We start from the raw sequence: 144,179 nt of genomic DNA on the forward strand, positions 1-144,179 counted from the left end.
AAAGGAAAATGAATGAATGCTCCAATCCTGGAGGAAATTTCTCAGATGTGCTCAGAAAGAGGGACTAATAAAGGACAGTTCTTCTTGTTAAAAAGAGAAGAATGGGGACACACAATAAACATGGCCAGGTTTGTAGGCACATTTATGACATGAACCTCAGCAAGTTTACAGTGTGCAGTGGATAGGCAGGGTGATGCATGGGGCACGTCTGTACTCTGTGAAGCAGAGCAAACAGTCAGGCAAACGCACAGGCCTATCACCTCTGCTCCCAAACAGAATTGATGTCACAGATGGGAAACTGTTTGGAGATTGCAATCCCATTCCACCGATTGCTTACCCGTAATAAAGCTCCTCTGCTGGTGGCTGCAGCCTAGACTTGGTTCTGGAAAAGCAAGGAATGGTTTGCCCGGGAGTGGCTGATGAGGTTCTGAACTAACCAGGACTACTCGTTCATCACGCCTCACATTAAGTCAGCAACCTGAGTTTCCTAAGCTGAAAAGCAAAGAAATATAATAGAGTTCTTGTAGTTCAGGATTAGGTAACAAAGGTTGTGTTCACTGCAGATTTTCTGTCCTCTGAGATGTGGCCACATTGAAGAAGCGGTTCTCTTGTTTTCCTTTCTGAAAGTATGCACGGTGTTTTGATAAAGCAAGGCATCCTGAATAATGCTAGATAAAATAAGTAGACTTGGTTTTTAGGATGTGATGACATTGGAGAAAAAAAGATAATTAAGATAGTATTTTCCCCTTCCTTTTTCCAGGCTTAAAATAGAAAATGTTCGGATTTCTTAAAAACAGCTCCTAACTCTCTGACTCATTAATCTTTTATCTCTCTTCCATGAAGCTTGAGCAGCAGAGCCAGACACTAGCCTATACCCAAACACGTAGAGAAGAGTGGGTAGAGGCTACTAAATGCACACGTTTGTGGATTTGTTTTGCTTACCTTTGCTCTACAGGGTTACTGTTGACACCCGTGATAAATAATTTATTATGTGATTATAGAGAAATTTCACTGTTATGCTGACTTCATCAGAATATACCAATTTGGGAGCAAACATATTTAAATATTTAAACAAATATTTATGGCATGCTTGTTGCTGCTGCTGCTGCTGCTGCTGCTAAGTCGCTTTAGTCGTGTCCGACTCTGTGCGACCCCATAGACAGCAGCCCACCAGGCTCTACCGTCCCTGGGATTCTCTAAGCAAGAGTACTGGAGTGGGTTGTCATTTCCTTCTCCAATGCGTGAAAGTGAAAAGTGAAAGTGAAGTCATGCTTACTGTGTACTAAACAATGTGTGAAGTATTGTGTACACTGTTGGATGCTAATGGGAGTTGTACAGAGCAAGGACAAAATTTAGGAAATGGATCTTCCCACAGGAATAATGGAATGGATTTTAGCAGTATTTTATAGGTGGCCAGATTAGCATGTTTGATTTCATTTTATATGGATATTCAGCAGTTTTATGATTTTTTGTTTGTGGCATTGAGGTCTATTCTAAAGAGAGGACGGGGGCTTCCCTCATAGCTCAGTTGGTAAAGAATCCACCTGCAATGCAGGAGACCCTGGTTTGATTCCTGGGCCAGGAAGATCCACTGGAGAAGGGATAGGCTACCCACTCCAGTATTCTTGGGCTTCTCTTGTGACTCAGCTGGTAAAGAATCTGACTGCAATGCTGGAGACCTGGGTTTAATCCCTGGGTTGGGAAGATCCCCTGGAGAAGGGAAAAGCTACCCACTCCAGTATTCTGGCCTGGAGAATTCCATGGACTATACAGTCCATGGGGTCACAAAGAGTTGGACATGACTGAGTGACTTTCACTTTCACTTAAAGAGAAAACATCTTAATCCAGCTTGTAATGTGAACATTCTTTCTGGAGATATAAAGCCAGGCAGTTCCTTTTTGTATTGCTTTTAAAGTCTGTGAGCCTTTCCTATCTAGGAGGAATGTGGAACTCATTTTTTTTTCCATGACAACTATGTTCTTCAAATTTTATTTTTAAAATATCCTATAGGAAAATTGACTTTTTGTGTTCAGTTTTACAAATCTTAATCACTGCCACAATCAAGACAGATATGTTGCATCACCTTCACACTTAATTTTTCTCTGTTTTGTTTGAAGGATCTCTGCAAGGGGCACTATTTGAGCCTCAGCAACTAACTTCTCAAATACTCAGTCTTTGCGTGAGACAGGACTTCATTTTGCCAGGGCCAGACATGACTCGGTAATTGCTTGATCTTGTAAGAGTGGGCTCTTTCTTCTTTCAATCTACACTAAGCACTTCGTGGGCTGACACCTAGGATTTAGTAACCGTTACTCATGATAGCTAATCATTACTCATCACCTTTCATCTATCCCAATGCCTTCCTACAGGATTGGAAAACTGTCAGACCACAGATGACCTGAAGCATCTGTTGAGATGGATGTTATAGACTGAGGAAATTGGGGAGAATCTTCTCTTGTATGGAAACTTGGGGTTTGAACTAAGGACCTAGAGCACATACAGTGGGCAATGGTTAACACTGTTAAAATCACAATATGTATTTACTTTAGAAAACTAGATAGTTCCAACAAAAGATTTATAAAATTCTTGGCAGTTTGCTTTGAGAGTTTCTCAAATAGTTATTTCTCAAATACTTATTTGAGAAACTATTTTGGTGTAATTCTTTATATATGTATAAAATGTGTCTGAATCTCCAAATATCACCAAATAGAAAGCAATTATCATTTTCTCAATAGGAAATTAAAGAAAGAGTTTTTGGCCAGATTGATGATTTAAGAGATATGGCAGGTAATGGAATATACTCAGTCAGAAGAAAGAACAAAATAATGCCATTTGCAAAAACATGGATGGACCTAGAGATTGTCATACTAAGTGATGCAAGTCAGACACAGAAAGACAAATATATGATATTGCTTATGTGTGGAATCTAAGAAAAGGGTACAAATGAACTTGTTTACAAAACAGAAATAAAGTCACAGATGTAGAAAACAAACTTATGGTTATCAGGGGATAAGCAAATTGGGAGGTTTGAATTGACATATGCACACTGAAAAAGTAAAAAAATTAGAATTGACATATATACACTGCTATATAATAAATAGATAACTAATAGGAACCTACTTTGTAGCACATAGAACTCTACTCAGTGCTCTTCAGTGGCCTATATTAGAACAGATTCTTTAAAAAAGAGTGGATATATGTATGGTGGTGATTTAATCACTAAGTTGTATTGACTGTTGCAACGCCATGGACTATAGCCCACCAGGCTCCTCTGTCCATGGGATTTCCCAGGCAAGAATCCTGGAGTGGGTTGCCATTTCCTTCTCCAGAGGACCTTCCTGACCCAGGGATTGAAACTGCATCTCCTGTATTGAAGGCGGATTCTTTACCACTGAGTCATCAAAGAAGGCTGATATATGTATATGTGTAACATATACACTTTGCTGTTCATCAGAAACTAACACGACATTGTAAATTAACTATACTCCAATAGAAATTTTTTAAAAAGAGAAGAGTGTACCAGTCCCTAATGGTGACATTTAATTTGTAATTTAAGATATATGTTTAAATCATTTAAAATACCATAATAATTAAGAAATAGTGCTTTTATAAACACATATTTCCTAAAATAGTTGAACTGTTGTCTTAATTTGGTCTACTATTACAAATTACTATAGACTTGGTGACTTAGACAGCAAGCACTTATCTCTCAAAGTTCTAGAGGCTGAGGAGTCCAAGCTTAAGGTCCTGGCCAACTCAGTTTTTGCTAAGTGTACTCTTCCTGGTTTATAGACAGCCTTCTTCTTGTGTCCTCACATGGCAGAGAGAAAGAGGAAGAAAGGAAGCAAATTCTCTCTTGTCTCTTGTTAGGCCACTAATCCCTTCATGACGTAATTACCTGCCAAAGGCTTCATCTCCAAATACAATTACATTGAGGACTAATATTTCAACATGTGAATTTTAAGGGTTACACTTAGGCCATAGCAGCTGCCACTGGAGTTTTCATTTTTAGACCCATTTTCTGTGTTTCCTAGAGCACAATTTCTAGAGCACATGATCTTGTTTTCTAAGTAGTTCTAGATGCAAGACTTTTTTTTTTTTTTTAAGTTTTTTTTAAAACAGAGGATAATTACTTTATAATATTGTGATGGTTTTTGCCATATATAAACATCAATCCACATTAGGTATACATAATGTCACCTCCCTTTTGAACTCCCCTCTCACCTCCCTCCCTATCCCACTCCTCTAGGCTGTCACAGTGCACTGGCTCTGGATTCCCTGTGTCATATATCAAACTTCCACTGGCTATCTGTTTAACATATGGTAATGTATGTGTTTCAGTGCTGTTCTCCCATATCATCCCATTTTCTCCTTCCCTTACTGTGTCCAAAATGTCTGTGTCTCCTTTGCTTCCTTGAAAGTAGAATCGTCAGTACTATCTTTCTAGATTCCATACATATGTGGTAATATATGATATTTGTCTTTTTCTTCTGACTTACTTCACTCTATATAAAAGGCTCTAGGTTCATCCACATCATTAGAACTGACTCAGATGCATTCATTTTTATAGCTGAATAATATTCCATTGTGTATATGTACCACAACTTCCTTATCCATTCATCTGTTTTTAGACATCTCAGTTGCTTTTATGTCCTAGCTATTGTAAATAGTGCTGCAGTGGATATTGGGGTACATGTGTCTTTTTCAATTCTGGTTTCCTCAGAGTATATGCCTAGTAGTAGGATGTTTTTTAATCACTGAAAATTTTATCCTAATTACATGTATCCATTCAAGCAATATTGAAGCAGTCATTCTGTCTCCAATTAGTTTGTAAGTATATATTTGTGATTTGTACAATATAACCACTTAATTCTAGTTTTTTAGTTTCAGTTCAGTTGCTCAGTCATGTCCAACTCTTTGCAACCCCTCGGACTGCAGCACACCAGGCCTACCTGTCCATCACCAACTCCCAGAGTTTACTCAAACTCATGTCCCATTGAGTCGGTGATGCCATCCAACCATCTCATCCTCTGTCATCCCCTTCTCCTCCTGCCTTCAATCAACAGGTCTTTTCCAACAACCAGCAACAGGTCTTTTCCAAAGAGTCAGTTCTTCGCATCAGATGGCCAAAGTATTGAAGTTTCAGCTGCAGCATCAGTCTTTCCAATGAATATTCAGGACTGATTTCCTTTACTATGGACTGTTTGTATCTCCTTGCTGTCCAAGGGACTCTCAAGAGTCTTCTCCAACACCACAGTTCAAAAGCATCAATTCTTCGGCACTCAGCTTTCTTTATAGTCCAAATCTGACATCCATACATGACTACTGGAAAAACCATAGCTTTGACTAGTTTTTCAGTCCGTATTTAATGTACCATAGTCTGTCAGTTTCTATCATGGTAGATTTCAAAAATGGACACAAAATCGTTCCACCCTTGAATGTACTTGATTTTTCAATGTAACTTTATAGCTTCTTCTATAAGAGGTAGTCTGTATTTCTCTATCCTTTGAATCTTGACTTGGCTGTATAACTTGTTTTGGCCAGTGTGTCATTAACAAGCATGATACAAGCAGAGGCTTGAAATTGGGGTTTGTTTTATTACTGCCTTTGGGAGCACTGTGGCTACCACTATGTAAACAAGCCCAGGCTAGTCCAGTTGCCTCCATTGAGCCAGGTGACAGCCAACCAACTTCCAAGAACATGCATGAAGCCATCCACTATCAGCTGACCACATACACATGAACGAGTCTAGCTGACATTGTATGGAGCAGAAATGAATCATCGTATTAAGCACAGCCTAATTTGTTACCCAACATAATTTTGAGCAACTGAAATGGTTCTTGTTTAAAGCCACTAACATTTGTAGTTGTTTGTTATACAGCAAAACTAACAGATTTATTAACTTTAAACATTTTTTATTGACTTCCGTTTCCAGTATAGTGAGAATTTGACTCTGTTATAGTCCTCTCTCTCCTACAACTTCACCTCTCCACTCGTCTCTCAGTGGATCTACGGTACACATCTTGGTTACTCTAAAGTCAGTGATCAGGTTGTTATGCCTTGCATATTACATTAGAACCAAATAGTCTCTCGGAGAAGTTCTTCCTTTTAAATTCTTCCTGGGAATAATCATTGTCTCTCTTTTTAGAATTCACTTAGCTTTCTATGTACCTTTTCTTTTTTTCAAAATTCTCTTTTAGATCAATTGATCACAAATATTCTTTTATTGATGATCAAGTATATCAGGCGATTCATTATTTTGGTTTTATTTTTCTTGGAGCCCTCTTTTGGAGCCCCTACTCCTCTTGCTTTTATCTGATCTGATTGCTCTCCAGACTGGCAGCATAACTGCCACTTTGCCAACTCTTCAGTATTGGGATATTCTGATTCTTGGATTCCTATGTCTATCTGTTCTTCGGTTATCTCCATCCAAGTTTTTTAAGTACTTTCTCGTTGGTCTTGAGCAAGTGAGTGCAGTGGGGGAATGAGGTGGGCAGACATACTGCAGATGGCTCCAAATTCTGGCACAAGAAAAAATGTACTTTCTAGAATCTAGATGTCACTTCCAAGAGTCAGCCAGCCAAGGAGTGACAATGCAGGTACATTTCTCACTTTCAGTGTCTTTAACAGTGAACTGAGAATGATGTCTTGCATGCTTTGTCTCAAACTTTCTTTGTGAAGGGCAATGAGATGTTTGTGGTTGTATTTTGTGACTTGTAAAGTTTAATATAAATGATGTTATTATGTGAGAAAATATGAAGCCTAGATCAGGAATGAGAAGGTGCTACACCAGGTCCAAATGTGACCTTCACAGAATCTCTCTGAAGCCCAAATCTGACTTCTAGGTGAGGGGTCAGTGCAGGGAAGTGCCAGAAGAACTAAACTGAATCTGAAGATCTAAGTCTTAGCCTTGGATCACAACTAATAGAGCTATGTGACTTTGGATGAACCACTAAGCCTCTCCAAGTTTAGATTTGCTCTTCTGTAAAATGGGGTTTGAAAGGGGGGCCTCTATATGAATTTCAGCATTAAAATTCTATGAGGTCAGCCACCTTGATTTCAGAAGACATTGTGTGCTTTGTCTGAATATACAATACAGATTTCTGCTGTGGTGAAGAGATGGTTAAATGTATCTTTGACAACAAAGTCAAATAACACTCAGTAATGAAACTCCCTGATTTCATTTTCTCCCTCCTGGATATGATGGTGTACCTGCGTTCTCTCTCCTTGTCTAGCTGCTTCTCAGAAGTGATGTCCAGACAGAATGGCCTCTAGACAGTGAACTTCCCTCACACAGCAGAGTTTGGGGCCTCCTGCGGCATGTCTGCCCACCTCATCTCCCCACAGCACTCACTAGAGCAGAGAAGATTAACTTTCCGAAAATGAAAAGGACAGAGAGAAGACGAGCTGCTTATCAAATATGCACATTTCAGATGGAACTTCACACTCAGTAGAAAGATGTTAGATTGCTGTTAGCTCTCTGGAGCGCTCCTGACAATGTGTTATCAGGTCATGTTTGCATGACAGAGGCAGCCCAAGCAGGAAACATTAAGTCATATGACTTCTAAGACGGAATCAATCAAGTGAGCAGTACAGCTCCTGAAAACTAATTTCACCTTCATAAGGTCTGGTTATCTGTGCAGCAGACATGAGGTTTGTCAGCCCCATTTCAGTCTGACCAGGTTCAGCACTGCATCAAGAATTTTAATGAACCGACACTGTAATATGTATGAAAGATGACACTGAGATGAATTCATGAAAAACCAAGTCCCCATGAAATATGAACAATTACTTGCGGGCTTCTCCACCTACTTAGCTCATTTGAAATGTCCATTTCAAAGGCCTTTGTCTTTCTGGGGTTCATTTGCAAGTTTGTGCACAGATTTTCATCATATTTAACCAGTTTAAAAATCAAAGGAGCTACGTACAATCAAACAGTTCAGTGAACTCTAGTTTGATGGGGGCAGAGCCAAGGCTGATCAGAGCTTAAATCTTCATTTGGCTGCAGAAGCACAGATTTCCTTGTATGGGGAGAAAGGGGCCTGAAAAGACTGGATCCTTATGCCCACTCCATTCTAGGCTTTCAGTGTGGCCCTAAAAAAGGTCCTAAGTTCTCATCCTAATGACAGCATACCCTCTCTGGTAGTAGTAAGATTTATAGTTTTCAGCTTCAAGATAGCACTACCAGGGTTAGCCTTATTTTAGAAACTCTTAAAATTTGTTAGTAGATACATGTTGAAATTACAAATAGCTGAAGATTATGGTTTTCTCTTGGTACGTGGCATCCCAATCCATTCTCCAGATCTTGTATCCCTTTTATGAATACCGCTGCCATGGACATGCATTTTATTTGCTGATCTGTATAATTTAGGATGTTTCATATACTGTTAACCACAATTCTTAGCTTATTCTCAGAGGTTATGGGCCATATATTACTGTCCTTATTTAGCCGCACTTTCACTGTAAGCTCCTTATCCTTCAGCGGACCTTGCTTCCCACATTACAGACACACTTTCGTCACCTAGCTCGAGGACATGATATGTATCTCTCTTCTGTCTTTCTTTACCTTATTTCTTTATCTTAAATGTAAAATATTTCAAATATACAGAAAATACAGAGATATTTTAAAAACAATATTCGTGTATTTACTATTCAAGCAACCTTAGCCAGTTTTACTATTTTGTTGTATTTGGCTCAGATCTTTTATCTAAATAAACAAAAACCTCCATGATAAGGACAGTGGAAGACCCCAATATTCTCTCCAATTTTTTCTTGCCGCCTCCAACAAAGGTAATTACTATCCTGGACCTGGCAAATACATTCCCCATACATGCTTTATTATGAAGAAAATGTTTATGTGTTCCATTAAACAATATGTGGCACTGTTTCCATGTTATACAAGTGTTATAATGCTGGATACACACTTTTGTAAATTGATTTTTCTCTTACTATTATACTAATGATAATTCATATTATTTCATATGGTTTTATTTCATTCATCTCTATTATTGTATAGTATTCCATAATAATAATTTTATAAATAACTAGTTCCGTTTGGAAGGAAATTAAGTGTTTTATGTCAAGTATTGATGAAAGACAAGTGAAAGTGTTAGTCACTCAGTTGTGTCCGACTCTTTGCAACCTGTGGGCTATAGCCTGCCAGGCTCCTCTGTTCATGCAATTCTCTAGGCAGGAATACTGCAGTGGGTAGCCATTCTCTTTTGCAGGTTACAATGAATATTCTTCAACATATGAGGAAGAAGACATCTAGGGTGTATGGTATAATTAGAAGTGTATACTAGGTTAAATGGCATGCACAATTCAACTACATTAGATTATTCTGTAATGTAATTCAACCAATTTTTAGATCACTTTTTATTTATTTTTCAGTTCAGTTCAGTTCAGTCACTTAGTCATGTCTGATTCTTTGTGACCCCATGGGTTGCAGCACACCAGGCCTCCCTGTCCATCACCAACTCCCGGTGTTTACCCAAACTCATATCCACTGAGTAGGTGATGCCATCCAGCTATCTCATCTTCTGTCATCCCCTTCTCCTGCCCTCAATCTTTCCCAACATCAGTGTCTTTTCAAATGAGTCAGCTCTTCACATCAGGTGGCCAAAGTATTGGAGTTTCAGCTTCAACATCAGTCCTTCCAATGAACACCCAGAACTGATTTCCTTTAGGATGGACTGATTGGATCACCTTGTAGTCCAAGGGACTCTCAAGAGTCTTCTCCAACACCACAGTTCAAAAGCATCAATTCTTTGGTGCTCAGCTTTCTTTATAGTTCAACTCTCACATCCATACATGAAATCCATACTCACTGGTATGGAGTGAATGAGATGGAGTGAATCTATCTCACATCCAAAGTACTGGAAAAACCACAGCCTTGACTAGACAGACCTTTGTTGACAAAGCGATGTCTCTGCTTTTTAATATGCTGTCTAGGTTGGTCATAACTTTTCTTCCAAGGAGTAAGCGTCTTTTAATTTCATGGCTGCAATCACCATCTGCAGTGATTTTGGAGCCCCCCAAAATAAAGTCAGCCACTGTTTCCAATGTTTCCCCTTCTATTTTCAATGAAGTGATGAGACCAGATGCCATGATCTTCGTTTTCTGAATGTTGAGCTTTAAGCCAACATTTTGACTCTCCTCTTTCACTTTCACCAAGAGGCTCTTTAGTTCTTCTTCACTTTCTGCCATAAGGGTGATATCATCTGCATATCTGAGGTTATTGATATTTCTCCCAGCAATCTTGATTCCAGCTTGTGCTTTAATAAAAGACCACTTGTATTCCCAATGCTTACCAATATATGCATGGTGAGTCACTTCCATCATTTCTCACACTTCATTGCCCTATGGACTGCAGCTTGCCAGACTCCTCTGTCCATGGGATTCTCCAGACAAGAATACTGGACTGGGTTGTCATGCTTTTTCCAGGGAATCTTCCCAACCTAGGATTGAACTCGTGTCTCTTGCATTTCCTGCATCTCTTATATCTCCAACCTGTAAAGGTGGGTTCTTTACCACCAGTGCCACCTGAGAAGCCCACTTACCAATACTGAGTATTTATTTAATCATTTAAGAAATATTTATTTTGCAGCTCCCATGAGCTAGGCACTGTCCTAGATGCTGAAGACTCAGTTCATTTCAGTTCAGTCGCTCAATCAAGTCTGACTCTTTGTGACCCCATGGACTGTAGCATGCTAGGCTTCCCTATCCACTACCATCTCCCAGAGCTTACTCAAACTCATGTCCATAGAGTTGGTGATGCCATCCAACCATCTTATCCTCTGTCATCCCCTTCTCTTCCTGTCTTCAATCTTTCCCAGCATCAGGGTCTTTTCCAATGAGTCAAATCTTCTTATCAGGTGGCCAAGGTTTGGAGTTTCATCTTTAGCATCAGTCTTTCCAATGAATACTCAGGATTGATCTCCTTTAGGATAGACTGGTTGTATCTCCTCACAGTCCAAGGGACTCTCAAGAGTCTTCTCCAACACCACAATTCAAAAGCATCAATTCTTCAGTGCTCAGCTTTCTTTACAGTTCAACTGTCACATCCATACATGACTACGGAAAACTATAGCTTTGACTAGACGGACTTTTGTTGGCAAAGTAATGTCTCTGCTTTTACAGATAATAGTAATCTGTAGTAGTTGGATTACAGATAGGTTATTGTGACTATCAATAACCTAAAACTCAGTAAAACTCAAAACAACATGCACAAATTTCTTAATCACATAAAGATTTCTTTTTTCTTTTTTAAAAAATTTAAATTGAAGCATAGTTGATTTTGGAGTAGGAAGTGCTTACTCACTCCAGTACTCTTGCCTGGAAATTCCCATGGAGAGAAGCCTGGAGCTACAGTCTATGGGGTCACAAAAGAATTAGGCATGACTGAGCAACTGACAACACAGTTGATTTACAATGTTGTGTTAGTTTCAGGTATACAGCAAAGTGATTCAGTTATATATATTCTTTTATAGATTCTTTAGCCGTATAGGTTCTTACACAATGTTGAGTATAGTTCACTGTGTTACACAGTAGGTCCTTTCTGTTTAAATATTTTATATATAGTAGTGTATATATCTCCAGGACTCTAGCCTGGAAAATCCGATGGGTGGAGGAGCCTGGTAGGCTGCAGTCCATGGGGTCACGAAGAGTTGGACATGACTGAAGCAATTTAGCAGCAGCAGCAGCAGTGTATGTATCTTCACCTGTGAGAACTTCAAAATTACAACTCACTGCTGAATAGCCATTGACAAGAGAATGTTTGATCAGACCAAAAAAGAGACCCCACATCCAAGGGCAAAGGAAAAACCCCAGTAAGATGGTCACTTCAGTTCAGTAGCTTAGTCGTGTCTGACTCTTTGTAACCCCATGAATCACAGCACACCAGGCTTCCCTGTCCATCACCAACTCCTAGAGTTCGCTCAAACTGATGTCCATCGAGTCGGTGATGCCATCCAGCCATCTCATCCTCTGTCATCCCCTTCTCCTCCTGCCCCCAATCCCTCCCAACATCAGGGTCTTTGCCAATGAGTCAACTCTTTGCATAAGGTGGCTAAAGTATTGGAGTTTCAGCTTCAGCATCAGTCCTTCCAAAGAACACCCAGGACTGATCTCCTTTAGGATGGACTGGTTGGATCTCCTTGCAGTCCAAGGGACTCTCAAGAGTCTTCTCCAACACCAGAGTTTGAAAGCATCAATTCTTTGGCACTCAGCTTTCTTCCCAGTCCAACTCTCACATCCATACATGACCACTGGAAAAAACATAACCTTGACTAGATGGACCTTTTTTGGCAAAGTAACATCTCTGCTTTTTTTTTATGCTATCTAGGTTGGTCATAACTTTCCTTCCAAGGAGTAAGTGTCTTTTAATTTCATGGCTGCAATCACTATCTGCAGTGATTTTGGAGCCCCCCAAAATAAAGTCTGACACTGTTTCCACTGTTTCCCCATCTATTTCCCATGAAATGATGGGACCAGATGCCATGATCTTAGTTTTCTGAATGTTGAGCTTTAAGCTAACTTTTTCACTCTCCTCTTTCACTTTCATCAAGAGGCTTTTTAGTTCCTCTTCACTTTCTGCCGTAAGGGTGGTGTCATCTGTATATCTGAGGTTATTGATATTTCTCCTGGTGATCTTGATTCCAGCTTGTGCTTCCTTCCAGCCTAGTATTTCTCATGAGTAAGATGGTAGGAGGGGCAAAATCGCATTTTCAATCAAACCCCATAGCCACAAACTGTAGAACAATTATACCAAAGAAATTCTCGCACTGTTAAGAGAGTTCTAGGACCCACAACAGATTTCCCAACCTACGGATCTGGCAAGGGGACTGAGAACCGTCAAGAAATTTGAGTTTGGAGGCCAGTGGGATTTGATTACAGAATTTACACAGGACTGGGGAAGCAGACTCTTGGAGGGCACAAACAAAATCTTGTGCCACCAGGACCCAGGAGAAAGGAGCAGTAACCCTACAGAGACTGATGCAGACTTGCCTGTGAATGTCCAGGAGTCTCTGGCAGAAGCATGAGTCAGTGGTAACCTGCTGCAGGGTCAGGAGCACTGAGTACAGCAGTGCGTGCACGGGACCTTTTAAAGGAGGTCGCCATTATGGTCATTACCTCCACCAGAGTTTGGTCTCAGGTCAAGCAACAGGTACGGAACACAGCCCCACCCATCAACAGAAAATTAGATTATAGATTTACTGAGCATGGCCCTGCCAGTCAGAACAATACCCAGTTTCCCCACAGTCAGTCTCTCCCAACAGAAAGCTTCCATAAACCTCTTATCCTTCTCCATCAGAGGGCAGACAGAATGAAAACCACAACCACAGAAAACTAATCAAACTGGTGACATGAACGACAGCCTTGTCTAACTCAATGAAACTATGAGCCATGCCGTGGAGAGCTACCCAAGATGGATGGGTCATGGTGGAGAGTTCTGACAAGATGTGGTCCACTGGAGAAGGGGATGGTAAACCACCTCAGTATTCTTGCCTTGAGAACCCTTGAATAGTATGAAAAGGGAAAATATAGGACACTGAAAGATGGACTCCCCAGGTTGGTAGGTGCCCAATATGCTACTGGAGGAGAGTGGAGAAATAACTCTAGAAAGATTGATGAGATGGAGCCAAAGCTAATACAATGCCTGGTTGTGGATGTGATTGTTGATGGAAGTCAAGTCAGATGCTGTAAAGAACAATATTGCTTAGGAACCTGGAATGTTAGGCCCATGAATCAATGCAACTTGGAAGTGGTCAAACAGGAGATGGCAAGAGTGAATGTCAACATTCTAGGAATCAGTGAACTAAAATGGACTGGAATGGGTGAGTTTAACTCAGATGACGGTTATATCTACTACTGTGGTCAAGAATCCCTTAGAAGAAATGGAGTAGCCATCAGATTCAACAAGATTCCAAAATGTAATACTTGGATGCAATCTCAAAAACAACAGAATGATCTCTTTTTGTTTCCAAGGCAAACCATTCAATATCACAGTAATCCAAGTCTGCCCCAACCAGTAATGCTGAAGAAGCTGAAGTTGAACGGCTCTATGAAGACCAACAAGACCTTCTACAACTAACACCCAAAAAAGATGTCCTTTTAATTATAGAGGATTGGAATGCAAAAGTAGGAAGTCAAGAGATATCTGGAGTAGCAGGCAAATTTGGCCTTGGAATACAAAATGAAGCAGGACAAAGACTAACAGAGTTTTGCCAAGAGAATGCACTGGTCATAGCAAACACTCTCTTCCAATATCACAAGACTCTACACATGGACATCACCAGATGGTCAATACTGAAATCAGATTGACTATATTCTTTACAGCCAAAAATGGAGAAGCTCTATACAGTCAACAAAAACGGAATGGGAGCTGACTGTGGCTCAGATCATGAACTCCTTATTGCCAAATTCAGATTTAAATTGAAGAAAATAGGGAAGACCACTAGACCATTCAGGTATGACCTAAATCAAATCCCTTACAGTGGAAGTGAGAAATAGATTCAAGGGATTAGATTTGATAGACAGAGTGCCTGAAGAACTATGGATGGAGGTTTGTGACATTGTACAGGAGGCAGGAATCAAAATCATCCTCAAGAAAAAGAAATACAAAAAGGAAAAATGGTTGTCTGAGGAGGCCTTAATAGCTGAGGAAAGAAGAGAAGCTAAAGGCAAAGGAGAAAAGGAAAGATACACCCATTTGAATGCAGAGTTCCAAAGATAAGAAAGCTTTCCTCAGTGATTAATTCAAACAAATAGAGGAAAACGATGGGAGGGGAAAGACTAGAGATCGCTTTTAGAAAATTATAGATACCAAGGGAATATTTCATACAATGATGGGCACAATAAACAACAGAAATGGTATGGACCTAACAGAAGCAGAAGATATTAAGAAGAGAGGGCAAGAATACACAGAAGAACTGTACAAAAAAGATCTTCAAGACCCAGATAACCATGATGGTGTGATCACTCACCTAGAGCCAGACATCCTGAAATGGTAAGTCAAGTGGGACTTAGGAAGCATCACGATGAACAAAGCTAGTGGAGGGGATAGAATTCCAGTTGAACTATCTCAAATCCTAAAAGATGGTGCTGTTAAAGTGCCACACTCAATATGCCAGCAAATTTGGAAAACTCAGCAGTGGCCACAGGTCTGGAAAAGGTCAGTTTTCATTCCAATCCCAAAGAAAGGCAATGCCAAAGAATGCTCAAACTATTGCACAATTGCACTTATCTCACATGCTAGCAAAGGAATGCTGAAAATTCTCCAAGTCAGGCATTAACAGTATGTGAACTGTGAACTTCCAGATGTTCAAGCTAGATTTAGAAAAGGCAGAGGAACTAGAGATCAAATTGCCAACATTTGTTGGATCATCAAAAAAGCAAGACAATACCAGAAAAACATCTAGATCTGCTTTATTGATTATAGCAAAGGCTTTGACTGTGTTCATCACAACAAACTGTGGAAACTTCTTAAAGAGATGAGAATACCAGACCACCTGATCTGCCTCCTGAGAAATCTGTATGCAAGTCAAGAAGCAACAGTTAGAACTGGACATGGAAGATCAGACCTGTTTCACATTGTGAAAGGAGTACATCCAGGCTGTTTATTGTCTCCTTGCTTATTTAATTTCTATGCAGAGTACATCACACAAAATGCTGGTATGGATGAAGCACAGGCTGGAATGAAGATTGCCAGCAGAAACATCAGTACCATCAGATATGCAGAAGACACCACCCTTATGGCAGAAAGCGAAGAAAAACTGAAGAGTCTCTTGATCAAAGTGAAAGAGGAGAGTGGAAAGGCTGGCTTAAAACTCAACATTCAGAAAACTAAGATCATGGCATCTGGTCCCATCGCTTCATAGCTTATAGATGGGAAAACAATAGACACAGTGAAGGACTTTATTTTGGGGGCTCCAAAGTCACTGCAGATCGTGACTGCAGCCATGAAATTAAAAGATGCTTGCTCCTTGGAAGAAAAGCTGTAATCAACCTAGACAGCAAGATAAGAAGCAGAGATGTTATTTTGCTGACAAAGGTCCATCTTGTCAAAGCTATGATTTATCCAGTAGTCATGTATGGATGCGAGAGTTGGACTATAAAGAAAGCTGAGCACTGAAAAAGTGATGCTCTTCAATTGTTGTGTTGGAGAAGACTCTTGAGAGTCCCTTGGACAGCAAGGAGATCCAACCAGTCCATCCTAAAGGAAATCAGTCCTGAATAATCATTGGAAGGACTAATGCTGTAGATGAAACTCCAATACTTTGGCCATCTGATGCAAAGAACTGACTCATTAGAAAAGCCCCTGATGCTGGGAAAGTTTGATGGCAGGAGGAGAAGGGGACAACAGAGAATAAGATGGTTGGATTGCATCACTGACTCGAGGGACATGAATTTGAGAAAACTTCAGGAGTTGGTGATGGACACGGAAGCCTGGCATGCTACAGTCCATGAGGTTGTAAAGAGTCGTACATGACTGAGCGACTGAACTGAACTGAGTGTATATATGTTAATCCCAAACTCCTAATTTATCACTCCTCCCCTAATTTATCACTCCTCCCCCTCTTCTTTTAGGTAATCATATGTTTATTTTATTTCTGTTTTGCATATAAGCTCATTTGTATTTTTTTTAAAGATTCCATGTATAGGTGATATCATATTATATTTGTTTTTGTCTGACTTACTTCACATAGTATTATAATCTCTATAATCCATGTTGTTGCAAATGACATTATTTCTTTATCTATGGCTTATTAATATTCATATATATTTACTTCCTAGGTGTTTTATATACATATATAAGTAAATGTGTGTGTGTGTGTATATATATATATATAATATGTATGTGTGTGTACATGTATTAATATATACACAAGTACATATATACATGTCTATATACATATATGGGCTTTCCTTGTGGCTCAGTTTGTGAAAAATCTGCCTGCAATGTGGGAGACCTGGGTTGAATCCCTGGGTTTCGAAAATCCCATGGAGAAGGGAAAGGCTACCCACTCCAGTATTCTGGCCTGGAGAATTCCATGGACTGTATAGTTCATGGGGTCACAAAGAGTTGGACATGCCTGAGCAACTTTCACTCATTATATACATATATACATATAGTTAGACTATACAAATAAGGAGATATATATTAATTTTCCTTATAATAATGAAGATCCACTTCATAATACTTACTGATCCAAATATTAATCATTCAGCCTCAACTTAAATTTCTCCACTTCTATGAGTATAGCTGGATCTCTCATCTCCAAAATTATTTCATGTTTTATTTGTGGTTTATCTTATACCATCTAGTAGCATTACTTTGACTGTACAGCTCTCATTTTAAGATTCAAGCCATTTGAATGTTATTTGAATGTCTTTGATGTGGTTGTAGTGTCCTAGAATTCACCAGTCATATTCTCCTAAAAACACATTATTCTCATTAGCATGAACAATTAGAAAATGAACTTGAGAATAATTTCATTTATAAAAACAAAAATTAATACAATTTCCAAAATATAACATATAGGTATAAGACTTATACACTTAAATCTACAAAATATTTTTGAAAGAAATTAAAGAAGATCTAATAAATATAAAGATTTCTCATTTTCATAGATTAGAGGTTTTAAGAGGTTAAGATGACAATACTCCCCAATTTGACTTTGTTAAGTCATGCAAAAGAAATTAAAGAAGATCTAATAAATATAAAGATTTCTCATGTTCATAGATTAGAGGTATTAAGAGGTTAAGATGACAATACTCCCCAATTTGACTTTGTTAAGTCATGCAACCTTTATATAATTTTAAAGTTAATGCAACTTTTATCTAAATCTCATGCAATTTATTTGCAAAAATTGACACATTGATCCTAAAATTCATATGGAAATGCTAGGGACCCAGAATAACCAAAACAATCTTGAAAAAGAACAGACTTGGAGGACTCATATTTCCCTATTCAAAACTTACTACAAAGATAGTGTAATCAAGAAAGTGTGGTACTGGCATAAGGATATACATATTCATCAGTAGAATACAATTGAGAGTCCAGAAATAAGTCCATACATTTATGCTCAATTGACTTTTGATAAGGGTGCCAAGAAAATTCAATGGTAGAAAATAGTCTTTTCAACAGTGTTCCTGGGACAAGTGGATAACCAAATGCAAAAGACTGAAATTGGATCCCTATTTTATGTCATATACAAAATAAACAAAAAATGAACTACAGACCTAAATATGAGTTAAAGCTATGAACTCCTTTAAGAAGAAATCTTTACTACTTTGGATTAGTCAATGGTTTCTCTTATATGACACAAAAAGTACAAAAAATAACAGCAAAAAATAGATACATTGGTTATCATCAAAATAAAAACTCATGTGCATCAGGAAAATAAGAAAATAGCCCACAGAATTGGAGAAAATAGTTGAAAATCTTATGTATCCAATAAAGGACTTATATCCAGAATATGTTAAGAATTTGTACAGCTTAACAAAGAAAAGACAAGTAACCCAATTTTAAAAAATGGGTGAATGACTAGGATAGATATTAAGTCAAAGATATACAAACATCCAATAAGCACAGGAGAAGATACCCAACATTATTGATTATTAGGAAATATACATTAAGACTGCAGTGAGATGGTACCTCATTGTGGTTTTGATTTGCATTTCTCTGGTAATGAGTGATGTTGAGCATCTTTTCATGTGTTTGTTAGTCATCTGTATATCTTCTTTGGAGAAATGTCTGTTTAGTTCTTTGGCCCATTTTTTTGATTGGGTCAATTATTTTTCTGGTATTGAGTTGCATGAGCTGAAACATGTGTATTACCATATGTGAAACAGATGACCAGTCCAAGTTCAATGCAGGAAACACGGCACTCAAAGCCGATGCACTGGGACAACCCAGAGGGATGGGATGGGGAGGAAGGTGGGAGGGCGGGTTCGGGATGGGGGACACATGTACATCCGTGGCTGATTTATGCCAATGTATGGCAAAAACCACCACAATATTGTAAAGTAATTAGCCTCCAATTAAAATAAATGAATAAATTAAAAACAAACAAACATAAAAACTGCAGTGAGATAATACCTCATACCTTCTAAGATGTCTAGAAAGAAGTCAGACAGTAACAAGTATTAGTGAGTATATGGGGAAATTGGAAATCTTAAACATTATTGGTCATATTTTAAAATGGTACAACTACTTTGGAAAATAGTTACCTAGTTCCTCAAAATGCTAAACGTGGAACTATCGTATTATCTAACAGTTCCATTCTCAAGAAAAATGAAAACATAGACCCCCAAAAAACTTGTATATGAGTGTTTCCAGCAGCATTATTGATCACAGTCAAAAAGCAGAAACAACACTAGTGTCCATCAATGAAGGTTAAATAAAATGGAGTATGTCCACTCAATGAGACATTATCTGGTCTTAAGGTGGAGTGAAGTACTGATTTATGCTATGACACTGATGAACTTTGAAAACATTATGCTAAGAAATTAGACACAATAGGCTACATATTTTATGATTTTATATAGATGAAATATCCAGAATAGGCAGATCTGTAAAGACAAAAAGTAGATTAGAGGTTGCCAGGGGCTGGGGGAAGAAGGGAACAGGGAGTTCCCACTACTAATAGGTGGGAACGGGATTTCATTATGGGGTTATAAAAATGTTCTAAAATTAGATAGTGGTGATGACTACACAACTCTGTGCATATATTAAATACCACTAAACAGGTGAATTTATGTTACTTTAACTATATCTCAATAAAGGTATTATTAAAAAGCAGATTCTTTCATTAAAAGACAAAAGACATACACAATATTTATGTTATTTAGTTCATATGTAAAAAGCAAGTAGACCAAACAGAACAAGCTCCTGTCTACCCCAAATTCTTCAATGAGGCATGAATGATGACAAGTGACAGGCAGCCTTCTGAACATACATAAAAACAGTTGGGATGCTTCATATACAGTAATGTGACTTACTTTTAAGACCATGTAATTGTCCTTTTAAATGACAGTTTATCCATGATTTCCACTTTGCAAAAATTGTTGTAATGTCTTTATCTGTAGTGACATTCATTAAATGAACACACAGTGTTGTATGCCTTTGCATGTTTGCCAATATCAGGCTTCCTCTTGGGGTTCCTGTGTGGGAGGTTGATGGGATAGTCTTTTTAACAAAGTAACATCAACTGCGTGAGCTGAAACTTTATCTTTTTTGTGACTTTCATGAATGCGATGTGGGCTGATGCAAAGCTGCATTTCTCTCTCCTTCCTTTGTCTGTGAAGTATAGCATTCTAGAGAGTGGAATCATTTACACTTTTAGCCCAGGGATACTTCAAACAAAACAAAGCCCTGGCAATGAGCTTCATGAGTATTTATTTAGACTTTTCTAAATAAAAAAACACATGATGGTGTGAATAGAAACAGGTTGTTTTTCAAAAAGAACTTATATTGACAGAGCATATGGATACTCCTGGGGGACCTCTGGTTGTATTACATTTTTTGGGCCACAAAATCTTTACATGCTAGGTATGACCAGTTAATATTGAATCTTCTATCTGAAGCTTTGCCAGAGAAAAACCAATATGGTGCCAAAACCTCGATAGTGTATCTCCAAAGTGTCTCCAAACAGTCGGACATGACTGAGCGACTGAACTGAACTGAAAATGTCTGGGATGAAAAGTGTAAGCATGAAAAAAATCTTCCAGATTCAAGGGGTACATGCCTTCTTTCCAACTGTATTATCTTTCAGTTTTGCTTAACAGAGTACCACAAATGTAATGGCTTAAAACAACAGAAAATTGTTATCCCACATTTTTTGTAGGTCAGATATTTGACATGGTATTACTGGATTCCATGTTCAGAGTCTCACCAGGCTAAAATTAGGGTGTCAGCCAGGTCAGCATTTTCATCTGAGCTTGGAGTCTTCTTCCAGACTCACAGGTGATAGGCACAACTCATTTCCTTTTGGTTGCAGAATTCAAGGTACTCATGTTTTCCTAGCTGTTGTTTGGGGACCACCCTCAGTTTCTAGAGACAATCTGCAGTTCTTTCCCATGTGACTGTCTACATGGATGTTTCACACATGGATGCTGGCTTTCTTCTACACCCATGGGTGCACATCTTTCTGACCTTCTTTTGTGTGACTGGAGAAGAGCAAGGCCTCATATGATTGGGTCAGGCCCACCTGGGTAATCTTTTTCTTTTTCCTTTTTAAACATCATCAGTTATTGGGTAAAATCCATCATGCTAGCAATCTCAGGGATTATTCAAGATATGTAGGTCAGGGATATGGGAAATCTTGCAAACCATTTTAGAATTCTGCCTACAGGGACTTCCCTGGCAATTCAGTGATTCAGACTCCACCTTCCAATGCAGAGGGTGCATGTTCAGTCCCTGGTCAGGGAGCTATGATCCCACATGTCTTGCAGCCAAAAAGCCAAAACATAGAGTGGAAGCAATATTGTAACAAATTGAACAAGTACTTTAAAAATGACCTGCATCTAAAAAATCTTAAAAAAAAAAAAATTCTGCCTACAGCACTTTGCTTCTCATTTTGAAGAACTGAGATTTTTTTTTTTTAATTAACCACAAACAAAGGATTTGGGGTGATGCTTAACTGAATGATTGTGTTGTATGTGTAATAAAAGTCCTAAAAGTTGGGTCCAGGAAAGGCTGAGTTAGGTGAAAGATGAGGAAGACACAATGGCCATGCTTTAACCACATGGAAACTTAGGTTTAGTTCTATTTGCATCTGCCTTTAGGGGATCTGATCTCTATGATCTGTCTTGAATAAAGATTATCATAGGTATTTGATTATCTTGCCTTTAAAATGATACATACATATTTTCATGACTGACAGTTGTTGAATTAGACCATCAGGAATTTAGGTAACTGCTTCACTGATAAAAGTTTTATTTGCTTTTCTTCTTTTGAACACTTAATATGTGCTAATAAGAATGGAAACTGGTATTGAATTCAACCTACATTTCTAAAAATAGCACATCAGCTATGAATTATGAAATCTGTAAATATAAGTACTATATATGTGAGAAGGCAAAGTTTTCCCAGGTATCCTTTAGTCAGTCAGTAAGGGTGGCTGACATACTCTGAAGACTAGTGAGTTCAGATGATTCCAGTGACTCTTTATTTTCATGGTTAGAATTTAAAGTCAGAACAGCTAGGAAGCTAAGGCATTTTCCTGCTAGAAATAAAGAGGTGAGTTGAATGTTGTGTGGTAAAAAAGAAAGGGGTGAGAAGAAGAGCAAGAATAGGGTTTCTTCCTAGGAAGAAAAAAAGCTGTTTCTAGAGAAAAAAAAAAAAAGCAAATGTGAAACTAAATTATACTAATCTATCCGTTAATTCCTTAAATTCAGCACCCATTAAAACATGCCTCAAAGAAAGCCTGGGATGACCTGTTCTGCCCAATTAATTCTGAAGTATTGGAAATCAATTAGTTACAATAAACAGACCCATTCTCATTATTTGAAGCAGTTTGCAATTAGCTTCATAGAAAGATGATTGTACATAGGGCTTTGAGTATAAAGACACACTGCCATTAACAAAGAATACACTGTACCCCGCTCTTTCTAAAACTAAATCTTTTTTGTATTACCAGACCAACTTCTGAAAGGGAATTCAAACTTTTACCAAGTGGTCTGCTTTTTATAGAACTGATTTAAATATCGAAACATTGCATTTTTCCTTTGCAAGTATGTGCAACAGAAACTGAAGTTCTACTGTGAATGTACACATGACATGGTACCAGTTTTTGTTTGCTGTGCTTTCAGCCTGCAAGGGGCTGTGTTTAATCCTTTTCTCATTCCTTTTAACCACCAAGGCCCTTGGCTCACCAAGGTACCCCTAACCAGAGCCCCAAATGGACTCATTGTTCCCAACATATTAAATGCAGTAGATTTGCTTGATAGAATCTGTTTGTTTTCCAGCCTATCTGGTGTGCTAACTATTTTGCATCTATAGTTTCCAAGGTATTCATGTGATTACCAAAAAAAAAAAAGGAAAAACCATAATCTACATATTTCCCATGTTAGTACATTTATTCTTTATGTCATTTCTAAAAGAGGGACAATATTATGACTTATGAGCACAGAGGGGAAAAAAATAGAACACTTTCTTTGTTGGTTCAGTAGGTGTACATTTGGTAGTGACATGAACTAATTGCATAGTTACCATGAAATAACATGTTTTATTTTTCTGTAATAATGTAGTAACTACATAGTAACTTCTTAGGAAACAATGGTAATTATACAGTAACATGATGATAGTGCTGTTTTATTTTTCCGAACAACTCTGCAATTAACTGTATAAAATGTACAGAACATGCCATTTTCCAACTAATGTGCACACTTGCCTGTAAAGAGTTTCCTCCTTGGTTTTCTGGCCCCTAACTTCCTCTGTGGGGCTTCCCTCATCGCTCAGTTGGTAAAGAATTCACCTGCAATGCAGAGACCTTAGTTTAATTCCTGGGTTAGGAAGATGCCCTGGAGAAGGGATAGGCTACCCACTCCAATATTCTTGGACTTCCCTGGTGGCTCAGCTGGTAAAGAATCCAACTGCCTTATGATCCAGCAATCCCACTGCTAGGCATACACACTGAGGAAACCAGAAGGGAAAGAGACACGTGTACCCCAATGTTCATCGCCGCACTGTTTATAATAGCCAGGACATGGAAGCAACCTAGATGCCCATCAGCAGATGAATGGATAAGAAAGCCGTGGTACATATACACAATGGAGTATTACTCAGCCATTAAAAAGAATACATTTGAATCAGTTCTAATGAGGTGGATGAAACTGGAGCCTATTATACAGAGTGAAGTAAGCCAGAAGGAAAAACATCAATACAGTATACTAACGCATATATATGGAATTTAGAAAGATGGTAACGATAACCCTGTGAACTAGAGCAAAAGAGACACTGATGTATAGAACAGTCTTATGGACTCTGGGAGAGGGAGAGAGTGGGAAGATTTGGGAGAAAGGCATTGAAACATGTAAAATATCATGTATGAAATGAGATGCCAGTCCAGGTTCGATGCACGATACTGGACGCTTGGGGCTAGTGCACTGGGACGACCCAGAGGGATGGTGTGGGGAGGGAGGAGGGAGGAGGGTTCAGGATGGGGAACACATGTATACCTGTGGTGGATTCATTTTGATATTTGGCAAAACTAACAATTATGTAAAGTTAAAAAATTAAATTTAAAAAAAAAAAAAAAAGAATCCAACTGCAATGCGGGAGACCTGGGTTTGATCCCTGGGTTGAGAAGATCCCCTGGAGAAGGGAAAAGCTATCCACTCCAGTATTCTGGCCTAGAGAATTTCATGGAACTTTCATGGACTGACCCTTATACAGTCCATGGGGTCACAAAGAGTCGGACATGGGGTCACAAAGAGTCCATGGGGTCACAAAGAGTCGGACATGACTGAGCGACTTTCACTTCACTTTCACTTTCAACTTCCTCTGTACCTTGTCAAGCCCCTTGCACTATTCAGAAGTCTAAACTCAAATCCTTTTCATAATCTCTCTTCTTTAGACCCGACAAGCTATTCATCCCTTGAGTTCTGTCATGAGGTTTAGAAATGAAGCATAAAACTGAAATATTGTGTAGGGCTTTATGTTAAATAACCCAGAAGTCACTTAGAATGGCAAAAGTAGCAAAAGCAAGAGGATGGCTTCAGCAGACTGGCTGTGGACAAACCACCTGTGGTGAAGGCTTGAGACCCTCCTGACACGTTTCATGCTGAGCTTAGCTAAGTCTGAAAGAAGGGCGTATATTTAGCTTCCAGGGTGAAGAGGTGTAGAAAGTGCTGGTTGCACTTCTTCTGCTGGATGATCCGTGAAATCCATGCGCAGCCTGGAAGAGAAGAAACTAGAAAGAGCTCCTCCTTGTCTCAGCATGCAGAGGGGATTTGCAAGCCTCTTGAGAAACAGCTTCTCTATAAAAATGGAGTATATCAAAATGGAATTGCTCTAAACACTGTTGAGAGTGAGAGAGTGTCTGTATGGGAACAAAGAAAGATTCACATAGTAAAAGAGACTTAGATATGTGGTTAAGAAAACGAGACAGGCAGGAATAAAGAAAAAGACCCAGAGGCATACAGATCAAGAGGCAGAAAGAGAAGGAAAAGGACTGAGAGAGAGTAAGTGACAAAGAGAGACCCAGAGGAGGCATAGACAGAGTCAGAGAAAATAAGAGTAGTAGAGACAGAGAGAAATAGAGTGAGAAAACCAAGAGACAGAGGGATATAGGGTCCCAAAATTGAAAAGAGAGTGAGTGGGAGGAATGAATATATATATATGTGTGTGTGTGTGTGTGTGTGTGTATGGAGATATATATATATATATATATATATATATATATATATATATATATAATACATATATATGCATAAGACCCTTCTGAATTTTGGTCAGCCTTGTTCTGGCTATTTTCGGAGTGCTGTGAGGGCCAGAGGCAGTGCTTCTGTTCATTATAAAATTGCATTGCATTTTCAACTTTTGATTTGATACCAAGAAATGAATCATACAGCCTCAGAGGAGTACTGTCATTTTTCTCTGTAGTCTAATTTAAATTCTCTATCAAATACCATTGCAACAGTGACTTTTAACATTTTGCATGATTTAAGCTGTTAATGAGCAAGGAATCAGAGCAGGTTGGGTGTTCTCTATAAAAGGAATGAAGTAAAATTAAATCCTGCACATAAGCCTTGCAGAAGGATTCCAATTCTGATGGGTCCCATCCAAACTGATCACTTTTAGTGCTTGCTCCTACTTATTGCAAATGATATAGCATCTTTCAATGAGTGGGATACCTAGATAAACTTTTTGCCTTCAGAAGAGAACTAATTGAATGGGGAGGAAATACCCCAAAGGTAGAGGAAAGCCATGACATCATCCAGTTGACTTCAAAAGATAAACATGCTAATCCAATGGAAGACAGGGTAGACATAAAAAGTTTCAGATATCTGGATTCATTGAAGTAAATGCGTTGGATTTTGATGGCTAGAGGTCTAAATTATAGACTGCAAGTTCTGAATTTTCTAAAACGTGTCTTGGATTGTTTGAAGAGGATGCAGCCGTGTGTATAGAGTACTTTGCAATGGATTAAGAAAGGTATCAGGAACACAAATCCCTCAAATTTACCATGTGGTCCTGTGTTAAGATGTTTTGAATTGAGCTGTGCCACTCATAACCCTAGATTCTGTTCACCATTATGTCCAACTTTTCTCTTTGGGTGTGCAGATCCCTCTTCTAATCTTATTTTCAATGTGAAATATTATACAATTGACAGTTGATTCAAAGAGAATTTGAAAAAGATTAAGGAAGTGGCTGAAAACCAGCCAGCTAACCAAAATGAACTGAGGCCTGCAAACCTCCCTCCCACTCTGTTTGGAATGTGGTGTGCTAGTCATAGCCTGGTGTAGGGAGCATGGTTGAGCATGTGAACACATGACATGATGTGCTCACAGTGTTTCTCAGTGGATTGGAGCTTTATTGGTGTTATGGACTATGACCCCCAAATCCATACATTGAAGCCTTAGCCCCCAAGTAACCTCATAAAATGGAGAAGGAAGTGGCAACGCACTCCAGTATTCTTGCCAGGAGAACCCCATGGACAGTGGAGCCTAGCTGGCTACAGTCCATGGGGTCGCAGAAAGTCAGACACAACTAAGCAATTGAACAGCAACAACAACAAACCTCATAAAATGGCCGTATTTGTGGAGAAAGGTCTGTAAAGAGGTAATTAAATTGAAACGACATCATTATACGGGCCCTAATCCAATATGATTAACGTCCTTAAAAGGAGTCTAGGACATAGACGTACCTTGTGAAGAGACAAAGAGAAAACAGTTATTTATCAGCCAGAAGAAACAGTCTCAGAAGAAACCAACCCTGCTGACACCTTAACCTAGCCACCAGAACTCTGAGAAAATAAATTTCTGTTGTGTAAACCATCCAGTCTGTGGTACTTTGTTATTGCAGCCCTAGCAAATGAATATAATCAGTTATCATCATCTTTGCCAAGAACCATTTTCAAGATATAGGCACTCCTTAGCTAATGGAATTATACTTTATCAATGATAAAATTCTTCAGTGTGACTCTTGAGTATAAATTATTTTAACCAGTCATATAAAAGTGATATTCAGAATGATGGTTTACACTAAAAATATACTTGAAGCCTTCTAAATAGTCCTCAAGTTTTCCTTCACCAACACATCCTGAAAGTGAGACACCCTTCTTTCCAGTCTGCACTAGATATTGGGATAACATCCAAAAGCCTGGGTACCCTCTCAGTAATGACATCATCTCCCTATTCCATCACCTGCTCTCTACGTGAGCAGAGAGGGCTTACCAGGTGGTTCGGTGGTAAAAACAAAATCTGCCTGCTGATGCAGGAGATGCATGTTTGATCCCTGGGTTGGGAAGATCACCTGGAGAGGAAATGGCAACCCATTCCGCTATTCTTGCCTGAAAAATCTCATGGACAGAGAAGCTTGGTGGGCTACAGTGCACGGGTCTCAAAGAGGCAAACCCAACTGAGAGACTGAGCACACAGGTATACAACCAGAGAATCTATCTCCTCCTTCTCTGCCTCTCCTTAAGAGTCCTTTCTCTGTCCCTTTCTTCTAAAGACTTTATTCCTTTGTAGCATCCTTCCGTGGAAGCTGTGTCTTCTCTCCTGTCTCAGATGTTGATGCTATTTGCTTTCCACTTGGCCCTCTGCTCACTCTTTCAGACTTCTGTTGACAGTCTTTTCTCTTTTGAACTTAAACCAATTCTTTTAACACATGGTGCCCAGAACTGTTTGTAACTAGTAGCCAGTCCATGAGATTGTTGCTTTCAACAAACTGTAAATTAACTGTATCACTAAACCCACTTTTTAGTGTGGCTCTTGGGGCAAATATTGTTATTATTTTTTCTTTAAATGGTAGCTGCTTCTGCTGTTGCTAAGTAGCTTCAGTCATGTCCGACTCTGTGCGACCCCATAGACGGCAGCCCATGAGGCTCCCCTGTCCCTGGGATTCTCCGGGCAAGAACACTGGAGTGGATTGCCATTTCCTTCTCCAATGCATGAAAGTCAAAAGTGAAAGTGAAGTTGCTCAGTCATAAAAAGTCATAAAAACTCAGTCATAAAAAGTAGCAAAACTTTTTCAAAGACAGAAACAGTGGGTTAATTTACATTCTTCCATCATGGTCTTGTACTTTGAGCAGTACAAGCCTGTATCTTCTGTTTACTTCCTTTATTCCATGACTTAGTTTTTTACCTTTGGACCATCTGTTTTGTTTCCTAGTTCTTAAAAGTAGTTGCTTCTTTGGTGTCTTCATTTGTCTTGTGACTGTCTATCCATTCCTTTGCATAGTTTTCCAACTTCCAGTATTATTTGGCACATTGATGGCTGTCCATTTTCCTCCTTGTAAATTCTTGATTTTATCCTAAACATACTATTTAAGGTTAAATCACTGGGTTTCCTTGCAGCCTGTTCTTTCCTGTTTACTAGGAGGAAATATTTTCATAGTTCATATTTATTCTAAAAATAGCATGGATGGTGTGCAAAAATATACATTTAAGACTCTGGGATTCAGATTCTCCTTGGATCCAGCCTTTCTGTAGCATTTGGCCATAGACAGTCACGTAGTCATCTAATAAATAGAATTGGCTGCCTGGGTGGAGATTTGTAGAAGATACTACTGTCAGTGAATAGGATGGGATTTGTGAAATGAAATGTCTAAACTTGCTTCTCAGCCTGAAATAACCTGGATATGTAATTAGGTGCTTAAGGTCAACTTCTAATTGCTTATTCTATTCTAGTTAATGTTTGATAATGTCTCATAAATTTTATAATACACCACTGCTGTTAGCAGAGGTTCTTACCCTGAAATCTGGAGCAATAGAGCACAGAAACTCAGAACTTAGGCTTTATAGTCAGGCCAAATCACATTTTAAATCTTGCTTTACCATTCATGAGCCATGTAGACAAGGAGTTATTAAGCCTCACTGGGTCTTTGCTTCCCATTATATTAAATGGAGATAATAATGTCTTCTTTTGGGGGATCTAAGTATATAAACCTACAAATAAACTCAAGAAAAAAAATGACTTGAAAATTATATCTGGTGTGATTCAAAAGAAACTCAAGTTATATCGTAAGTGCAAAAATCATTGGTGAAAACTGGGGGAAATGCAGATTCAGCCAGTCTTTCTCCAGAGAAGTCATTTGTGAGATTCAGTAAACACGTCTGATTAATTCCATATAAAGAGAAAAATGCTATACATACTAAGATATTGGGAGAAATGGAAACAATAATTGATTTAAGATAGAGACCCTAAATTAAAGTTACCATGGAAGCCACTTCTACTTAGCAGGTACTTATTTGTACTTGAGCAGCTTGTCACCAGAGCAAGTTCATGTGACTCCCTCAAGACTGAGTGGCCTAGAGTTTTTAGTTTAATGATTCTTTCCAGGAGGGCTGAAGAGGCAGGCAGATGATATACTGATATCTGTAAGGTGTTAGCAGTGTCCAGCATGTGGAAAATGCTCACAGAATTGTAGCTGTGGTTATGCTTGGTTAATGGAAGGCTTCAAAGAGTCCATGAATGCCTTTCTGAAGTTGCATGCTGATTTTCATGCATAGTATACATTTTTATAAGGGTTGATCCAATTGTTTATTCCAATTCTATATACATGGTTCTTGGTCACGAAACATATAGAAATATTTTAGCTTTTGTCTTAAATGTGGAATCAACTCAGAACCTCTGTTCATCTTTGAAGCTGTCCTGGGACTAATATTCAACCCATGAAAATTCATTTCAGTTTCAGAACAAAGGTCAGACACATGTCTGTGATAGATCATTGCCAGAATCAAGAAATGGGCCTGGAACTGAAGAGATGTTTGGGGCAACGACATGTTACAACTCGTAGTTTGGGATCCAGCAAACATGCACCTCCTTTTGGACTCAGGCATCAAGAAACCCATTTAATGTTCCATGGACTCAGTAGAGTTCTGTCCTTCATTGACAGTCTTTGAAGTTACACTCTGAGAGCTACTGGTAATGGCTAGTGATTACGTGGTGAGACTTTGACCTTTTTTGTGCCCTATAATATCATAGATCTTTGCCTTGGGACATTGTATAATGGCTCCAGGATGTGGAGCCTTCCTTATATTTGAAAGCTCAAATTACTGTTCACCTATTGGTGGCCACTTCCACAATGACAGATGGCCTCATTTCATCAGGAAAATACATATCTGGCACTTCCTACTACAATACTGTTTCTGAATGGTTATATTTATTCCTTATAGAGGTTAAACACTTCTTTTTTCCTAGAAATCGGTTAACTTCAGAATGGTATTTTCTACTCTACTGAGCACAGACTTTGCCAAACCATCTGACTGGTTGTGTTTTTGAACAGTGTTTTGTTTTCTACTCTTATTTCTTTTTTTCAGCTTTCAGTAGTAATTTTGTGACACGATACATTTGCTGGCACCTTGGCTAACTATGTTCATACATTCCTTTACACCTTCTAAAACTGTAAATGTAATCCCAAGCACAGCTGTCAGAGGGAGTCCAGGAAGTGGGATCCTGTAAATCAGAGGTGTGGTAGGGGAGATGAGTGTGCACAGCAGATAACTGTACTTGATTAGCTAGATTTAAATAGTGTTGGATGAATTTGCCAGGTGAAAATAAAAATTGTCAGTTCAGTTTAATTTCATGGTGAATCAAACAAGGAAATTAGATTCTGCTACTCTGTCAGTTTGACATCCACAGCAAGTGACAATTAAAGATGATGAGAGAACTTATATTTACTTTGAAACTCTTGATTTTCTGATAGGCATGTAACTTTTATTTACCCTTGCATTGCAGAAAAATGTGGCATAACAGTAGCATTAGTAGAGGTTGCTAGAACATCCAGGATGTAGGCTGAAGAGGTTGAAAGGGGCAGGTGGTGAGGCCAGAGCTCACGTTCATAGTGAGGCATGATCAGATTGAGGGGTGTGCTGCAGAGGGAGAGCCCTGTGCCAGTAGGCCAAAGGAGTTTACAGCTGAAATGCAGATAATAACACACTGGTCACACCTCTTGCTTCAGCAGACAAGATTACATTAGAGCAAGTCAAGGCTGGAAGGCGAGGAATGGAAGTGACTTTGACTTGCACTGTGGCAGCCGGGTCATTCAAGCTGATTTTTATTTTCCTCATAAGCCCAAGACCAGAGCATCAGGCAACTCAGAGGACTAACATTTAAATACAAACACATCCCCAGACATTCTCCCTCCCCACTCCTAACACAAGACAGTGGAATTTCAATTCCAAATTAGAGTTCAAAGAGCACAGAAAATTCAGTAGAACTGAAGCATGAAATGATCACCTGGGAAGTTACTTCCTTGATGTGCAGCAAAAGTTCTTGGCAAGAGGTAGGTCTCAATAGCACGGGGAAATCTTTTCCCACCTGAATCTACTTCCAAAGAGAGTTTCTGGGTTGACTGACTACCTTTGGATAGCCAAGATGGCATGAAAGATATAAATAGAATGAGAGGCAAAACGTGGTTTGATTCAAGAAGAGTGATAGAGACTAAGGTCTTCTCATCTTTAATGCATATATAGTTATTTTTAAAAGATTGTACATCTTGGGGTTATATAGGTCACAGAGGGCCTGGATAAATTAACTCACACCTTTCTCCAAAACTTCTTATGGACTTGGACATTCTTAGATTTTACTTCCAGGAAGGGCTTCCCTCTCCCTCTCTCTAGTTGGTTAAGGAGGAAAACAGTTCCTCTTCCACCTGGACATTTATTTCCTAGCAAAAACAATAGGTTAGCATTCTCTACAATTTTCTTACAAGTGCGTTTTTCCACATTAACCTAGGAAAATTTTAAATGATATGACTCTTACATATTAAGATTATGGTAGAGTAGTCAATGAATGAAGAGTATGAAAACATACTTCTTTTATTTTGGAACTGGGAAACCTGCTTGGGAGGTAAATAACTGAAAATAGAAAATTCTGAATCAGGAATATTTGATAGCTACATGAAGCACACCTTTATAGTTACTGGTAATTTTGAATTTATTTCTTTAATCTAGCATGATCAAAGTTAGGCTGAAAAAAAGAATCCTGCATAATTTGTAGGTGATGATTTCAACTGCTAATCAAATAGGACATATGAGATAGTATCCTGATTATTTAGCAATGTGATAATTTATGGAGGTTGACTAGTGGAGAAAGGCAAATGAATTATTTCTTATCTATTTCTATCTTTCTTGGTATGAATGTAAAACCACAGATGGGAGCAATGGACATTGTCTCAGCTATATCAAATTCTCAACAATTTGATTAGTGCTTATACCAGAATGCTAGAATAAATGGAGTAACCTCATTCTAGGGTTCTTGTTACATATAAATTCCACATCCGTTTAGAACCTTCTTCAGCACTTTAAAAATGAGGTACAACAATGATAAACAACTTGAATGAGAAATGAATTAGAAGCCCACAGCTCGACAGCCTTACACAAATCCTTACATTTCTACATCTTGTCTTTTACTGGGAGGCTAACTGATGCTTGAGTATATCATTTGAATTATACAAGCAAGATAAATATTTATAAATGAAAAACTGTAATATTTGAGAAATCCAAAAAGGGACTCTCTTACTTGGTCTTAATTTTCACTGTATTCCTTGTCCACTGAACAGCTACTACCTACTCAGGTAAGTAACCATTAAGGTTATTGGTCTCTACTTCTTCTCTTCTCTTCGTTTTCCCTTTCACTTCCTTTCATTTTATTTCTTTTCCTTTTTTTGTCTAAGTTTCTTTAGGGCAGTTAAATCTTTAGCTGACTGTAACCTGCAGTTCTATATTATTGATGGCAAATACTTGAAACTGAAATTTAATATATATTCTTTTAGCTAATATTTTTGAGGGGTCCCTGAAGAAAAATACAGACAAGAGGCTGTATGAGCTGTGCCTTGAAAGGGTTACTCACTATAAAATGCTAGAGGACATTTATCTTGGATGCAATCCTGTCCCACCTTGAAATCCTTTGTGAAGATCTATTGGCAAAATAGGATATAAATCAGATCTCTGTGGTTTATTAAAAAGTTTCAAATTACAATTCAGACTTTCCCTAAAATAAATACATTTCACCACTAGCATATTAATTGCCAATTGGAACATTCTTTAGCTCGACCATAGCACAATGCCATGGTTCATTACCTGCAGATACTCCATTCAGTGAGCCACTGGTTACATGCAGATACTCCAAATGACTTCATAAACACAGGAGTGCATACTGTTAAGCAGTGATTAATTCCTACAAGACCATGTGATGCCCTGTAATTCTTTAATGGTGCCAAAGTGATCTATAGCACGAGTGTATACTTTGGCTGGCTCAGCAAATGCCCGAAGGAAGCATCAGTAGCATCTCTTCTTGCAGGCATTTTATGGGGGTTTTATTCACCTTGGAAAAGGACCTACAGCTTGCAGAGAAAAAATGCTCCAGGAAACTAGCACATGCAGTTACTGGGGTGGAAGAGAGAGGGCATTTTTTCCCCTCTTAAAGATATAGAATTCTTCTATGGCTCTCGTACGATCATCACTCCCAACAAAAGGAGGTGGCACTGCTACCCTTTCTCTGTCTCTCTGGCACCATGGCTGCGAAAGAGGGTAGGCCCTTTTCATATATTTTGAAATTTTTATTCATTATACAAAGGATACTACAGATACACATCAGTAGCCAGTTCCATCAACAGCAGAGCATGAACAGAATGCATTTAGAAACCAGTGAGGTTACAACAGCAATCAACGTTTTTCAGTGATGCGCTCCAATTTTAAATGAGAATTCCGGGGACTCTGTGATGTCAGACAGCGTCTTTTGATTAAAACATTTCCTTATTGAATTTTTTATGGGTCCATTACTGGAGTCCCTGGGTGCATATAGACATATTTCAGGACAATGCAATCCAGCAGAGAGGTGGGACTGAGTCTGGGCCATAAAATAGGGAACATTAAACCCAGTGACTGGGGAGTGCACAGTGCCCTAATCATCAGTGACCCAGACACTCCCTCTGGTCCAAGCCACTCAGAGAGGTAAATTAGGTGCTTAGGGAGGAATATGAATAGCCGTGGGCCCTGAAGACATAGTTAGTGCTGGGAGCATTTTATTTCTAAATAGCATTTAACAGTTGCAGCAAGCAAATGTATACTTATGCATATATAGAAAAAATGGTCTCTACCAAGCCCTGGATTAGAGACAGACATCCCAGGTTCCAGTCCAGCCTGGTGTATTTTGACAAATCAACTAAAATATCTGAGGTTCAGATGGCTCATTGTAGATGAAGAGATAACACTACCTACTAGGCTTGGGTAGACGCTATAAGGTCAAACAAATAAGGAAGAAAAAAGGATCTGGAAAACTCTCTATAAGCCTGAAAGTATGTAAGAAAGAGACATTGTCATTATTTGATGATGAAGACTTAAAAAGAGGCCTTCAACATTTTCTTCAAACAGAAAAGTCAAAATCTGTGGTTTTAAAATGGTCTTTTTCTAAGATAAGCCATTTGTTTAAATGCCTAGTTGCCCTTTCACTTTACTTTACCCAGTTCTAGAAAAGAAGGGGGTAGAAATTCACCCAGGGGTACCCTTGGCTGTGAAGTAGTATGCTTGTTGGGTCCAAGAGTCCTGGCTTGGTGGTAAGAGCTGAGATTTTTCTTTGTGCTCTTTCTCTAGGGCTCTAACTTGAAAAAGTTGCTTACAATGGGCATAGTTGTAAATTGAAGAGGTACATGCAGTTCACATTTTATTGGAGATGAAATCATGACTTTCACAACTCTTTCTGGTTTACTGAAATGACTTACATGGTTTTAAACATGTGGGATGGCACTAAAGCCAAATAATTCATGTGAATTCTGAAGGAATTTCAACTGTCTTATTTTAGAATAGCTCCTGTTTCTGTGTGATATGATGTTATGTGTGTGTGTGTGTGTGTGTGTGCATGCATGCATGCCTGTGCTTTATGGTTCAGATAGAAATAGGTAATTCTGAAACAGGACTACATAAATGATCCGAAGTAATAAGAAATCCTAAAGGTAAAATAGATGGTTTGCTCGAGTCATCAACTGTTCAGGAGAATGTACTTAGCTGATATTAACTCTTCAGCATTCAAGGGCAAGATTCTCGTAAATAGTGAAGGGCTAGAAGCCATCTCAGATCATAAAATGTTGTTTAAAAATCACCACAGTTTCTAAAGAGGTTGTTAAAGTTAATCTCAATTGATATTGATGCTTTTTGTAATTATTTATTAGGATATGGTAGCCGAGATGAGGAACTTTTATATATATAGAAGCACATAGACATAAACAATTGTATAAAAATTTTTTTTCTTCTGAAATGACTTCTAATTGGAGGAAGTCATAGTCTATCTGATAAACAATCTTATTGGCACTCAAGTTTTTTCCACTTTGAAGGATTAAAAAGCTATCTCGATTTCATTTGGAAGAAGAAATGTGAGCTATCTCATGTTCATATTCTTACATGTCCTTATTATTCAATCAGTAGATGTTTTAGATATTTATTCCAATTTACAACCTAAATCATAAAATACATTGAAAGGCTTGATTTCTTTGTATACATTGAACTAGCATAATTTATTCTTTCTCAGAATTTTTTTTCCTGAGTTTTATTAAATGAGACAATAAACTTTTAGCTGACACTTACTGTTGTCCTGGCTAGAAAGTAAGCACTAGTATTGCAAGTTGAAGGAGAGGCTGTTCCAGATCGAGATACGGAAGCCTTTATGCAATTACCGAGATCGGGGGTCAGAACTTGTAAAGAAATGGGCTGTATCATTAATATGGAGGTCATCCCACAAGCTCTGGAGGGAGCAGGTGATGCTTGGTAAGATGGGTGGCAGTGATTCTGAGATGTGTCATTAAGACAGAGAAAAGCAAAAGAAAGAATGGGTGAAAATGAAGCAAAGTGTAGATAACTCAGCAGCGTTATGCTGAAGACTTGAAAATCTTTAAAGTATTGAGTCCATAATAAATCTTGGGTCTTTAAGCACAGGCAATTACAAGGTTAAGGTGCTTGCCAGTTTTTAAATGTTTTCATTTCTGATTTTTACTTCCATTCTTAACGCCTCTCAAATCAGGCAGACAAAACCTTTTATTTGTATCACTCAAGCTTCGTAATAACATACTGCAGTAGCATAAACTTTTCTCAAACTGAAGATTCTGGTGATCTAATTTATTTAGGACACTAGAGTACTACTGTATTTGGTTGTCTAGGCTATTTGAAAACAAAATTCATAAGCCATCCTTTGCATTAATATGTGGTCAAGATAAATATCTTGAAATGATTAAGTAATAATACTGACCCATCACTCACTGCTACATTGAGCATGGGGCATGCTTAATTGCTCGGTCATGTCAAACTCTTTGTGACCCCATGGACTGTAGTCCACCAGATTGCTCTGCCCATGGGAATTTTCAGGCAAGAATGCTGGAGTGGGTTGCCATTTCCTCTTCCAAGTGATCTTCCCAAACCAGGGATCAAAACCCTGTCTCTTGCATCTCCTGCATTGGCAGGTGGATTCTTTATTACTAGTGCCACCTGGGAAGCACCCCCCCCCCCAACCCACTGCTATATTAGATGCTGCAAAGGTTTAATCACATTTCAAGAAAAGTACCCTTTATGTTATTTTTTCCTCAAATATTTACAGTCTCTTTAAGAATCTGCCTACAATGGAGGAGACATGGCAGGAGCCACAGTTTCGATCCCTGGCTTGGGAACATCCCCTAGAGAAGGAAATAGCTACCTACTCCAGTAGTCTTGCCTGGAAAATCCCATGGACAGAGGAGCCTGGCAGGCTAGAGTCCATATGGTCGGAAAAGAGTCGGGCACAACTTAGCGACTAAACAACAACAAAAGCTCAAATGAACTTAGAAGACTCCTCAGTCTCTTTTAGTAATATAAGGTCTAGAGGTATAATTGGCTAAGTTTTTGCCTCCTTTTTCTTGGGCTGTAACTTGCTGGTTGCTTGGCATTCTACAGAGGTACAGTTGTCCCCTTTCATGATGGAGGATTTCCCTATACTATTTTTACCTTATTTGGCTGTATTATATGATATATAGCTAGATAGACAGACAGGCAGGCAGGCAAATAGGTAAATAGATGGCTACTTAGCTAGCTAGATATATAGACAGATGATAGAGTATACCATCATATGGTAGACTATAGCACATGATACAGTAGAAATAAAGACACTGTTTACCAGTGCAATTCTACAAACACCTTTGTTTACCTCCTAAACCTCCAACCCCAATTAAGTTGTCTTACTGGCATAGTTTTAAATACTCTGTTGGGTCCTTAATCCAAAAGAGGGCTAATGTTTGTCCATCTACATATGGGTTTTTTGATGGAGAGTGTTCTCAGGGGGATTTAGAGCTTTAGAGGTCCTTGGTAGTGCCTTAGTACCTCACATACATATGTCCATTGCTTACTCAAGTCAAGCCTACTGGAGGACCCCTAGTTTCTCTGTTTTACATTTCTTGATGACATTCTAACAATAAATGGACAAATTATTGTCTTTGGGAAACATTTTTTTTTTTAAACTCCATTTAAAAAATCTAGCATTACACTATTATCCTATAAGACTGGGAGCGAGGGCCTGGGGAAACATGTGATTGCCAAATTGTAAAGGTCTTTCATTGTACCTCGTTTACATTGTAGTAGTTCAAACAGCATTCTGGTATATAAAGTCTAAGAAACAACGATTCAGGGAGTCATTTGGACTAGTTGTAAAGTATCAAATTACTTTCAGTGTGTTTGGCTATTTTGCTTTGAAAAAACGTTTTTTGGTATATCATTGAACTTCATTTTTCTTACATGCAGGGTTCCTTTCAGTACTAAATGTTTTGAAATAACACAAAATTTGAGGATATTTTGCACTTTTTTTCTACAGGAAATAACGGGAAAAAATGATTGTTTATTAATTGTATCTGTCATACAATTTTAGAACTTACACAGAATAGTTCTTTTTAAGAATGTGAATGTATGCATGCCTATGATTTGTAGTGTTCTTTGGATTTTTGGATGATGAGCTAACAAAAAAAGAATATACTGAGCTTACTCTGACTCATCGTATAATTAATGTATGTACAATTAACATGATGGAGGGACATGAACTTTTTTTTTCTTCTGTATGTTCTTTTTATATGGACATATAATAGCAAAGGTATAACCCTATTCTTACGGAGAGAGAAAAAAACTTCCCCAAATGTTAAGAAAGAAATAGCACAGAAGCTTTTAATCCTTCTTTTAAAATTTGAAAAGGTCCTAGTGTAATTCTTTGCCCAGTTTAGTAAAACTTTGAGGTTTCTGCCCCACGGAGTGTATAATTCCCTTTCCTCACACCAGTGTGAGGAAAGGATTTAGTTTAACTGGAAAGACCTGTATAATTTAATTGTAATTGTTTAAAAATTTTAATCTGTGGAGTACAATTAAATTTCTAAGAACCAAGGAAACTAAAAGAGACCCTGAGCTTTAAAATCTCTCTCTCTTTCTCTTTTATTTCTTGTAAGAATACTCTTTAGGTTTGTAATGGCTCTGTTGGCTCTGGTCTTCCCCATCAGAAGGGAACGCCAATGCTGATAACCACTGCCATTCCTCCCAGGGTAATCTTTGAAACCACAGAGCTCCAGTTATGTGGGTTGTGATTCTTCCCATGTAACGACCTTAACCAAATCCTGTAAATGCAAAGGATATTCTTTATTTCCATTTTGGAATATTTCTCAGACTACATTTACCTCTTTTTTTCTATTTCTATATCTTAGGCTAAAAAAGAGATCTTTTTGTGTGTGTGTAATTGTACCTGGAATAGCAGTACCTGGTATATCATCTAACTTATAGGCTGATGTTGGATTAGTACAAAGAAAGTCAGTCTTTGGAAATGTGTTTAGGTATTTGGCATCACCTTAAAAGAAACTGGAGGGAAATGGAGTTTGTAATTAGAAATGGATGTCTGAGTATAAATATAGTCCTAAAAGTGTGTACCAGCGTTAGGGATGCCTGAAAGGCAAATTTAAACAGCGGAATTTGTCTTACTACCTGCTTCTACTTTTTCACAGACTGTCCTGTTTTAGTCCTGTCACGTTTCCCTATTTACCTCTATTCTCATGACATGTTTAAGATCACTTAAAAATAAAATTGAAGTAACTATGCTTCAAGCATCCAAAATGGAGCTAGGTGGCCATTGTGGGTGTGGTTTCAGATATATTTCTGAATCACTGAAAACCCCAGTTTTCTCTGAATTATTTCAAACTCAAGGGCACCACCAGCCATTTTCAAAACAATATCTGCTAGCAGCTTCCAGCTACAACCTTGTAGTTTCAAAGTCTACCCCTACCACCACCACTTTGCAACTATGTAGTCATGTCAGACCCCAACCATTACTTGCTTAACAAATACCCTTACTTCCTGCCAGCTCCAAACCTAATTCTGGACAATTTATGTAACTTTGTGGGGATTTTTGCCTATACAAGCCTCCTCCATTTTGTAACTGGGTAGTACAGTTTAAATGCCTCCTAAATTTGTGTCTCCAATGCTACAATTCTAATAAACCCCAAACAAATGCCTCTTTTTTTTCAATCAGGTCTCCATTTCTGAAATTTTGGTTAATAATTCTAAGAGATTTTTCTGAACTTGGGGAACATAATGTCACACACTAATTCATTTTCAAATATTAAAATATGAAAATATTATTTATTTTTTATTTTATTTGAATTTATTATTCCTCTTTATCTGATAGATCCACCTTTATAAATGTCCTAAAATATGCTACTTTGTAATTGAGGTATAATTGACATTCAGTATTACATTAATTTCATGTGTACAGCATAATGATATATTTGTATATTTTGTGAAATGATCACAATAAAATTCATATCTATCACCATACATAGTGACAGAATTTTTTTTCCTGTGAAGTGAACTTTTGATAGCTATTCTCTTAACAACTTTCAAATATGCAATACAGCATTATTTCCTGTAGTTTCCATGCTGTACATTATATCCCCATGACTTATTTTATAACTGGAAATTTGTATCTTTTCATTCCCTTCATTGCCCATCTCCTACCCACCCTCCCACCTCTGGCAACCACTAATTTGTTCTCTGTATCTATAAGCTCAGTTTGTTTGTTTCTTTTTTTAGATTCCACATATACATGAGATCGTATGGTATTTGTTTTTCTCAATCTGACTTATTTCACTTAGCATAATGACTGCAAGATTCCTCCATGTTTTCACAAATAGTAAGATTTCATTCTTTTTTATGAGACTGAGTAATATTCCACTGCATGTGTGTGTGTGTGTGTATATATACGTACACACACACATATCACATTTTCTGGAATCAGCCATTCACTGTTGGACACTTAGGTTGTTTCTACAATATGAATACATTGTTTGTTAAAGACAGTGTTTCTCAAAGCATGGATTTGAGTAGTAAGTCAAGTCATTAAACCCAGATTTACTGACTGAGGAGGTTTTGATAGCTCATCCCATTGGAGAAGTTTTGCTCTAAGAGTATCTGTCTCTTTTAACAGGAACGCCAGAAGTATCTGATATTGTTGCAAAAGAAATTAATTAAACATTATTAAAATGGTTACAATAATGAGAATAAAACCAGTGATAAAAAGAAAAACTTAATGATACGGAATAGTTTTGAACATCAAGAGAGAGAGGTGGAGAGAGAAAGAATGTTGGTGAAAGTAGTTTTACTCTGTTTTAGCTAACGATAGAATATCTTGAGGGGATACTATTTAAAACTTTTTATATTAAACTATATTTTAGCTAACTATAGAATATCTTGAGGGGATACTATTTAAAACTTTTTATATTAAACTATATATTTTACTAGAACTGGTGGCTGAGTGGTAAAGAATCCACCTACAACGTAGGAGACATGAGAGATGTGGGTCCAGTCCTTGGGTTGGGAAGATCCCCTGGAGGAGGAAATGGCAACCCACTCCAGTATTCTTGCCAGGAAAATCCAATGGATGGAGGAGACTGGCAAGCTACAGTCCACAAGGTTGCAAAAGAGTGAGACACGACTGAGCATGCATAGTTGATTTATAAGAAAGCTTGACCTATAGAAAACTGGAATACATAAATGCAAATGAAAATATAATATATTAATTACACATCAGTTCAGTTTAGTCGCTCAGTCATGGCCGACTCTGCGATCCCATGAACCACAGCATGCCAGGCCTCCCTGTCCATCACCAACTCCTGGAGTCCACCCAAACCCATGTCCATCGAGTCGGTGATACCATCCAAACATCTCATCCTCTGTCGTCCCCTTTTCCTCCTGCCCTCAATCTTTCCCAGCATTAGGGCTCTTCTCATCAGGTGGCCAAAGTATTAGAATTTCAGCTTCAACATCAGTCCTTCCAATGAACACCCAGGACTGATCTCCTTTAGGATGGACTGGTTGGATCTCCTTGCAGAACAAGGGACTCTCAAGAGCCTTCTCCAACACCATAGTTCAAAAGCATCAATTCTTCTGCTCTCAGCTTTCTTTACAGTCCAACTCTCACATCCATACATGACCACTGGAAAAACCATAGCCTTGACTAGACAGACCTTTGCGGCAAAGTAATGTCTCTGCCTTTTAATATACTGTCTAGGTTGGTCATAACTTTCCTTCTAAGGAGTAAGCATCTTTTAATTTCATGGCTGCAGTCACCATCTGAAGTGATTTTGGAGCCCAGAAAAATAAAGTCAGCCACTGTTTCCCCATCTATTTCTCATGAAGTGATGGGATCGGATGCCATGATCTTCATTTTCTGAATGTTGAGCTTTAAGCCAACTTTTTCACCCTCCTCTTTCACTTTCATCAAGAGGCTCTTTAGTTCTTCTTCACTTTCTGCCATAAGGGTGGTGTCATCTGCATATCTGAGGTTATTGATATTTCTCCCGGCAATCTTGATTCCAGCTTGTGCTTCCTCCAGCCCAGCATTTCTCATGATGTACTCTGCATGTAAGTTAAATAAGCAGGGTGACAGTATACAGCCTTGATATACTCCTTTTCCTATTTGGAACCAGTCTGTTGTTCCATGTCCAGTTCTAACTGGTGCTTCCTGACCTGCATACAAACCTCTCAAGAGGCAGGTCAGGTGGTCTGGTATTCCCATCTCTTTCAGAATTTTCCACAGTTTATTGTGGTCCACACAGACAAAGGCTTTGGCATAGTCAATAAAGCAGAAATAGATGTTTTTCTGGAACTCTCTTGCTTTTTCATGATCCAGCGGATATTGGCAATTTGATCTCTGGTTCCTCTGCCTTTTCTAAAACCAGCTTGAACATCTGGAAGTTCACGGTTTGCATATTGCTGAAGCCCGGCCTGGAGGATTTTGAGCATTACTTTACTAGGGTGTGAGATGAGTGCAATTGTGCGGTAGTTTGAGCAGGCTTTGACATTGCCTTTCTTTGGAATTGGAATGGAAACTGACCTTTTCCAGTCCTGTGGCCACTGCTTTGTTTTCCAAATTTGCTGCCATATTTATTTAGGTTTTTATTACTATGGATATATTTCAAGAAAAAATATAATATTGCATCAGAATTCCTAAGTTGGCTCTCAATAAACATTTGTTAAATAGATGAATGCAATATGGTATAGATTTATTTTATTAGCACAGATCTATTCCTTTTTATTATATTTCTAAAAAATTCTCATAGGAGCAGAAATTACAAAATCTTTGTTAATACTTTATTGATGTAGCCTCACACAGGAGTATTAATATCAGTATGACAGTATATCAATAATAATATGACAAATGCAGAGAAATTCTGCCTTGAGGTTCATTCACAAAGCCATTTGAGCTTTACTCTTATGATTTAAAAGGCCATTACTTATCAATTCAATTATAATTTTATCTTAGCAAAATGAGCAATGTTTGTCAATATCATTGTTTATTCTTTTGTACAAATCCATAATATACTTAAGAAGATCAGATCCATAACCACTGCACTCCAAGGGACAGTTATTTTTCAAGCCTGTGGTTGATGTTTTATTTGCATGCTTTCTAAGATAACCTGTAAAAGTTACAGAATTTGGGTTTGAATTAAGGAGTGATTTTCCTGTTTAGATTATAGTGAGTATTAAATAATAGTCTCTCAGTTTATACTGGAAATTATCTGCTAGTGAATATTAGTAAATATAATGGAATCCTTTTTTCCCCAGTTCCCTCGTTCTTTCTCTCCTTCTTCCCTTTTCTTCTTTTTCACCTATCCATCTATCCCTCATTCCTGTCATGATTTTCATACATTGATTGTCTGCTACAGGCCATGCAATGTATCAGGTGATAGAAGAGACTTAAAATCAGTGGTTCTCCAAATAATTTCACAAGTTGTATGGAAACACAGAAGACCCCTAACAGCCAGAGCAGTCTTAAGAAAGAAGATCTGGAAGAATCAACCTTCTTGACTTCAGACTGTATTACAAAGCTACCGTCATCAAGACAGTATGGTACTGGCACAAACACAAAAATATAGACCAATGGAACAAGATAGAAAGCTTAGAGATAAATCATGTACCTATGGGCATCCTATCCATGACAAAGAAGGCAAAAATATACAATGGAGGAAAAAAAAAAAAAAACAATCTCTTTGGCAAGTGCTCCTGGGTAAACTGGTCAACTCCATGTAAAAGAATGAAATTAGAACACTTTCTAACACCATACACAAATATAAACTCAAAAGGACTAAAGACCTAAACATAAGACCAGAAACTATAAAATTCTTGGAGGAAAACATGGGCAAAAAACTCTGTCATAAATCACAGCAAGATCCTCTATGACCCACCTCCCAGAGTAATGGACATAAAAACAAAAATAAACAAATGGGACATAATAAAACTTAAAAGCTTTGGCACAAGGAAGGAAACTATAAGCAAGGTGAAAAGACAACCCTCAGAATGGAAGAAAATAATAGCAAATAAAACAACTGATAAAGAAGTATTCTCCAAAGTATACAAGTGGCTCATGCAGCTTAATGCCAGAAAAGCAATCAAAAAGTGGACAGAAGACTTAAGCAGACATTTCTCCAAAGAAGACATACAGATGGCTAATAAACTCATGAAAAGATGTTCAACATTACTCATTATTTGAGAAACACAAATCAAAACTACAATGAGAGATCATCTTACACTGGTCAGATTGGCCATCATCAAAAAGTCTACAAACAATAAATGCTGGAGAGGATGTGGAGAAAAGGGAACCCTCCTACACTGTTCTTGAAAATACAAATTGATACAGTTCTCTATGGAGAATGGTATGGTGATTCCTTAAAAAACTAGAGATAAAACTACCATAGGACCCAGAAATCCCACTACTGGGCATATACCCTGATGAAACCATAACTGAAAAAGGCACATGTACCCCAATACTCACTGCAGCACTATTTGCAATAGCTAGGATAAAAGCAATCTAGATGTCCACCAACAAATGAATGGATAAGGAAGTTGTGGTACATATTGTTGTTGTTGTTTAGTCACCATGTCATGTCTGACTCTTTGTGACCCCATGGACTGCAGCACACCGGGCCTCCTCACCATCTCCTGGAGTTTGCCCAAGTTCACGTCCATAGAATTGGTTATGCCATTCAACCATCTCATCCTCTGTAGCCCTCCTTCTGTCTTCAATCTTTCCTAGTATCAGGGTCTTTTATAATGAATCAGCTGTTCACATCAGGTGACCAAAGTATTGGAGCTTCAGCAGCAGTCCTTCCAGTGAGTAGTTAGGCTAGATTTCCTTTAGGATTGATCTGGTTTGATCTCTTTCCTGTCCAAGAGACACTCAAGATGGATTATTACTCAGTATAAAAAAACAAAACACATTTGAGTCAGTTCTAATGAAGTGGATGAATCTAGAGTCTATTATACAGACTGAAGAAAGACAGAAGTGAAAAACAAATAACATATATTAATGCATATATATGGAATCTAGAAAGATAGTACTGATGATCCTATTTCCAGAGCAGCAAAGGAGACACATACATAAAGAATAGGCTTTTGGATATAGTTGGGGAAGGAAAGGGTGGGATGATTTGAGAGAATAGCATTGAAACATATACATTCAGTTCAGTTCAGTTCAGTCACTCAGTCATGTCTGACTCTTTGCAACCCCATGAATCACAGCATGCCAGGCCTCCCTGTCCATCACCAACTCCCAGAGTTCACCCAGACTCACATCCATCGAGTCAGTGATGCCATCCAGTCATCTCATCCTCTGTCATCCCCTTCTCCTCCTGCCCCCGATCCCTCCCAGCATCAGAGTCTTTTCCAATGAGTCAACTCTTCGCATGAGGTGGCCAAAGTACTGGAGTTTCAGCTTTAGAATCATTTAGAATCAAAGCAATCCCAGGGCTGATCTCCTTCATAATGGACTGGTTGTATCTCTTTGCAGTCCAAGGGACTCTCAAGAGTCTTCTCCAACACCATGGTTCAAAAGCATCAATTCTTTGGCGCTCAGCTTTCTTCACAGTCCAACTCTCACATCCATACATGACCACAGGAAAAACCATAGCCTTGACTAGATGGACCTTTGTTGGCAAAGTAATGTCTCTGCTTTTCAATATGCTATCTAGGTTGGTCATAACTTTCCTTCCAAGGAGTAAGCATCTTTTAATTTCATGGCTGCAGTCACCATCTGTAGTGATTTTGGAGCCCAAAAAATAAAGTCTGACACTGTTTCCACTGTTTCTCCATCTATTTCCCATGAAGTGATGGGACCAGATGCCATGATCTTGGTTTTCTGAATGTTGAGCTTTAAGCCAACTTTTTCACTCTCCACTTTCACTTTCATCAAGAGGCTTTTTAGTTCCTCTTCACTTTCTGCCATAATGGTGGTGTCATCTGCATATCTGAGGTTATTGATATTTCTCCCAGCAATCTTGATTCCAGCTTGTGCTTCTTCCAGCCCAGTGTTTATCATGGTGTACTCTGCATGTAAGTTAAATAAGCAGGGTGACAATATACAGTCTTGACATACTCCTTTTCCTATTTGGAACCAGTCTGTTGTTCCATGTCCAGTTCTAACTGTTGCTTCCTGACCTGCATACAAACCTCTCAAGAGGCAGGTCAGGTGGTCTGGTATTCCCATCTCTTTCAGAATTTTACAGTTTATTGTGATCCACACAGACAAAGGCTTTGGCATAGTCTATAAAGCAGAAATAGATGTTTTTCTGGAACTCTCTTGCTTTTTCCATGATCCAGCGGATGTTGGCAATTTGATCTCTGGTTCCTCTGCCTTTTCTAAAACCAGCTTGAACATCTGGAAGTTCACAGTTCACATATTGCTGAAGCCTGGCTTGGAGAATTTTGAGCATTACTTTACTAGCGTGTGAGATGAGTGCAATTGTGTGGTAGTTTGGGCATTCTTTGGCATTGCCTTTCTTTGGAATTGGAATGAAAACTGACCTTTTCCAGTCCTGTGGCCACTGCTGAGTTTTCCAAATTTGGAAAAACCGTAGCCTTGACTAGATGGACCTTTGTTGGCAAAGTAACATCTCTGCTTTTGAAATGCTATCTAGATTGGTCATAACTTTTCTCCCAAGGAGTAAGCATCTTTTAATTTCATGGCTGCATTACCATATGTAAAATAGATAGCCAGTGGGTGTTTGATATATGATGCAAGGAACACAAAGCTGGTGCTCTGTGAAAACCTGGAGGGATGAGGTGGGGAGGGAGGTGGGAGGAGGGTACAGGAGGGAGGGGTCACATGTATACCTATGGCCAATTCATGTTGATGTATGGCAGAGACTATTACATTACTTTACAATATTGTAAAGTAATTACCCTCTAATTAAAAAAAAAATCAGTAGTTCTCAACAAAGGATGATTTACCTCCCAGGGGATATTTGTCAATGTCTGGAGAAATTTTTGCTTGTCATAACTGGAGTTTTTTAATGACATCTACTGGGTAGAACTTGGGGTGTTGCTAAACATCCCACAATACAAAGAACAGTATTGCCCACAACAAAACTTGAAAGTCTCATCAATGCTAAGGTGGAGAAACCCTGTCTGCCTTAGCATTTGAGGTCTTCGTTTGCTCCATTGTGGAGCTAGTTTCTGGTTTGTTCTCATTCTTTCTATGTCCCATTTTGAACATGAAATTGGAGGACAAAGATAATGACAGAGGCCTAAAATTTTGCCAGAGGTGATGAGCAGCTGCGTAAGCCTCCCATGGTGCACTTATAGTCATGCCTATGGGATATAAGCTTATGCCCTAAGGTCCGAGGCAGACAAAGACAGCGTTGCAGGTGGACGATAACAGCTAGAACTGTTTCTGGGTGATTAAGCCCAGAAGGAAGAGACATGCATTCCCAGAACAAAATATTGAACAGAACAAAACCAAACTAACCTATTCTGGAATTTTGGAAATGCAAAAATGGAACTTAGGCCATTACATGTAAACTTTGGTCTCCTTTTACCTATGACAGGTGAGACTAACGTCCACAGCTGCAAAAGTGTTATGAAAAGTGCTGTTCACTGGATGGTTCTTTGCTCACACTGGGTCAAATATCAAGGACACTACTGACTAGCACAGTGCAGGTTGCCATGTGACTTATTGCACATGTGACTTATTTCATATTTATGCCAGTAGCTTTCAGAAACTTGGTCCTCTACCCAGAAATTGTAGTAAGAAACTTGAAATACAGCAATGAATAAAAGAAAAGATTCTCTATGCTAGTTAGCAAATTTTATTGAATTTAGTTATTGAAAAGTGCTAAGGAGTTTTAACCTCCTAATTTACCTCTCTCTGAAATGACACTTATTTTAATATCTCCCAGTCCTGGTTTTTATTTAGGCAGATGGTAGGAACATTAAGATAATATATTAATAACAGATGTATGCCTTTCTCTGGACTTCACAATGGGGAGGTTTTGTCTCAAGAAATTGTTAATAGAACTTAAAGTCTCTCACTTCCAGGTCATAGTTATGAAAAATGCTGCCTTTGTTGTCTCCAAAAACCATTACTATCCAATGTGTCATCATCATGAACTTCATCTAGAAATCACATTGGATATTAATAAGTTGCAATTGTAAGAAGATAGGATATAATTTTTTTTTAATGTGTCACATTGAATTATTCTTCTCTGTGATGTTTGAAGTCATCCTTAGACAAAAGCAGTGTAATTTTGATTGAGGTTGACCAAATTGTTTGAAGGTCTATAGCATTTTCACACACATTTCTTTTGAAACAGGGAAAAGGAAACACCTTGAGTAGTTATTAGTTTTCCAGCAGATTAGTTTACCCTTAAGTTTGCCTTACAAATGCTCTTAAATGCTATATAACAACTTATTTGAAATAAATAATCTGAAACACACAATAACTTGATACATGGGTTATAGCTTATATTCCAAAAGTTTACTAGCCTAGAAAATATTATTCACAAAAGATCTAGGGGATTTGGGGAGAAATATAATGTAAAGCCATTTCTTACAGTTCTTTCTTAAGATTATCTGAAGTTGCTTGAGAAAGGACATGTAAAAGCTGATGATTAATTGTGTTGGGGGCATCTCCCTCTGCAGCGCAAGGTTAATTTACTCCTGTGGCTTCCTACATATGTATTTAAATTTAAAAATAATAATTAAAAAATAAAAATAGATAACATTTGCTTTTTGGTGGGCAGTTCTAGAAATTTTAACATATGCATCTTTATTACCCTCATCACAATCAGAAATCAGATAGTTCAATCATCACTAAAACTTCCAGTTTGCTAACAATTTATAGTCATGCCATCCCCCATCCCTAACCCCCAGCAACTGCTAACATGTTTTCTGTCACCACAGTTTTGTCTTTTTGCAAATGTTTTGTAACTGGAAACATACAGCATGTTATATTTTGAAAGTGATGTTTTACATTCAGCATAATGATTTGAGATTTACCTAAATTGTTGTGTGTATCAATGGATTGTCCTTTTTCTTGATGATTAGTTCCCATTATATAAATGTATCACAGGTTGCTTATCCATTCATTTATCAAAGAGCATTTTGAGTTATTTCTAATTGTTGGCAGTTATGAATAATGCTGCCATAAACATGTGTGTGTGTGTGTGTGTGAACATAAGTTTTAAATTCCCTAGAATACCTAGGAATGGGATAGCTGGGTGGTCATATGGTAGATGTATATTTAATTTATAAGGGAATTTTGCCATTTGTGTTGCTGTCATTGCTGTGTATGTGAGTTCCAGTTGTTCTGCTTCCTCGGCAGCACTTAGTATTCTCAGTAATTTTAATTTTAGTCCTTCTGATGAAGCATAGTAATACCACGTCATTGTTTTATATAATTTGAATTTTTCTAATGACTAATGATTTTGAACACTGTTAGGTAAGCTTATTTGCCATGTGTATATCTTCTTTGGTGAATTATCTCTTCAAGTCTTTTGCCAATTTTGAACTGGGTTGTTTGTTTTCTAATTATTTAGTTTTGAGATTCAGGATCCAAGTGATTTATAATTGATTTTATCCACTATGAAGCTTTTCTTTACATTCTTTTAGCAGTATCTTTCATAGAGCAAAGGTTTTTAATTTTGATGAAGATCACTTTATCAATGTTTTCATTTATGGATCATGCTTTGTTGTTATATCTAAGAACTATTTGCTTAGTCCTGGATAACAAAACTTTTCTTCTAAAAGTTTTATCATTTAACATTTTAAACATTTGATCAATCTTGAGTTAGTTTTTGTAGAAGGCAGATTTCTTTTCGTTGGTGTGTTATGTATCTTTTCCCATCCTTTTACTTTTTACTTCCTTATATTATTAAATTGAAATGAGATTCTCACAGGCAGGACTTAGTTGTTTCATGTCTTTTATTAATTCTGAGAATGTCTATTGTTTAGTGCATTTGACCATTTGCATTTAATGTAATTAGTGACATGTTTGGATTTAAGCCTACAATTTAAGTACTTGCATTGTATTTTTTCTTCCCTTTCCTGTACTTCTCTTTTCCCATTCCTGCTGTTTAGCCTATCCAGTATGTGTGTGTGTGTGTGTGTTTGGTGGGTTTATTACTTTTTAGTTTTAAATATTTTATTTGTTTATTGTTTATATATTCTGTTTGTTGAGAATTTCTGTCTTTTAATTCAACTCGACTGCTTGCCCTTACTTTTTATGTTTATCATATTTTAAAAACAGTTAGTTTACTATATATAGCATGGGTCATTTATATTCAAGGTGCATACAATAATTTTTGGCTTTGTTTTTTAGTTATATTATTCTGTGGATCAGAAATCACTTTTAACTGATTAGCCTAAATTGGCCAGAAAAATATATGATTCCTAACTATTGACAAGGCTTACCATCTTAAGATAAATGAGTCAGCTAATAAAAATCACCTTCTTTCTCCCCAACATCACTAAATGACAAACTATATTGGAAAGGAGAGATAAGGAAGAAACTAGTCTTGCCCAAATTGGCAATAGTTTGGAAAGGGAGGGACACTTATTTCTAAGGCTGCTTAGCCATTGTATGCAACTAAAGTATACAACTTCCTCATTCACATGATAATTTCAAATGCCTCCCTCTTGACTTTCTTTGAAATAACAAACAAAGCAACTTAACGGGCGCTCAGCAGTGTGCAAGTCTTAGTTCAAGAGTGCTGAGTAATTAGTATCATTTATAGGAGGAAAACACCAAGATTATAATATTTTTTTTTTACATTGGCCAGAGATTGGGGATTATTAGTGGAATGATAAGAGCTATCATAGTATTTCCCACCATGTCCAATAAATAGGCCTGTGTCCTTTAGTGATGCCTGTCTCTAAAGTGTGCTTAATTTGGTTGCAACATGGCATAAGCAATGTTGTTCAGCATAAACAGGCTGAATTTTTAGCTCAGTCATCATTTTGGAACATACTGGCAGCACAAGAATGTTAGCAGGATAAAGTTAGTAAGGTGTTTATAAGAATAAAACTGGACTGTAGTAAGTACTCTATCTGTGGGATTCCAGTCATTTCTTATGCTCCATTTCTGATCCCCTCAGCTTCAGCAGTCCTTGGATCAGCTGCTGCTAGGGCTCTGAGGAACTTCACAGGGGTGTGACTTAACACTATCTAATCTTAAGCTGGAGCAGCAGTTGAACAGTGCTGGAATGACTTTGAGGAGATACCCCACGTCCAAGGGCAGAGAAGCCCCAGCAAGATGGTAGGCACTGGAGAGGCGGCTTCGTTGTAATGGAGCAACTTTGGGGAGATATCCCACGTCCAAGGGCAAAGGAAAAGCCCCAGCAAGATGGTAGGAGGGGCGAAATCATGAAATCGCATTTAGAATCAAATTCCATACCCGCCAGAGATGCTCAAAGGGCTCAAACAAACCACAGATCCACCAGGACACAGAGATCCACAGAGACTGAGACAGAATTGTGTTTGAGTGTCTCCTCTGGGTACAGGTCAGCAATGGACTGCTACAGGGGCAGGGGCTCTGGGTGCAGTAGACCTGGGAATGGCATAAGCCCTCTTGGAGGAGGTCGCCATTAACCCCACCATAGAGCCACCAGAACTTACACAGAACTGGGGAAACAGACTCTTGGAGGGCACAAACAAAACCTTATGTGCACCAGGACCCAGGAGAAAGGAGCAGTGACCCCACAAGAGACTGACCTAGACTTGCCCGTGAGTGTCCAGCAGTCTCTGGGGGAGGTGTGGGTAGCAGTGGCCTGTTGCAGGGTTTGGGGCACTGAGTGCAGCAGTGCTTGCATGGAACCTTTTGAAGGAGTTGCCGTTATCTTCATTACCTCCACCATAGTTTGGCCTCAGGTCAAATAACACAGGGAGGGAATACAGCCCCTCCCATCAACAGAAAATTGGTTTAAAGATTTACTGAGCATGGCCCTGCCCATCAAAACAAGACCCAGATTTCCCCCTCAGTCTCTCCCATCTGCAAGCTTCCATAAGCCTCTTATCCTTCTCCATCAGATGGCAGACAGAATGAAAACCACAATCACAGAAAACTAACCTATCTGATCACATGGAACACAGCCTTGTCTAACTCAATGAAACTATGAGCCATGCCATGTAGGGCTATCCAAGATGGAAGGGCCATGGGGGAGAGTTCTGACAAAATGTGGTCCACTGGAGAAGGGGATGACAAACAACTTCAGTATTGTTGCCATGAGAACCCCATGGACTGTATGAAAAGGCAAAAAGATAGGACACTGAAAGATGAACTCCGCAGGTTGGTAGGTGTCCAATATGCTACTGGAGATCAGTGGAGAACTAACTCCAGAAAGAATGAAGAGACAGAGCCAAAGTAAAAGCAATGCCCAGTTGTGGATGTGACTGGTGATGGAAGTAAACTCCAATGCTGTAAAGAGCAATATTGCATAGGAATCTGGAATGTTAGGTACATGAATCAAGGCAAATTGGAAGTGGTCAAACAAGAGATGGCAAGAGTGAACATCAACAATTTAGGAATCAGCAAACTAAAATGGACTGGAATGTGGGAATTTAACTCAGATAACCATTATATCTACTACTGTGGGCAAGAATCCCTTAGAAGAAATGGAGTAGCCATCATAGTCAACAAAAGAGTTTGAAAACCAGTACTTGAATGTATCTAAAAAACAAGAGAATGATCTCTATTTGTTTCCAAGGCTATCCATTCAATACCAAATAATCCAAGTCTATGCCCCAACAAGTAATGCTGAAGAAGCACAAGTTGAATGGTTCTATGAAGACCTAAAAGAGCTTCTAGAACTAACACCTAAAAAAGATGTCCTTTTCATTATAGAGGACTGGAATGCAAAAGTAGGAAGCCAAGAAATAACTGGAGTAACAGGCAAATTTGGCTTTGGAGTACAAAATGAAGCAGGTCAAAGGCTAACAGTTTTGCCAGGAAAACGCACTGGTCATAGCAAACACCCTCTTCCAACAGCACAAGAGAAGACTCTACACATGGACATCACCAGATGGTTGACACTGAAATCAGATTGATTATATTACCCAAAGATGGAGAAGCTCTATACAGTCAGCCAAAATAAGACCGGGAGCTAACTGTGGCTCAGATCATGAATTCCTTATTGCCAAATTCAGACTGAAATTGAAGAAAGTAGGAAAACCACTAGACCACTCAGGTATGACCTAAATCAAATCCCTTATGATTATACAGTGGAAAGTGAAGTCGCTCAGTCGTATCCGACTCTTTGCGACCCCATGGACTGTGGCCTATCAGGCTCCTCAGTCCATGGGATTTTCTAGGCAAGACTGCTGGAGTGGATTGCCATTTCCTTCTCTAGGGGATCTTCCCAAGCTGACAAATATATTCAAGGGATTATATCTAATAGACAGAGTGCCTGAAGAACTATGGACAGAGGTTTGTGACATTGTACAGGAGGCAGGGATCAGACCATCCCCAAGAAAAAGAAATGCAAAAGGCAATTGTTGTCTGAGGAGGCCTTACAAATAGCTGTGAAAAGAAGAAAAGGGAAAGATATACCATTTGAATGCAGAGTTCCAAAGAATAGCAAGGAGAGATAAGAAAGCCTTCCTCAGCGATCAATGCAAAGAAACAGAGGAAAACAATAGAATGGGAAAGACTAGAGATCTCTTCAAGAAAATTAGAGATACCAAGGGAACATTTCATGCAAAGATGGGCTCAATAAAGGACAGAAATGGTAGGGACCTAACAGAAGCACAAGATATTAAGACAAAGTCAGAAGAATACAGAGAAGATCTATACAAAAAAAGGCCTTCAAGACACAGATAATCATGATGGTGTGATCACTCACCTAGAGCCAGACATACTGGAATGTGAAGTCAAGTAGGCCTTAGGAAGCATTACTACAAACAAAGCTAGTGGAGGTGGTGGAATTCCAGTTGAGCTATTTCAAATCCTAAAAGATGATGCTGTGAAAGTGCTGCACTCCATATGTCAGCAAATTTGGAAAACAGCAGTGGGCACAGGACTGGAAAAGGTCAGTTTTCATTCCAATCCCAAAGAAAGGCAATGCCAAAGAATGCTCAAACTACCGCACAATTGCACTCATCTCACACATTAGCAAAGTAATGCTCAACATTCTCCAAGCCAGGCTTCAACAGTATGTGAACCATGAACTTCCTGATGTTCAAGGTAGGTTTAGAAAAGGCGAGGGAACCAGAAATCAAATTGCCAACGTTTGCTGGATCATCAAAAAAGCAAGAGAGTTCCAGAAAAACATCTGCTTTATTGACTATGCCAAAGCCTTTGACTGTGTGGATCACAACAAACTGTGGAAAATTCTGAAAGAGATGGGAATACCATACCACCTGACCTGCCTCCTGGGAAATCTGTATGCAGGTCAGGATGCAACAGTGAGAACTGGACATGGAACAACAGACTGGTTCCAAATTGGGAAAGGAATACGTCAAGGCTGTATACTGTCGCCCTGATTTAACTTATATGCAGAGTACATCATGAGTTGCTGGACTGTATGAAGCAGAAGCTGGAATCAAGATTGTCTGGAAAAATATCAATAACTTTAGATATTCAGATGACACCTCACTTATGGAAGCATGTGAAGAAGAACTGAAGATCCTCTAAGCTCAACATTCAGAAAACTAAGATCATGGCATCTGGTCCCATCACTTTATTGCAAATAGGTGGAGAAACAATAGAAACAGTGAGAGAATTTATTTTGGGGGGCTCCAAAATCTCTGCTGATGGTGACTGCAGCCATGAAATTAAAAGATGCTTGCTCCTTGGAAGAAAAGTTAGATCAACCTAGACAGCATATTAAAAAGCAGAGACATTACTTTTCCAACAAATGTCCATCTAGTCAAAGCTATGGTTTTCCAGTAGTTATGTATGGATGTGAGAGTTAGACTATAAAGAAAGCTGAGTGCTGAAGAATTGCTGCTTTTGAACTGTGGTGTTGGAGAAGACTCTTGCGAGCCCCTGGACTGCAAGAAAATCTAATCAGTCCATCCTAAAGGAAATCAGTCCTGAATATTCATTGGAAGGACTGATGCTGAAGCTAAAACTTCAATACTTTGGCCACCTGATGTGAAGATCTAACTCATTTGAAAAGACCCTGATGCTGGGAAGGATTAAAGGCGGGAGGAGAGGGGACGACAGAGGATGAGATGGTTGGAAGACATCACTGACTTGATGGGCATGAGTTTGAGTAAGCTCCAGGAGTTGGTGATGGATAGGAAAGCCTGGCCTGCTTCAGTCAATAGGGTCACAAAGAGTTGGACATGACTGAGCGACTGAACTGAACTGAATTTCAGGTCATATAGTCTCTCACCTCTGCCTCAGGGCTTTCCTGTTTATTAAACATGGACAGTTACTTCTGAGAGGCAGCAAGAGTTAATACCTAGTATAGTGAAAACTTTGATGGAAGTTAGTAGGAAATTACTTCCCTTTTCCTTTTCCTCATTATCTGTGTGCTGAAACAATGGTCCTGAGATTTAGTCTATACATATATTCTCTCAGAGGAAGCCCTCAGGAAATCAAGCAATTGATTGCATTTGTCGGCAGCCACCTGATAACACATTCTCTTAATTTTCCCCTCTTCACTCCTGCTTCACACTCTTTGTGTCTTTTCTTCTGCTCCCTGGTACTGCAGTCTCTAATTACACATTAACACTTAAAGCTATTTCTATTGTTCCATTTTCTGGGGAACGTTGGCCCAGACACGTAATAACATTATTACTTAATTAAGAGACCCATGTGAAATATAATAAAATATGAGATAAGCATTTCTAGCTGTATATGGATATTAAAAAATTATGTTTAGTTTACTGCAATGAAATTTGTTTGCTTCACTTTTTGAATTTAATTTCCACTTCCTCTTTTCACTACTGCACACACAAAGGGACTCTGGTCATCAGTCTTCTAACAGGTGTGTGCTGGGGAATCTGTGATCAATAAATAGCTTTTAATGACTTCTGAGTTGTTTTAATAGAAACTTCAGTGATGCATAATATGGAGGTGAAACCGATTTTTATCTCCCCTCAGAATTATGAAGCCGACTTCAAACTACTTTATAATATCTTTGGATCTTTGAAATAGTTATGTGAGGTAAGCAGGAAATCAGGTTTATTTATCTTTCATAGGACTCTAACTGGGGTTCAGGGAGATAAGGAGACTTACCTTAGAGGTCACAGAGGAAATCATTGTCAGAAGTAGAATTGTTGGTTTACCAAAATTTTATTCTTTCCCGTATGATCTCCTTTACATCAAGAGTTTACAGACCTTGGATCTTTTAAATATCTTTTAAATAGCCATAGCATCTATGGCTCCGAGAAGGCAATGGCACCCCACTCCAGTACTCTTGCCTGGGAAATCCCATGGACGGAGAAGCCTGGTGGGCTGCAGTCCATGGGGTCGCTAACAGTCGGATACGACTGAGCGACTTCACTTTCACTTTTCACTTTCATGCATTGGAGAAGGAAATGGCAACCCGCTCCAGTGTTCCTGCCTGGAGAATCCCGGGGACGGTGGAGCCTGATGGGCTGCTGTCTACGGGCTTGCACAGAGTCGGACACGACTGAAGGGACTTAGCAGCAGCAGCGTCTATGGCTAGCATTTCTGACAGTCTGATCTTTTAATTTTTTCACGTGTTCAAAAGTTTTCTAGTTTATATGATGTAATAGAAAATATATAATATGTAACAACGTGAACTTGAATGGATCAATTCTATAAAAGAAGCAAATTACATTTCATCTTTATGTATCTTATGCCTTTTTTGCTCTTATTATTATGATATTGTTATTCTCAGCTCTTTTGAACATTATTTATTGAGATATAATTGATGCACAGTTTTATATAAGTTACAGGTGTACAGCATATTGTGATTCACAGTTTTTAAAGGTTATACTCCATTCATAGTTATTTTAAAATATTGGCTATGTTCCTTGTGTTGTACAATATGTCTTGTAGCTTACTTACTGTATGCAGAACAGTTTATACCTCTTTATCCCCTACTCTTTCTTGCCCCTCCTCCATTCCTCTTCCCATTGGTTTTCACAAGTTTGTTCTCTGTATCTGTGTCCCATGTCTTTTTATAAATGCTTATTATTTATTCTGAGTATCTTTCACTTGTTTATTAAAAAATATATTATACAAAGCTCTTTGCTTCTCTCCTCCAATTTTTATATATCCTCATTAAAGCTCTCACTAGAACAAACTGTGAGATTGGCTGTTTCTACAAATAAAAGGAAATGTTTGTGTTCTGTTTATTGAGAGTAGTCTTATACTGCTATAGGGGGATTTATATCCATAGCTCTCATATATACTAATAAGATATGTAAGCATAAATAATCAGTATATGAAAAGCAAGCACATTATATCTAAAGAATATAATAAGCATATTGTGTTATAAATAACTGATACAATTCTGGTTTTACATACCTGGACTAATCTTTGTACTATAAAAATTAAGTAGAATTTTAAATATAAAATACAAAATAGTTGTGATAAGCTAAGTTATATAAAGGTACAGTATTTCTTTACAATAATATGCCTCACATTTTTCTCTTCAATAGTTGGTGTCTATTTTTCACCATGAGATTTCTCAAATGATGGTTGAGGCATCAAATGAGTAATAATTAGCTACTGCTTAGGTAACAACAAATCCTATTTCAATATTTTCTGTAGGTACAATAAAGGGGAAACTGAAATTTTTTTTCTGTATGTCAACATTCTCACTCCTCATACTTCATTAAATCAAGATGAAATAAATCTCTGAAGACTGAAGTACAAATTTTAGAGCTGTATTGATTTAACCTTCCCTTTGTAAATATTTCATAGTTCTATAATGTGCAAATGCAGTCACACATAGAACAAAGAATTGCACTTTTTTGTTAGTATGCAGAGGGAGTAACTGACAGCTTTTATTATACCATTTAGGAAATAATACACATGAAAATGTGGAAGGATATTTCGTTATTATTACGGGATGTCAAGAATTGATGAAACGTTGTTTATAAAGGAAGAAATTTGTAGAGAATATTTTAAATGTACCATTTTCCACATGTAAATCCATTTACCTTTTATAACTTAAAATTTTTTCTCATTTTTTTCAAATTATTTATTGGTTCTTTTCATATGAGGGGCTTTTTTTTTGTCAGTCTTTGTCTCTCCCTCATTGACACTGAAGAAACTCAGAATTTAAATATGTGGTATTATGGAAACTTCTTCTATATCAGCACGCTGTGAAGTCACAGAGATATAAAAATAAATATATTTCATTGAAGGATCCATTAAGGAAGAAGTAACCTTTCTCATTTAAGGGTTGGGAGTAAGGCTGTAAAAATGACAAATATGTTATATCACTGCTTAATGTTTTCTCTTTTTAAGCTTTATATAAAAATAAAGTTGTATCCAACCCAGAAGATTTTAGTGAATGTTGATGTATCAAGACATAACAGAATTCATTGTCTGCTGCCATAGAAGTGACATCAAAAAAAGGAGGGCTATTTGCTATTTTAATATGGACTTTGCTAAGAAGGCAGAGAAAATTGATCTAATGGTGAATAAGAGACTAGTATCATGAGCTATCAGTTTGACCTGCTTTATTAGACAAAAATTTGGTAATTGCACACATGTACACACACATACACAAACAAATATTTTAGGAAAATATTGTTACATACTTATAGACCAGCAACTTGGTGCTCTGAAACAAAAATTCAATCTACGTCAAGGCAGACTGCATTCAGAAATCTGATGAACCTCAGGACATGGTAAAGAGAGTTTTGTCTAACAGGGGCCAGAGCTTTTCATTAGAGGGCAAACTTTAATCAGTATAGACAGACTTCTCAATATTGACTCTGTGCTGACTTATAAAATTTTCCCATGAAAATAATAATACAGATATATAAAAGAAAGGGTAACTATATTCAATTTTTTGGATTTATTCTTTAAGACTGGATGGCTACTTCTTGTTACTGTATTGGTAGGGTGTGTTATGTGTTCTGTGTCTGAGCATTCACATATATTTGAAAGAGTGGGGGTTTCCCACATGGCACAGTGGTAAAAAATGCTAATGCAGGAGACATAAGAGACGTGGGTTTGATCCCTGGGTTGGGAAGATTCCCTGGAGTAGGAAATGGCAACTTATATTCTTGCCTGGAAAATTCCTGCAGAGGGGCCTGCAGACTATAGTCACAAAGAGTCAGACAGGACTAGAATGACTAAGCAGGTGATACTGCTCCTAGTGATCTGACTTTAAGTTGGTTTTATTTTCTTGGAGAAAGTTTGAGCTTTAACATTTCTGATTTTTTTCTTCTTAGAATTTTCTCTATATATTTCCTCTTGCCCATTCAAGTTAAAGCATAAGGAAAGTAGGCTACTCATCCCTCTAAGCCTGCTCTTTTGTCAGTGAATATGTGTATAAAAAAATCTTGTTATTTGGGAATCATAGCTATTTTGTGATGTTAAAGCCTCCTTTTCCCTAATTATTTTCAATTCTTTTTCCCCATGCCTATTTCTAGGACAAATCTTGGCTATCTATTCTTCAAGCCTACTATAATCTGAAATGTAGTTATTTATTTCATTCCACAAGTATTTGTTGATCACTTGCTGGATATACACCTGCAGTGTAAGTTTGAGTGTAGAAAGCCCTCCATCTCTAGGACAATCTGCTTTACTTATCTGCCCCCTTACTAAGTTTTAAAAAGTGTCCAGGCATGATGGAGTCACTTCTTAGTATATGTAAATTACTTTACATATTACTTTACATAAATTACTTTACTTGGAGGATAAAAATAAATATTCCATTGAAAGAGGTATCAAATAGTCTTTCTCATCTAAGAGTTTAAAGGTTTTGTTTATTTGTTTATGTGTTTGTTTTTGGTTTTTGCTTCCTCCCTCCCCAGAGCCACCCTCCACGGAGCCTCCTGACTCCCTTAGGAAGCCTGGTCCAGGCTGCCCAACTAGCTAAGCACCCACTCTCTGCCAAGTTTCAGAGGCCAGGGTATGTAAAGTACCCTTCTAGGCTCATGCCTGCCCTGTGGGGTTTAGGGAAGGGCCCAGGTTGGTTTTCTAGTCACAGTGTCTTTTGGTGGTCCCAGGAGAACAGAAGACAGGAGGTGAGGGCAGCACGTGACTCCAGAAGGCCTAAGCATGGGACCAAGGCTGCACAGAGTGCCAGGCCCTGATGGAGAGCTGCTGGGGCCAGGGGGAAGGAGAGGGTGACTTCTCATCTGTGCGCCACAAAGACCCTGTGGCTGCTGTGAGCCTGGTTAGGTAGGGGTAACTTTAGCCCAATCAGGGGTGAAAAAATAGGCTCGGAGAAAAGATTGGAGCAGTCCAGGAAGGGGCTGATCACTAATGAAGCTGACTTCCTGGGGCACCACCCTTCTCAGTGTCTCCCAGGCCAAGTTCTACGGCAGAGCCCTTCTTCCCCACCAGCACCCCTAGTTTCATCCCTGTGAGATATTTCCTAACCTGTAAACTGCCTCATGCTTGCTCCCCAGCCCCTCTAGCTGATGGGAATTGTTCCAGGCCCTCATTCCTAGTGAGCACCAGAGTAGCAGGGCCCAGGTGGCACTGGCCTCCTGGAACACTGTCCACAGCCTAGAGCCTCAGGGCTCTGTTGTTCCTTTTGGAGTGGAGGGGGAGACTGGTCTACCCCAGCCCTGAATGGCTTCTCCATGTGTTGGTCCCCTCTAGGAACTGACAACCCCCCCAGACAACCCCCACCCCCACTCCCTGGCTGGAAGACATCTATCTAGAAAGAGAGGGAGACAAAGCAACAAAGGGAACAGAACATGTGTTACATATCTGTTTATTTCATTTATTCAGCACTCAGTATAAACAAATGCTTATTGTATGCTTCTTTGTACCAGACACTGTATAGTAATTTGAGAACTGGGAAGTGTGAACAAAACAGAAAAAAATCCCCTCAAGGAGCTTACATTCTACTAGGGGAAGTAGGCAACAAACAATAACGATATAAATAAAAAAGTAATTTTTATGATATGGTTAGAAGGTTGTAACCCCTGTGAGGGTGGGGGGAAATAGATCAGGGTAAGTGAGATCAGGAGTGCTTGTGGGCAGCAGCAGTTTTAAGGGATGATCATGGGATGATCAGCATAGACCTCCTTGGGAAGGTATTCTGAGCTGAGTCTTGATAGAGGTGACAGTTAGCCAAGCAGATATTTGGGAAAGGACTCTCCAGGCCAGAGAAACATCTAGAGTAAATTGGAAACCACACAAAGGTGGTCAGTGCTACTATGGAGATACTGAGTGAAGTAAGGGTGCATGCGTGCTAAGTTGCTTAGTCAAGCCTGATTCTTTGTGACCCTATGGACTGTAGCCCACCAGGCTCCTCTGTTCATAAGATTTTTCAGGCAAGAATAGTGGAGCAGCTGCCATTTCCTTCTCCAGGGATCTTCCCGACCCAGCAATGGTACCTTCATCTATTATCCGTCCTTTTGACAGGCAGGTTCTTCACCAATGAGCCACCAAGTAAGGGAATTATTGGTGGGCTATTATTTAGGGCCATTGACTGACCTGATGAAAGGTCTTGAAAGGAATAATATGGTTACTATGTGGAAAATAGACCATCACAGAGGAAGAGGAGAAGTAGCGTGGGAGGAAGGAGGCTTGCATGTCCAAGTGGGAGGTGATGGTGACTCAGACTCGGGTCATAGCAGAGAAAATAGTCAGAAGTGATCAGATTCTGGCTATTTTGAACATATCCAAAGTTCTAGAACGTTATGTGTAAAAGAAAATTAGAAGCCAAAGATGATGTCAACAGTTTTGACCTAAACAATGGTAATGACAGAATCACTGTCAAAGAATGCAAAGGAAAGGGTTTGTGTAGGGTAAGACCAAAATTTCAGTTTCAGACAACCAAATGAAGAAGTAAGGAAATTAGTTTGATGAGTCTAGACTTCTAGAGGAAGGTCTGGGCTAGAGATACCACTTTATGAGTCATTAGCATATAGAAAATAGAGAAAGGCAGTCAAATTGGATAAGCTCACCTGTTGAAGTGTGTGTTGATGGAGAACAAGAAATGATATGAGATGCTGAATTACTCTAATAGTAGGAGAAACGCTGGGCTGGATGAAGCACAAGCTGGAATCAAGATTGCTGGGAGAAATATCAATAACCTCAGATACGCAGATGACACCACCCTTATGGCAGAGAGTGAAGAAGAACTAAAGGGAGCCTCTTGATGAAAGTGAAAGAGGAGAGTGAAAAAGTTGGCTCAAAGCTCAGAAAACAAAGATCATGGCATCCGGTCCCATCACTTCATGGGAAATAGATGGGGAAACAGTGGCTGACTTTATTTTTCTGGGCTCCAAAATCACTTCAGATGGTGATTGCAGCCATGAAATTAAAAGATGCTTACTCCTTGGAAGGAAAGTTATGACCAACCTAGACAGCTTATTAAAAAGCAGAGACATTACTTTGCCAACAAAGGTCCATCTAGTCAAGGCTATGGTTTTTCCACTGGTCGTGTATGGATGTAAGATTTGGACTATAAAGAAAGCTGAGCACTGAAGAATTGATGCTTTTGAACTGTGGTGTTGGAGAAGACTCTTGAGAGTCCCTTGGACTGCAAGGAGATCCAACCAGTCCGTCTTAAAGGAGATCAGTCCTGAATGTTCATTGGAAGGACTGATGTTGAAGCCAAAACTCCAATACTTTGGCCACTTCATGCCAAGAGCTGACACATTTGAAAAGACCCTATTGATGGGAAAGATTGAAGGCAGGAGGAGAAGGGGATGACAGAGGATGAGATGGTTGGATGGCATCACTGACTCAATGGGCATGAGTTTGAGTAAATTCCGGGAGTTGGTGATGGACAGGGAGGCCTGGCCTGCTGCAGTCCATGGGGTTGCAAAGAGTTAGACATGACTGAGCAACTGGACTGAGCGACTGAACTGAACTGAACTGAACTGTAACAGTAGGAGGCTGAGGAGAAGGTGGGGAAGGTGAAAACATGAAAAACCAAGATAGTATTTTGTCCTGGAAGGCAAATTAAGAAGTCTATCAAGGAAGATGAGTGGCCAACTCTGGTAAATGCTTATAGGTCAAAGGAGAAGGGGACTGAGAATTAACAATCAGAAATTGGCAGGGAGGGCTTCAGATAAAAGACTTTAAGTAAATTCCTTTCCTTCACAAGACAAATACTAGAATATTTCAAGAGGCAATGCGTCTGTAATCATTAAGAACATATCTTTAGAATCAGATCGATATGGACCTCGGTCCCAGCTCTGCCTCAGGTTAGTTTCTGACTTTGGGATAGTAAGTCCTTCCTGAACATCAGTTTCCTCCTGCTTAAAAATTAGTAGTAATATACACTTCATAAAGTGGTTGGAGGAATTAAATATTTAACTGCTGATCTTCTTCCTGATATTTGCTTGCATGCTAAGTCACTTCAGTCGTGTCCAACTCTTTGTGACCCTGTGGATTGTAGCCTGTCAGGCTCCTCTGTCCATGGGTATTCTCTAGGCATGAATACTGTAGTGGGTTGCCATGCCCTTCTCTAGGGGATCTTCCCAACCCAGGGATTGAACCTGTGTCTCTTATGTCTCCTGCATTAGCAGGCGGGTTCTTTATGAGTAGCACCACATGAGAAGCGCTCCTGATATTTGATGAGTGAAAATAAATGGGAGTTATGATTATTGTAAGTCTGGTTATAGTTATCATTAAACCTAGTAGTCAAGGCCACCTTAAATGTGATTCTAATTCACCTATTCAGCCCAGTTGTTCACCATGTTCCCATATTTCAGTCCAAAGTTACCTCCCATCATCCCCAGAATATTCTTAATGTTTTAATGCTTTCTCTTTTCCCTTGTTAGCCCATATCTTTTTCTCAGGTTAGAATACCTCCCACCCATCTCTGCCTATCAGGAGCCCTCATTTTCTTCAAACTCTCATTCAGGTCCTGTTCTCTTCTGGAATGCTTCCTTTATCACTTCAGTCAGATGCAGTTTTAATCTTCTTGGAATTCATTTAACTCTAATAACTGCACTATCAATATATCTCTAGTACATACCACATCAAGAATATGAATCTGTTTACATGATCTATTTCCTTGAACTACAGTGTGGGTTCTAAGAGGTTAGTGATGTCTGTCCCACCTTAAAGGTACAACAGTCCTTTGGTGTTGGTAGATAGATGATGATGTCATTTCTCTGGAACTGTTTCATAGCTGGACTCTTCTCCACTTTTGAGGGCTAATCTTTAGATCCTTCCATGTAGTGAAACAAAGAACCCTTGAAAATTATGAAGCCTTTTAAAGATGATGTTCAAATGGTCAAAAGATTTCTGTGAGAACTTGAACAGTAATTCTACTTCTCAAGAAAATAAAAGGATGATCTTTAGGACCAAATGAGAAAGTATATATAAAATATCTAAAAGATGTCAAACACAGAAGAACACTAAAAGTAGTAATTTACTAATATTATTCACAAAAGCACATTTTGTATTCAACTTTATGTCTCTAAACATAGGTATTTCAGACTCATATTTAAGTAAAATTTATTAGTGCTATTGTACATGCTAGATACTGTGCTAGGTGCATTCTTAGGTATTACCACATATGATTCCTACTATAAAACAATCTTATAGCTGAATTTTTTTTTTTTAATAAATGAGCAATTTGGGTTTGAATGACTTAGCACTTTGTCTAACATCACATATTTAATGTCTCCAGATTCCAAGTTTAATGTTCTTTCATATGTATTGGCAATAATTATAATATCAGTATTTATTAAGCACTGAATCTACATAATGCATTATACTCAATCATATAGGACACCATTTAATTCTCATGATATACCCATGAGGAAGCTGCCAAAGACTCAGTCAGGATTCAAGGAAGTCAGACCATTTTCCCAGGTTCACTCAGGTAAGGGTTGTGGAACAAGGATTTAAATCCAAATTGGTCTGATTCTGAAGTCAGTGGTTTTCCTACTCCTTACACTATCCATTGTTTTGGAGGCTTATCACTACCAAATGAGAGCCAGTTTGAGTGGGAGACACACAAATATTTTGCCTCAATGTGGTAACGTTGTAGACTGTTTCTTAAATGTCACTGGCCAGAAAACAATGGCTTGAGATCTCTCATTTGGTTTTTAATTGAATGGTTCATGGAACTCCTGAAATGTCTTCTGCATTTTTGACTCTCAATCCTTCCTCTCTTTCTTTGAATGGGTAATTTCATACATTGTTCAAGCCTTAGAATAGCTGAAACCTCTTCTGGGAAGCCTTTTCTTCTATTTCCTGTCTCAACACTGCAGTGTTGACAAGTGTTCTCATGGTGCTCTGGACTAATCTGTATCACCCACCAATCATAATACTATTCCTCTCTTCCCCTCCCCCAAAGTAGGTCTTTAAAGTTCATAGTCACCACAGAGCTGCGAACATGGAAAATGCTCAAAAAGTTTTGCTATTCTCAGTAGTATCTTTCACTGTTTCCTTGTAGTCAGTGAGTCATTTTTCAGCAAAAATAATTTTTTTTCTCAATTACTGATAGCATGTTTCTCCCCTACTTCCCACTCTGAAGTGGTTTTCCTCTTCCTATATTTTGGGAACAAGAACTTCATTTTATTTAAGAACGTTTTGCCAGATCATTCTTTGTTCTTAGGCCACCATTACCTCTGTTCTTTCCAGATGTGGAAAGTGACATTTTCTCTGAAACTGAATTGTGTTCCTTTTTGCTTATGTCTGAATTTTTGCTTTAGTTTTTGAGTGGTCTTTTTTTTTTTTTAATTTTTTGAGTAGCTAGAGATCATTTCTATGAAGACCTACAAGACCTTCTAGAATTAACACCCAAAAAATATGTCCTTCTCACTATAGGGAACTGGAATACAAAAGTAGGAAGTCAAGAGATACCTGGAATAATAGCAAAGTTGGGCTTGGAGTACAAAATGAAGCAGGTCAAAGGCTAACAGAGTTTTGCCAGGAAAATGCACAGGTCATAGCAAACACCCTCTTCCAACAACACCAGAGAAGACTCTAAACATGGACATCACCAGATGGTCAATAACAAAATCAGATTGATTATATTCTTTGTAGCCAAAGATGGAGAAGCTCTATACAGTCAGCAAAAACAAGACCAGGAGCTGACTCTGGTGCAGATCATGAAATCCTTGTTGCCAAATTCAGACTTAAATTGAAGAAAGTAGGGAAAACCACTACACCATTCAGGTATGACCTATATAAAATCCCTTATGATCATACAGTGGAAGTGACAATTAGCTTAATGGGATTATATCTAATAAACATAGTGCCTGAAGAACTATGGACAGAGGTTCGTTACATTGTACAGGAGGCAGTGATCAGACCATCCCCAAGCAAAAAAAGAAAAAAGCAAAAAGGCAAACTGGTTGTCTGAGGAGGTCTTACAAATATCGGAGGAAAGAAGAGAAGCTAAAGGCAAAGCAGAAAAGGAAAGATATAGCATTTGAATGCAGAGTTCCAAAGATTAGCAAGGAGAGATGAGAATGCCTTCCTCAGTGATCAGTGCAAAGAAATAGAAGAAAGCAATAGAATGGGAAAGGCTAGAGATCTCTTCAAAAAAATTAGAGATACCAAGAGAACATTTCATGCAAAGATGGGCACAATAAAGGACAGAAATGATATGGACCTAACAAAAGAAAAAGATATTAAGAAGTGGCAACAATACACAGAAGAACTATATAAAAATGATCTTCATGACTCAAATAAACACGATGGTGTAATCACTCACCTAGAGCCAGACATCCTGGAATGTGAAGTCAAGTGGGCCTTAGGAAGCATCACTATGAATAAAACTAGTAGAGGTGATGGAATTCCAGTTGAGCTATTTCAAATCCTAAAAGGTGATACTGTGAAAGTGCTGCACTCAATATGCCAGCAAATTTGGAAAATTCATTAGTGGGCACAGGACTGGAAAAGGTCAGTTTTCATTCCAATCCCAAATAAATGCAGTGCCAAGTAATGTTCAAACTACCATACAATTGCACTCATCTCACATGCCAGCAAAGTAACACTTAAAATTCTTCAAGCAGACTTCAACAGTATGTGAACCATGAACTTCCAGATGTTCCAGCTGGATTTAGAAAAGACAGAGGAAAGAGAGTTCAAATTGCCAACATCTACTTGGCAGAAAAACATCTAGAAACTTGTAGAAAACTTGTGAAAAACATCTACTTCTGTTTTATTTCCTACACTAAAGCCTTTGACTGTGTGGATCACAACAAACTGTAGAAAATTCTTAGAGATAGGAATACAGATGACCTTACCTGCATCCTGAGAAATCTGTATGCAGCAGATTAGAAGCAACAGTTAGAACTAAATGTGGAACAACAGACGGGTTTCAAATTGGGAAAGCAGTACATCAAGGCTGTATATTGTTACCCTGCTTATTTAGCTTATATGCAGAGTACATCATGCGAAATGCTCGGCCAGATGAAGCACAAGCTGGAATCAAGACTGTTGGGAGAAATATCAATAACTCCAGATATGAAGATGACACCACCCTTATGGAAGAAAGTGAAGGAGAACTAAAGAACCTCTTGATGACAGTGAATGAGGAGAGTGAAAAAATTGGCTTAAAACTCAACATTCAGAAAACTAAGATCATGGTATCCGGTCCCATCACATCATGGTAAATAGATGGGGAAACAATGTAAACAGTGGCAGAATTTATTTTGGAGGGCACCAAAATCACTGCAGATGGTGACTGCAGCCATGAAAGTAAAAGACGCTTGCTCCTTGGAAGAAAAGCTATGAGCAACCTAGACAGCATATTAAAAAGCAGAGACATTGGCAACAAAGTCCATCTAGTCAAAGTTATGGTTTTCCAGTAGTCATGTATGGATGTGAGAGTTGGACTATAAAGAAAGCTGAGTGCCAAAGAACTGATGCCTTTGCACTGTGGTGTTGGAGAAGACTCTTGAGAGTCCCTTGGACAGCAAGGAGCTCTAACCAGTATCCTAAATGAAATCAGTCCTGAATATTCATTGGAAGGATTGATGTTGAAGCTGAAACTCCTTTACTTTGGCCACCTGATATAGAGAACTGACTCATTGGAAAAGACCTTGACTCTGGGAAAGATTTAAGGGCGAGGAGAAGGGGATGACAGAGGATAAGATGGTTGGATCTCACCGATTCACCAACTTGATGGACACGAGTTTGAGCATGCTCCGGGAGTGGTGATGGACAGGGAAGCCTGGTGTGCTGCAGTCCATGGGGTCACAGTGATTTGGACACAACTGAGTGACTGAACTGAACTGAAAGATCATGTTCCAAGCATTCATGAATGAAATGATATGTAAATAGAAAATCACACACACTAATGCTATGACATTCCAAATCTCCTCTGACACAGAGGTGTGGACAGGGTCAGGATGCCTTCTGTACTGCATCACGTGGATTATGATTTTCTCTTTCACCACCCTAACTAGACTGGCCACATCTAAGCTATGGTCTGGATGAATAGAGAATAACTCTTACTGATGTAGTTTCAGTCATCTTTCCAGACTCTCTTACCCCATGATTAGATGCTACAGAAACAAGAATTGGAATTAGCCGGTGGAGGTAGATACCATGGTGAAAGACCTAGCATATACTTGAGACATAGCACATTACTTTAAGGAAGACCTCCACTTTATTCTTAAGAGAAGTACATAAGAAGTGCTATAGCATGTTGGCGGTTGACCAGGGGGTACTCTTCTGTCAGATCCAGTTTCAAATTCTATTTCTGCAATTTGTTAGAAGTTAATATCTTGGACATGTGATTTTAACATCCCTGAAGTCCAGTTTATTAATATTTATGTATAAAATCATAGTCGATTAAGATTTGATAGGATATGTATGATTACAGTGTCTGCATGCAACAGGCACTAAATAGTGATTATACACATTTTTGTTACATAGAGATTTACAAAGCATGTTTATAGAAAATCAATTTGTGAGAAAGATGAGCTCTATCTTCACTACATGCCCTAGGAACTTCATCATTTTTGGTCTCCCTGTCTCCTCTTTAGACCTTGTTCTATGAACATAGCAAGAGATGGTTTTATATTCACATTTTTGTCCATGGTACATAGTAAACCTTTAGTATTTTTTAGATGAGCTTTAGGGTTAATTTAACTCAGATGACCATTATATCTACTACTGTGGGCAAGATCCCTTAGAAGAAATGGAGTAGCCATCATAGTCAACAAAAGAGCCTGAAATGCAGTACTTGGAGGCAATCTCAAAAACGACAGAATGATCTCTGTTCGGTTTCTAAGGCAAACCATTCAATATCACGGTAATCCAAGCCTATGCTCCAACCAGTAATGCTGAAGAAGCTGAAGTTGAATGGTTCTATGAAGACCTACAAGACCTTTTAGAACTAACACTCAAAAAAGACGTCATTTTCATTATAGGGGACTGGAGTGCAAAAGTTGGAGGTCAAGAACACCTGGAGTAACAGGGAAATTTGGCCTTGGAGTACAGAATGAAGCAGGGCAAAGGCTAATAGAGTTTTGCCAAGAGAACACACTGGTCATAGCAAACACCCTCTTCCAACAGCACAAGAAAAGACTCTGCTGCTGCTGCTGCTAAGTCGTTTCAGTTGAGTCCAACTCTGTGCGACCCGAGACGGCAGCCCACCAGGCTCCCCCATCCCTGTGATTCTCCAGGCAAGAATACTGGAGTGGGTTGCCATTTCCATCTCCAAGAAATGAAAGTGAAAAATGAAACTGAAGTCTCTCAGTCATGTCCAGCTCTTCATAACCCCATGGACTGCAGCCTACCAGGCTCCTCCACGGGATTTTCCAGGCAAGAGTACTGGAGTGGGTTGCTCTACACATGGACATTACCAGATGGTCAACACCAAAATCAGATTGATTATATTCTTTGCAGCCAAAGATGGAGAAGCTCTATACAGTCAGCAAAAACAAGACCAGGAGCTAACTGTGGCTCAGATCATGAACTCCTTATTGCCAAAATCAGACTTAGGTTGAAGAAAGTGGGGAAAACCACTAGACCATTCAGATCAGATCAGTCGCTCAGTCGTGTCCGACTCTTTGCGATCCCATGAATCGCAGTACGCCAGGCCTCCCTGTCCATCACCAACTCCCGGAGTTCACTCAGACTCATGTCCATCGAGTCAGTGATGCCATCCAGCCATCTCATCCTCTGGCCTCCCCTTCTCCTCTTGCCCCCAATCCCTCCCAGCATCAGAGTCTTTTCCAATGAGTCAACTCTTCACATGAGGTGGCCAAAGTACTGGAGTTTCAGCTTTAGCATCATTCCTTCCAAAGAAATCCCAGGGCTGATCTCCTTCATAATGGACTGGTTGGATCTCCTTGCAATCCAAGGGACTCTCAAGAGTCTTCTCCAACACCACAGTTCAAAAGCATCAATTCTTCGGTGCTCAGCCTTCTTCACAGTCCAACTCTCACATCCATACATGACCACAGGAAAAACCATTCAAGTATGACTTAAATCAAATCCCTTATTATTATACAGTGGAAGTGAGAAATAGATTTAAGGGACTAGATCTGATAGAATGCCTGATGAACTATGGATGGAGGTTTGTGACATTGTACAGGAGACAAGGATCAAGACAATCCCTATGGAAAAGAAATGCAAAAAAGCAAAATGGCTGTCTGGAGAGGCCTTACAAATAGCTGTGAAAAGAAGAGAAGTGAAAAGCAAAGGAGAAAAGGAAAGATATAAGCATCTGAATGCAGAGTTCCAAAGAATAGCAAGGAGAGATAAGAAAGCTTTCCTCAGTGATCAATGCAAAGAAATAGAGGAAAACAACAGAATGGGAAAGATTAGGGATCTCTTCAAGAAAATTAGAGATACCAAGGGAATATTTCATGCAAAGATGGGCTCAATAAAGGACAAAAATGGTATGGACCTAACAGAAGCAGAAAATACTAAGAAGAGGTGGCAAGAATACACAGAAGAACTGTACAAAAAAGAGCTTCATGACCCAGACAATCACGATGGTGTGATCACTCACCTAGAGCCAGACATCCTGGAATGTGAAGTCAAATGGGCCTTAGAAAGCATCACTAAGAACAAAGCTAGTGGAGGTGATGGAATTCCAGTTGAGCTATTTCAATTCCTAGAAGATGATGCTGTGAAACTGCTACACTCAATATGCCAGTAAATTTGGAAAACTCAGCAGTGGCCACAGGACTGGAAAAGGTCAGTTTTCATTCCAATTCCAAAGAAAGGCAATGCCAAAGAATGCTCAAACTACCTCAGAATTGCACTAATTTCACATGCTAGTAAAGTAATGCTCAAAATTCTCCAAGCCAAGCTTCAGCAATGCATGAACTGTGAACTTCCAGATGTTCAAGCTGGTTTTAGAAAAGGCAGAGGAACCAGAGATCAAATTGCCAACATCCGCTGGATCATGGAAAAAGCAAGAGAGTTCCAGAAAAACATCTATTTCTGCTTTATTGACTATGACTTTTACACAGTCTTTAGTCATAGACTTTGACTACTGACTATGACTATGAGAAAGCCTTTGACTGTGTGGATCTCAATAAACTGTGGAAAATTCTGAAAGAGATGGGAATACCAGACCACCTGACCTGCCTCTTGAGAAATCTATGTGCAGGTCAGGAAGCAACAGTTAGAACTGGACATGGAACAACAGACTGGTTCCAAATAGGAAAAGGAGTACGTCAAGCCTGTATATTGTCACCCTGCTTATTTAACTTCTATGCAGAGTACACCATGATAAACACTGGGCTGGAAGAAGCACAAGCTGGAATCAAGATTGCTGGGAGAAATATCAATAACCTCAGATATGCAGATGACACCACCCTTATGTCAGAGAGTGAAGAGGAACTAAAAAGCCTCTTGATGAAAGTGAAAGAGGAGAGTGAAAAAGTTGGCTTAAAGCTCAACATTCAGAAGACTAAGATCATGGCATCTGGTCCCATCACTTCATGGGAAATAGATGGGGAAACAGTGGAAACAGTGTCAGACTTTATTTTTTGGGGCTCCAAAATCGCTGCAGATGGTGACTGCAGCCACGAAATTAAAAGATGCTTGCTCCTTGGAAGAAAAGTTATGACCAACCTAGACAGTATATTGAAAAGCAGAGACATTGCCAACAAAAGTCCATCTAGTCAAGGCTATGGTTTTTCCTGTGGTCATATATGGATGTGAGAGTTGGACTGTGAAGAAAGCTGAGTGCCAATGAATTGATGCTTTTCAACTGTGGTGTTGGAGAAGACTCTTGAGAGTCCCTTGGACTTCAAGACATCCAACCACTCCATCCTAAAGGATATCAGTCCTGGGTGTTCTTTGAAGGACTGATTATAAAGCTGAAACTCCAATACTTTGGCTACCTCATGCAAAGAGTTGACTCATTGGCAAAGACCCTGATGCTGGGAGGGATTGGAGGCAGGAGGAGGTGGGGACGACAGAAAATGCGATGGCTGGATGGCATCACTGACTCGATGGAGGTGAGTTTGAGTAGACTCAGGCAGTTGGTGAAGGACAGGGAGGCCTGGCATGCTGAAATTCATGGGGTCACAAATAGTCAGACACGACTGTGTGACTGAACTGAACTGAGGGAGGTTAGTGGCCATGTTAAGGTCTCTCAGCAAGAAGGGTGTCTGTCAATGAATTCATAAGTAATCAGCTTTCTGCTCTGCTTTTCCAACGGTGACATGTCTGGTAGTAATATCACATCCATTGGTGGTCTAGACCCTAAGGAAGTTTTCTTATTTTTATATATGATTTTAGCTAAAAATTTCCATTCTTTTAGCTCTGAGAGTTGAAGTTAATATGAGGTCTTAATATGGGAATAAGAAGTAAGGAAGAAGCCATTAAAGGCTTAAAGTCTGCAGTGCTTTTGTAGAGGTAGTTCCTTCTGTAGAGTGAAGACTGCAGTTGGAGTGGCATTTTAGCTTTGGGTCTTGTTAGTTCATTTTTTCTAAGGCATAATTACTGAATTGGACACACTTTGTAAATTGGCTATGAGAGTGACAATGTTTGCAAGCCTTTTGTTTATGTGCTTTGAGGTCAAAAGAAGTTCTTTAGATCTCATTTTAATGTTTCTTATCTCTAGACAGATCCTTCCCATTAATTGGTGTATGCTTTCCCTCCCTCAGTGAATATCTGTTGAGAAATATAAATGTTAAATGACTCACTTTCATCTGAGGGAATGTTTCCCACATTGTAGAATGAAGCATCATAAATAATGATCAACAGCATTTTTGTTTTTTCCTAATAGATAATCAAAGCCAGACTTTTAGTAACTTGGCATTTTTTAAAACCACTGCATTCCTTGATGAGTCTATTTCACAACTCCCCAATTAGTGTGAAGCCATTAAAAAGATCTAGAGAGAATATTGTGGTTCAAAATGAGAGAAACTGAAGCATAAAGTAGGATAAAATCTAAATTATATATAAAGACTCTGAACTACCTGAAAGATACAATATACAACCTATTGTCAGATTATGGTTTTGGGTCTTTACATTTAAATTTTTAATCCATTTTTAGCTTTTTTGGGTGTGTATGGTATGTGATCTATTAAAGTAGCAAGTCACCATATTGTACATGTGAAACTAATATAATATTATACGTCAACTACACGTCAATTTAAAAACAATGACCGTATATATAATACGAGGTTTGTGTGTAGCTCAGGGAAGACCGATGAAGAATTCTGAAACTATGATTTAGTCAAATGCTGGCAAATAGGTTTTCTTTTATGAATCAGGCTTCCCTGGTGGCTCAGTCAGTAAAGAATCTGCCTGCAGTGCAGGAGACCAGGTTTGATCTGAGGGTCGGGAAGATGCCCTGGGGAAGGAAATGGCAACCCACTCCAGTATTCTTGCTTGTAAAATCCCATAGACAGAGAAGAGTCTGCTGGGCTATATAGTCCATGGGGTCACAAGAGTTGGACACAACTTAGTGACTAAACCATCACCTCCTCGTGAATTACCTCAGATTGAAAAATACTCAGGGGTATTTTTTTTAAAGCAGTTAAAGCTGCTTCTCTCTTCATGAGGAAGAGAGCTACGGGTTCACAGCAGTGTTACACAACGAGTGTAGAAAGGAGTGACAGCATCCACCCTTCCGCTTTGCCTCTGTGAACCTAGACAAAGGCTCAGGTTCGTTCTGGAAAGAAAATGAATCTACTTCGTTACTCTCATCATTTCCCTAAATACGTTCTGGATATCTCCTCAGATACTTCCAGATAATTTATCTTAACTCTCCTTTTTCAGATGAAATCTGGGGCAGACATTTGCATATGTTAACTAAGAAGGGGGTAGATTAAAGATGCTTCGCGTTCTTGAGTTGTTATCTCTTCTAGAGCTTGCTGACAACAGGAACAAACTTGGGTAGGTTTCTGTAGCTTTCTCTTCAGAAGACCCTTTTGGCATCTGATGAAACATAAAGCTCTTTGTGGTGTTGGGCATCTCCAAATGAAACACCAAATGCAAATATTACAGGACCGTTTATCAGAGTCTCTTTTTCATGAAATCACTGTCCTTGAGCTACCATTGAGAAATAATAAATTTTTTCTTTAGCATAATTTCCCTCAGGTCATGTGTAACTAGAGTTTATATTAGGAAGGCCCCAAATGGATCTCTTGTGTTTCACTGCACTGCTATGGCTAATCTGTAAAAGAGGCTGTCTATCTAACAACTGTGTGTAGTTGCTTCTGAAGAGTCTTTCCAGAATCTGCTCCCAAACTTAATGACTAAAATTCCAGTGCAAGACAAATCTTGAAAACTCATTTACTTAGGAAGCCGACTCCCTATAGGTTAATAAGTTATGGACCAAAGTATTGAATTATCAGGTGCTTGTGATCAACTGTGTGTGCATATAGTTGGAGATCTATCAGTGTTTGCATTCTTAATTTCCTTCTGTGACCTATAGTAAATCTCTAAATGTGCCAAAAAAGGTACGTCTAGTCAAAGCTGTGGTTTTTCCAGTAGTCAAGTATGGATGTGAGAGTTGGACTATAAAGAAAGCTGAGCACCAAATAATTGATGCTTTTGAACTGTGGTGTTGGAGAAGACTCTTGAGAGTCCCTTGGACTGCAAGGAGATCCAACCAGTCCATCCTAAAGGAGATCAGTCCTGGGTGTTCATTGGAAAGACTGATGCTAAAGCTGAAACTCCAATACTTTGGCCACCTGATGTGAAGAATTGACAGATTTGAAAAGACCCTGATGTTGGGAAAGATTGAAGGCAGGAGGAGAAGGGGATGACAGAGGATGAGATGGTTAGATGGCATCACCGACTCAATGGACATGAGTTTGATTAAACTCCGGGAGTTGGTGATGGACAGGGAGGCCTGTTGTGCTGCAGTCCATGGGGTGGCAAAGAGTCTGACACGACTGAGTGATTGAACTGACTGAAATGTGTTCCAAATCAGTCCTACCTTCCCTCCTTTCCTTTCTCACTTTTCCCTTCTCTCTCTATCCTTTACTCTTTCCTTCCTCTCTCCCTTCTTGTCAGTCTGTTAATAAAGAAATGTACAAGAAATATCATTTGGTTTAAAATGGTAATGAAGCATAGACGATACTTGCCCTCTAAGGACTTACTCCTCAGTTGAGGGACTTTTGACTGAATACTATAAGGAATTTATAAAACATTGGCAATGAATGTGTGTTATTTCAAAATTATGTGCACAAAGCCTTATTAAGTGGTCTTGAGCATGTTTTCAGGAAGGCATCTGTGATCCATTCTTGCTTTTTGCCTGGTTTTTGCATTTACAGCTAATAACATGAAAAAATAAATGAATGCCAGGAAATAAACACTCTTTCCCCTGTATTTTTGTAACAGTTTTCTCCCTATTTGGTTCTTTTGATTTATCAAGTTAACCTCAAAATCATTATAGTGATCAGTTCCAAATAAAGATCTGTTGACACGTGACAGACACAATAGATGCAGCGGATGAACTGAAACCTGACTCAGAGCATAAGAAATTGTGTTAAACACTTCCTCCCTTGCCACCGCATGTGCGTCAGCCTCCTGGTAATTTTGAAGAACTCAGCTGAATGTACTAGACAAAGAGATTTTCCCCCCTCTTTCTCAGGATTAAAGTGTTTGGTTTTAACAAGAACTTCAGAATTAATCTTTGCGTGCTTCCTTATCTTTTCTTGCTCCACTGAGCTTTTTAAACATAAATGCCCTGAAGCAGCATACCACACATCTTAACCCTCTGGAGGCTCCGAACATGACAATCACGGGGTTGTCTTTACCACCAACTATCAGAAAGAAATCACGGGCCTCTGTTTCTTTCTTGCACTCAGTAGGGAAAAGCCACCCCCTCGGTGCTCCTCACCCCTCACGCCTGCCTTGACTGATCCCCCACATCTTGCTTCTCCATCAGCAGGACTGTGGGCATTGTATTCAGCGTGTAGCCTCTAGTGGTTAACCAGGAGAAACATTACTTATTCTAATTGCTTGGGAACAAAACAATACAAAACGTCCCACAGAACCAGACTCCAGAAGTGGGTCTCCTGGCCTTTTGTATCAGGAATGAAAAAATTCAACAGAGGTGCCCAAAGCAAAGGATTCCCTCCCATTCTCCACCCTGTAGCAGGAAGCAGTAGTGCTATTTAGTATTCAGCTTTATTTTACAAAGTTCTGGGAAATGAAGAATGACTTCATCATCACCCTTGCCCAACACACATAACACACACCTAAGTTAAAGCAAAAAGAAAGTCTAATTAGATGCATATATTTTATAAATCAGACAATAGAGAATAATAGGGCGATTTTGGAAGAGGGGCATTTTTGAAGAATAACTGTCAGATGATAAAATGTGTTATAATGACTCATCTACATGATAAGAGGCTCTCAGCAGTTCTCCAAGGTGAAATGTGCAAAAAAAAAAAAAATAATTGTTAAGGTCTGACACTCCTTTCCTAACGCTAATATAGAATTAGCTTTAGGTTGTGCTCCTGGCTGCCCTTCCTCCAGTAAGACATCTTTAGCTAGCATCTAAGTTCATAAATGCTAACATCTGGAGCCTCATCTCAATTTTTCCAGTTCTCTCTTTGGTAGGCAGAATTCTAAAAATACTCCCCAAGATTCTGCACTCTTAATTCCTGGAACTTGTGAATATGATAAGAGATCATTCCTATGATTGTTGTTTAGTCGCTAAGTCGTGTCTGGCTCTGTTGTGACTCCATGGACTGTAGCCCTCCAGGCTCCTCTGTCCATGGGATTTCCCAGGCAAGAATACTGGAGTGGGTAGGCATTCCCTTTTCCAGGGGATTTTTCTATGATTATGCTATATGGCACAGTTGACCTGGAGATAGGGAGATTACCCAGGTAGACTCCATCTAATTACTTAGAATTCCTTTTAAAAAGAGAGGTTTTTCCAGTGGGTAAGAAAATAAGAAGTCACAGAGATTTGATGCTCTCTTGTTGATTAGAATATGGAGGGTACACATGCCAATGACTACAGCAGCCTTTAGGGAGTTGCCTCTGCTGTACCTGTATCCCCTACCCCCACCCCTCACCCAGGCTGTTGGCCAGCTAGGAAAGGGATACCTTATTCATAAGGAGCTGAATTCTGTCAATATCTTTAATGAGCTTGGAAACAATTATTTTTCAAGAAGCTTCACTTAAGAACCCATTTTTGTGGCACCTTGATTTTGGCCTTGTTGCACCTGCTTGGATTTCCCACTTCCCAAACTGTAACCTAGTAAAAGGACATTATTTTAAGCTGCTAATTTGGTGGTAATTTGTTACACAGCACATGAATATATCCTACCTTCCTTATAGACGCTCACACCTTACTGGAAATAAACTGGAGCTGAAAAACAAGAATTTTAAATTCGTTGGAACTTTTATTCCTTTAGGTGCTTGAGTTTAATGATTTGGGAAATTAAAATATGCAAGCTATGATAGTCTCTTATTGATGAATGCCCATCATTGTCTTATCAAACTTTCAAAGGTAAATTCAGTAACATTTACGACAGAATAATAAGAGCTTTTATACACTGAGTAGAAAAGAAAGCCTGTCTCATAAGCACAATGTGCTTCTTTTTGTACCTAATAAGAACTGACAGGAATGAGAGAGAGTTAGACTGTTGGTCTTAGTGAGACTAAAATGTTAATGTAAATCACAGCCACTTACTTAATCAACATTAGAGATTATTAACACATTTAGAGGAATTTTGTTTTACAGTAGTACATTTTGCTACATCATTTACTATTTAATTCACTTGGATTTATCTTCAGGGAAATAGTGACATATTTAGCATAAATTCTGACTTTTCCATATGATAAAATGTGAATGTTTTATGGAAGGACATCCAATAAAATAGGCTTTATTGGACGGGTACATTTAAGTTCAGCAGTAGAGCAAAGGAACATGTTATGATCATATAAAGTCTTGGTAAGAGCATAACTTTAAATTCATTTTAAATCTGGGTATTAACTTTAGTATTTAATTTTTAAATGTGAATAATTAGATTTCTTTATACATAAAGGGAATTCCAAAAAAGCATCTACTATGATGCTTTTCATAGTAGATGAAAAGCATTTTCATCTACTGTTTCATCAACAATGATAAAGTGTTTGACTGTGTGGATCATAACAAACTGTGGAAAGCTCTTAAAGAGATAAGAACAGCAGACTATCTTACCTGTCTCCTGAGAAACCTGTATGCAGATCAAGAAGCAACAGTTAGAAAGAACCCTGTATGAAACAACTGATTAGTTCAAGATTGAGAAAGGAGTACAACAGGGCTGTCTCCTGTCACCCTATTTATTTAACCTATACACTGAGCACATCATGAGAAATGCCAGGCTGGATGAGTTACAAGCTGGAATCAAGATAGGCAGGAGAAACATCAATAACCTCAGATATGCGGATGATACCACTCTAATGGCAGAATGTGAAGAGGAACTAAAGAGCCTCTTGATGAGGGTGAAGGAGGAAAGTGAAACGGCTGGCTTAAAAAAAACTAAGGTTATGGCATCCTGCCCCATTACTTCATGGCAAATAGAAGGGGAAAAGGTGGAGGTAGTGACGCATTTCTTCTTCTTGGGCTCCAAAATCACTGCAGATGGTGACTGAAGCCATGAAATCAGAAGATGTTTATTTCTTGGCAGGAAAGCTATGACAAACCTAGACAGTGTGTTGAAAAGCAGAGACATCACTCTGCCAACAAAGCTTCGTATAGTCAAGGCTATGGTCTTCCCAGTGGTCACGTACAGTTGTGAGACCTGGACCATAAAGACAAAGAATTGATGGCTTCAAACTGTGGTGCTAGAGAAGACTCCTGAAAGTCCCTTGGATAGCAAGGAGATCAAACCAGTCAATCTTAAGGGAAACCAACCCTGAATACTCACTGGAAGGATTGATGCTGAAGCTCAAGTATTTTGATCATCTGATGCGAACAGCTGACTCGTTGGATGCTGATGCTGGGAAAGACTGAGAGCAGAAGGAGAAGAGGACATCAGAGGATGAGATGGCTGGATGGCGTCACTGATGCAATGGACATGAACTTGGGCAAACTTCGGGAGACAGTGGGGGACAGTGAGGCCTGACGTGCTGCAGTTCATGCAGTTCAAAGAACTGGACGTGACTGGGTGAATGAACAATAACAACAGTGGATATACACGTATATAGACACTTCTGTACAAGAAGCTTGCCTGAGTAATGGATGTTTAGAGAATATATTCTGATTGAGTTTTCTGTTTAACTGGTGTTTTATTTTGCCCATGATAATTGAAAATCTTAAGTATACTATTCTGCTTTCTTGTCTAAATAATTATACTATTCTGAAAATGAACATATTTTGAGCTCTTACAGGTTCAGACTTATTATTAAATCAAGGGTTGATGTCAACAACTTGAAATCATACATTAAGATATTTGTTTTTAGAGTAAATTTATATATATTTATTTGAACTTTTCATAAAATATAGTCTAGTAAAAAGTTATGTGAACTTTGATTTTGATTCCACTTAATTGAGGGTGTGTGTGGATATGTGCATAAATAATTGGTGTGTTTACAATCCATAAAACTGTAGAAAATAGAAACACAAAAAGTAAAATATAAAAATCATGCATGATCTTCCTCACTATTTATCTTCTGGGATATGTTCTCTCAGTTTTTATTTATGCAGTAATGTTAATTAAATGTAATTATATTGAATATTACTAAACCAACTATTAATTAAACAATTAATTATACCAAATAATTAATTAAATATTATATTTAATATAATAAATTAAGTATAGAACGGTTATGCCAATACCTAAGTTTAAAGAAATATTTGCAATGTGGTCCATATATAGGATAGAGGAAGAGATTGGTCTTTGAGAAAGAGAAGGGTGATGGAAAGGGTAGAGTGTTAGAACTTGAAATATAAATATAGGCTACCTCTTTCTAATGGAAAAGAGAAGTGACACAGAGTAATGGGTAATTTAGGAGGTGTTTATATTAGTCTTGGAATGTCGTCAGAGAGGCAAATATACACACATACTCAGACACATATATATCCCCCCTGGACCTGGGTGGGTGGTAGTAAGGAAACACTAGGTTACTGAGAATAAACCGCAAATTCCATCATTGATGAGTAATTGAGGGTGACTCTTTTCTCAACAATGCACAATCTGTTCGAGTCCTTGACATTCAAAGAAACCAGTGTTGCTGCACATGGAGGGAAATTTTCTAGTGTACTGAGGGACGTCTTTTCTTTCCCTATTAGTTAAATCATACAATTTTAGAACTGGAAAGAATCATAGAAATGTTTTAATACTAACTCATTTAATGAAGGCAGATAATAAAATCTAGGGAAGTAAATTGACATGCCAAGAATCATTAAACCTTTTTAATAATGGTCAAGAACTCATGTCCCTTAATTTTCAGTCTACCACCTTTCTCAACTGTCCAGTGAAATCAATTACCAAACATTTATTGCACACCTTCTGTGTTCAGGAAGATATTTAAATATACTGATAATAAAAGACATTTATTGCAGTGTCTCTGTCATCAAAGCACTTACATGTATGAATCATAATAAAACAAAACCATATGTTATTAAGATAATAACCATGTGAATTTGACTGAAAACAATAAAAGATACCATGAAAAAGAAAGCACTGGGCTGGAGTCACTAGAAAATATTTTTCTGAAGTAGTAGTAACATAGATTTTGGAAGTAAATATAAGTTTTTTCAGGGTTTGAAAGAGATCTGCCTTTGGAAAATATATCACAATAATTTTTAATTTTCAAAATGCTTTGTTACTACATAAAATTTGGTGGCTATTTTTTTTTTTACTAATTAGAGAATATAGACAGTACAATTTATACTATAGCATCTTTATTAGGATTTTTATTTTGCTGCATTTGGCAGATATTTCATGAATACTTACTCATGATATTTAAATCTTTATTATTTTTACTTTTATATAACTTATTATACTTTGCTTAATTTATTTTTTCTGAAAAGTCTATGATTCTATTAATATTTTCTTATATTTTTAATAATTTTTGCTTCATTTAACACTTTGTTGTAAGCACATACATGTGCAGTTCAGTTCAGTCGCTCAGTCGTGTCCAACTCTTTGTGACCCCATGAATCGCAGCACGCCAGGCCTCCCTGTCCATCACCAACTCCCAGAGTTCACTCAAACTCACGTCCTTCGAGTCGGTGATGCCATCCAGCTATCTCATCCTCTGTTGTCCTCTTCTCCTCCTGCCCCTAATCCCTCCCAGCATCAGAGTCTTTTCCAATTAGTCAACTCTTCGCAAGAGGTGGCCAAAGTATTGGAGTTTCAGCTTTAGCATCATTCCTTCCAAAGAACACCCAGGGCTGATCTCCTTTAGAATGGACTGGTTGGATCTCCTTGCAGTCCAAGGGACTCTCAAGAGTCTTCTCCAACACCACAGTTCAAAAGCATCAATTCTTCAGTGCTTAGCGTTCTTCACAGTCCAACTCTCACATCCATACACGACTACTGGAAAAACCATAGCCTTGACTAGATGGACCTTTGTTGGCAAAGTAATGTCTCTGCTTTTCAATATGCTATCTAGGTTGGCCATAACTTTCCTTCTTACTGACCTTTCTATCTTTATGGTGGTTTTTACCCACTTTATTGATATCAGATGGCCTTATTTCACTTAGTGAGTTTATTCCTTAAATTTCTTTTTAATCTGAAATTAATTTGCTCATTTTCCTTTTGTTGCTGATCTTTGCTAAGTCTTTTTCTATCTTTTCAGCTTACATGTACTTTTTCAAGGTACCTCATAGCTTTTTAATATGTTTTGATAACAGCTTTATTTGGATATAATTCATATCCTTTGTCAGAGAAGGCAATGGAACCCCACTCCAGTACCCTTGCCTGGAAAATCCCATGGATGGAGGAGCCTGGAAGGCTGCAGTCGATGGGGTCGCTAAGAGTTGGACACAACTGAGCAACTTCACTTTCACTTTTCACTTTCATGCATTGGAGAAGGAAATGGCAACCCACTCCAGTGTTCTTGCCTGGAGAATCCCGGGGACGGGGGAGCCTGGTGGGCTGCCGTCTATGGGGTTGCACAGAGTCGGACACGACTGAAGCGACTTAGCAGCAGCAGCATATCCTTTGTAATTCACTGACCTAAATTACAAACTTAATGGGTTTTAATATAGTCACAGAGTTGCAGAACCATCAGCACAATTTTGGAACAATTTTATCACCTCAAATCCTGGACCCATTAGTCATCACCTTCCAGTCACTCTATCCCTTATCCCCAGCCCTTTGCAATCCCTACTTTCTGTCACCATAAATTTGCTTATTCTGGACATTTCTTGTAAATGGAATCATATAAGACATGGTCTTTGTGTCCATGCTTCTTTTCATTTAGCATAATATTTTTAAGGTTTATACATGCTTCAAGTATCTATTGGGACTTCATTTCTTTTTATGGTTGAATAATGTCCCATTGTATGCATGCATCAGATTTCTTTTATCAGTTCATCATTTGGTGAATATTTGGGTTATTTCCACTTTTTAGCTCATGTACAAGTTTTTGTGTGGATATGTGGTTTCATTTCTCTTGTATATCTGTCAGAATGGGATTGTTGGGTCAAACAGTAAATCTATTTTTTTTTTTTTTTTTTTTGAGAAACTATCAGAATATTTCCCAAAGTGGATGTAGTATTTTACTTCCCATCAGCTGTGTATGAGGGTTCCAATTTCTCCATATCCTTCTCAACACATTACAATCTCTTTTTATTAGAGCCATCCTAAGGGGTCTGAAACGATGTCTCATGATTTTGATTTGCATTTCTCTGAAGGTTAATGATGTTGAACATCTTTACATGTGCTGGCTGCCTTGTGCTTGTGTAATGTCTTTGGCAATATGTCTATTGGGTTTTATGAGAGTCATTACTTTTTAAGACAGAAGATCGAGTTGTTTACATCATTGACTAAACCAATATTTGTTTCTTTTTCATTTGATGCTTTCTATTTTTTTGATATTTTATTATATGAAGTTATTCAACAATCTCAAATGATTTGATGGTTATCAATACTAGTTTCAACCATTTTGATGGTTCTATTTAAAATTTGTAAAATCTTTCACTTATAAATCTTTCTTTACTAAAACAAGATGAAAATTTTAAAATATCCTCAGAGTTTCACTCAGGCAAAATAAAGGATTTACTAAACTTAAACTTTCACTTTTCACTCCATTCCCAGATTGTGTACGTATAGAAGCTTGGATAATAAGGCCAGATTATTGTTATTAGATTATCATATAATAATGTTACAAACATCTTGTTTTTAAACTTATTTTACATTCAGTTCCTGTTTAGTATGACTCAGCTCTATTTTAAATAGATTTCAACATGTATGTGAAGTTTTTTTTAATTTAATTTTTCTCCTTTATGTCTTTAGTTTATTGTCTTTAGCTATTGTCATTAGCTTATCATTGGTCAATTGTTGTATGAAATTAATTTTTTCAAGAAAGGCATAAATTGGAATATATAAACACAAGAATGTCTGTAAAAAGTTTGCTTTCACATATAAATGAATTAGACAACAAGAAAAGTTTGGATTTATAATCTTTTCCTTTAAAGACACTTACTGACATATTGTATATTGATATTTGAGGTTATAAAGTATGCTAGATATTAAAATGATTTTTTTTTACATTTTTACAATTATTTCTTCTTCCCATATGTTTAAAGATATTTTTATTATTCTATAGTCAATATTATGTTTAAATATAGATTTCACTTTTGTCATTTTGACCCTTCTTTTCCTGATAGTTTGTTCTCCTTTATTTTTACAGTTCCTAAAAGTATTTTTAAAATTCTATTATTGATTTGTTTTTATGTCAAAATTGCTCTTTTTTCCCTTATGCTATGCATTAAGTTTTAAACAGGTTTTCCTCTTATCTTTTATTTCCATGCCATTTAATGTTATTAAAATACGTCCAACCAGTATCAGTTCTTCCCTGGCAGTCCAGTGACTCTGTGCTCCCAGTGCAGGGGGTATGGGTTTGATCCCTGGTTGGGGAACTCAGATCTCACATACAGCACAGTATGGCAAAAGCAAATGATAACAACAACAAACAAACAAATAAACAAAACAGTATCTACTGAGCATCATTATATACTGAGCTGTGCTGAGCATAGATGATGGACACAAAACTTGCTGTCTTGAAACTTCAATGTAGTTGACAAAAAATTAGAGTTGTGGTGCTTGTGATGGAAAGGGAAGTACATGTAGCTAAGTAGATTTGAAATGAGGAATTTTAACAATAAGGGAAGGGAAGACCTTTCAGAAAGAGTAAAAAGTAAAACTTAAGGATGGATATTATTAAGTGATTCAGTGTCACAATGATATTGGTAATGGCTGGCAGTGGCAGAGGTTAAGGAATGCTAAGAGACAGAGAGATTATCTGGCTGCCTGAAAAAAAAAAAATCCAGATATACTATAGAGCATGAGTCACCAAATGATGTTATCATCTGATTTTGTAAATAAAGTTTGATTAAATGACAGTCATGCCCTTTTGTTCATGTATTATCTGTGGTTGCTTCCATGTGATGATAACAGGGTTGAACAGCTGCAGAAAGTCTCTATACTCCATGAGGCCTAAAATTTATTATCTGACTTTATACAGAAAAATCTTGTAATTTCTCCCATAGAGGGACAAAAATTCATTTTTGGTTGGTTTGTATGTCTGTCTATTGTGTATCTGTAATGGTTGGAACATACCACAGGATTCTCAGCTAGTTGGTATATTTTGTAGGAAGCTGAATTCATATTTTGACTATCTTTGAGCCATACATGCAAAGCAGTATCCCTTTGCCAGTATTATCCATGGATTTACAGTTCATGGAAATCTTCAGATCTTGTCAATAACTAGTCTTCCAGCTTTTGTTTTGTTCTATATATTTGTATTTTAGAGAGAAATTATGAGAGACCACATAGGAAAATCTAAACAGATGTAATTGCATCTCTGAATTATGTGTGTCACTTGAGATCTTAATAATCTATTGGTGTTGAGTTAGGAATTGATGACATGGGCTAATTTTTACCTTTGGAACTGGTCTAATTTCATTATAAATACCATTATTCCTTCAATATACTAGTCTTAAAAATATTCCAGTTAACCGTAATAACTCTCTTAACTCTCCTCTCATTTTGTATAGTTTTCCTCTTTCTTGTGTTCTTGGAACAAAACAGTCCAAGCCCTTATGCACTGACATGGGTGTGTTCTTTATTCTTTTGTCGTTTCCCATCTGCAAATATCTGTCTGTGAAATTTGCCAGGTTAATATACAGAACACTAATTACCACTGGTGCTCCAATTCCTCTTCTGTTCAGAAAACTCCCATTGTGCCCCAGTGATATGGCAGGGTTTGGCAGACTATGACTTGCAAGTGAAACCTGACCCTTCTCCAGCTTTTGTATGGCTTGTGAGCCGAGAATGATTTTTATATTTTTAGTGGTTTCAAAGGAAAAATAATACTATTTCCTGCTGTGTAAAAATTATATGAAATTCAAATTTCATTATGTATACAATTTTATTGGGACACAGGCACATTCATTCATTAATACATTGTCTATGACTACTTTCAACATTAAAAAAAAACTAAGACCATGGCATCTGGTCCCATCACTTCATGGCAAATAGGGGAAAAAGTGGAAGTGGTAACAGATTTTATTTTCTTTGGCTCCAAAATAATTGCGGATTGTGACTACAGCCATGAAAATAAAAGATGTTTTCTCCTTAGAAGGAAAGCTATCACAAACCTAGACAGCATATTAAAAAGCTGTCACTGCCAACAAATGTCCAAACAGTCAAAGCTATAGTTTTTCCAGTAGTCATGTATGGATGTGAGAGTTGGACCATAAAGAAGGCTGAGCACCAAAGCACTGATGCTTTTGAATTTTGCTAGAGAAGACTCTTGAGAGACCCTTGGACAGCAAGGAGATCAAACCAGTCAATACTAAAGGAAATAAGACTTCATTGGAAGGACTGTTGCTGAAGCTGAAGCTCCAATAGCTGAAGCCACCTGATGTGAAGAGTCGACTCATTGGGAAAGACCGTGATGCTGGAAAAGATTAAAGGCAAAAGAAGAAGGAGGCAGAGGTTGAGATGGTGAGACACCATCACTGACTCAATGGATATGAATTTGAGCAAACTTCAGGAGATAGTAGAGGTCAGAGGAGGCTGGCATGCTGCAGTCCATGGGGTTGCAAAGAGTCAGACACTACTTAGAGAATGAGCAACAGCGACTCTTTTCATCTACAATGGCAGAATTGAGCAGTTGCAGCAGGGATGAGGCCTACAAAATCTAAAACATTTACTATCTAATTTAAACATTTACTACTATTAATTACTTTACAGTGAATATTTTCCAATCTCTGGTCTATAGGATTTGTTCCAAGTCCTTGGCCTCTGATCACATTTTTATATAATCAGACCTCTCGTAATTTTTCAATACCAGCTTTCCTCCACACAGCCTTCAACTAAATTAACTCTTTTTTATCCTTTTGGAAATGTGAACATTTTCTGCTTTTACTTCAATACCCTACTCTCAATAATGGATAGAAAACCAAGTAGAAGCTAAGTAAGGAAACAGAGAACCTAAGCAACATAATAAACCAACTAGATCCAGCAGATACATACAGAACACTCTACCCAGCAACAATAGTATGCTGCTGCTGCTGCTGCTGCTAAGTCGCTTCATTTGTGTCCGACTTTGTGCGACCCCATAGACGGCAGCGCGCCAGGCTCCACCGTCCCTGGGATTCTCCAGGCAAGAACACTGGAGTGGGTTGCCATTTCCTTCTCCAATGCATGAAAGTGAAAAGTGAAATTGAAGTCGCTCAGTCATGTCCGACTCTTTGCCACCCTATGGACTGCAGCCCACCAGGCTCCTCCATCCATGGGATTTTCCAGGCAAGAGTACTGGAGTGGGGTGCCATTGCCTTCTTAAATGCATATGGGGCATTTTTCAGGGTATATTCAGTTCAGTTCAGTCGCTCGGTTGTGTCTGACTCTTTGTGACCCCATGAATCCCAGCACGCCAGGCCTCCCTGTCCATCACCAACTCCCAGAGTTCACTCAGACTCACGTCCATCGAGTCAGTGACGCCATCCAGCCATCTCATCCTCTGTTGTCCCCTTCTCCACCTGCCCCCAATCCCTTCCAGCATCAGAGTCTTTTCCAATGAGTCAACTCTTCACATGAGGTGGCCAAAGTACTGGAGTTTTAGCTTTAGCATCATTCCTTCCAAAGAAATCCCAGGGCTGATCTCCTTCAGAATGGACTGGTTGGATCTCCTTGCAGTCCAAGGGACTCTCAAGAGTCTTCTCCAACACCACAGTTCAAAAGCATCAATTCTTCGGCGCTCAGCTTTCTTCACAGTCCAACTCTCACATCCATACATGACCACAGGAAAAACCATAGCCTTGACTAGATGGACCTTTGTTGGCAAAGTAATGTTTCTGCTTTTCAATATGCTATCTAGGTTGGTCATAACTTTTCTTCCAAGGAGTAAGCGTCTGTTAATTTCATGGCTGCAGTCACCATCTGCAGTGATTTTGGAGCCCAGAAAAATAAAGTCTGTCACTGTTTCCACTGTTTCCCCATCTATTTCCCATAAAGTGATGGGACCAGATGCCATGATCTTCATTTTCTGAATGTTGAGCTTTAAGCCAACTTTTTCACTCTCCACTTTCAGGATATATTAGCCTACGAATTAAGTCTTATAGATTTTAAATGATAGACATCATTCAAAGTATCATCTCCAACCATATGTGCTGAAAATAATGTAACAGAAGTATAATTGGAAAATTTCTAAATTAGTGGAAATCAAACAAAACAGTTTAAACAACCAGGGGATTAAAGAAGAAATCACAAGGGACTCTGGAAAATACAAAGAGATTAATGAAAATGAGAACATAATATAACAAAAACCGACAGGACACAGATTTGCTTTAGCAGTACTAAAGAAATTAATAGCTATAAATTCTTACATTAAAACAAAACAAAGCAAGAGAGCTCTCAAGTCAAAAATCTAGCTTGGTAAATTAAGGAACTAGAAAAAGAAGGACAAAGTAATCCTAATGACAGTAGAAGACACATTAATAAAGATTAGAGTAGAGATACATGCAACTGAGGATAGAAAAACAATAGAGAAATTTAATGAAATGAAAAGTTGATTCTTTTAAAATATCAACAAAATTGACTCTTAGCTAGACGAACTAAGGAAAAAACTGAGAAGGCTCAAATTATCAACAGAGTAAGGACATTAATACTGTTTCTTTCTATAGTAAGTAAAAAGATTGTAAAAAAGAACTATGAACAGTTGCATGCCAACAAGATGAATAATCTAGATGATATGGATAAATACCTAGAAACACAAACTCTATCAAAACTAAATTATGAAAAAATAGAAATTTTGAATAAATCTATATCTAGTAGGGAGATTGAATTAGTAATCAGAAATCTAACAACAAAAGGCTCTGGACCTGATGGCTTCATTGGTAAACATTTAAAGAAGAACTAATAACACTTCTTAAACTTTTCCAAAAGATTGAAGAGAAGTGAATACTTCCTAGCTCATTTTATGAGATCATCATTGCCCTGATACCAAAGACAAAGACATATAAGAAAATGAAGGGTCAATGTCCCCTGTGAACACTGAAGCAACAAAAATCTCAATAAAATACTAGCAAAATAAATTCAGCAGCCCATTGAGAGGTTTATATTACATGACTGGGTGAGATTTATTCCTAGAATCAAAGGATGTTTCAACATCTGGAAATCAATCAGTGTATTCATAATACATAATACCACATTAACAGAATGAAAGGAAAAACAAAACAAACAAACAAACAAACAAAGCACACTCACAAGATCATCTAAACTGACACAGGAAAAGAATTTGACAAAATTCAACATCCTTTTGTGATAAAAACACTAAAATAATTAGGGGTAGAAGAAAACTACCTCAACATAATAAAAACCATGTGTGAAAATCCCACAGCAAACATAATACTTAATGGTGAAAGACTGAATGTTTTTACTTTAAGATCAGGAAGAAAGCAAGGGTGACCATGTTAATCATTTCAATTCAGTATAGTAGTAGAAATTCCAGCTGGGTCAGTTAGACAATACAAAGAAATAAAAGGTATCTGAATTGGAAAGGAAGAGCTCAAATTATCTCTCTTTGAAGATGATAAAATTTTATATGTTGAGAAGTCAAAAGATTCCACAAAACTGTCAGAACTAATAAATGAATTCAGCAAGGTAGCAAGAAACAGCCACTACACAAATATCAATTTTATTTCTATTCACAATAATGAACAATTTGAAAAGGAAATTGTGAAAACAGTTTTGCTTATAATAGCAGCAAAAGGAATAAAATACTTAGGAATAAGCTTAACCAGGGAGGTAAAAGACTTGTACAATGAAAACTACAAAGCATTATTGAAAGAAATTAAAGAAGACATAAATAAATGAAAACATGTCTCATGCTTATGGATTGGAAGACAATATTGTTAAAATGTCAGTAATACCCTAACTGATCTAAGGATTCAACACAATTTCTATCAAAATCCCAATGATGCTTTTGGAAGAAGTAGAAAAACATATCCTAAAATTCATATGGAAATTCAAGGGACTTAGAAGAGCCAAAAACAGTATTAAAAAAGAACGAGCCTGGAAGACTCACATTTTCTATTTCAAAACTTACTACAAAGCTACAATATTCAAAAGAATGTGGTACTGGCATAAAGACAGACATATAGGCCAGTGGGATAGAATAGAAACTCAAAAATAAATCTTTGCATATTATAGTCAGATGATTTTTGACAGCGATATCAAGACCTTCTAATACAGAAAGATAGCCTTTCAACAAATGGTGCTGGAAAACTGAATATCACAGGCAAAAGGAAGAAGTTAGACACTTTCCTAACACTATATATTTAACTCAGAATTTGTCAGAAACCTAAAGCTATAAAACTCTTAAAGGGAAATATAGGACAAAATCTTCACAGCATTGACTTTGTCAATGATTTCCTGCCTATCACAGTAAAGGCTCAGGCAGCAAAAGAAGAAAGTTGATAAGTTGGACTTCATGAAAAAATTTCACACCATTATGCATCAAAGAACAGTATCAAAAGACAATAGAATAAAGAAGAAACCTTCATAATTGGAGAAAATATTTACAAATCATGTATCTGATAAGGGATTAATATCTGGAATATATACAGAACTTCTAAAATTCAACAACAAAAACAAATCTTCTATTTAAAAAAATGAGGAAAGGACTTGTTTAGATATTTCTATGAAGAAGATATACAAGTGGCCAATAAATACCTGAAAAGATGCTCAAATCAACGTTGATAATCATTCAGTTCAGTTCAGTTCAGTCGCTCAGTCCTGTCCAACTCTTTGTGACCCCATGAATCACAGCACGCCAGGCCTCCCTGTCCATCACCAACTCCCGGAGTTCACTCAAACTCATGTCCATTGAGCAAGTGATGCTATCCAGGCATGTCATCCTCTGTTGTCCCCTTTTCCTTCTGCCCCCAATCCCTCCCAGCATCAGAGTCTTTTCCAATTAGTCAACTCTTCGCATGAGGTGGCCAAAGTTTCAGCTTTAGCATCAGTCCTTCCAAAGAACACCCAGGACTGATCTCCTTTAGGATGGACTGGCTGGATCTCCTTGCAGTCCAAGGGACTCTCAAGAGTCTTCTCTAACACCACATATCAAAAGCATCAATTCTTCAGTGCTCAGCTTTCTTCACAGTCCAACTCTCACATGTATACATGAACACTGGAAAAACCATAGCCTTGACTAGACGGACCTTTGTTGGCAAAGTAATGTCTCTGCTTTTGAATATGCTATCTAGGTTGGTCATAACTTTCCTTTCAAGGAGTAAGCGTCTGTTAATTTCATGGCTGGAGTCACTGTCTGCATTGATTTTGGAGCCCGAATAATAAAGTGTGACACTGTTTCCACTGTTTCCCCATCTACTTCCCATGAAGTGATGGGACCAGATGCCATGATCTTCATTTTCTGAATGTTGAGCTTTAAGCCAACTTTTTCACTCTCCTCTTTCACTTTCATCAAGAGGCTTTTGAGTTCCTCTTCACTTTCTGCCATAAGGGTGGTGTCATCTGCATATCTGAGGTTATTGATATTTCTCCTGGCAATCTTGATTCCAACTTGTGCTTCATCCAGCCCAGCGTTTCTCATGATGTACTCTGCATAGAAGTTAAATAAGCAGGGTGACAATATATAGTCTTGATGTACTCCTTTTCCTATTTGGAACCAGTCTGTTGTTCCATGTCCAGTTCTAACTGTTGGTTCCTGAACTGCATATAGGTTTCTCAAGAGGCAGGTCAAGTGTTCTGGTATTCCCATCTCTTTCAGAATTTTCCACAGTTTATTGTGATCTACACAGTCAAAGGCTTTGGCATAGTCAATAAAGCAGAAATAGATGTTTTTCTGGAACTCTCTTTCTTTTTTGATGATCCAGCAGATGTGGGCAGTTTGATCTCTGGTTCCTCTGCCTTTTCTAAAATCAGCTTGAACATCTGGAAGTTCACAGTACACGTAGTGCTGAAGCCTGGCTTGGAGAATTTTGAGCATTACTTTACTAGCGTGTGAGATGAGTGCAATTGTGCAGTAATTTGAGCATTCTTTGGCATTGCCTTCCTTTGGGACCGTCCTGTGGCCACTGCTGAGTTTTCCAAATTTGCTGGCATATTGAGTGCAGCACTTTCATGGCATCATCTTTCAGGATTTGATCAACTAGAATTCCATCACTTCCACTAGCTTTGTTCGTAGTGATGCTTTCTAAGGCCCACTTGACTTCACATTCCAGGATGTCTGGCTCTAGATCAGTGGTCACACCATCATGAATATCTGTTGTGAAGCTCTTTTTTTTTTTTTTTTTTTTTTTACAGTTCTTCTGTGTATTCTTGCCACCTCTTCTTAATATCTTCTGCTTCTGTTAGGTCCATACCATTTCTGTCCTTTATCGAGCCCATCTTTGTATAAAATGTTCCCTTGGTATATCTAATTTTCTTGAAGGGATCTCTAGTCTTTCCCAGTCTGTTGTTTTCCTCTATTTCTTTGCATCGATTGCTGAGGAAGGCTTTCTTATCTCTCCTTGCTGTTCTTTGGAACTCTGCATTCAGATGTTTATATCTTTCCTTTTCTCCTTTGCTTTTCACTTCTCTTCTTTTCACAGCTATTTGTAAGGCCTCCTCAAACAGCCATTTTGCCTTTTTGCATTTCTTTTCCATGGGGATGATCTTGATCCCTGACTCCTGTACAATGTCATGAACCTCATTCCATGGTTCATCAGGCAGTCTGTCTATCAGATCTAGTCCCTTAAATCTATTTCTCACTTCCACTGTATAATCATAAGGGATTTGATTTAGGTCATACCTGAATGGTCTAGTGGTTTTCCCTACTTTCTTCAATTTAAGTCTGAATTTGGCAATAAGGAGTTCCTGATCTGAACCACAGTCAGCTCCCAGTCTTGTTTTTGCTGACTCTATAGAGCTTCTCCATCTTTGGCTGCAAAGAATATAATCAATCTGATTTTGGTGTTGACCATGTGGTGATGTCCCTGTGTAGAGTCTTCTCTTGTGTTGTTGGAAGAGAGTGTTTACTATGTTCTCTTGGCAAAACTCTATATTAGCCTTTGCCCTGCTTCATGAATCATTAGGAAAATACAAGTCAAAAGTACAGTGAGAAACTACCTCACACCCTTTAAGACGGCTACTATCAAAATTAGAAAATGACAAGTATTGGTGAGGAAACTGGAAATCGTGTGCCCTGTTGGTAGGGATGTAATGTACAGCTGGTGTGGAATATGGTATGGTGGTTCTTCAAAAAATTAAAAATAGTATTACTGTATGATTCAGCAATTCCACTTTTGGGAATATACCTGAAAGACTTGCAAGCAAAGTCTTAAAGAGATATTTGTACACATGTGTTCATAGCAGCATTATTTATAGTGACTAAAACATGGAAACAACTCAACAGGATGAATGAATAAGAAAAATGTGTAGCATATACATACACTGGAATAATATTTAGCCTTAAAATGAAGGAGATTTTGAGATGTGCTACTGCTGCTGCTAAGTCGCTTCAGTCGTGTCCGACTCTGTGCGACCCCATAGACGGCAGCCCACCAGGCTCCCCCGTCCCTGGGATTCTCCGGCAAGAATACTGGACTGGGTTGCCATTTCCTTCTCCAGTGCGTGAAAGTGAAAAGCGAAAGTGAAGTCGCTCAGTCGTGTCCAACTCTTAGTGACCCCATGGACTGCAGCCCACCAGCGTCCTCCGTCCATGGGATTTTCCAGGCAAGAGTACTGGAGTGGGGTGCCATTGCCTTCTCCGGAGATATGCTACAACACTATAAATTTTAATGATATTATGCTAAGTGAAATAAGCCAGTCACAAAAAGACTAATAATGTATAATTCTGCTCATATGAAGTAGTAAAAATCAGAGAGATAAAAAGTAGAATGAGCCTGGGGTTGGGATAAGAAAGAAATGAGTTCAGTGGTTTTGTTTTATAAGATGAAACGTTACGGAAATGGATGGTGGTGATGGTTGCACAGCATTATAAGTGTTTTTAGTACCATTGAATTGTATACTTAAAAGTGGCTAGGGTAGTAAATTTTATGTTATGTGTATTTTAGCACATTAAAAAAATGGGGGTGAGGTGGGGAAAGAGTTGTTAGCAGGCATCCATTTATCCAAAACTATTGGGGAACATGGCAAAAACAATGGAAGAAGTTTACACCTGCAAGTTTTTATTCACTACTGTTTATGTATCATTGCATTTTAGAATTTCTTCAAAAATAAAAGTTATAAAGGTAGAGACATGAACTATTGCTAACCAAATGGTATTTTACTTAGATGATGTGACTTACGTATTATTTTTTTTAATTGTGGAAACTGATAAACACAGAAAATACTTATTATGTGATGCCAAGAAGAGACAGAATTATTATGGGCACTATGTTTGCAATGAGGTGAAAAGTATACAAGATGAAAAATGTAATGACTATAACTATAGTTAAACATTAAATTATGTCATTGATGACAGGTTTTCATTTATTCTTGCTATATTTTCTCTTACATTTAAAATAAGGCAAAAATAATCCCCCTAAGAAGCTAAACTGTCTACAGTCTCAGGAAGGCTCTGCTTATCAAATTTGTGACTCAACCTGTTAAGAGTTTACCCTCACATTTTACTACTCCCTTAATGCTCTTGCATAGACAATCTTATCTGCTCTGCCTAATTGCTCATGCTATCAGATCTTTGCTTTTGAACAAAGTCAGTCGCCAGGTTGCTCATTACTACTCTCATTTTAGCTCATCTTGGGACATCTGAGACTCTAGTTCCTTGTGCCAAATTGTCCTCCTCACTGTGTTCATTACCCACTCATTGTATATGGCAATGGAAGTGGCAACCATATAAAAAAATCCAGTGAGAAAGACAAATTCTAAACTTGCTTTGGATGTGAGATTTTCATAACAATGACAAAAGTGGATGTCTGAACAATGATAGCAAATGTGTCTCTTACTCAGATGAACCCTGTGTGACATTTTCCTTGTGCATAGGAGCAATTGCTTTCTCCTTGCACTCAAGTTTGACTCATGATTATTGCTTATTTCCTAATGAAGACTGATAAAATATTCAGTGGTGCCTGAAATTTTTATCTTTTTCTTAAAGGAGTTTCGAAATGATGCTCTTGAGTGTATGACTAAAGGTATTCTATAATAAAAGTACATAAAACTGGGTCGACAAAATGAAAGTTTCAATAAAAGTAGTCTCTGTGATGACTTCTAAAGGATGCTTGCTGCTGACCTGGCTTTTATTTCCTCTTTAAATATTAATTGTTGATTTGCTGGTTTGAAAGCTTGGTTTTGAGTACCAACAGGTCTAGGGCTACAAATTTCTGATTTTTTTCTTTTTTGATAGAGAAACTGGACTCTACTACTCCCAAGAGGAGTAGTAGGGTTTGTGTGCTAGTTCCATCTGTATGTAATATGTTGTTACCACACTTGCTGAGTTTCCATGTCTAATTTTAATACATCTTTTGCTGGAGATGTTCATAAGGAAATTCATCCTTGAAAAATAGCAGAGGAATAAAAAAGAAAAAAAAATAAACAGTAAAGGCAGCACTTTCCATGCTGAATGTCTTTCTTCCTAATCTTATCTCAATTCCTCACACATCCCATGGAGGTAGTTCAGTATAATGAAAATTATAAACTTTGGTGTATAACCATTTTTGACCCTGCAATTTAAAAGGAATTTGATTTTCAAGAAGATTCTTCATGTGTACAATTGAGAATAATATCTATCTTGCAAGGATTTTCTGAGACTTAAGCTTGGTAATATGTATAAAACAGGTATCAGTCATTAAAGGATGTATTTTGTGTACCCATAAAAGTGCTGGCTTTGCCTTCATTTTCCTGCCTTTCTATATTTCTAACTACTCACTTATATATTTGCTTTTATGTTGCTGGAGGGCATGATCCTTTGAAAGCTGCCTTAAATGCTTTTGGAAAATTTGGTGCATGTCAGTTATTAATGTATTGCTTCTCGGCATCAAACCCACACTTCTTTGTGCTTTTGGAGCTGGACTCAACAAGCAGCATTTAGTCTTTGCCAGGGGCTCAGTGTTTGCTAGGCTCTGCCAGCATGGAGAACAAAGGGAGGCTGTGGGGCTGGAGGAAGAAGGTGGGGGGGCTCTTTCTGGAGTGTTGATTTCCAAAGGGTGGTGAGTAGTTTGGTTCATGACAGGCCCTGCAGGTGCCACTGCACAGGTGGGTGAGGTGTCTTTACCACAGCCCTGACATATCCTTTCAGGTCTGAATCTCAACCTCATAACCTCTGTGTCTTTCTTTGTTCACTTTTCTCCAAGTAATTAAAGGAGGCAGCTGCTCCCTACAGTTGCTGCTTCTGTTCACTTTCTGTTCACCCCATCACTTGTTAGCCACATTTAACCATGATTAACCACCGTGATTAACAGCTCTTTATTCCTTGCTCACATCAATGGCTTAGCTTCTCTGTCCTGACTAGACCCTGATGGATACATAGAGAATTATTAATATAGCTGACAATATTCATTACATTCAAAATGACTTTTTTTATTTAAAAATTTGAGTCAGGTATTTCACTGGGAGTATAAAAATGAATAAAAATCTCTCCTCTCAAGGAACTCACAGCATTGTTGATTTGTTTTGTATCATAGAATCCAGTAGTGGTAAGAATGAGATCAGCTTTGGAAAAGGGCAGTTTTCATTCCAATCCCAAAGAAAGGCAATGCCAAAGAATGCTCAAACTACAGCACAATTGCACTCATCTCACACGCTAGTAAAGTAATGCTCAAAATTCTCCAAGCCAGGCTTCAGCAAAACATGAACCGTGAACTTCCAGATGTTCGAGATGGTTTTAGAAAAGGCAGAGGAACCAGAGATCAAATTGCCAACATCCGCTGGATCATCAAAAAAGGAAGAGAGTTTCATAAAAACATTTATTTCTGCTTTATTGACTATGCCAAAGCCTTTGACTGTGTGGATCACAATAAACTGTGGAAAATTCTTCAAGAGATGGGAATACCAGACCACCTGACCTGCCTCTTGAGAGATTTGTATGCAGGTCAGGAAGCAACAGTTAGAACTGGACATGGAACAACAGACTGGTTCCAAATAGGAAAAGGAGTACATCAAGGCTGTATATTGTCACCCTGCTTATTTAACTTCTATGCAGAGTACATCATGAGAAACACTGAGCTGGATGAAGCACAAGTTGGAATCAAGATTGCTGAGAGAAATATCAATAACCTCAGATATGCAGATGACACCACCCTTATGGCAGAAAGTGACGAAGAACTAAAGAGCCTCTTGGTGAAAGTGAAAGAGGAGAGTGAAAAAGTTTGCTTAAAGTTCAACATTCAGAAAACAAAGATCATGGCATCTGGTCCCATCACTTCATGGCAAACAGATAGGGAAACAGTGGCTTACTTTATTTTTCTGGGCTCCAAAATCACTGCAGATGGTGACTGCAACCATGAAATTAAAAGACGCTTACTCCTTGGAAGGAAAGTTATGACCAACCTAGACAGCATATTAAAAAGCAGAGACATTACTTTGTCAACAAAGGTCCATTTAGTCAAGGCTATGGTTTTTCCCTTGGTCATTTATGGATGTGAGTGTTGGACTATAAAGAAAGCTGAGCGCTGAAGAATTGATGCTTTTGATCTGTGGTGTTGGAGCAGACTCTTGAGAGTCCCTTGTACTGCAAGGAGATCCAACCAGTCCATCCTAAAGGAGATCAGTCCTGGGTGTTCATTGGTAGGACTGATGTTGAAGCTGAAACTCCAGTACTTTGGCCACCTCATGCGAAGAGTTGACTCATTCGAAAAGACCCTGATGCTGGGAAAGATTGAGGTCAGGAGGAGAAGGGGATGACAGAGGATGAAATGGTTGGATGGCATCACTGACTTAATGGACATGGGTTTGGGTGGACTCTGGGAGTTGATGATGGACAGGGACGCCTGGCATGCTGCGGTTCATGGGGTCGCAGAGATTCGGACATGACTGAGCCACTGAACTGAAGTGATCTGTGTGGTTTTCTGACTTCCAACTTGCTTCTAAAACCATTATCTTCAGCCACCTTTTAGCCTGGGGTTCCTTAGTTTCATGAGAGACAGCTGCAGTTTTGCCTTAAGAGATGTTTATCCTGTTCCTCATCATATTAAAAGAAAATCCATTGGCTTGTAATGTTTTTGAAACAAATTCTGCCTTCTGGTATAATTGATTAAAGTGAAATATATATACTGAGCAACTTCTGTGCTCCACACACTGTTCTAGATCCAATAACTTAGCACTTGTTCAGTTGCTAAGTCATGTCCAACTCTTTGTGACCCCATGGACTGTAGCAACCAGGCTTCCCTGTCCTTCACCATCTCCTGGAGTTTGCTCAAACTCATGTCCATTGAGTTGGTGATGCCATCCAAACATCTAATCCTCTGTTGCCCTCTTTTCCTCCTGCCTTCAATCTTTCCCAGGATCAGGGTCTTTTCCAATGAGTTGACTCTTCGCATCAGGTGTCCAGAGCATTGGAGCTTCAGCATCAGTCCTTCCAGTGAATGCATTGGTGAATAAAAATAAGGGTTCTCTGCCTCCAGTGAACATGTTCTAGGGTAGAGTCAATGAATAAATGAGTCAACAAGAAGATAATACTGAGAGGGAAAGGCAAACCAGGTAGTGCATCAAAGGTGCCCCAGGGGAGATGGAATACTCCTTTAGAGAAAGTACTCATCACAGTGCTCTATAAGGACATCGTCAGGTATGGTTTTCCTGTCAGAGATCCAGTTGAAACTAGGGAATCTGCACAAATGTAGGCGTGAAAGCTGGTGGCCTGAGACGAGGATGCAGTGGTTGCAGGCCAGATGTTTTTAGGGATAGAATATAATTAGAAACCAGTGAGGATTTAAGCAGAGAGCAGCATCATTTGCTTTGGAGGGAAAAGCCTTTTTTTCCCATGGCATTTTGTTCCTATTTGTCTACTGTGTACCACTTCCCCTATGCTTCCCTACCCTTCCATCTCAGTATGATTGCTGTTCATGGTAAAAAGTCTCAGCTGTTTTTAACAGTTTTAGCTTTCTTGTATGCAATGGTTCACAGGCCCCTATTTGCTTGACCATAGTCTAGACTCAGTGTATTTGTCCAGACTCAGAATTAAACACTTTATTTTGCTTTGAAATGTGGTCTAATCAACCTTGATAAATTGATGACTTAGGTGGGTACTAAATTTTTTATCTTTTTACAAGTGAAACTTCTTAGGTTTCTAACTTTGGTAAGTCAATGCTTAGTAAATTTGGAATATGGCAAAGCAGGATTCTTTTCATCTTATATTTCATTCTTTTGAAATCGAGTTCTTGAATTAGAATATAGGAAGTTTGAAGGTTTCTCAGGGTTAAATGTTTTACTGTTTGTATTATCACATATTTTTATTTTAATTATCTTTGACAGTGTCTAGGTTTGTGTGAATTGCCTTTCAGAAATGCACAATTAAAAATTAGATGTGAATAATTATGAAATCTCTGAGTGAACATTATAAGTTATTACTGGAGTGCTGGCACTGTCAAAGTGACACAAATAATTTCAGTTTCCAAGAATTCTTCAGATTTCTTTCATTGTTTTTCATATCAGATCCTCTAGAAGGGGGAAGGAAGAAGGAAAAGAAAGAAAGATGGAAGGAAGGAAGGAAAGAAAGGAGGAAGGACAGGCAGGGAAAGAATTCACTTGGTTCTGTGGCAAAAATCCATAACCAGTTCTTTTGTTGCCTTGGATTTATGGCAATATACATGTAGAACCTGGAGCTGAGGAATAGGTTTGAAATCAATAGAGGAGTCTGTGAGAAATATTTCCTACCTACACTGAGAAAAAGAGTTGTGTTTGCATTATAAGACATCTAAAAATAAGATAAATAAGAATAGTTGAAAAACGTCTGTCAGAAAGTACACATGATGCCCAGTTTCTTCAAAAATTAGTATTAGAGTCTACCCACCTAGCAAACTAGTGAGATAATCTAGGATGTCACACTTGTTACAGGGAATCCAGATTTTCTACAAATCTTTGGGATGCAGTGATATTACCAGAGACTGTGGATATATTTGTGCCCAGACATAACATGTAGAATACTGGGTTGGGCTGTATTAGAAAATTACTCAGCCATTAAAAAGAATGCATTTGAATCAGTTTTAATGAGGTGGATGAAACTGGAGTCTATTATACAGAGTGAAGTCAGTCAGAAAGAAAAACACCAATACAGAATACTAATGCATATATACGGAATTTAGAAAGATGGTAACGATGGTCCTATATGCGAGACAGCAAAAGACACAGATATAAAAAACAAACTTTTGGACTCTGTGGGAGAAGGCGAGGGTGGGATGATTTGAAAGAATAGCATGAAACATGTATATTACCATATGTGAAATAGACCACCAGTCCAAGTTTGATGCATGAAACAAGGGCACTCAAAGCCTGTGCACTGGGACAACCCAGAGGGATAGGACAGGGAGGGAAGTGGAAGGGGGTTTTGGAATGGGAAAAACACGTACACCCATGGCTGATTCATGTCAACGTATGGCAAAACCACCACAATATTGTAAAGTAATTAGCCTCCAATTAAAATAAATTAATGAATTTAAAAAAGAATTAGTTTTCTGTTGTATAGTATAGTGACTATAATCTAGTCATAGAGTTTGTTTTACTTCTTCTGTTTGCTTTCTGAGAGCATAGATCTTTGTTTTTGCCAAATTACTCAGACAAGAAGACAATTCATTTCTGAGGTATTACTGTCTTCAGAAAGGTGAAGCTGATACTGATACTTTCATGTGAAAGATTAAGGAGGCTAGAAGGGTTTAGAGTCAAAAGAGTGTGTTAGGTCTGGCTTGGTGCCTACCCTAGGAATCACCTCCCCTTTGATTCTTACCGTGAAGACTAAGTTTCCTGGGACAGCAGTGAACCCCTATTAGAAAAACAGCTAACTTTGCAGGTGCCTTGCCACTATGGGTGGTTGTGTGACCCAACCTTCATTAGTGAGATGAAAACCGAAGTCATTTGGATTGGGATTCTGGAAGTACTATTGCTGTCCTATTTCAAAATTTTTAAAAAGACAACTAGAGCTGGCATTTATTCTATCTATGCCTTTGCCTTTTTTTTTTTTTTTTCTCCTAGAAGGTGAATTTGAGACTGGAACACTTTCTTTTAACCCTAAGTCAACAAGTAGTAAGCGGGAAGCCACATAATAAGGATACTGGGGCAGAAAGAGAGAGAGATGTGGGCATTATTGATGTAAGGAAACTGCTGAGCAGCCCAGGGCTCCCATCTCTGGACTTTGTGTGTATAAAATTAGACGATATTGTAAGTGTTTTCTTTACATGCAGATGAACGCAGTCCTAAGTGGTTGAGAAATCTGACCACAAAAATGAATAAATTTGACCTGATGTTTTACAGGAAATCTCTTTTATGAAGTCAGCAATGTTAGATTAATCTGAGCCAAGCAAATGTCCAAAATGGCTTATTTAATCATTTGAACAAAATCTTCAAATATATGTCATCAAGAAAAATGTATCATGTTTCTATTTCTGTGGATTCCTCACAGTAGACCAAAAATGATGGTTGTGTTTAACTCTCTTCTTACTGAATATCACAGAGTTCATATCAAGGGAAAAATAGGGGCACAAATAAACCTATACTGTGGCTCTTTGAAAAACTTTTCATGCAGGCATATGTACACACACACACACACACACACACACACACACACACACATCTCCTGCAAATCAAGACCCTGAAACACACTGTTGTTTCTTCTCTTTTCTTTCCAAGTCCTTCAGATATGTTATGGAATTTCAGCCATTTGCCTACGTTTTAGTGCAAATTACCTTTAAGATGAAAGCCCTTAATCATAATGGATTTAGCCTGCCCTGCGATACAATGCTGACAACTCATGTCTTATTAATGGCTATTTCAAGCATCCATTTCTGTATATCTTGTCTAATATGACAGGAAAGAATACCAATAAATCTTTTCTCCTCCATTCATCACAGGTTTTGACAATAGGAGTGTGAGCAAAGACAGAGAGACACAGAATTTAAGGAGATGTTGCTGCTGCCCCAAACTTACGTCACAGAAAGTCTCCCATCTTGAAATCACAGGTAACTATCTATTTTACCATTGCTAGAGAGATATACTAATTTTTAAAAATTACCAATATGATCAATATCAATTAATTTCACTATAACCATCATGAGTAGAATGATCAAAGTCCATGTTTCATAAGGTTTGACTCCAGAGGATAATTTCTTAGACACTGTTCTATATTAAGGATCTTCCATAACACGGTTGAGTATTAAGTTTCTTTGTCTTTGAATAACCAGATTTGAAATCAGATTGATTATATTCTTTGCAGCCAAAGATGGAGAAGCTCCATACAGTCAGCAAAAACAACACTGGGAGCTGACTGTGGCTCAGACCATGAACTCCTTATTGCCAAATTCAGACTGAAATTGAAGAAAGTAGGGAAAACCACTAGACCATTCAGGTATGACCTAAATCAAATCCCTTATGATTATACAGTGGAAGTGAGCAATAGATTTAAGGGCCTAGATCTGATAGATAGAGTGCCTGATGAACTATGGACAGAGGTTCATAACATTGTACAGGAGACAGGGATCAAGACCGTCCCCATGGAAAAGAAATGAAAAAACGCAAAATGGCTGTCTGAGGAGGCCTTACAAATAGCTGTGAAAAGAAGAGAAGTGAAAAGCAAAGGAGAAAAGGAAAGATATAAACTTTCCAAAGAATAGCAAGGAGAGATAAGAAAGCCTTCCTCAGCGATCAGCGCAAAGAAATAGAGGGAAACAACAGAATGGGAAAGACTAGAGATCTCTTCAAGAAAATTAGAGATACAAAGGGAACATTTCATGCAAAGATGGGCTCGATAAAGGACAGAAATAGTATGGACCTAACAGGAGCAGAAGATATTAAGAAGAAGTGGCAAGAATACACAGAAGAACTGTACATAAAAGATCTTCACGATCCAGATAACCACAATGGTGTGACCACTGATCTAGAGCCAGACATCCTGGAATGTGAAGTCAAGTGGGCCTTAGAAAGCATCACTACGAACAAAGCTAGTGGAGGTGATGGAATTCCAGTTGAGCTATTTCAAATCCTGAAAGATGATGCTATGAAAGTGCTACACTCAATATGCCAGCAAATTTGGAAAACTCAGCAGTGGCCACAGGACTGGAAAATGTCAGTTTTCATTCCAATCCCAAAGAAAGGCAATGCCAAAGAATGCTCAAACTACCGCACAATTGCACTCATCTCACACGCTAGTAAAGTAATGCTCAAAATTCTCCAAGCCAGGCTTCAGCAGTACGTGAACTGTGAACTTCCAGATGTTCAAGCTGGTTTTAGAAAGGGCAGAGGAACCAGAGATCAAATTGCCAACATTCACTGGATCATGGAAGAAGGAAGAGAGTTCCAGAAAAACATCTATTTCTGCTTTATTGACTATGCCAAACCCTTTGACTGTGTGGATCACAATAAACTGTGGAAAATTCTTCAAGAGATGGGAATACCAGACCACCTGACCTGCTTCTTGAGAGGTTTGTATGCAGGTCAGGAAGCAACAGTTAGAACTGGACATGGAACAACAGACTGGTTCCAAATAGGAAAAGGAGTACATCAAGGCTGTATATTGTCACCCTGCTTATTTACTTTACATGCAGAGTACATGATGAGAAACGCTGGGCTAGAAGAAGCACAAGCTGGAATCAAGATTGCTGGGAGAAATATCAATAACCTCAGATATGCAGATGACACCACCCTTATGGCAGAAAGTGAAGAGGAACTCAAAAGCCTCTTGATAAAAGTGAAAAAGGAGAGTGAAAAAGTTGGCTTAAAGTTCAACATTCAGAAAACTAAGACCATGGCATCTGGTCCCATCACTTCATGGGAAATAGATGGGGAAATAGTGGAAAAGAGTGTCAGACTTTATTTGAGGGGCTCCAAAATCACTGCAGATGGTGATTGCAACCATGAAATTAAAAGATGCTTACTCCTTGGAAGGAATGTTATGACCAACCTAGATAACATATTGAAAAGCAGAGACATTACTTTGCCAACAAAGGTTCGCCTAGTCAAGGCTATGGTTTTTCCAGTGGTCATGTATGGATGTGAGAGTTGGACTGTGAAGAAAGCTGAGCGCTGAAGAAGTGATGCTTTTGAAGTGTGGTGTTGGAGAAGACTCTTGAGAGTCCCTTGGACTGCAAGGAGATCCAACCAGTCCATTCTAATGGAGATCAGTCCTGGGTGTTCTTTGGAAGGAAGGACTGATGCTAAAGCTGAGACTCTAATACTTTGGCCACCTCATGCGAAGAGTTGACTCATTGGAAAAGACTCTGATGCTGGGAGGGTTTGAGGCAGGAGAAGAAGGGGACGACAGAGGATGAGATGGCTGGATGGCATCACTGACTCAATGGAGATGAGTTTGGGTGAACTCCAGAAGTTGATGATGGACAGGGAGCCCTGTCGTGCTGCAATTCACAGGGTCACAAAGAGTCGGACACGACTGAGTGACTGAACTGAAGTGAAGTCTTTGAAAAGTCCATAGAAAACTTTAAAATGGTTCTAGTCTCTTATTTTTAGCAAGATTGCTAGTCATGTTTACTGATTCTTAGCACAGTGAATCTCTATAATACCCATGGGTATTTCTTTCTAGTACAATAGTGTTGTGTTGATGATTGCCAAAGTTTTTGTAAGTCAGAAATTTGAGGGATCAAATTCTCTCCTCCTATGCCTCCTCTGCCCACCCACATTTTTATAAACATTTTTTTTTTCTTGTCTACTTCCCCTGTCCTCTTCCTCACTCTATTTTGAGTTTTTAAATTTCATTTCATCCTCATCACTCTTAACCTTACTTTAAACCACCATCATCATTCTCTGACTTAACCTTAGTAGCTTTTTAATAGTCTTGCTTTCGTTCTTTTTGTTGTTGTTGTTGTCATTGTTTTGGCCATGCCACATAGCATGTGGGATGTGGGATAATTCGCTGACTGTGGATCGTAGCCATGTTCTATGCACTGGAAGCACAGAGTATTAACCCCTGGACCAGGGGAGTCTTTCCTTGCCTGTATTCTTAATGGTTCTCTAAATGTCTTTTCCATACTCATCATGTGCTGATCTTGTTTTGTTGTTGTTTTTGTTGTTAATAAACTGTTTTTTAAAACAATTTTAAATGTACAGAACAAATGAGCAGACAATGGAATTTCCATATACCATCTGTTTGCCCAACACTCACACATATAGTTTTCACAGTTATGAACATCTGGCATTATTACGTGATACAGTTACAATTAATGAAGTAAGACTGGTTCACTATTATTAACTGAAGTCAATAGTTTATATTAAGGTTCAGTGTTGGTGTTGAACAGTTCTGTGTCTTTTCACAAATGTATAATGTCGTGTATTCATCATTACAGTATTATACAGAATGGTTTTAGTGCCCTAAAACTTGCCAGGGCTTTACCTGTTTATTCCCCATTATCGTGCTGCGCCCCTGGCAGCCATTGCTCTCTTTATTGTCCCTATAGTTTTTCCTTTTTAGGAATGTCATATAGTTGGAGTCAGATAGTATGTTGCTGTTTTTTGGACCATCTTCCTTCACTTAGCAGTGTGTGTTTAAGGTTCCTCAATGTCTTTTAGTGGCTTGCTAGTTCACTTTTTTAATCACTGAGTAATATTCAATTGTGTGGGTGTTTCAGTTTATTCATTTACCTTCTGAAGGACTTCTTAGTTACTTCCAATTTTTGGTGATTATGAAAAAAGCTGCTTAAAACAGGTTTTGTTTTGAACTCAATTAGGTAAATACTTAGAACTGCAATTGCTGACTCATATAGTAATTATATGTTTAGGATTGGAAGCAGTTACCAAACATTCTTCCAAGCGGCTGCATCATTTTGCATTCCCACCAGCAATGAATGAGAGCTCTTATTGTTCCACGTGCTTGCAAACATTTGATATTGTTAGTGTTTTGGATTTTAGCCATCTGATAGGAATGTAGTGGTGTCTTACTGTTGTTTTAATTTGCAGTTCCTAATGACACATCATGTTAAGCATCTTTTCATATGCTTATTTGTTATATGTAGATGTTTTGGGGTAAGTTTCTATTCAGGTCTTCTGTCCATTTTTAATTGGGTGCTTGTTTCCTTATTTCTGAGTTGTAAGAATTCTTGGTATGTTTTGATTACAAGTTCTTTATCAGATACGTGTTTTGCAAATATTTTATTTCATAGGGCAGAAGTTAGTGTTTTAATAAATAGCAACCTTTTGATTTTTTTCCTTTACCAGATGGATTTTTTAATAATGTTAAGATGCTAGGATTCCCCAAATTGACTTACAGTTTCTACACAATTCCTATCAGGATCCCAGTTGGCTTTTTATAGAAATTGACAAGCTGATTCTAAACTCATCTAGAACTCCAGAAGACCTAGTGTAGTCAAAACAATCTAGAAAAAGAAGGACTCAGTTAGAAGACTCACATTTCATGATTTCAAAATTTACTATAAGGAAACAATAATCAAGGCATTGTGGTACTGGCCTAAGGATACACATAGGGATTAGTGAAATAGAATTGAGTTCAAACTAACTGCATGTGTCTGTGATCAACTGATTATTGACAAATGTGCTAAGGCCATTCACTGGAGGGGAAGACAGTCTTTTCAACAACTGATGCTGAAACAGCTAGATAGCCACATGCAAAAGGATGAAATGGGACACCCACTTCACACCATATACAAAATTAACTCAAAATGGATCAAAGTTCTAAATGCAATAAACAGGGACTTTCTCAGTGGTCCAGTGGTTAAGACTCCACCTTCCAAAGCAAGGGGTGTGGGTTTGATCCCTGGTGGGGGAACTAAGATCCCACATGCTACAAAAATTGAAAAAAATATATAAAATAAAAGATAAATTTCTAGAACTCTTAGTAGAAAGCAGGGGGAAAACTTTATGACCTTGGATTTGCTAGTAGATTCCTATATATGATACCAAAAGCACAAGCAGTAAAAGAAAAAAATAGATAAATTCAACCTAATCAAATATTCCAATATTTTTAAAATGAAAATCTTATAAGGTTACTCTCTAGCTTAATATTTTTTTGGTAGAACTCTATTACCTTGTAAACATATCATATATGGTTTTTCACTAAAATGTAAAGAATTAAATTTATTTTACTATAAAATAATATTTGCCTGTCTACATCTTTGTTTACATATTGATGTCTATTTAAGTAGACTCTTTGGTTAGTTATGTGGGAAAGGTTTGTTTTTTTTTTAAGGAGGGTTTTTTTTAAATTTATTTTTAATTTGAGGATAATTGCTTTACAATGTTGTCTTGGTTTCTGCCACACGACAAAGTGAATCAGCCATAAATACATATATGTCTCCTTTCTCTTGAACCTCCCTGCCACACCCTGTTTGTTATAATATTGCTTCTGTGTTGTGCTTTGGTTTTCTGGCCATGAGGCATGTGGGATCTCAGCTCCCCGACCAGGGATCAAACCTGTACCCCCTGCACTGGAAGGCTGAATCTTAACCACTGGACCACCAGGGAAGTCTGTGGCAAGTTTTAAATTGTCATTTACTTATATACTTACAGAAATATTTGTTACTTACACAGCTTACTTATATATTTAATTACAAAAATTCATGCAATCTACAACTTACATAAATAAAAATAACAGAAGCTGTATAATCTTTTTTTTTTTTTCTCTTACATACTTATATTATCCTGGTTGCTCCATTGATCAGACATGAGTCTTATAGACTAGATTTTTGGGTTTTTTTTTTTGAGAACTATGTCTCATGCTTTACACTTCACTTTTATACAGTCCCTGACTCAGGAAATACTTTGTATTTGCCATAGGGAGCTCAAACACAGAGAAAAGCTGTGCGTATACTCTCAGGATTATCACTGAAGTAAGCACTCTAAATCTATGAATTTCCTTCCTCTAAGCTAACTTCTATTAGATCAGAGCAATAATAACTGAGAGCAGCAAGGAGAAGATGGTTACTTGTAGTTCAATACTGGTTCTGTCATACTATTATTCATTTAAATTATGCTTGACTCATTTTTTATTCATATTTGTAAGAATTACTATATATACACTATTATTACTGTGTATAAAAATATGCATTGTCTTTGAAGAGCTTACAGTCTAGTGGAACAGAGAAAGATGAGGAAAAAGCAATCACAATGGGCTTCAATAAATACCATCGTACACAGAGCAGATGATTTGAAAATGTGAGCGGGCGGGGGTAGGGGGTGGCAGAAATCTACTTGGATTATCAGAGGAGTGAGGAAAGGACTGCTGGTGGAACATGCATCCAAGATAACATCTGAATTGGCTGAACTGACAGGCACAGAGGAGGGAAGGTGGCATTTGGGATGCTATGAGAAACTGCCAAGCTCTTCTTAGGATTTCCTGCCTTCAGAGCTCCCTATAGGACCAGCTGAGGCCTTTGTTAAGACTACATCACAACCCAGATTTTCAGTTTGCTTGATTCTGTTTTCTCTCCTCTCCCATTCCACAGGTCTTGATCCTAAATCCATAAGGAACTCTCTGTATCCTAACCTATGTCTCATAGATCTTCCTGGGAAACTCAAACTTTTTATTAGTTGGTACCAGGAGTGGTGTGAGAAAACTGATGCTAAGCTGAGATACTGAGCTGTCTCATATATCAGTTAGTCAACAGTGATGACCCACCTTCAATGGAATGTGAATATATGTAAATATGAATAACCCCTAGCCCAAAGTATTTACATTTGTATTAATAATAGTTAAATTTTTATCAGTGGTGAATTAGGAAGAGTATACCAGTTGTTTCCATTAGTTACTAATTTGAAAGAAGCAACTCTAAATTTAGTGTTACTCAAACAGTTTCATGAGTTATCTAGGCTTAGCTTGGGCATTGTCATTTAGGGGCTCCCATGCTATTGTTCTCTGGTGTCCACCAGAGCTGTAGTCATCTAAAAATGCAAATGAGCAAGATGTCTAGAATGGCTCACTCACCTGGCTGGACGTTAATGCTCTTTGTTGGCTGGAAGTTCAGTTTGGGCTATGGAGAAGTGTACTGTATGTGGTCTCTGCATGTTGTTTTTAAGTTTATTTATTTTTAGTTGAAGGATAATTGCTTTATAGTATTACATTGGTTTCTCATGACATGTAGTCAAGGATCAGAGAGGATATAGCCTAAGAGCAAGTGGTCCAGGAGGCTCTGGTAGAAGGTAAAAGCTTCTTAGAGCATAAGTCCTAAAGCTATGCAGTGCCACTCCCACTGTATTTTATTGGTCAAAAGCAAGTCATGGGGCTAATCTGGATTCAAGGGAGGAGGCCTGCATGAGTGTGAATACTGGGAACTGTGTTTCCCTGTGGGCGGGGGGGCGGGGATCTTTGGTATCTAGCTACCATGTCAGGGGCAACCTATCAAGTATTTAAGAAGTTTCTGTGTGTGTGTGTGTGTGTGTAGATGGAGGGATAATTATAACTGCAAGGACAGTTTAATTTGGTGACTATTGCCAAGCATGATTGATATCTTGGAAAGATATAAAAAGCAGGGAGTGCTTAATTAGCAATTAAACCCTGAATATAAATGTCATAGGGCCTGCTTAGTAGCATGTAAAGGGGCTCTTATCTCAGCCAGAGGTTAGAAAAACCATACAATATTTTATCCCAAGGACATAAAGATATAAAGACTAATAGATTCAGGGGTAGTGGGCCCCTTCAAATCCCCATTTATTTTTCTAATCTGGCCATTTAAAATCCAGATGAACTCTGGAGGATAAAAGAAGACTTCTATAAACTTAACACTGGACTTCTATAAGCTCAGTAGTAACCAGATATGGCACTTTGCTAGAGCAGATTAACATGACCTCAGAAACATGGTATGTGGCTGTTGATCAGACTAATACTTCTTTTTACATCTTATCAAGGAAGAGGCTCAGAAACAGTTCACCTTCATGTGAAAGGTTAGAATATACATTTAGACATTTATGGTTCTGCCTTATAGTTGTATTAACTCTCCCACCCACTGTCACAGTATAGTCTGAAGAGACTTGGATTACCTGGGCATCTCAGAAGACATGACACTGGTGCCTATATTGATGACATCATTGGACCAGTTGTTAAAAAAGCAGCCAGTGTGTTGGGAGGCATTGTTAAGATATATATGCTCTAGAAGGTGGGAAATAAATTCTGTGAAGTTTAAGTGGCTCACAAAATTAGTAAAATATTTAGGAGTCCATCAGTCAGAGACACTTTATGACACCCTCTCCAAAGTAAAGGACAAATCATTCCATCTCACGTCTCCTTCCATGGTAACAGCTCATTGGGCCTCTTTGCGTACAGAGGCAGTCAATTCAACTCAGGTTTACACTATATCCCATATATGAGCAACATGAAAAGCTGCCAGCTCTGAGTGGAGACAAAAGCAGTAACATATTCTGAAGCATTCCAAGTTGCAATTCAAGAGACTCTGCTCTTTGGGCCATATGATCAAGAAAATGTAACATTGTTGGTATATGTAGCAATAAAATATGCCATCTGGCATTATGGCAAAGTCTAATAGGAGAACCACCATGCACACCCTATGGGCTTTGTTGCAAGACTGCCACTGGCAGTGCAGAGTCATATTTCACTTGAAAAAATAGTTCCTACAGTGATAAATAACCTGGCTGTGAGATTTCAAGCGATCATGAGCCACAACTCCCCATCATAAGGTGGGTTCTGTCATACTTATTGACACCAGATCAGATCAGATCAGATCAGTCGCTCAGTCGTGTCCGACTCTTTGCGACCCCATGAATTGCAGCACCCCAGACCTCCCTGTCCATCACCAACTTCCGGAGTTCACTCAGACTCACGTCCATCAAGTCAGCGATGCCATCCAGCCATCTCATCCTCTGTCGTCCCCTTCTCCTCCTGCCCTCAATCCCTCCCAGCATCACAGTCTTTTCCAATGAGTCAACTCTTCGCATTGAGGTGGCCAAAGTACTGGAGTTTCAGCTTTAGCATCATTCCTTCCAAAGAAATCCCAGGCCTGATCTCCTTCAGGATGGACTGGTTGGATCTCCTTGCAGTCCAAGGGACTCTCAAGAGTCTTCTCCAACACCACACTTCAAAAGCATCAATTCTTCAGCACTCAGCCTTCTTCACAGTCCAACTCTCACATCCATACATGACCACAGGAAAAACCATAGCCTTGATTAGGCGAACCTTTGTTGGCAAAGTAATGTCTTTGCTTTTCAATATGCTGTCTAGCTTGGTCATAACTTTCCTTCCAAGGAGTAAGCGTCTGTTAATTTCATGGCTGCAGTCACCATCTGTAGTGATTTTGGAGCCCAGAAAAATAAAGTCTGACACTGTTTCCACTGTTTCCCCATCTATTTCCCATGAAGTGATGGGACCAGATTCCATGATCTTCGTTTTCTGAATGTTGAGCTTTAAGCCAACTTTTTCACTCTCCACTTTCACTTTCATCAAGAGGCTTTTGAGTTCCTCTTCACTTTCTGCCATAAGGGTGGTGTCATCTGCATATCTGAGGTTATTGATATTTCTCCCAGCAATCTTGATTCCAGCTTGTGTTTCTTCCAGTCCAGTGTTTCTCATGATGTACTCTGCATATAAGTTAAATAAACAGGGTGACAATATACAGCCTTGATGATCTCCTTTTCCTATTTGGAACCAGTCTGTTGTTCCATGTCCAGTTCTAACTGGTGCTTCCTGACCTGCATACAAATTTCTCAAGAGGCAGATCAGTAAGATCTGGCAATATTCATAGTAAATGAAAACAATAATCCATAGTAAAATGGAAGCAGTGCATTCAGAATTGGGCATGGAAAGGGCTAGTATGCACATGCAAGCTGCACAGTTGGTGACTCAGATTCTCATCATTCACCTCTCTTGTACTTATCACACCTATGTGTGACCTCATAAGGGAGTCTCTTGTAACCAACTGACTACAGAAGAAAAAGCCAAACTTGGTTCACGGATAAGTTGGCTTGGTATGTAGGTAAATTAAAAAGTGACAGCTGCTCTGAAATATCATTAATTAGTGATAGTTTTGAAAGACAGCAATTTGAATACATCTTCACTATGAGCAGAGCTTTAGTCAGAGTGGAAAGAGAAATGGTCTGGGATTACAATATGTGCAAGCTCATGGGCAATGGCAAATGACTTGACTGATTGATCTGGAAAGAAAAATTTGAGAAGATTGAGGACAAGGAGATTTGAAGTAAAGCCTTGTGGATGAACTTACAGGAGTAAGCATACTTTGGTATGAAGATATTAGAATCACATTTTAATCCTCACCAGGGAGAAGCCATCATAGAAGAAATACTAAACAACTGAGAAGGCAGTATAGTTCAACCAGTTGGCATCAGCCAGCATCGGTCATCAGCTATCATGTGTTTGACAAAATGAACATGTGAACTTAATAGTTATGGTGGTAAAGATGGAGATGTACATGGGGCAGTAGCAAACACTTATCACCAATGTTGAAGCTATTGTTAATCCCAAGTGCCCAATCTTCTAGCAGCTGAGATCAATGATGATTTTTCAGTGTGGCACTAACCCTTGAGGACATTAATCATCCATTTGGTGTCAAGCTGACTACACAGACCCCTTACAGCGTGGAAGGAGGAGTACACAGAAGCTTTTATATTGACAGTGATAGGTCCTGTTGAAGCCAAAACTAAGCCACCAGCTTTGAGAAGATCCGTTATGAGTATAGAGTGCCATCCTCTGGAATACTGTATACCCTTAATCAATGAGGTTTATTTGGTGTGGTATCCTTAATATGGATTTGAGAATCAAGGGTTGATAACAGAAGTTTCTCTGCTTGCCATCGTAACTCCAAGTGACCCTTTTTAGAAATTTGTGTTTCCTACTCACACAAATCTGGGCTCTGTGGGTTTAAAGGCCCTGGTTTCTTAAGAGAAGAAACATTTTCATTATTGAATACTGCAAAGGCCCCATAGAACCATAAGCTATCAGTTTCTTCCAAGATAGTTTCTGCTTCTTGTGTCAAAGGAAAACTAGGGAAAAAGAGGAGTTACCACCCTAACAGAGGAACTGAACTACTTGAAGAAGTAGGTCTGCTGCTAAATAATGGGAGCATAGAGAAATATGCTTATTATTCAGATGAAACATTTGCAAGTTTGTTAAAATTCCTTTACCAAGGAATGGTAAATGGACACGTGAAGTAGTCACCAATACAGAATGCTATATGGCAATCAGGGACTCAGGTCTTCAAGGATTTGAGTGTAGGTTACTACAAAGGAAGCCACCAAGACTAGCAGAGGTGCTCAATGAGAGTGAAGGGAATCTCAGATGGATAGTGGAGAAGCGGGACAAATATTAGTTCTGGTCTCAAGACCACAGCAGCAGGTCCTTGTACTTCATTTCAGTAACCTTGTAAGTTTTCTCCAGTAAAAGAGGCCTACCAGGATGTTATTTGAAGATATGTATCTCAGGGACAACAGAGGTGCCCTGTAATAGAAACTTGGATAAACCATCAGGATTGATGGATCAACTGGGAATTTTGTCAGCTGAGAGTATTCAGCCATCATCCCTTTTAAGAAATTGCCCTGATTCAGAGAGATGCCATGCCCAAGATCATGTCCCCTTCCATAGTGTAGCCTTCATCCAATGGCTGAACTCTGTGGGACTATACCTTGCTCCCTCATCACACTGGGAACAACTTGGAAGGGCCATCCTAGTTGAAGAATTTATTTGGGTTGGCTGAAGTCTTTGCCTAGATTGCATAGGTACTGGGCTTCTTCCTCTGCTTCATTTTGCTTCTTTCCTTTCCCTCCCTTTCCCAGATGTTGATCCTGAGAGCACTCTAATGAAGTTTATGCATATCAATCTCCATCTTAGAACTTGTTTCCCAAGAAACTCAGTCTTCAACAGCTGTTTTTCAAGCAAGAGGGAACCCTTTGAACACATGATTGAGCAAGACACATTCATTTTTTTCTAGACCTAAAAAAGTGATTTAGTAGGAAGAGATGAAATTCCAGAACTAAACTAGTGTCGAAAAACATTTTAACACAGTTTGACTTTATGCCAAGTATAATATATAGCAATTAAAATGCTTTAAACGAAGGATAGAGAAGATCAGACTTATACTTTAGAAAAATGACTGACAGCATGGTGGGGAAAAAAAAAAAAGGATGAGACCAGAGACATAGTCTTCTAACTATGAAAGTTAGAAGATGTTCATGGTATTACATAAGATAAAGGAAAAATTAGCTTCCTAAACTAATAAATTGACTTTGAGGAGGGAAAACAGTTGATATTATTTGAGATATTTCAGAGGTAGAATTAGGTGATGTTCTATTTTCTTGCTTAAGTGATTGGGTAGATAATATTCTATTAACAGTGATGGGGAATACATAAAAAATAATCATGTATACGGGGAGAAAACCATGAGTTTAATTTAGATATGATTAATTTGAGATGCCTGTGGGACATCCAAATTGAGATGTACAAAGAGCTGCTGGATATACAAATCTGTAATTTAGGGCAGAGTTCCAGGTTAAATATACACTTAAATATTATCTAAAATGGTTGAAGCTAGGAGAATGGAAGAAAATGTAGAGAGGATAAGATTAGAAGATTTAGGACAAACCTTGGGGATTTAAATAATTTCCATTAGAAAAGTAACTTCAGAGAGACAGAATGAATCAGTGGTAAAATGGAGTCCCATAGAAGCTATGGGAAGAAAACTTGTTGGAAAATGGAAAGCAAGAGAAGGAAAAGAAATAGGAAGAAGAGCAATAACTGGCCCTAGTGAGTGTTTAAGCAAGTTAAGAACTGAAAAGTATTTGTTGAATTCAGCATCAAGTAGAGGCACCAGTTCATGTGTGTCAATATTCTGAGGAAATCTGACAGTATTTTGGCAGTAGTTGGACTCAGTAACCTTTAAGTTCCTTTCTAACCCTTAAATTCTGTGAAATTGTTTGAGTTGTGTGCTGCCATCTCAGCAAAGAGCTCAGCCTAAGAAATCAATAAACGGGACTAAAACAAATATTGCTCTGGATGTAACCAGAGTGATCCCCAGGGTTGTCAACAGCTAGTTATAGGAAGCGGGCAATTTGAGGTTGAATACTTTTTCTCATAGTCACATTTTTTTTTTTTTTTTTGCTTATGTTATTCAACGCATGTTCCAAAAATAAAGTGTAAACCTAAGATCCATAACATAAGTAATATATTAATTATGAGAACACTTGGAATGCTGCTAAATTATTTTATTTACAAAGTAATTAATGTTTGCTGACTATTGAGAAGAGATGGAAAATATATTCTCTAGGCAAATCAAAACTAAATTATCTTAAATAAGACTGGATTCAAATCAACACACCATTGGCAATGGAAAAAAGGTATTTATTCACAAAATTTTTATTTATGTGCACACAAACACGTGCACACATATATATAGTGTGTATGACAAGTTTAGGCTGCATACACACACACACACACACACACACACATGTATACACTTCTTATAATGCGAGAGTATCATTTATCTCCTTTATACCACCACCACGCTCTTCATTTCCCCATCCTCTCAATATAGTTATTTGATAATTTAGTAAGTAAATATTTATTTTAAAAATCTTATTGTGTGTGTGTGTCTGAGTGCACGTGCTAAATCTATCAGCTGTGTCGGATTGTTTGTGATCCTATGGACTGAAGCCTGCCAGGTTCCTTTGTCCACGGGATTCTCCAGGCAAGAAGACTGGAGTGGGTTACAATGCTCTCCTCCAGGGGATCTTCCCAACCCAGGGATCAAACCCACATCTTATTATGTCTTCTGCATTGTCAGGCAAGTTCTTTACCACTAGCGCCAGCTGAGAAGCCCAAATCTTATTATGATTATATAAATATGATTCACAACAAAGCTGTGTAGCATATATCAGAATTACATTTTCTTTTTTGATCAAATGTTTTCCCTGTAGTCATTACTTTATATTTTCTTAGTGTTCTATCAGTTCAATCTGAAGCTTTCAAAATCTCTCAGTATGACCAAATTTGTTATCATGTTTTATTATTTTCTGTTTTCATTTTTATTTTTAAAAACTTTGAGGTTTAAATACAACAAATTGTACAATTTAAAGCATATAATCTGTTAGATTTATATATATATATATATATACTGTGATCCTATGCATCTATGACATAATCACTGACTGGATGGACGTGAGTTTGAGTGAACTCTGGGAGTTGGTGATGGACAGGGAGGCCTGGCGTGCTGTGATTCATGGGGTCGCAAAGAGTCGGACACGACTGAGTGACTGATCTGATCTGAATCTGAATGACATAATCACCACAGTCAGGAAAATGAACACCTTCATTCTGTTCTTTTGTAAATCCTCCTTCCCACTGTTACTTAAACATGCTTCTTCCCCAAACATGGATCCTGTTTCTCTCACTATAGATTAGTATGCCTTTAAAATTTTTTTGTACAAATGGAATCATGTATTATGTATACTTGTTTTGTGTGACCTATTTTACTTAGCAAAATGATTTTGGTATTTAAGCATATTGTAACATGTATCAATATTTTATTCCTTTTTGTTGCTGAATTTAATTCCATAGAATGGACGTGTGTAGTTTGTTTATCCATTCATTTGTTGATGGGCACTGGCTTATTTCCAGTTTTTAGCTTTTACAAACACAGCAGCTGTGAACATTCATTTATAAATCTTTGTGTGAATATGTGTTGTCATTTCTCTAAGGTAAATATCTTAGAGCAGAATGGTTGTATCCTATGGGAAGTGTATAATTAATTTTTAGATTAGCTACCAAACTATTTTCTCAAGAGGTTGTATCATTTTACATTCCTGATAGCAATTGCATGAAAATTCTAGTTCTTTGTATCCTCACCAAAACTTCCTAGGATTTCGTTACTCTTTTTAATTTGATCTATTCTGATATATGTGTAGTGGTACCTCATTGTGGTTTTAATTCAAGTTTCCCTAATGACTAATGATATTCAGCATTTTTTTCATGTGTTTATTTGTCATTCATACATATTGTTTGTGAAGTGTTCACTCATCATTTTACCTATTTTTAATAGGTTGTATTTTTCTTATTGAGTTTTGTTGGTTCTTTATTGTGAATTCCCTGGTAGCTTGGACGGTAAAGTGTCTGCCTACAATGCGGGAGAGCTGGGTTCAATCTCTGGGTTGAGAATATCCCCTGGAGAAGGAAATGGCAACCCACTCCAGTACTAATGCCTGGAAAATCCCATGGATCGAGGAGCCTAGTGGGCTACAGTCCATCGGGTCACAAAAAGTCTGACATGACTGGGTGACTTCTCTTGACTTCACTTATTGTGAATTCATGTCCATTGTCATATATGTGATTTGCAAATATTTTCTTTTTAGTCTGTCGTTTATCTTCATAACGTCTTTAGGAGGGTAGATGTTTATAGTTTTTATGTAGTTCAGTATATCAGTTTTTCCTGCTATGAAAAAATTTTCTTGTTATATGTGAGAAAGCTTTGCCTAGCCCAATAATTCAAGATTTTCTTCAATGTTTTATTTTGGACATTTTAGAGGTTTAGATTTACATTCACATTTAGTCTCTAATCTATTTTGAATTAACTTTTCTTTATGGTGTAAGTTGTGGATTGAAGTTCATTTTTTGAACATAAATATCCAAGGGTTCTAGCACCATTTGTTGACAAGACTTTCTTTTCTCTACTGAAGTGCCTTTGTGACGTTTATCAAATTTTCCAAATATATGTAGATGTATTTCTGGATGCTTTATTCCATTCCATTGATCTAATTATCAGTCTTTACAACAATAAAACATTATTTTGAAGAGCACTGATTTATAATAAGTCTTGAAGTCAGGTAGTGTTAGCCCTTCAAATTTGTTCTTTTTCAAAGTTGTTATGGCTATTTTAGATCCTTTACCTTTTCATTAGAATATTAGAATCATACTCTCATCTTATATTTAAAAAAATCCTACTGGGATTTTAACTAGGAGTTATCTTGAAACTGTAGGTCAATTTAGGGAAAACTGACATCTTAACAGTATTAAGACTTCTGACATATGAACATGGTGTTGATCTCCATTTATTTAGGGCTTATCTCATTTCTCTAGGAAATGCTTTGTAGTATTCAGTGTACATATGAAGATAAAAATCTAGAAGAGCTTGCGTTTATTGATGTTAGGAGTGTGAAAAAGAAAACGTGAAATTCAGGGAAGTGGTATGGGAGATGACTGTATTCTGAACATGACACAACTGTCTTGAAAAGTAAAGGTAGGGATCCATTCATAATTTAAATCTGATTCTCTGATGTATCTTATATCACACCGAACAATAGGAAAAAAATTATGATGGTGTGATAACTCTGGGAATAACCTTAACACTCAACTTAATTGTAGGTATTACAAGAAGTATCTGGTGAGGAGGCTGTCTTATTTTAAACATCCCATGAATGTTTGCTGTATGGGTGATTAGTGTATTTAACATCTCTGTTTTGGGCTATTAAATATTCCCATATTAACAACAGAGTGGTAATTGTGATCAGATTTCAGGCTGGTAAATGATTAAAAGTGAAAATATTGAATGTATATTTGTGTGTGAGACTTGATGAGGGCCTGTCTGCATGGCAGCCACAGACAGTTTTACTTTCTGTTTGCTGATACACTGATTTGAAGGAGATTGTACTTACCAAAATAAATCAATATGGTTTGCATAAAGATATTAATAACCCAGTTACATGGGATGGGTGTTGGTGAGAAAAAAGGGATGAGATGGTGAGATATCCCTCATACACTAAGGGAACAAAATCTTAGTCATGATGTCACCAGGCTTTTTCTTTAAGGAACTGACAAAGTGATACCAAAGTTGTTATGAATCCAAGAATATTAAAAGGAATCTTGAAAAAGACAAGAATTTGAAGAACTCACACTATCTGACTTCAAGATTTCCTGTAAATCCATAGTAATCAAGATATGTGTAATTTCAATTTGTTGTTCACTCGCTCATTCGTGTCTGACTCTTTGCAACCCCATGGACTGCATCATGCCAGGCTTCTCTGTCCTTCACTATCTCTGAGAGTTTGCTCAAACTCATGTCCGTTGAGTCATCGATGCCATCCAGCCATCTCATCCTCTGTCACCACCTTCTCCTCTTGCCCTCAATTTTTCCCAGCATCAGTCTTTTCCAATTAGCTGGTTCTTCACATTACGTGGCCAAAGTATTGGAGCTTCAGGCTCAGCATCAATCCTTCCAACGAATATTCAGGGTTGGTTTTCTTTAGGATGGGCTGGTTGGATCTCCTTGCTGTCCAAGGGACTCTTAAGAGTCTTCTCCAGCACCAAATTTCAAAGCGTCAATTCTTTGGTGCTCAGCCTTCTTTCTGGTCCAACTCTTACATCTGTACATGACTACTGGGGAAGCCAAAGCTTTGACTATACAGGCATTTGTTGCCAAAATAATGTCCCTGCTTTTTAATACGCTGTCTAGGTTTGTCATAGCTTTTCTTCCAAGGAGCAAGCATCTTTTACTTTCATGGCTGCAGTCACCATCTGCAGTGATTTTATAACCCAAGAAAGTAAAGTCTGTCACTGTTTCCTTTGTTTCTCTATCTATTTGCCATGGAGTGATGGGACTGGATGCCATGATCTTGGTTTTCTGAATGTTGAGTTTTAAGGCAGCTTTTTCTATTTCACCTTCATCAAGAGGCTCTTTAGTTCCTCTTCACTTTCTGCCATGAGTGTGGTATCATCTGCATATCTGAGGTTATTGATATTTCTCCTGGCAATCTTGATTCCAGCTTGAGCTTCATCCAGCCTGGCATCTCACATGATGTGCTCTGCACATAAGTTAAATAAACAGGGTGACAATAGACAGCCTTGATGTACTCCTTTTCCAATTTTGAACCAGTCTGTTTTTCCATGTCTGATTCTAATTGTTGCTTCTTGATCTGCATACAGGCTTCTCAGGAGGCAGGTAAGGTGGTCTGGTATTCTCATCTCTTTAAGAATTTTCCACAGCTTGTTATCCACACAGTTAAGGCTTTAGTGTAGTCAGTGAATAGAGTGATTTGAGTAGAGATTAACAAAGAGTAATTTGAATAAAGATTAACAAATAGATCAATGGAACAGAACAGAGAGCCCAGAATTAGAATGACATTTGATTTTCAATTAAGAATTCAAAGAAATTAAATGCAGAAAGTGATGTCTTTTAAATCAATGGTGTTGTGACAACTGAATGTCTATATATATATATATATATATATATATATATACAAAATGAACGTAAAATAGTACCTTATATCCTACCAAAAATTAGTTTGAGATGACTCACAGATATAAGTGTAAAAGTTTAAAACATAAAACTTTTAATTGAAGACATAGGTGAATCTCTTTAGGATTAGAGATAAAGTTTCCTTGGACAGGACAGAGGAAACAATAACCATAGAAAATAATAATTTAAACTTAATCAAAGCTTAAAATTCTTATCAAAAGATACTATTAAAAGAATGAGTCAGAAACCCACAGATTGAAAACAATATTTACAAGACAAAACAAAGTACCCAGGATATAAAAAGAACTCTACAACTCAATAATAAAAAAAATAATCCAATTAAAGTGTGCAAAATGTTTGAACAGATACTTTACAAAAGAAAATACGCAAATTAACACATGAAAAAATATTGAACATCACAGTGACATAACATTAGACGTCCAGCAAATTTCACTGAATGATGCTCTTAAGATTTGTACATTTCTTTGCAGACATGTTTTATATCAAAATAAATAACTATAAATAAATATTGAACTCTCATAGATGATGTCCATCCTGAGGTATTTAAGAAGCAGCATGGTGATGGCTGCAACTTACTTATACATCTGATAATAAGGAGCATAATTAGAGGGGTGGAAATTTAGGTAAATACATGATGAACAAGTTTAGTAAAATGTTAATTGCAGAATCCAGGTGGTAGATAAATACTCATGCAGTGTAAATTTTTTACTTTTCTATATATTTGAATATTTTCATAATAAAATGTTGGAATCAATGAATTAATACAATGTTGGAAAGACTGAAAAGTGCCAGAGAGGGTATTTTTGTGGATAAATCTTCTAAATAAATTTGAACTTCTTAAAATAATAATAATCTGTTGTAGCTTTTAAAATATAAGTAGATCAAGGCTATGGGTTTTCCAGTGGTCATGTATGGATGTGAGAGTTGGACTGTGAAGAAAGCTGAGCGTGGTGTTGGAGAAGACTCTTGAGAGTCCCTTGGACTGCAAGGAGATCCAACCAGTCCATCCTGAAGGAGATCAGCCCTGGGTGTTCTTTGGAAGGAATGATGCTAAAGCTGAAACTCCAGTACTTTGGCCACCTCATGCAAAGAGTTGACTCATTGGAAAAGACTCTGATTCTGGGAGGGATTGGGGACAGGAGGAGAAGGGGATGACAGAGGATGAGATGGCTGGATGGCATCACCAACTCGATGGATGTGAGTCTGAGTGAACTCCGGGAGCTGGTGATGGACAGGGAGGCCTGGTGTGCTGCGATTCATGGGGTCTCAGAGTCAGACACGACTGAGCGACTGAACTGAACTGAAATGATATGATAAAGAAAATACAGGAGGAAGGAATATAAATGGAGTTAAAAGGTTTTAAGTTCTCTCACTGTCTGAAAATGTGGAAGGTTTAAATTTGCTAGATACTAATAAAACTGTATATGTTTTAATCATCAAAGTAAGTGATAAAATGTGAATTAAAGTCAGTATAAACCTTCTACAAGGGAAAGTGAAATAATAAAAGGATGGATTACTCAAAAAAAAGGCAAGAAAGGTGAAACAGAGAACTATAAAAAAGAAAGATTAACATAACATTGTAAATCAACTCTATTTCAATAAAATTTTAAAAAATAAGTAAATCAGGACAGAAATAAACACAATAAAAATAAGATACAAATGGGTGAAAATTGCCTAGTACTATAATTGTAGATATAAATCTCTATAAATTCATAATTTTTGTAATTGTAAATAGGTTAAATTTACAAATAAAATATAAATATTGTTTAGATTGGATTAAACCACAAAAGCCATCTATGTGATACTTAAAAGGACTCACCTTAAATACAAGGAGGCATAAGATTTGAAAGCAAAAGGATGTTAAAAAGATACAGCAGTGAAAAATCTATAGTGAAGCTATACTAATAGTAAAGTAAACTTTAAGGGAAGAAATAATGTTAAAGAAAAGAACAGGCATTTAATAGTATTGGGTGAATTTAGTAGGAAGAAATTATAAACCTAAATTTATATGCATCTAATATCATAGCCTTTAAATATATGAAGCAAAATCTGGAAAAACATATAAAACTACAATTATAGTAGATTTTTTAAAAATTATTAAAGACAGAAAATTCAAATTTAAGGGATATCAGCAAACCTTGAGTCCTATGTAAACTACATGAGCCAAGATTATTTCATAAAAACTGTACCAATAAGCTAAAATGTGCTACAGAGAATCAGGATTTTCTCCAATTATTTGTGAGATTCCCCTCTTTCTGAAATTTCTTGATCAAAGACCCTAGATTTACAAATGACTAGGTTAAAATATTCCCCAAAAGATCTGTTGAATATTGCACAGCAGTCTTCTATGAAGGGTAGTATTAGGCTTGTTTTTAAGCCACTTTGTAAAATTCATAGTCAATACCTTGGTCTTAATTTTCCATCAATACAATCTCACTACAGTAAAGTTTGCAGGTATATGGCAACTAAATTATATAACTGTGGCTCCTTTCCCATGCTGCGAGTCAAGGATGGCTTGGGCACAAATCTGCCCGATGTCACCTACCCATATTTCCCACGATAACTTTATTACTTCTAAAAATGTTCGATGCATGATACTGGATGCTTGGGGCTGGTGCACTGAGACGACCCAGAGGGATGGTAAGGGGAGGGAGGAGGGAGGGGGGTTCAGGATGGGGAACGCGTGTATACCTGTGGTGGATTCATGTTGATGTATGGCAAAGCCAGTGCAATATTGTAAAGTAGTTGACCTCCAATTAAAATAAAAAAATAAATAAAAAGAAAATGTAAAATGTATTAGCAACCTCTATGTGGCAGATATCACATCAGGAGGCACCGGAGGGGTAAATAATCTTGAATAGTCATCCAGACTATTTATAAATGACACTCAAAATATTCATAATTGACACTCAGTAAAAGTACAGTGATGAAATAAACTGCTGCTTATTAGAGGATGTTTTATAAATGATAGCTGACTAGAACTGTATTGGACAAAGGCAAGTATGCAGGTGCTATATATCTATTATTTACAAAGATGAGTGTGTATACCTCAGCAGAAGATTTCACTTTGGCCCAGACTTGAAAGTTCCTGAAACCCAAGGAGGCAGTTTACAATGTGAAAATCTTTTGTGCCTTTTTGACTGATTGAGTGATTGGTTCTTTCCTTTCTTCAGCAAATATTTATTTATTGTGTACTGTGTACTATGCAGGAGAAGGCAATGGCACCCCCCTCCAGTACTCTTGCCTGGAAAATCCATGGATGGAGGAGCCTGATGGGCTGCAGTCCATGGGGTCGTGAAGAGTCCGACACAACTGAGCGACTTCACTTTCACTTTTCTCTTTCATGCATTGGAGAAGGAAATGGCAACCCACTCCATTGTTCTTGCTTGGAGAATCCCAGGGACTGGGGAGCCTGGTGGGCTGCCATCTATGGGGTTGCGCAGAGTCGGACACGACTGAAGTGACTTAGCAGCAGCAGCAGCAGTGTACTATGTATCAGGGACTGTGTTAATAATTAAGAGATCAGTGACTAAGTGTGACAAAGATCAAGCGCCCTAGCTTTTATAAGTTCACATTTTGGTTTGGAAAGCCAATATTGTTTTATAAACACCCCCTCTCTACTTAAACCAATTAAATATTTAATTGTAACTGCAATAGTGCAATAAAGAAATATAGGGTTGATAAGTTATTATAACAAGGAGTCTTCACCTCGTCTTGGTGGTGATGGCAGGGACTATAGTGTATGTGTCACAGACTATTTACTACATACAATACGTTTGAGCCATGATCTGATGATAAATTCAGTAAAATAGAAGTGTCTGGCCATGTGTCTGGGGAAATAGCCTATATGCAAAAAGACTTATCCTTTCCTTAACAAATACAACATGCCTGACAAATTAAGCCAAAAGTGGCTAGAGTGAAGTGGAAAGGACTATATCCAGATATGCAAAGCTTTTAAGAAATATCAGGGATTTTTTCCCCTTTATCCCCAGAGAATAGAAACAATCAAAAATAATTTAAACAAGGGAGTGAAATAATTTTTAAAGATTATTATGAATTGACTCAACGCAAAATTATATGCAGTGAGGCCACTGGGAGAAACTAACTCTAGTGCAGGAACAATTCCCTAATGACCAGAACCAGCATCTTAAATGTGGAAAGAGAGAAAAATGGTTTCATTTATCGAGGAGGAAGAGATTTTCCTCTACACTTCTATGTTCTTCTGGCTAGTCTAAGAATAAAATTGACACCAGACAGATTAAGAGGAGAAATTCAAACTTTAATAGCATATACACATGGGAGAGACCCAGGAGGACTGAAAAACTCACCAAAATGGCTGAAACCCTCGTCTTAAGCACCATCTTCAGTTAAAGACAAAAGACGGTGTTGCAAGTAGTGGTTTGGAACTTCATGTGGGAGGAAAGCAATGGACATGGAGCTACAAAAGCAAATGTTTGGTAACCAAATGTGTGCTGGGCCTTGAAGAGACCATGGGACACAGACTGGAGTCTGATTCATAGGCCCTGCCTGAGTTTCCACCACCACACGTAGCCTATATTTGAAGATAACGCTCATGATAGCTCTATTATGGGAACAGGTACTTCCTCTAAATTATTTTAGTCAGTTAGTGGGCTAAGTGAAAGTTTCTTTCTGAGTCTTTTGGGCCTTCATTGTTTTCAATTTGAAAAATTTCATGTGCCAAAGTAACATTTTGAGTTGGCCCATTTTGCTCCCATACATACTCATGGAGTATTTTGTATACAAAACAGAAAAAAAAACCAAAAACAAAAAAACAACTTTGGATCTTGATTGGAAATGAGGGGAGAGGAGAGGGAAAGAGCATGACTAGAGCCCTAGTTTGTCCAATTACATGCGGTGGTGCCCTTCCTTGAGATTCTAAGAAACAGGAGAGGAGGAAGGTGGCAGGAGGAAGATGATGTTCAATATGAGCTGGCTGTGAAACTTCCAAGTAGAGATGTTGGCAACTGTCTATAACCCAAAGAAAATATATGGACAAGAAAGAAGCTGATAATTAGATAACATTGCCTAAGAATAGGAATAAAGAAAGTTTTCTAAACTTTGAGGAACTCTTTTATCTGACGATCACTTGGAAAAGATGAGCAGGCAGACACAGAATGAAAGTGGTATTTGTAGGCAGAAAACCTATGGATATGGCATCATCTAAGGCAACAGGCCTTAGAATTGGTTGAAGAATTGATGCTTTTGAACTGTGGTGTTGGAGAAGACTTTTGAGAGTCCCTTAGATTGCAAGGAGATCCAACCAGTCCATCCTAAAGGAAATCAGTCCTGAATATTCATTGAAAGGACTGATGCTGAAGCTGAAACTCCAATATTTTGGCCACCTCATGCGAGGATCTAACTCACTGGAAAAGACCCTGATGCTAGGAAAGATTGAAGGCAGGAGGAGAAGGGGACAACAGAGGATGAGATGGTTAGATAGCATCAGCGACTCGATGGACATGAGTTTGGGTAAACTCCGGGAGTTGGTGATGGACAGGGAGGCCTGGCATGCTGCAGTCCATGGGGTTGCAGAGCTGGACATGACTGAGTGACTGAACTATTCTGAAGGCAGCAGGAGAGTGTTTTAAGAATAAGTGAGAGTGTTTTGAGAATAAAGAAATCTTCTCATTGAATTTGAAGAACATTTGCTTAGTGTTCTTTTTGAAATGCTAACACTACCTAACTATTTAGTGATGGTTTGGTTACTGCAGGTGATAGGAAATAAAATCATTGAGAACTGGTGACTTTATATTGCTAAGAGCACATGGTGACAAATCCACTCTAGAATAACATTTATCTCTTGAATGGTATAATTTAGGATGTCTTCATTTAATTCACTGCTAATGTTGTATTAGAAGTTAATATGACTTGTCAGTATATTGGTGTATTCACATTGAAAAGAATTCTTTCTGACATTAAGTATGAGCATCTGAAATTCTGAATGTGTTTGAAATCATGCATAAATACAAGTATTAAACGATCAGTTACTTATATAGAAAAATCATATGCTTGCTCTCATTTGGCAAACATTTCTTAATTGGCTAATACTTGTCAGCAGTTGCTAAATGCTGGGGGTGTCAATATCCGCTGGATCGTGGAAAAAGCAAGAGAGTTCCAGAAAAACATCTATTTCTGCTTTATTGACATGCCAAAGCCTTTGACTGTGTGGATCATAATACACTGTGGAAAATTCTGACAGAGATGGGAATACCAGACCACCTGATCTGCCTCTTGAGAAATTTGTATGCAGGTCAGGAAGCAACAGTTAGAACTGGACATGGAACAACAGACTGGTTCCAAATAGGAAAAGGAGTACATCAAGGCTGTATATTGTCACCGTGTTTATTTAACTTGTATGCAGAGTACATCATGAGAAACGCTGGACTGGAAGAAACACAAACTGGAATCAAGATTGCCAGGAGAAATATCAATAACCTCAGATATGCAGATGACACCACCCTTATGGCAGAAAGTGAAGAGGAACTCAAAAGCCTCTTGATGAAGGTGAAAGTCGAGAGTGAAAAACTTGTCTTAAAGCTCAACATTCAGAAAATGAAGATCATGGCATCTGGTCCCATCACTTCGTGGGAAACAGATGGGGAAACAGTGGAAACAGTGTCAGACTTTATTTTTCTGGGCTCCAAAATCACTGCAGATGGTGACTGCAGCCATGAAATTAAAAGACGCTTACTCCTTGGAAGGAAAGTTATGACCAACCTAGAGAGCATATTCAAAAGGAGAGACATTACTTTGCCAACAAAGGTTCATCTAGTCAAGGCTATGGTTTTTCCATTGGTCATGTATGGATGTGAGAGTTGGACTGTGAAGAAGGCTAAGCACTGAAGAATTGATGCTTTTGAACTGTGGTGCTGGAGAGTCCCTTGGACTGCAAGGAGATCCAACCAGTCAATTCTGAAGGAGATCAGCCCTGGGATTTCTTTGGAAGGAATGATGCTAAAGCTGAAACTCCAGTACTCTGGCCACCTCATGCAAAGAGTTGACTCATTGGGAAAGACTCTGATGCTGGGAGGGATTGGGGGCAGGAGGAGAAGGGGATGACAGAGGATGAGATGGCTGGATGGCATCACTGACTCGATGGACATGAGTCTGAGTGAACTCCGGGAGTTGGTGATGGACAGGGAGGCCTGGCGTGCTGCAGTTCATGGGGTCGCAAAAAGTCTGACATGACTGAGCGACTGATCTGATCTAATCTGATCTGGGGGTGTCAAGAAAAGATCTTGAAACCTAGTTCTTATAAACCATTACACTCCTGGGGAAAACATGCATGTGATGAGGAAGGGGGCTAATCCTGACAAGATAGGTCAGAGCTGGATCATGAAGCATTTTCAGTAAGAAGCTTAAAACTATGGTTTAAGGTAACCAGATAATTGATAAGGGAAATTTCTTCTTTATAGGCAATTTGACCTAGTAAATGAAGAAGAAATGATAAAGTATGACAATTTGGTTTGTAATACCTCATAAATTAATAGAACTAGGTAACATAAAAAAGATAAGCCATTCTCACGCAAGCATATGAGAAAACCTATGAAATTTTCTTGCCTAAAGTATTAAATCCAAAACAGATCAAACCTCTAGATTTGATCATCAATTTATAGGTACATAGCAAACTAACCAACATGTTAAACAAAATTATGAAAATGTAATTATAAAAACTCAGACAAAACAAACAATACATTTTCTTCAACTAGTATTGTCAACTGAAAGAAAAACACACTACAAAAGAGCTGGGAGTTTAAGTTTTATTTGAGGACTTTACTGAGGGCACGACTGAGTGACTGAACTGATAGCCCAGGAGATGGACTCTCAGTAGCTCTGAGGGAAGTGCTCCAAAGAGTTAAGCAACAGGCCAGTTTACACATGACTTTTGGCTAGGGAAAACATGTAGTCAAGCATACATCTGGGTAGAAGACTACTGCTATTGACAAAGAACAAATAATTCAAGTTAATGATTTTAGTGTATTTCAATGTATGGGGAGATGGAAGTATCAGGGTTCATTAAAATTCTTCCTGAGATATACATCTTATCTAAGAGGCTTGCTTGTCCAAAGCACAGAGTATCTAACCCTGTTTTTCATTCTAAATTTCTCTCAGGTGCACTGTTGATCAGGAACTGCAGTGGCTGATGATTTCATCCTTGTAGGACAGAATGGTGAGCAACATTCTTGGTTTTCTTGTTTTACACCACCATAAAAACAACAAAAGAAAGAAAGGAGCAGGCACCATAGAGTAAGAGATGCTTGAAAAATAAGGAAAGAGTTGCAATGTATGGTTCCTATCTAGACTTTGATTCAAACTGTAAAATAAAAATGTGTAAGACAGTGAGGGAAGTTATGAACACTGCTTGACATTTTGCTGTTAAAAAATTATATTTAATTTTTAAGTGTGATAATGCTTTGTAATAAGATTTTAAGTTTCTTTCTTATATTCTTCAGAGTTGAAATGATATCACGCCTGGAGTTTGCTCTAATACAATCAGGGATAGACTATAGATGAAAATAAGTTGGTTATGAATTGTGAACTGTTAAAACTGGTTGATGGATACCTGAGTTTATTTGATTTTTTCCATTACTTTCCTATAGGTTTCAAATTTTCAATTATAGAAAGTAAAAAATAAAAGTTCTTAGTTGTAGGGAAAGGAAAGATGGAAGGGAGTAGCAATTTCTGAAGCAGGAAACTGAAATTATTGAAGAGGCTGTTGTACCAATGTAGGTAAGGTATGACAGGAGATTAAGCCAAGACTTTGATGATGGAGATGTTCATGAGGAGTCTGCAACATTTTCAATTAGAAGCACTTGGGGGTGAGAGGCGAGAGGACTGTAAAGTATGAAAGTGAAGTAAAAGTATTAGTCACTCAGTTGTGTCCAGCTCTTTGCAACCTCATGGACTGTAGCCCATCAGACTTTGTGCATGGGATTTTCTAGGCAAGAATACTGGGGTGGGTTGCCATGCCTTTCTCCAGGGGATCTTCGAGACCCAGGGATCAAACCCCGGTCTTCCTCATAGGAGGCAAATTCTTTACCATTTGAGCTACCCAGGTATGTTGGGCAATTTGATGGTGAGATTAAATCAATAGTTTGCAGAAAAGCAAATGTCCCAGGGCCCATAATTAATTCTTTTTGCTAATGTAATAAATTTGAGATTCCAATAAGATTCAGGGAGAGCTTTTTAACAGGAAGTTGCTTGTATAAGGCCAAAACTGAGGAGAGTTTTATGGAAGCTAGACACCATTCAAATAAAAGGAAAAAAAGAACTTACCATGTTGATTTGGAGGAGTCTACTCAGCACTTGTAGCACCACCCCCCACCCCTTATATCTTCTCCATCATCAACCCCTTCCTTCAAACCAATTCACATTTGGAGCAAAATGCTGTCTATTGAATATACTAGTTATTTTCCTTTTCCTTTTCTTTTAGAAATTCATAGGTTTGTTTTTACTATTCTATAAAGTAAGGGGATGGTAGGGGACAGTTTGGAAAGGTTAGAGTGAAAGAAGATAAAGAATTAGTTTTATTATGAGCAACTATGAAAAGAAATGGATTGAGGAAAACGGGAAAGATGTGGTAGTCACTGGAGGAAGAGAAACTTGAGAATGAGCTGGAGATGGTTAAAGGGAGTTTTACTTCTATCTCTTGATCAAAACAAACAAAAAGCAAAGGTGTGTTACTCATCAATGTTTTGGGGTTAGAGCTGTGTCTGATTATTTTAATGCCAACCGTTGTGGCTGATATAGGTTTTAAGGGCAGAATGTCATTAGGATCCTCTCTTACAGGGGAATGTTCTATAATGGATACCTTCAGGGAGAACTGGAGGAGGAGAGAGAAAGGGAGGGGGAGAAGGAGATGTATTTGTATGAAGAGTGTTTATGCTGAATTTTAGTTTCATTTTACTACAAGTTTTACTTGCTATGAAGAGGAAGACAGAGGTTCTACCAGATTTTATACATTTAAAAATATTTAAAAAGTATGTGGAACAATTGTAAGATAATGAATGTTGATATAACACTTTCTGCAGAAACATGGCACTATCTTTTGAAGATTCCACAGAGGCATCAGACAGCAGACAGTTGTGTTCTAGAGACTGGAATCATGCAAAAAAAAAATGTGGCTTATAGTTGGCCATGTTTGCAACAACAATTATGAAATACATTATGCCCCTTTTTGAAGACCAAATAAAATGAGGAAGGATTTATATAAATATTTCATACAATTAGTGCTTGATATATATGATTATCATCAACATCATTGTCATTACCACCTTTGTCATAAATCATAAAAAACAAGTTGAGAGATATAAGTAGACTCAGGCAATACCAGATGGACAGGAACAGTTTCAGTGGCTGAAGCTTACTGTGCTGTGGTGGAATGTTCCACACATTGGGTAGGTTGCCCTGCTCTTTTGGTCACCTTCCCTAGCATTGAGAGTTGGAGCTTATGATTAGATCCTTTCAGCTAGCTCCAGTGGGGCTGACAGAATAGGAAGACCCATGTAATGTTCACAGAGATTATCTTTAAAAAGATCAGTTTATGGTAGTAGGACAAATAATTTGGTATGCAAAGAGAAATGAAACAGCCTATATTAAGTAAGAACAGAGGAAAGCTAAAAGAATGGGAAGCATATCCTTGAGCCTGAATAGGGTATAATTAATTCTGAAGAAGCACAGCCTTAACATTCATGGGGTATGGTTATTTGAGACAGAGTCAGGTGATAGCTAAGAAGGAGAATATCACTGATATTGCTTTGATGGGGTTCAAGGCAGGCTTCCCCAGAATGTGGCACTTTGGCATGTGGATTACTTCGAGCTAAAGACAATCAAGGTCCAACAAACTCAAGAAGAACTTTTTATATCCCCTTAACTGCCTAAAATAATTTGGATAGGGAGCCTGTACCAGGAACAGAGCTATTACCAAATATAACTGGATTTTTTTTTTAACACCAGAAAGAATTCTTAATGTGGTAAACATTTATCAAACATTTGCTCTTCCCTCTTCCTGTGAACTATCTTCCTCCCCTTTGAAGTTGCAGACCTCTACCCACTTCTTCTTAGCTCAGTTCAGTTCAGTTCAGTCACTCAGTTTTGTCCAACTCTTTGTGACCCCCCATGGACTTGCAGCATGCCAGACCTCCCTATCCATCACCAGCTCACAGAGCTTGCTCAAACTCATGTCCATTGAGTCAGTGATGCCATCCAATCATCTCATCCTCTGTCGTCCCCTTCTCTTCTTGCCTTCAATCTTTCCCAGCACCAGGGTCTTTTCTAAGAAGTCAGTTTTTCACATCAGGTGGTCAAAGTATTGGAGCTTCAGCTTCAGCATCAGTCCTTCCAATAAATATTCAAGACTGATTTTCTTTAGGATTGACTGGTTTGATCTCCTTGCAGTCCAAGGGATGCTCAAGAGTTTTCTCCAACACCACAGTTCAAAAGCATCAATTCTTCAGCCCTCAGCTTTCTTTATAGTCCAACTCTCACATCTGTGCATGACTATTGGAAAAACCATAGCTTGACTAGATGGACCTTTGTTGGCAAAGTAATGTCTCTGCTTTTTAATATGCAGTCTAGGTAGGTCATAGCTTTTCTTAGCTCAGGAGGGCATGCAAACCTCGATAGCCTGACTGTTGGCGAGTGTCTTATGTTTTTGTGGGACTTCCATATGTACAAAATTAAGTTTACACTTTTTCTTCTGTTATTCTGTTTTATGCCAATATAATTATTATGCCATCTCAAGAACCTAGAAGGGAAAAGTTTTCCTTCCTATAGCTTCATAATTAAAATATGGAAAGATTGATACGTTTCTACCTCAAAAGAGGTGTGGGTTTCACATTAAATTGTCATAAAACAACTAGTACAAATGTTGTCAATGCTAATTCTTAGAATAACATTTTCAGTAACAATGGGGCATATTTTAGTACACACGATTTCAAGATGATAAGCTACATGGGAGTGGGAATCCATGGATTTTCTATCTCCAACAATAAAAATATAATGGACAGTCAAAGATTGTTAAATTAATGAAGCAGAATGGTGACCTGAAAGTAAATTAGACTGGAGCCCCTTCTTAATATATCTCCGTCATGAAAGAGCCTTTTGACATGGAAATTTTTCCTTTTTTGGTAAAATGAGTATATTAGGCCAGGTCCTTCCAAAGTTCTGACTTATGTTTCCAAGAGGAATTAGTTTTAAATTAGATGTAAAAAAGGACTGATTCACACCCACACAGTAAAAATTAAATATCAAACCTAGAATATAATTTTCCTGTGAAAATAAGCCACTGTAGATAAAATATAGAATTTTTATATTGATGCAGAACAGTCTATATTATAAACTGTGTTTTCTCCAGTGGTTACTGCATGGCTTTGCCTAGGTTCCCTCTTCTGGCTGATGTACTCATCCTCCTGTTGCTTGAAATTTCTGCTGCTAACAGCTCACAACTGCCTTCCTTACTGAGTATTGCCCTTGGCAGTGAGTAGTGACTCACCCAGAGGTATGCCCTCTCATAGGGAGTTTCCCAAGGCCCAGAATTGGCTGTTATGGAGATAAAGGCCAGAATTCTTGACTATTGGATAAAACTCTTAGGAAGCATTCCATCCGTAGGGCTCTCCAGATTGGGCAGATGCCCCAGCTGCAGGTCAACTTCTCCCATTGTCCAGTTCTGCCATCCTGGCCTTTACAATTGTAACTCTCAAGAGTACTTCCCTGCTTAATGGTCTGCTTTCAAGTCTCCATCTCAGTATCTGTCCAGAGAACTATCTAAGACAAATGTACCTGTTTATCCACCTAAACAGTGTATATCTGCCAATGGACTTCAGGCTCTTTCTTGGATTCTCTAATGACCTTGCATATGTGTCATTCCTTATGTTAGTAGAAACAATAGTTTCAGTGTGAACCTTTAACCATCATGTGAGTGGGTTTGGTGAAAATGAAATTCAAGTCCTTTCCATTTAGGCCAAGTGTGTGGTCTTGGACATGGGATAAACCTGGGGCTTGAGAACTTCCTGATGAGATGCTTCCCTTTGCAACAATGTGTTAGAATAATTGAGAGAGGAGTGCTTTTTAAATTAGATTTCCTTAATTCTCATATGTGATGGAAAATTGTATATCAAACTAAATGCCTAAAATTCTTCTTTCATAGATGATAATGGAAACACACAGAAACTTAAAAAAATATGTGACAGAGAGAAAGGAAATTTTCCCAAGCTTAAAAAAAAAAAAACAGAACAAAGTAACTGCTGTCAACTTTCTCTCTAGTAACAGAAGGAATCCTTCTCCCTCATAATTGGTCTGGAAGCAAATATCATTATAATGGGTTCACTGGATTGTTTGCTCTAATTTGATTTTTTACTTCTTTTGAAGTGAAACATTTTCTTAACCATAGGGTAAAAGAGAAGAGGGGAAAATTGTAAATTTTTTCTCTAAAAAGTGAATATATGCAACACTTATAAATATGTTTTTAAATGAGTTTTGATGATACATTTTTTTCTATATGGATATCTCATAACAGATGCAACAGTATTGTTCAAACTTTCAGATTCTTAAAACTTATATAAGAAATTTGAGTAGAATGTGTTTGGATGTGAAGAAATATTCTGAGAGCCAGGATGAATTGCATTATAGTAGTAAGAGCCTTTTAGCATGGTAATGAAGTCAAATGAGAAAACACTCTTGCAATCATAAAGTAGTTCTACCAAGAGATAGCCATCTCAGTTCATTTCAGTTCAGTTCAGTCGCTCAATTGTGTCCGACTCTTTGCGACCCCATGAATTGCAGCATGCCAGGCTTCCCTGTCCATCACCAACTCCTGGGGTTCACTCAAACTCACGTCCATCGAGTTGGTGATGCCATCTAGCCATCTCATCCTCTGTTTTCCCCTTCTCCCCCTGCCCCCAATCCCTCCCAGCATCAGAGTCTTTTCCAATAAGTCAACTCTTTGCATGAGGTGGCCAAAGTACTGGAGCTTCAGCTTTAGCATCAGTCCTTCCAATGAACACCCAGGACTGATTTCCCTTAGAATGGACTCGTTGGATCTCCTTGAAGTCCAAGGGACTCTCAAGAGTCTTCTCCACACCACAGTTCAAAAGTATCAATTCTTTCATATATGATATTATACATGTTTCAATGCCATTCTCCCAAATCATCCCACCCTCGCCCTCTCCCACAGAGTCCAAAAGATTGTTCTATACATCTGTGTCTCTTTTGCTGTTTCGCATACAGGGTATTGTTACCATCTTTTACAGGGAGGGAGGAGGGAGGGGGGTTCAGGATGGGGAACACGTGTATACCTGTGGCAGATTCATGTTGATGTATGGCAAAACCAATACAATATTGTAAAGTAATTAACCTCCAATTAAAATAAATAAATTTATATTAAAAAAAAGCATCAATTCTTTGGCTCTCAGCTTTCTTCACAGTCCAACTCTCACATCCATACATGACCACTGGAAAAACCATAGCCTTGACTAGATGGACCTTTGTTGGCAAAGTAATGTCTCTGCTTTTCAATATGCTGTCTAGGTTGGTCTTAGGGCTTCCCTGGTGGCTCAGAGGTTAAAGCGACTGCCTGCAATATGGAACACCTGGGTTCGATCTCTGGGTTGGGAAGATCCCCTGGAGAAGGAAATGGCAACCCACTCCAGTATTCTTGCCTGGAGAATCCCTTGGATGGAGGAGCCTGGTGGGCCACAGTCCATGGGGTCACAAAGAGTCGGACACGACTGAGCGGCTTAAACTTAAACTTAAACTTAGGTTGGTCATAACTTTCCTTCCAAGGAGTAAGTGTCTTTTAATTTCATGGCTACAATCACCATCTGCAGTGATTTTGGAGCCCAAAACAATACAGTCTGACACTGTTTCCCCATCTATTTCCCATGAAGTGATGGGACCAGATGCCATGATCTTAGTTTTCTGAATGTTGAGCTTTAAGCCAACTTTTTCACTCTCCTCTTTCAGTTTCATCAAGAGGCTTTTTAGTTCCTCTTCACTTTCTGCCATAAGGGTGGTGTCATATGCATATCTGAGGTTATTGATATTTCTCTGGGCAATCTTCATTCCAGCTGTGCTTCTTCCAGCCCAATGTTTCTCATGATGTACTCTCTGCATATAAGTTAAATAAGCATGGTGACAATATACAGCCTTGATGTACTCTTTTTCCTATTTGGAATCAGTCTATTGTTCCATGTCCAGTTCTGTTGTTTCTTGACCTGCATATAGGTTTCTCAAGAGGCAGGTCAGGTGGTCTGGTATTCTAAGCCATCTCCTTTAGTAACTGAAAAACATCTCTGGAGGTGTGGAGACTGGGGCCAGAGAATGCCAAGGCCTCTTTTCTTTGTGACCAATTTGTTTTATTTTATCCTTTCCTCTTTCTACCTTTGACCCCATTACTTTCCCCTATTATCTCTATATCTTTTTTTCCTTGGTGAAAAAAAGGAAACAGATGTATTACTATGAATACCTTCTTTCATGCAGGATTTTGTATAGCCTGGGGTCTGATGGCCATCCAGGATGAATGAGTTAGAGAACCATCAGTATACAGCTAGGATTCCTGTCCAATGCTATTTTGCCTGGGAAACTGGCTTATTAAGTGCTATATATATTTTTTAATGTCCTTTGAAACAGCTAGTAATGCTTTCCTTGATCTGAACAAGTGATTTTTTTTTTCTATGTTACCCAGGAGATTTGAATTTTCTTTCCTCATTTCCAGTGGCTTGCTGATCAAGCTAGCAGGAAGTTACAGGCAAGTCATGATTATATTCAACTCATCACATCAAGGAGCTCCATTGTTCAAATCCCATTGCCATTTTGGCCTGTTGACAATGTAACACATTTTCAGTAAAATAATTTGTGTCTTTTGAGTTAATATCCTAAGGCATAAGGGGAGGCTGGGCAAAATAAACCATGTTGTCCAAGACTTGACACAGTTAAAACCTTGGTTTCAGGTTACTTAGTATTTGGTTATGGAGAAGGAAATGGCAATCCACTCCAGTGTTCTTGCCTGGAGAATCCCAGGGACGGGGGAGCCTGGTGGGCTGCCGTCTATGGGGTCGCACAGAGTCAGACACGACTGAAGTGACTTAGCAGCAGTATTTGGTTATGAAAAAAAATTGCAGACAGAAGCATATGAAAATACACTTTTCATTAAATAGTCCCAGAAGGCTCTAATTACTTGGCAGTGATTTACTCCTTCTACTTGGGTGTGTCCTATATGTTTCTAGTCAGGCAAATTTAGGGCTCAATTTGAAGCCATACAATTGGAGGTAGAAGGCAGGAGGGAAGTCTGCTGTTATAAAAGTTCTATTTTGACACAGTGCTGCTTTGGAGATCTCTGTATATGTTGTCTCCTAACCATGCCTCCTGTTTCTGGTATACAGTATGAACTGCACAGCTTTAACAGCCTGTCTTGTAAATAACCAGGAATATTCTGTGCACAAAAAGCTATAAATGGCTACTATCTTATTTAGATAGCAAAAGACCAATGGATGGAACCATTGCTAAACACTCCCAAATTCATGGACAGGATGCATTTGTAATCTTACAGATCAAATCCAGAGAGTAAAGTGACATTTTTTCTGTAAAATACGTTACTCTCTATTGTGATTTTACGTTATAGGAGCAGCAGCCACACCCCTGAGGATTCCAGCAAATTGCACTATTTGTGCACAAAAAGCTGCTTAGAATGAAGGGTTAGCCTTTTCCATCATAAAAACATTTTATGTGATTGGCAAATCAGAAAATGGTCAATCAGCAGACAGTTACAGAGATGTTTTTCTTCTCTAGTAACAGCAGGATGCTAATGGGAGAGTTAAGGCAAAAAAAAAAAAAAAAACATTGATTTGTTGATAGAAGCCAGCAGCTGTCACAGTAAAACATGGTTCTCTTGCACTTAATCAATGTCAGTCTCCAACCCAATCGTTTTGTAGCCCAGATGAGAAGCAATCAAGAGGAACACCTTCATAAGCATGAAGCTTGCTAGATGGGGTTCAATGAAGTGTGTCTTTAAGCTTAGGCACTCAAAATGTGATGCATGACCCAAAGCTAATCAGAAATGCTTAACCCTTTGAAAGGAGGCGGCAATTACTTGCTTGCTTTCCTTTTTCAAAGATAGAAAATACATTCTCCACACTATCTACAATTTTCAGATACCTTGTGTCTGTTTTGACATGCAATTCTTTTTCTTGCTGGATGAGGTGAAGCATCGTCATTAATCATGGTTCCCATCTTAAAAGTGTAGGGCGCTATTTTAAATGCATCTCATTTCTCAGAAAGACAATTTAGAAACAGTGACTAATTTCACCACATATTTCCATGGTTTCTTTCTCTGTGAATAGTTACTTTATCAAATGGTGCCTTTATTATTAGTGTCTTTGACCCCAGCATAATGGCTTGTGTCCTTGCAAATCAAGACTAGTTTGAGGACTAAAGTCATGTTTCATATAGAATGATATTTAATTTCATATGAGTTTCCCTTTCTACTGACCAATGGGGAAGATGCCCTGAGAAACAGAATATCAGTGACAGGGTCACTTAAATGGAGAGAAATTTCCAGCAATGCTTGGGCTTCCCAGATTGCACAGGCTTTCCACACTTGCTTCAGTAGTGTTCAGACTACTTGTCTGGACTTGTATTTTTTTTTTTTTTTTTCCAGTTCTTACAGAAATAGGATAGAGAAAAGAGAGAATTCGTTGGCAGTGGACTCTGAACTATCTGGGGGTGAAAAACCTCTACTTTCTCACTTGACATGAAATTACAAAGACAGAATTCTTTTGTTTCATTTTTCACTTTAGATACTTTCAGAAATAATCTGTGAGTTAAGAGAGAGAGGGAGGGAGAATGAAGTCCTTAGTATCTAGTGTGGGATGTAGAAAAAGTAGTAGTGATTAAGAAACATAAGAATCCTACAAAAGTAATTTATGTTGGCAATTGCCAGGAAAAAGTTAAAGAAAAAACCGATAAGATATCAAAATGAGCTTTCATCTTTAAGATAAGTATATATTCCCAGGCTTTTTGCTAACAAATTTGTCTTAATTTCACAATTCAGGTATAATTTGTTTAATGGGTAGATTATGATGGTGAAAATCTGGAGGTTTTATACCAGATTTCCCAATGGCCACTTGGAATCAAGACTTTCATGAATGAAAAATCAGTTAAATTCCTCCTGTTAAAAGATAAACTGAGGCACATTAAATACGTTATGAGTTTATTTGAGCAAAGCTTGATTTGAATGGAACAGTCCCAAACTGGAAGTAGTTCAGAAGACTCCATGGACAGGATCTCATGAAAAGATTTTTATAGAGAAGATGGGGAAGCAAAGATACAACCTTATTTATTGATTATCATGTAAGTGGTTGCCTTATTTTATAAAGAAGATGGGAAAGCAAAGATACAACCTAATTTATTGATTATCATGTAAGTGGTTGCCTTATTTGGGAAGACCTAGTTGGAGGTCTGTGATTAGTTGTCCTCGGGTTTTGATTTGTTGACCTTGAGGCATTTCAGGCTTAGGTTTGGGTGTGTAGGCAGGCTTATATGACTTTAGAACTAGCCCAGTCTAATGGTTTCTTTAATTAACACTCCCAAAGTCAAATTGACATCACTTTCACATTTGTGAGACTTTAGGGTCTAACATAAAGAAATCACAATGTTGACTAGGAAAACAAAAACAATTTAAAAATAGGCTTAAGGACCAAACAGATTTTGTATGCCTGTGCATATGGGTAGTAGTGCATCAAAGCAAACAAATATGTGACCGTCACTATGGGAAAAGAATATTCTCAAGTTTTTTAGTGAGCTAGAATAGACCAAGGAAATATGTTGTTTAGTACTACTTTTTACAAATTCAAAATATGTTAAAAGCCATAGATGTTTTTTAAATATGTGTTCTATTATTTTTTCTTCCTGATTTTCTTATGTTTATTATTATTGTTATATATGAACAGTATTTTCAATACTTTCACAGGTTTGCTTATGAACCCTGTCTCTCTCAGTTCAGTTCAGTTCTGTCTCTCAGTCGTGTCCGACTCTTTGACACCCCATGAATCTCAGCATGCCAGGTGTCCCTGTCCATCACCAACTCCCGGTGTTCACCCAGACCCATGTCCATCGAGTCAGTGATGCCATCCAACCATCTTATCCTCTGTCATCCCCTTCTCCTCCTGCCCTCAATCTTTCCCAGTATCAGGGTCTTTTCAAATGAGTCAGCTCTTCGTATCAGGTGGCCAAAGTATTGGAGTTTCTGCTTCAATATCAGTCCTTCCAATGAACACCCAGGACTGATCTCCTGTCTCTCTAACCCCTGTTTATTTCATAAATTCTTAAAGTTACTCATAATAGACAATTCTTTTGTAATTGTAATATGTTTAGGAGCATGAGAATGGAAACTGCAGAGAGAGAATATATTGATAAATCCTTAATGCTCTTTTCCCTCACTAAAATTTTGATCAACTTCTCTTACCCCAAATATAAAAATCCAAAGGATTTATCACCTACCAAGTTAGATGGAGTAAGAGAGGGCAGGTGCAGAGTAAGGCAGCTATGCAATGAGGCCATATTTAGCTCCTGCTATTCCTTTAGCCTATATTTGCACCTTAATGAGGTGTTAGGGGTTTTTGTTTTGCATATCTGATGCTTCATTAATGCTAGAGTTTTTGTCTCCAAAAGTCTTTGTGGAAAATTTTTCTTTGCCTTCATCAGCACTACTTCAATATTTATCAGATCAGAGGTGTTAGATTCTCTTTAGTATCAACATACATTGATGAATAGCTACTGGGAGTTCAACTTGGATAAAGATGGGTCATTTATGTTGTCTGAACACAATTAGATAAGCATCTTTAAGTGCTTTTCCCTAATAAGGAGAAACGTTAGATACCTTAAGTGATGGCAAAAACCCGCTGCTAAAGTGAATGAGGCAGTTATTACAGGTACAGTTGCCAATGAGGTGGTGGAAATCCCTAATGAAATGGGAACCACTGGTCTATGTTCTTGAATATATTACAGAGAAGAAGCCAATTCTGACTCTAGGGGTTGGAAACTATTTCTTTGACTTGCTTTTTGTTGCTTTTGTTATTACAATCATACATAATGGCCTGCCTTGAAGGACTGGGCCCCTCTTCCTGACTGTAAACTAAAATGCCTTTGTTCAGCTCTTAGAGAGATAATCTGAACCTGCCTACCTGTGAATAGCTACAACAAAGAGAAGAGATTAACACACCCATTCCAAAGGCTGGCCATTTCAGGAGATGTTTTTCAAGACTGAAGATTCTTTCACTGTACTTCACCATTGCCTCTCCCTCCCTTTCCCTTGACTTTTTCATTGCTTTTCCCTCTTTATTCATCTGTCTTTTTGACTTTAGTTCCTTATTGCTTCTCTCTTTGGTTCTATACAAGAACCTGGTTTCCAGACCCCAACAAGATGGTTACTCTGAGACATTAGTATACTATCTTCTCAGTCAGCTGGCTTTCCAAATAAAGTCATATTCCTTGCCTCAACACCTCCTCTCTTGACGCATTGGCCTGTTCTATGGTGAGGAGAGTGAGCTTGGACTTGATACATTTAGTTACAAGGGAGTTTTTGAAAATTTTAGAAAAATTACTTAGAGATACCTGGAAAGAGTACAGCATCTCTATGACTCCTGAGGTACATAGACTCTAGAATTAGGATTTAGGCTTAAAATTGTCCTGGATCTTTAAGAATAAAAACAAAGGCAGGCAAGGTCACACTGGGATACAGTGCAGAAAATTACAGTCAGCCCTCAGTACCTGTGGGTTCCACATCTGCAGATTCAACCCACTGTGGATTAAAAATATTTGGAAAATAAAAATTCCAGAAAATTTCAAAAAGCAAAATGGAATTTGCTACATGCTGGCACTCTTTACATATCATTTACATTGTATTTGCAACTATTTACATGACATTTACTTTGTATTAGGTATTATAAGTATTCTAGAAATGATTTAAATTATATGGGAGGATACTGAGGTTTGACTGTATTAATTGAAACTATTAATTCCTATGGAATTGTCAGGTGTATTTGCATCTGACTTCGTGACAATGCTCATATTTGTTTTAATCTTTCCTGACTTCTGGAGTGTGTAATTTCCTAGGTTCTGTCTTGCCACAGCAAAGATTTGAAACAGTTGACTGGTGTTATAGTTATGTGACAGCTCAGTTTTATTTGGCAAGCAAAGGAAAATACATGCTCCAGGCGTGAGGGAGGGCCAACCCAAAAGAAGAGAGCAGCTCTATCTTGGCTCCTCTTTTTATATGCTTTTTTCTCCTCCCCCTAAGCCTGCCTTATGTAAATTGGGCTAGCCAGGAGGGCTGTTTGTTTCACCTGAGATTCTCACTCTGGCCCTTGGATTTTCTTTTGTCTCATTTTCGTGGGCTTTTTCCTTTTTTTGTCTTTTAGCCACCACCATTTTGGACTCCTTTTTCCTATTCTAACTACCTAATAAGATCATGCTCTATCTTCCTTTCTACTTGATTTGACATCCTGATTTTATTCTTCTATGTGGCCAAGATGACAGACTGTAGTCTTGCTCCCTTCAGTATTACAGAAATTTCTTCATACCTGCACTCAAGTCTGCTCTCTCCTAGAAGGATGTTCAGTGGTAAATACAATACTATTTTCTTACATATATTCACGTTTTTTTTTTTTTTTTTTTTTTAATTTTAAAAGTTCTTTTTCATGTAGTCTGCTTACCTGTTGGCTGAACTCTAAGGCTTCTCCATTGACCAATTTTTTTGAGCCCATGTACTTGGAGGTATCATGGTGTAGGAAGAAGACAATGAATGTGGTTGTTATTGACTATACATTCAGTCTACACCCTTGAGCAGTGAGCTGGCATAATGCTGAGTTCAGATTTCTCCAAGGGCAGTGTTGTAAATAGAACTGAATTAAGTAAGATAAAGCATGTAGAACAGAGCTTAGCTGTTATACAGCTAGTCAGTGTTTTCCCATCTACTGCCTGCCAGAGAAAGAGGGAGATGGAGGGAGGAAAGGAGAGAAGAGAGAGAGAATCTAATATGTGTTTGAAGGGGTTTTTCAGATTCAGTTTAGAAGAGATCATGTCCTTTCACAACTGTTCATTTTCTCTCATTGAATTCAGCCCAAGTCTTTAGCTCTGCTTACCTATGGAGGGAAATGTCAGGGCAGCTGCCTTCAGCAGTTTGCTCAGAACAAAGTTTAGATGTGTGGCTGCTGTGAATTAAAGATTCTACAAACTTCTAATAGGGATAATAGAGCAGGACGCCTTTAACAACATCTCTAAATGAGACTCTGCAACTTGGAAAACAGAAGTCCACATGCCCACTGCAGTCAATAAACAGTTTCTGAATACCTGCAGTTGACCCATGGGTAGGTTCTGAGAAGGCTGCAAAAATGACTCATGTAAAGACCATATTTCTTTCCATTTCATATATACAACCCACTCCCCTAAAAGCAGCCACTTTCCAGAAGGATGGTGGTCTAAGTTCTAATTGACAAAATCTGATCTGCTCAACTTATAAACAGTGTTTTCCTTGGGACTGAGCACCCAAGCAACATATTAAAGAGTCTTCTTACATAATAGTCCCATGTATTTGCTCCTAGTTCTTTTTATATTTTACTTAAGGAAAATCAAGGCAAATGGTTTCCGAATGTTCCCAACTGACAGCAATTTGTGTCCATTTGCACATGAAAGCATGTGGAATGAACAGGCATGGAGGGAGAGAGGCATGCAGGCCTATCTAGAGTGAGAGAGCACAGTCCCCTTGCTAATGAGAGAAATTAAAAGGAGTCAGGTTTACTGAATCTTTTCATGGAGCTGTTATGAAAAGGAAGCGTCAAACATTTTTAGGTATCTGGTCACCTCTACATGCAAAGCATTTGGAAGGTAATTCTGAATGTTATTTGATCAATGAATAGTGACGAATCATCACATTTTAGTAATATGTGTATGTATAGGAATGATAAACGAGTAAGTGATTGGTGCTTGGGTAATGAAAGGAAGTGCAAGCGATACAGATGTTGCTTAGCTCTGGATGTGAAAATTAACCAAGAAGGCACATTTGTCAGAAAATTCTCACTTAGAGTTTTATTTATTTCCCTTTCCTTCACTCCTCATCTATCTTTTTTCAACTGCTTAATTAACTGCCCAAGCTATGTTTATGTAGCTAAGATCAAGTGTACAGAAACATTACTGATAAGAACTTTTTCTCTATTTTCCTGTTTTAATTTCTTTTACTAGTGTTTTACTACTTTCTATGCCATTTTATGTTTTATGATTTAAAAAATTTCTTTTATTTGCATGTAAAAATTCTTTACATTCAACATTGAGTATATCTTGGTTTGTGGTTTATCTTTCTAATTACTATGTAATAAAATTAGAACTTTGAATGATTTGAGAATAAATGTAGGATTTCCTGATCTACTTTTGCCAAGTAAAAATTCATTTATGAGGTACTTGCTTTATTAGTAGCTAATGAGGTCAATGGGAGATGTCTTCAACCTGAAAAGAATAAAAAGCAAGGGTCCAATCACTGTACATCCTGTGTAAAATATAACTAAAGTATGTTTTTGGAATTATTTGGGGAACAGTTCACTGGTATATCAAGTACACTGCATTAAAAAAAATCAATAATTCTTTGTGACGTATTTACTTATCCCCTGTCTTGTTTGATGTAGCTCATGGTAGATAAGAGAAGAAAAAGATACTGTATCTTTCCTAAGGTAAGAGTCTGAATGTTGTATGGGCAGAATAATAATTTTGAATCAATTT

The sequence above is a fragment of the Bos mutus genome, chromosome 8 (genome assembly GCF_027580195.1).
Source record: "Bos mutus isolate GX-2022 chromosome 8, NWIPB_WYAK_1.1, whole genome shotgun sequence".
Lineage (NCBI taxonomy): Eukaryota > Metazoa > Chordata > Mammalia > Artiodactyla > Bovidae > Bos > Bos mutus.